This window comes from Cervus canadensis, chromosome 8, assembly GCF_019320065.1.
Source record: "Cervus canadensis isolate Bull #8, Minnesota chromosome 8, ASM1932006v1, whole genome shotgun sequence".
In the NCBI taxonomy this organism is placed as follows: domain Eukaryota; kingdom Metazoa; phylum Chordata; class Mammalia; order Artiodactyla; family Cervidae; genus Cervus; species Cervus canadensis.
In genome coordinates this window covers 6,096,303-6,240,481 of record NC_057393.1, presented here as the reverse complement: position 1 = coordinate 6,240,481, position 144,179 = coordinate 6,096,303, and the positions used below count along the sequence as shown (strand labels likewise).

Below are 144,179 nucleotides of genomic sequence, written 5' to 3'. Positions count from 1 at the left end.
ACCTATTAGAAGCCTAAGGACTAAGGGGTTAATAACACCCCCACCCAGACTATTCAGCATCTCCAGCCATGGATGGAGCCTGAAGTGAAGTGTTAGTCGCACAGGCTTGTCTGACTCTTTGCAACCCCATGGACGGTAGCCGGCCAGACTCCTCTGTCCAGGGAATTCTCCAGGCAAAAAGAATACTGGACTGGGTAGCCGTTACCTTCTCCAGGGGATCTTCCCCGCCCAGGGATCAAACCCAGGTCTCCCCCGTTTCAGGCAGATTTTTGGTTTTTTACCATCTGAGCCACCAGGGAAGCCCAGATGGAGGCTGAGGAGTTCCTGAAGCCCCAGGTGGTTCCACTATGCAGCCCAGAGGGAGAACCAGGCATAAAAACCTGTCCTGTGACCTCCCACCAAGATCTGACCAAGCGTCATTCCAAAGGCATTTAGCCAGCATTTGAAAAAACGCCGTTCGTCACCACCTCTTTTTACAGGAAAGTGGCTTTCCTCCTATTTCCCTCCCACCCCTAGGTTTCTGCCATGTTCCTAAGAACCAGGTCAACTCCTCTGAACAACGTTCAGGCCTTTATTTTAAAAAAAAAAAAAAAAGCCAGAAGCGCTGGCCCCAGGAACCCCTCCTCAGCACCAAGGCATCTCAACACTCGGTCTGGAAGCCAGGCCTGGGTCCAAGCCCCAGTTTCAATCCAGCCCTACTGCTCACCCCTCAGTCTGTCCTTTGTACTTTCATTCTCCCCATTAGCATTAGCGATGCTGTGTTGAGGACTTGGGAAACCAAACCAATGAGAAACGCCTCTTGCTTTCCAAGACTTTTCTGCCTAGTCGGACAAACTGATTAATCCCCACTATTGAATGGGGTGAGCCGGTTACTTGGCCTCTTTAATAATCATTAGGTTGTTTGTTAACTACTGCATTATTTATTACATACCTCATATAATCAGAGTATTGTGCTAAAAGTGCTTCCCAGGCATTGTTTCATTTTCAGATCCTGAAGATATGGATGAGGCAACTGCAATGTCTAGAGGTTAAGTCCTTTTCCTGTGGCCAAAAGGCTAAGCAGTAAGAGCCCACACCAGGTCCCTTTGCAGACGCAGATTTAATTCTGATCTGCAAGCTTTGGGTTTAGCATCTGTTAAGTGAAAGTAAAATACAAACCTCCCAGTTGGTAGTGAGCATTCAAGGAGCTGATACAACACCTCCCCAAGCGGGGAGATTCCTGCTATTTTTAAGAATGCACATCCCATGGCTTGTGCATTGGCGATCCTTATTATGGAGGTCTGGGAAGGACAGTTTTAGCAAGTACCCAGGTGGTTCTGATTGCCCTTGTTCCCTAGAACTTCCAGAAACACTGCACAAGGGAGTTTTAAATTGTGTCCTTTGAGATCAGTGGGGGAGACTCACTTTCGAATGAGCCCAGCTGCTGGCCTCTTGAATCTTTCTGACTGGTTAAATTGTTTATTCATAATGGATGTAATATGCGCTTTGCATTAGTCTTTATACACTTTCTCTCCGAACAATCCATTTCTTTTTCTCCTTTCATATTCAGCTCTTGACTATTGAAGTCCTTTTTTTTTTTTAAACCTGGAAGTTGCAAAGCTTGCTCCCAAGAAATGTACCCCCAGGACGTCCTTGGTTTGTTTGTGATTGAATGAGACAAAACAGCCAATGTGGGGGTGGGGGGGTTGGAGATAGTAAAGGAAATCCTACCCACCAGCTCTGGTTTCTCCAGTTTCTAATTCACCACCTCTGTGAAGCCAGAAGCTTGGGCTAACACTCTATCCATAAAGACTTATGACCCTCAGTAACAGCCAGCTAGGCAGAGGGCGAACCTTAGGTCTAGCAGATGGTCGGCCTTTGGATGAGAAGCCTGCCTCCTCCTCCCGGTTCACAGGAAATGGAAGCCGACGTGGCACTCAATACTGGATTGTTAGGTAATGGTATGGGGTCAGAGGCCAGGGTCTGCTCATTAAAATTTCAGATAGATGGCTTGTTGTCCTTTCCTTTCCTTTCCAGAAGAATTGACCTTTGCAGTGCCGTTTCCTGTGTGCTATTTTTGCTCTACAGCCTGGGCATTCACAATGAACAGGGCACTTATTTCTCATCCAAGCTCACATTTAACTCAATCTGCTTTGAGTCCGAACACATGAAAAATGGAGGCAAATGCTCCTAAGGCAGGATTTTACAGGCAGAAACTCCTGACTTCTGCTGCAAGGGAATGGTCAGCCTCCTTCCCACTCAACCTGTTGTCGGAGCTTCAGACACAGGCTCACAAAACAGCTTTCATCTCTCCAAGCACAGTCCCCAAAGCTTGCTGCAAAGGTAAACAAACACAATCACCCCGTGATTAAGACTCTTGGAAATCGTTTTAATTCCATCTCTTGGGGAGATTGAAGCTCATGATCTTCTCAGCCTATAATAACATGAAGTCCACTTTTGTTTTCTTAGAATCTTCACTTCATCTCTAGAAACTCGCTCCCAAGGAGCCTTCTCTGCGTAGATTAACTCCCCCAGACTCTGATACCCCCACTACTGCACAGAATCAGTACGTTAGTAACCCATCCAAACACCAGAGAAAGAATGCTCTTGGGGGAATCAGGGACTCAAAGATGCTCACCCCCAGAAGGGACATGGAAGCTCATTTAGGCTGTCTCCATTCCCCCGTCTATATTCATCTGTGTCACCCTGTATTGACCTTCCAACTTCTCCGTTCAGGCCTACTGTGGTGCCCACTGTGAGTACCCCAAGTGATTGACGGCACCCGGGAGGAACAGAGTGCCGCATGGCCAAATCACCAGCTTTTCTGACAGCCCCCTGGCTGCACTGGCCCACCCACTCCCACCATCGTGAGGACAGGCTGAATGGAACGACAGTACTCAGAGAACGGCAAACAGGGAATCTCAAAAAACCATCGTAGCTTACAACAGCAGTGATCAAATACGTGTAGATCCTCCTTCATTCAAGAAATACAATAAACGTTAATTTCCTTCCCTTTTCATGGTGGCTGGGATTAGAGACTCATTCTAATAAATAAAATAGGGCCGAAGTGACTGTATGAGGAGGGTATGACAACCCGCCCCAGTATTCTTGCCTGGAGAATCCCCATGGACAGAGGCACCTGGTGGGCTATAGTCCATGGGTTTGCAAAGAGTCAGACATGACTGAGCAACTAAGTGACTGTATATGAGTTCTGAGACAAGTCCTGAAAGGCATGAGGGACCTGGGTCATTCACTTGGAGGGAAAACCAGCTATCATGTGGCAAAGACACTCAGGCAGCCCCACTGGGAAGAACCGAATCGAGGAACTGAAGTCTCTAGCCATTGGCCACATGGGTGCACCATCTTAGAAGTGGATCTTCCAGCCCCAGTTGAGTTTTCAAATGACCGCCGCCCAGGACAACATCTGTCTTCCACCTCCGGCGAGACCCTGATGCAAACCCACCCAGCTGAACTGCTGAATTCCTGACCCACAGAAACTGCATGCAATGAATTTCTGTTGTCCTGAGCCAGAATCTGGGTGGTTATTAGTCATGCAGTTGGGTTTCCTTGGTGGCTCAGACGGTAGAGAATCTGCCTGCAATGCAGGAGACCCAGGTTCAATCTCTGGGTTGGGAAGATTCCCCTGGAGAAGGGAGTGGCTCCCCATTCCAGGATTCTTATCTGGGGAATTCCATGGACAGAGAAGCCTGGCGGGCTACAGCCCATGGGGTCCTGAAGAGTCAGACACAACTGAGTGACTAACAGATGACTAATACATATTTAATAAAGCAAACATTTCTATACATTTTCTAGCTTCCAAGGAGTCCTGATAATTTCAATATCAGTGGTACTTCCCTTGTTTTGGAGCTCTGAAGAAGAGTTATAGACAAGATGGCCTGAGGTCCCAGTTTGTCCTAGCATAATTGTCTCTGGCACGCCCCCTTTACTCTTACAAGGGTCCTGGTTTCCTATCAAACTGGGGGCAGAAGGGGGAGACAGGCACATAAGCTTGGATCTGCATCTCGATGCTCTTCCTTCTATGAGCGAGGTTGAATAGCGTCTGGACTCACAGTGACGGGTGGTACTTAGGTCTATGACAACGGCAGTGACAGGCGGAGCAAACTCCGAGCAGCATGGAGTTCCACAGGTTCTCTGGATGTTTCACCACCAGTCACGCAGTGACCCGAGCTAAACTGCCCCTGTCAGAAGATGTAAGACATTTTGTCACCAGATGCCAGAGAACTTGCCGGCATTTGCTGTTGACTGTCTTGTGAACACGTCAATGAGAAGACGTGCTTAAAGGTCATGGATGAAGAGACCTGTGAGAGAAGAGTAAAGATGCTCCCACCATGGAGGCTGGCCACTCACTTATGTGAAAAGATGCCTGGGTTCCCAGAAGCCAGAAGAGCTGGGATGCTTGGGGACGGGGGGTGGGGGGCTGGGGGGTGGACTTTGGAGACAAGCCAGGGTCTCTACACCTCCACGCCCCCAGCAGGCTTCTCCCCTGCAGCCTTATGATGCAATAACCCCATGGGAGCCCATTCCGAGACGCACATACGTGTATGATCTCTCCTGTGGCAAATTAGGCCATTTGCCTCTCATCCTGTGCTCTTCAAATTGGGAAATAAATGGACAGCGGCCCATCTTCATGTATATGAATGCAGTTCCCATTTTGTCTTTACTGTTTCAGGCAAATCAAGCCCAATTTCTTTAACTTGCCTCTTGGGCCCTATTCTTCCTCTCTTTAATCATGTTTTTTTTTTTTTTTGCTCTCTTTTGGATCCTCTCCAGTTTCTTGATTCCTCTGAAACTGTGGAGGCCAAATGTGGCCACGGAGCCCCGAAAAGGGTCTGCCTGGGCCTGAGGGAAATGGAGGAAGTGTCTGTTGGATCTGGTTTATTGGGTGGGGAGGGTGCAGCATGTCTTTCTACAGTTGAGACTTTTAACTTCTCTTCAGAGGCCTGGACTCGGTTCCCTTTGGAGGTGAAGGAGCAATTCTGGGGGGCTCTGGGGAGGCCAGTTATTAATTGGAGCAGAGTTACTTTACAGTGTTGAAACTAACACAACGTTGTAAAGAAATGATACTTCCCATGCTTCTTTGATGGACACTTTCAGGCAGGCCTCTTGTCTTCCATGAACTCCTTGACGAACTTGGGCAGAAAAGCCACCCCCCGTTTCTAGAGCCTGGGGTCTGTTCTTCCTCCTGCACTAAGCTCCAGGCTGGGATCTGATGCCATTTGCACTTTGTAGCAGTTTCCAGGCATTTGACATTTTCCACCACCTCCACATCCTTAATCAGTAGCTCCCCCGTCACACCCATCAGTGGAGAAAGCTCATCACTGCCTCCCAGGTATAAACAGTGGCAGCATTCCTGTTCCTCCAGTTTTCTTCAGTAATACTCATGAGCAGCTTTTCAGCTTTCTTTGTCCTAGTGTGTTAACCCCTCAGTTGTGTCTGACTCTTTATGACCCCCATGGACTGTAGCCCACCAGGCTCCCTTGTCCATGGGATTCTCCAGGCAAGAATACTGGAGTGGGTTGCCATGCCCTCCTCCAGAGGATCTTCCCGACCCAGGAATTGAACCCACGTCTCCTACAAGCAGATTCTTTACCATCTGAGTCACCAGGGAAGCCCTTTTTTTCTCCTAGGCTGAAAAATGAAGTGAAGTAAACACCCTCTTCCAACAACACAAGAGAAGACTCTACACATGGACATCACGAGATGGTCAACACTGAAATCAGATTGATTATATTCTTTGCAGCCAAAGATGGAGAAGCTCTATACAGTCAGCAAAAACAAGACCGGGAGCTGACTGTGGCTCAGATCATGAACTCCTTATTGCCAAATTCAGACTTAAACTGAAGAAAGTAGGAAAAATCACTAGATGATTCAGGTATGACCTAAATCAAATCCCTTATGACTATACAGTGGAAGTGAGAAATGGATTTAAGGGACTAGATCTGAAAGACAGCCTGATGAACTATAGACAGAGGTTCGTGACATTGTACAGGAGACAGGGATCAAGACCATCCCCATGGAAAAGAAATGCAAAAAGGCAAAATGGTTGTCTGAGTAGGCCTTACAAATAGCTGTGAAATGAAGAGAAGAGAAAAGGAAAGATGTTCCCATCTGAATGCAGAGTTCCAAAGAATAGCCAGGAGAGATAAGAAAGCCTTCCTCAGTGATTGATGCAAAGAAATAGAGGAAAACAACAGAATGGGAAAGACTAGAGATCTCTTCAAGAAAATTAGAGATATCAAGGGAACATTTCAGGCAAAGACGGATTCGATAAAGGACAGAAATGGTATGGACCTAACAGAAGCAGAAGATATTTAGAAGAGGTGGCAAGAATACACAGAAGAACTGTACGAAAAAGATAATCATGACCCAGATAATCACGATGGTGTGATCACTCACCTAGAGCCAGACATGCTGGAATGTGAAGTCAAGTGGGCCTTAGAAAGCATAACTACAAACAAAGCTAGTGGATGTGATGGAATTCCAGTTGAGTTATTTCAAATCCTGAAAGATGATGCTATTAAAGTACTGCACTCAATATGCCAGCAAATTTGGAAAACTCAGAAGTGGCCACAGGACTGGAAAAGGTCAGTTTTCATTCCAATCCCTAAGAAAGGCAATCCCAAAGAATGCTCATACTACCACACAATTGCACTCATCTCACACACTAGTAAAATAATGCTCAAAATTCTCCAAGCCAGGCTTCAGCAATACGTGAACCGTGAACTTCCAGATGTTCAAGCTGGTTTTAGAAAAGGCAGAGGAACCAGAGATTAAACTGCCAATATCCGATGGATCATCGAAAAAGCAAGAGAGTTCCAGAAAAACATCTATTTCTGCTTTATTGACTACGCCAAAGCCTTGGACTGTGTGGATCACAATAAACTGTGGAAAATTCTGAAGGAGATGGGAATACCAGACCACCTGACCTGCCTCTTGAGAAACCTGTATGTATGCAGGTCAGGAAGCAACAGTTAGAACTGGACATGGAACAACAGACTGGTTCCAAATAGGGAAAAGAGTACATCAAGGCTGTATATTGTCACCCTGCTTATTTAACTTATATGCGGAGTACACCATGAGAAACGCTGGGCTGGAAGGAGCACAAGCTGGAATCAAGAATGCCGGGAGAGATATCAATAATCTCAGATATGCAGATGACACCACCCTCATGGCAGAAAGTGAAGAGGAACTAAAAAGCCTCTTGATGAAAGTGAAAGAGGAGAGTGAAAAAGTTGGTTTAAAGCTCAACATTCAGAAAACTAAGATCATGGCATCTGGTCCCATCAGCTCATGGGAAATAGATGGGGAGACAGTGGAAACAGTGTCAGACTTTATTTTGGGGGCCTCCAAAATCACTGCGGATGGTGACTGCAGCCATGAAATTAAAAGATGCTTACTCCTTGGAAGGAAAGTTATGACCAATGTAGATAGCATATTAAAAAGCAGAAACATTACTTTGCCAACAAAGGTCTGTCTGGTCAAGGCTATGGCTTTTCCAGTGGTCATGTATGGATGTGGGAGTTGGACTGTGAAGAAAGCTGAGCACAGAAGGATTGATGCTTTTGAACTATGGTGTTGGAGAAGACTCTTGAGAGTCCCTTGGACTGCAAGGAGATCCAACCAGTCCATCTTAAAGGAGATCAGTCCTGGGTGTTCATTGGAAGGACTGATGCTGAAGCTGAAACTCCAATACTTTGGCCACCTGATGCGAAGAGCTGACTCATTGGAAAAGACCCTGATGCTGGGAGGGATTGGGGGCAGGAGGAGAAGGGGACGACAGAGGATGAGATGGCTGGATGGCGTCACCGACTCGACGGGCATGAGTTTGAGTAAACTCCGGGAATTTGTGATGGACAGGGAGGCCTGGCGTGCTGCAATTCATGGGGTCGCAAAGAGTCAGACACGACTGAGCGACTGAACTGAACTGAACTGAAACATCCCCAATGCTGTTCTGTCTAATGTGCTGAGATTAGAGAGACACAGACAACACACTCCATTCTCATGACACGCTCATCCTGTGATGTGGAGAAGACCCCAAACAATCATAGCAGACAGCATCTGCTGTGTCTCCTCTGCCCCAGGCCTCCAGGGTCTCATCAACCCTCAGCAAATCCTGCTCATTGCTCTTATTTTGAAGGAAGGAACAGAGGCTCTGAAAGCTGACTTGTCCACCAATGGAAACCTTGAAAGTGCTCCTGGGATTGGACACTGGGCCCTTCTGGCTCCTAAGCCCCTCTGTCTCCTTCCCTCCCTGCTGGTTCAAGGCCCAAACTCAAGCCACATCTGACCCCATCCTTTCTCTCTCTCTCAACTCCGCCCTTCCAATTAGTTAGCAAGTCCTGTCAGTTCAACCTCAGAAAAGCCTCCTAGGTCTGACCCCTCCCCTGCCCCCAGGGCCCCAGCGCTAGGAAATTATGGTATCTGTGCTCAGTGATGAGTCACAGGCTCCTGGAGCTGGTCTCCTGTCCCCCTGTTATTCAATGAAAATATCACATGATATCAGTTATATGCAGAATCTTTAAAAAAAATGATACAGATGAATTTATTTACAAAACAGAAACAGACCCGTATACAGAAAGCAGACTTATGGCTACGGAAGGGGAAAGGTGGGTGGGGAGGGATAAGTTAGGAGTTTGGGACTGACAGATACACACTGCTATATTTAAAATAGATAGCCAGCAAGGACCTCTTGTATAGCTCAGGAGACTCTGCTCAGGGTTCCATAATAATCTAAATGGGAAAAGAATTTGGAAAACCGATCTGTGTACGTGTATAACCGAATCACTTGGCTATACACCTGAAACTAACCTAACACTGCTAATCAACTGCACTTCAGTGTAAAATAAAAAATAAAATAAAATTAATACCTGGCAAGCTTCACAGAGTCCTCATTGCCTTCAGTAATATATTGGGTCTCCTTCACAGCCAGTGTTCCCAGTCTCATCTTTCTGCCACCCTGGATACCCAGTCCCATCCTTCAGCTATATGGGACCACTCAACGTCTGGAAAGGGTTTGATCCAGTGTGGTGTTCTGTATGCTTCTCTCAATGTCAAAATGCCCTTCTCCCGCTCTCCACCCACGGATTCAATGTTCAAGGTCCAGAGAGGTACCGTTTCTCTTGTGTTGTCTTCTCTGTGTATCAGTCGATTGCTCAGTCATGTCCGACTCTTTGTGACCCCATGGATTATAGCCCACCAGACTCCTCTGTCCATTGAATTCTCCAGGCAAGAATACTGGGGTTGGGAGCCATTCCCTTCTCCAGGAGATCTTCCAGACCCAGGGATTGAGCCCAGGTCTCCTGCACTGTCGACAGACTCCTTACCATCTGAACCACCAGGGGTCCTCTATGAACTCCAGGTGGAAGGGTGCCATCCTCATTCTGCTGGCACATTTCTGGGGACCCACAGCATTACCTGAGCTTGCCCGCCTTACCAGACAGGGAACCAGTTGGAGGATGGCCTCCTTCACTGGCTCATCATTGTACCTGACATGCCCAAGCTTCAGCTTCCTAGGTGGTGAAGTGATAAAGAATCCACTTACCAATGCAGGAAATTCAAGAAGCATACCTAGGTCGGGAAGATCCCTTGGAGGAGGGCATGGCAACCCGCTCCAGTATTCTTGCCTGGAGAATCCCATGGACAGAGGAGCCTGGCGGGCTACAGTCCATGGGGTCGCAAAGAGTCAGACTCGACTGAGTGAGCACACACGTGCCCAAGCCCAGCCCCCGCCCGGAGAAGAGAAAGGACAGCGGTTCCTGGTTGAGTGGACAAATGAACCAGGGTGTGACCATGTCCCCATTTGGGTCTTTACGACTTTTCTTCCCTATGCAGCTTTCTACCACAAGCTCAAGAACAGTGATTCCCCGCGAGTGTATTTATTGCTGAGGTCCAAGAAGATAAGTAGGTAATATTTCATTTCTTTCCCAAACCGTTCTCCCAATAACCTCTATAATTATTCCAGTTAAGGCCCATTACCATTGCAAATCAAGTTAGAGCTGATTTCCACAGAGCTAGCAATCTGCACCAGGACATGTTTTATTTTAAAAAATCTTCAATTTTTAACTAAGTCTGTTACCTCTGGTACTATTTTCAATTTAATAGAAACAAAATAAAAGTCTCTTAAAACTCCAAACAGCCTCAAACTGTGTTTTGTTCTGGTAATCAGACAATGGATAAGGATTGTGGTTACTCGGAGATATTGCCAACGATGGAAAAAACAAATAAGAGCGTGAGTCAGAATAATTTAAAACCAGAAGTGTGTGTCGGTAATAACTCAGAAAGTCACATGGAAGAGCCTTGGTCACAAAATCAAATTTGATGGTTTTTTAAAAATCATAATCTCATATATTAGAGAGCCCCTTGTACCTGGGAGAGTGCCAAGAAATCTGACAAAACCCAGTCTTGGGAAAGCAAACTCCCTCCCCATCCGGAAAATGCTGTCTCTCTTGGGGCAGGATGTAGACAGTCTCGCGTGCCATATGGAAAAATGAGCCACCGCGGTAAGGAAGCAACGTATCATTAAAGAGGAGACCGTTGGAGTAAGGTAAAAGCCATTCCTGCAGCCTAATCCTTTTAGGCCCCTTTCCAGCAGCACAGAGGGGACTGCAGCCTCGCTCCGGGTGGGTGATGTGGGATCAGAGTCTGTGTCCAACTGCATTGCATCGGAATACCAGAAGCATTACCCAGAAGTGTGGTTTTGCAGTTCAAAGCCAGCCACTTCCCGACCTATCCAGAGAGGGGGAAGAAGTCCCTGCTTATTCATCCTCAGCAGCGTTGTCCCTGACCCCGTGGTGGGCTTCCTAGTGACCACCGGGCTTAAATCTGCCACCTCGGTCCTGATGACCGGCACCCATGATCTCCAGCCTAGATAGAGGGGGCCTTCCTGGGAAAGAAAATGCTCGTGGTCAGCCAGGGTACAACAGAGTATCTGATCCCTCCCCACCAAAAACAGAAATGGTCCTTTAGGCGTTGTCAGAGCAGGCTCCAGAGGTCTGAGCCTGCAGTCTCTCTGAAGCTGAACCCCAGTTCCTTCTGCTTAAATTTATGGCAATTGACCTGTTTTACAGCTCTTTTACTGACCTACTTTTGAGTTCTATTTTGGAAAGTGACACAGAACTCTCTCGGATCCCTGCAAAGGAAGAAGAGGAAGAAATATACACATAGGCGCACACATATCCACTCCCCAGAAATCAAGGCTGTGTTAATCTTCCACAAAAAAAGCACTCTTTTTTTTCCTCACCAATAAAACTTGTCAGAAAGCACTTGAAGAGTGTCAATAGTCCTTTCAGAAACAAAAAATATGTAAGTTAATATATTTGATGCTTATTTTCTGGTAAAATACTTGCAGAGTAACCCCATGCCTGCTGAGGGAAAGCTTTACTTTAAGGCATCAGTAACTGACCTATTAATCCAGCAGACTGGAATATAATTGCCCACCCCTGCCCCCCAGTCGCCCCTGCTTGGGGCCACTTAATCAGAGGTGGCATGTCTGAGTTGTAACCCATGGTAAGCTGGTGGGATAAAAATTACCTATCTTTTTATCGGAGAGAATTACATTCTGGATAGCAGATGACCACACATACATTTCCTAAGTGCTAGTTACAGGTCTACCCAACAACGATGCTGTGAGAATGGCAATTATCATTTATTGAGCATTTATTATGGTCTAAATACCTCACATATATTACTTACAAACTCTCATATTACCCAGTGAGGAGTATTTTAGCTTCCCATTTTACAGATGAAAAACTGAGGCTCAGTAGAATGAAATATTCCAGACCTCACAACTCCTCAGCAGAAAACCCAAGCAAGCCCCAAAGCTCAGGTCTGCCTAATCCTAGAGTCTGCACCTTCTGCATCTAAACCAGATTGCCTCTTAGCAAAGAAGAGTCCACCAAGATTTAAGTCCTGCGATCATCCCACTGCCAGTAAACCACACTGTTTCTGACCCTTACCACCTATAAAACGGGAATGCTGTTTACCTTTGATTTGTAGGTCAATTAAAAATGGAAAGATATTAAATGCAATGTGGTATTCTGGGTCTGATTCTGGAACAGAAAAAGGACATTAGTGGAAAAATTAGTGAAATTTGGATAAAATCTGGAGTTGAGTTAATGGTAATGTACCAACATTGGTTTTGTGGCTTTAACAAACACACCACGTTATTTTGGACATTGACAAGAGGAGAATCTGCTGATGGGTGTGGGAGAACTCTCTGTACGATCTTCCCAACTTTTCCATAAATCTAAAATAATCCAAAATTTCAAAGTTTATTTTTTTAGAAGAGGACATCTGAACAAATAAAAGGGAAAAAACCCTGAAAATCAGGTTTTTTTCTTTTGTAGTTGTTTATGTGCAGATACCATACGAGACACCCTGGTGGCTCAGATGGTAAAACGTTTGCCTACAATGCCAGAGACCCAGGTTTAATCCCTGGGTTGGAAAGATCTCCTGGAGAAGGAAATGGCAACCCACTCCCATATTCTTGCCTGGAAAATCCCATGGACGGAGGAACCTGGTCGGCTATAGTCCATGGGGTCTCAAAGAGTCGGACACAACTGAGCAACTTTACTTTCACCATATGAGACTCCAATACTTTGGCCACCTGATGCGAAGAACTGACTCATTGGAAAAGACCCTAATGCTGGGAAAGATCGAAGGCAGGAGAAGGGGATGACAGAGGATGATGTAGATCAACAACATCACTGACTCGATGGACATGAGTTTGAGGAAGCTCTGGGAGTTGGTGATGGACAGGGAAGCCTGGTGTGCTGCAGTCCATGGGGTCGCAAAGAGTCAGACACAAATGAGCGACTTAACTGAACTGAACTGAACCGTATTAGACAATTTCAGATGTTATTAGCTAAAGTGTTAGGAAGTGGAGTGCAGGAAGGCATTTGGTCCAGGGTCATTGTGCTGTGGGTGAGGTCAGCCCCCAGGTGCTCTCTACCCCATGTGCACTCTTCCTAGAACTGTAGCATTTACAATAAAAAATGAAAGTTTTCCCAGCCCATTGTTCATAACTCCTACAATCTTGGGGATCCTTTATGTGTTCTTCCACATTAACTGATTGCATTCTGTTTTGTGCATTTGCTACTGGATTTTTTTGCTTTAAAATTTTTACTGAGTTATATATGCAGTAAAGTGTGAATTTTTAGTGTACAGCTTCATGAGTTTCATTTATGTATGCAGCCCTTGTATTTCTGGCACTTCTCCCCCAGGGGGAACTGCTATGCTGATTTCTACCACCACAGATAAAAATAGGATCCTAGTGGGTGGTCTTTTGCGTCTGGCTTTTTTCACTCATCATTATGTCTGTGAGAGTCACACATGGTGTATGTGGTAGGAGTTTATTCCTTTTTATTGCTGCATACTATTCCATTGTATGAATAGACCTCAATTTATTTGTCCAGCCCATTTAGTGGAAATCTGTGTTGTTTCCAGTTTTAACTATTGTGAACAAACCAGCAATGAACACTCTCATAAATGTAATCTGGTAGGTATACGCACACATTGATTGTGGGTGTAAGCACAGGAGATGGTTGTATGGATGGCAACACCAGCTCAATGGACATGAGTTTGAGCAAACTCTGGGAGATGGTGAAGGACAGGGAAGCCTGTTGTCCTGCAGTCCATGGGGTCACAAAGAGTCGGACGTGACTGAGCGACTGAACAACATGCAAAGGAGCGGAATTGCTGGGTCATAAGAATATGACCATACGTTTACCTTTAGTAGGTAATTGCCACGGCGTTTCCCACAAAGTTGTGCCAGCTGTCACTCCCACATATAAAAGCCCCAGTTGCTTCAGATTCACAGCAACACAATTGTCACTGTACCTTTCTGATACCACCCTGATTTGGAAACCACTTCTGAGCTGACCTGTGTTCTCCAGCAGAATTAGCGCCAAGGACAGGGCAGTGTCTTATTCTTCCGGGTGTTCCAGGGTTTAACACAGAGGCCTGGGATACAGTCATTGCTCAATGTTTGACCCCGTGAGGAAGTGAATGAATGAATGACTGAATCCATTACTCAGTCAGCATCCCCAAGAGCCTGGAACCTACTTACCTGGTAGAACTCGGTACACATTTGATGTGCTGCTCTGCTGCACTCAGTCCTGTCCGACTCTTCCCGATCCCTCTGGACTGGAGCCCACCAGGCTCCTCTGTTCATGGGATTTTCCAGGCAAGAATACTGGAGTGTAGCCATTCCCTTCTCCAACACATTTTATATAAATAACTAAATTCTTTGGAACTTGTGAATCTATTTCCAGAGCTGTAACACACAGGGAGAATTTGGCCTGAAAGTCTCAGAGCTGTCAGGAATTGGGGAATATTTTCTGTCTCCAAGGCCACATTTGCTTAGGCCTGGGGTCCCAAAGGAGCAGAACTCGGGTCCCAGGAGGAAGCTACCTGGGTTGGCTCAGAACTTAGATAGTGTGGATCTATTTTGAAAAGCCCACCTCTCCCCCACTCTGCCCCTTCAACCGCCCAGCATATTGCCGTGATCACACAAAACAGCTCCACACACTCTTATCAATACTTGCCATGACCAGCAATCTTCTCTGTGTGGAGGCTGGATCAGATACAAATACTATGCCTGCCCTGGTCCACCTCTGAGTTCAGGAATTCCCAGCAGTGACCTCGTGGTCCGCACGCACACACCAAGAGAAGCATGATCACGGAGACGGGCTCGTAGCCTCCTGTAATAGACACGTCCACATAAAGCCTGCCATTTGTGTCACGGGGAGTTGAGAATTCACTGCTGCGTTCAAATCACCTGGGTGCCTGTGTAGATAATTGTAACCACCAGCAATTAAACTCAAAAGTCCATCTTTGAGGCAAATATTTGGCTTTCACTGAACTTCAGCAAAGCGATTACACCAGTGGGCTGACATCTGTGGCTTTGGTTGTGAGCATTTCTAGATGTAGAGAGACCTGCAGAATGAAAACACACTCGAAGAGAATCGGTGCTGAGACCAGCAGAGCTAGGAGGGAGAGAGACTGATGAGATGGAGGAGGATGTAATTCCAGTCTCCCCAGTGTTTCTTTAAGTCATCCGGCCTGGAGGGGAGACAGGGGCTGCAGTCATTACTGCCTTTTGCTGCATCCGTCTGGGCCTTTAGTGTATTTCCTACGCTGGCTCTTGTGACCACACAAGGGCACACAACCCAGCCCTCCCCTTCCTGGGGCCCCTAGGACCTTCACGTGTGCTGTTATCAGACACCCTTGGCCTCCACTCCCTCCCCCTGCCCCTCCCCAGCGCTGCCTCCAGCCCCATCTCCCTGAAGCTGTAAATCACTAGGAATCACCAGAAGGCCCAGGGGGCTGGTGTGGTGACACGTGACGCCAGTCCGGCTGCCCTACTTCCAGATGTCTCTTGGGAGTTTTAGAGACCCGAGCACTTGCCAGTTCAGGCTGAAAACAACCTACTGTTGTGGAGTGTCCCCACACTTACCTTCCCCGCGCTCCCAAGGAAAGAAATCCCGTGTGCATGGCCCTCATTCACCTGGACGCTGAAGATAGTTGATTTCTGCCAGGTTTTGTGTTGCAGGAGGAGAGGATGAGCAGGAGAAAGGCCAGCAAGAGTGACATCTCACCCTGAAACCCATCAGTATGATTTGGAGCCCTGCCTTGGCCCCACCCCCACCGCCATGGACTTCCCAGGTGACTCAGCGGTAAAGAATCCGCCTGCAATGCAGAAACGTGGGTTCAATCCCTGGGTTGGGAAGGTCACCTGGAGGAGGACATGGCCCCACTCTAGTATTCTTGCCTGGAGAATCCCAAGGACAGAGGAGCCTGGAGGGTCATGGTCCACAGGGTCACAGAGTCTGACATGACGAAAGTGACTTAGCATGCATGCAATCATGTTTTAGTTCGGAGACACTTTTATACATTTAGCTAAACAGACAGGGTTGCTCTGCAGCACTGGGGAAGCATTTCTGAAAGCCCATCCTCTCTCCTGGGTCTGATCGTTCTTTCCTTCCGAAGGTCCTTTTTGAAAACTGACTTACGACTTCCCTCTGAGAAAGAGCCTCCACCCCACTGCTCCAGAAAGGAACTGAGCCAGCCAGATTTTCCTAGAGCGCCACCCTGACACCCAAAAATCACATGCCAATGACAATGGCACCCAGACAGTCATGACCTTGAAGGTTTTTTTGAAAGGTGGAGATCCTTTGAGTCTTGTGACGACATCCTGCCACAGAAGTGAAATTTGCGGACAGAAATAAGCACATTTAACTACTACCAACTCACACACTGGCAGAAAGACAAGACCACCTTCACCAGGTATGATGTGCCAGCCTCACAGGTTCTAGAGCCGTGAGCCACAGGGTATTTTCTGGTCTGCATTTTCTTACAGAAACGTGATTCTAAGCAACTGCTTCAACGGGCAGACGGTTGGGTGATTCATTTTCCTCCTTTGAGCCACTGGAAGATAGTCGGGGCTCTCTGCCAGGGCTCCCTCCCAGGCCAGCTTTGCTCAGCTTAGCCAGGAGCTTCAGCCCCAGAGGCCACTTGCTTCACTCTTTCCCTAGGAGAGGATGGGGACAACTGGGTCTCTGCTCACCAGAGTTCGAAGACTTTCTCTCCTGGAATAACGAACTGATTCCTGCTCTGGTCTCCAGACCAGGGTGGATGAGTCATGCTGAATATCCCTTTCCTCCCTGGCCCAGTTCTTCCATCTTCCCAGGCAGGGGAGACAGCAGACAGCTGCCCCAAGGCCCTCACTCTCTCTGGGGCGGGTCACACTGTTTGCAAAGTCTGGGAGTGTTGAAGGCTTCCTCCCCGCCTCTCCCCTCCACTCTCTTGCCTCCTGATCCAGCCTTAATTCCACCTGGGCACGCTGTCTGCTGCCCTTTCAAACATCAAAGAGCAGCTGCTCTGGCTGATAGAATGGTCGTCTTTGTTACTCCTGAATGACCTGAACCTTTAAAATGTCACTCCCTTGCCGATCTCATTTGGTATAGACGCAACTGATTTTATTTTATTTATTTATTTATTTATTTTTTTTGATAGCTCAAAAGTTTATTTCTCATTCATCCTTTTTTTTTTTTAAATTTTTTATTAGTTGGAGGCTAATTACTTCACAACATTTCAGTGGGTTTTGTCATACATTGATATGAATCAGCCATAGATTTACACGTATTCCCCATCCTGATCCCCCCTCCCACCTCCCTCTCCACCCGATTCCTCTGTGTCTTCCCAGTGCACCAGGCCCGAGCACTTGTCTCATGCATCCCACCTGGGCTGGGGATCTGTTTCACCATAGATAGTATACATGCTGATCTTTTGAAACTGATTTTAAAGTTTAAACTTGCACTTGGAAGTTGATTCCTGGGGACTGCATCTTTTTTTTTTTTTTTTCCTTTCAGCTGGCTCACCCCTTGGATCTGACATCCTGACATAGATGTATAGGGTTTGCTTGCAAATCCTCGAGACTCCTGCAGTTTCTAAATCTTTCTGATCTGAACTTAAGGAGGCATTCCTTAAGGACATTTAACTGCTGCGATCTTGTGTTTGGCATGGAGAATATCACTATGTTTAATGATTTTCTTTTCAAGCAACAATTATGGTTGTGGTCGTTTTAGAAATGATTTTTTTGGTAAGATTGGACGAATCATGTTAGAGGATGACCGATTCCTTTATGTCCTGGCCTGGCATCCACCAGCACTGTGGCAGCAAGTCTTTTGTTCTGGTTAGGAGGGGCGTGGGAGGCATTGGCTGTCTGTGGTCTGCTCAGGAGAGCCTGTACCCCATGTTTATCCGGGACCCCAGCAAGAAGGTTGGGAAAGCATAGCATCCCGGTCTCAATGTCACGGCTGCATCAGGCTACATTCACACACAGCCAGACGTCCACTGAGCAAACCAAAGGCTGTGCTCAGGACACTGGGAAACAGCGGCCCCTCCCGAGGGCGAATCAGGTCATTAAAACAGCCTTGACAAGAAGCATGGGGGCAACCAAGGAGGCTGCATAGCCTGGAGTGGAGTGAAAATGAAACCCTGACCACGCACAGGAGTTTAAAAGAAACCTTGTCCCCAGGTCAGCAACCGCTGTTTCTGAAAATCGATCTTTTTGGAGGTGGACCTCTCCTCCCAGGGTGCGGATGGCTCTGGCCAGGGCCAGCTTGCCCCTCCACCGGGATTACTGGGTCATGAGTCTCCACTTGCACTTTGACCTCCAAGGCTTGGCTCTGAGGTTCATTTCATAGGGTCATATCCAGGGGGCACAGTGCCTTCCAGGAAGCTGTGTGGAGAATGATCCTGGGGTCCCTGGTGGATTTAGTGGGAGAGAAGGTAGCCTTGGTTATGGACGAGCCTGGGAATGAGGAGAAAGGCAAGTCCTCTTTGCCGAACTCCTGGGACGGGGGGCCCCTCCGTGCTCGCTTGTCCCTGGTGGAGGGGTCCCCAGGCAAGCGTGCCCTGGGGCTGGAGGGCTGTCTCTGGCCTCTCCTCTCCTGACAGGACAGGTGATCCTGGCCTGCAGGCCGAGCAGCCTCCCATTCAGCGGGGCTCCTTTCTCGGGGGCTCCACCAGAGTCTTGTCGGAATGATCGCCCAGACACACGCCCCACTCAGTCAGACCATAGGTCCCACGCTGTCATTCACACACGTGATTTTAATGCATGTATGAGATTTCTTTAAAAGGATAGACTAGTTCTCACGTCTCTCTTGAACATTTGTCTTATTCACATTTTTTTCTCATAAAAAGAGTATTATGATTCAATTTTTCACATAATGCCAATTTAAAATTTGAAAGTTTCTTAGAATAGAATCCCAGAAGTAGGATTATTAGTTCAAAGGAAATGTATATTTTAAAACTTAGATTGTATTTCTAAGCTGATTTCAAAAGAATTATATTAACTTAGTATCCAGCCAGTAGTCTTTAAATTATTTTAAAAATTTGAGAGGTAAACGGTTGTGAGTTATGTCTTAGGACACAACAATAAGTTATTTTTTTATCTAATTACAATGGTAGAAAATATGGAAAGTACAGAAGAAAAAAGGGAGAAAATAAAAACAACATGTGAAGGTCACTATTTAGGGGGAGCTGCAACTTTCAATTAAATAGTTCAGAAAAAAGAATTATATGATTTTAAATAATGTGTAATAGTACATATATAATAATATACCTTATACACACATTATTCATATAAGATATAAATAGTGTACATCTTAAACATACATAGTATATTATATAAAATTATATATTATATACAAATGATGCAATGTGCTTATTATACATATATATATACTTTTATATAATATAAAGTTATATATTATTTTATAGAGAGTCAGAATATCTGAGTGCGTGTGTGTGGTGTGTGTGTAGAGAGAGTGAATAAAGCAAACATGGCAGAATGGGAACAGCTGGTGAGCCTGGGTGAAGGTGTGTGAGAATTCTTTGCACCATTCTTACAAATTACCTGTAAATATCATATTATTTCCAAATAAAACATTAATAAACTTTGGGTAATATACTTTCAGGGTTATTTTCTTTGCATAAAAACACCATTTTCTGCCAATTCGGGATTCATATGATTTGGCTTTTTTAGCAGCAGACTTCATAACATCCCACCTGCCATTGATATATTGCCATGGCCTTTATAGCAATTTCCATCCTGTGGAACCTTCAAGTTGTCTCCAATTTTTCACTATTAAAAATATTTCATCAAGTGTCCCTGGACAGAAATCTAGAGTCACATCTTTGGTAAGTTGCCTTACTAGGAAGAGCTGCTAACGCAAATCGCCAAATGCCCCTGGACAGGTTTCTGCTAATTCACTCCACCACTTGAAATGCTGAATTGCTTTGTCAATTGCCAGAAAGAGAATCCGCGCAAAGCAACCCAGGCGGGAAGCAGGGTCTCCCGGGGGGTCATGGGGGGGTCTCAGGGGCTCCAGTCACAGGAAGCCCAGCCTGACATTTCAGACCTGGGGGGCCCAGGCTGCCATCCCAGCCTGATCTGCAGCCACCTCTCCCGACCCATCTGCCCCTTGGAGCCTGGCAGCCTCCTTGTAAAGCCCTGACTCCCTCCACTTCTGCTTGCGAGGGGCTCTGAGCTGAGCTCCAGGCCTTGCAGTAGAGCTGCTGTCCACTGGGGGCAGGGGGTGGGCGGGGGACAGGGGTCTGAGATCTGGGCAGGAACAGGTGGGTGGTGGCCCACACCTCAGACTTACACTGTTCCCTGTGCGCTCACTACAGTTTCAGTCAATCTCAAAAAAGAAAAAAGGGAAACGTTGATAGATTCAGGGACGATCCCCCTAGAGAAGGGCAGGGCAACCCGCTCCAGTATTCTTGCCTCAAGAAGCCCATGAACAAAGGAGCCTGGTGGGCTACAGTCCATGGGGTCGCAAAGAGTCAGATGGACTGAGGGACTAAGCACCTCACCTCATCAGGGTAGAGGGGTTTCTGGAGAAAGAACGAGGCATGGCTTTCTGGACACCAGAGAAGCCACTTTGGGCCCAAGTCGTTTTGTGATCTAAGCCTGGCCACGGTGCTTGTCCTTGAACAGGTCTCAGCAGTCAGTGATCTCAAGGGAAGTCAGGGAATATAGGAACAGAGTCCTGAGTCAAGAAACAATGGTTTAGTCATAAAACAGAGTCCTAGTTCCGCCTCAAGGGATATACACAACATCTGATACATGTCTCTGATTCTGCAGGAACTAAACCCCCACCCAAAATCATCACAAATGGTGACTGCAGCCACAAAATTAAAAGATGGTTGCTCCTTGGAAGAAAAGCTATGACCAAACTAGGTACTGTATTAAAAAGCAGAGACATTACCCTGCCAACAAAGGTCCGTCTAGTCAAATCTATGGTTTTTCCAGTAGTCATGTGTGGATGTGAGAGTTGGACCATAAAGAAGGCTGAGTGCTAAAGAACTGTGGTGTTGGAGAAGGCTCCGGACAGTCTCTTAGACAGCAAGGAGATTAAACCAGTCAATCCTAAAGGAAATCAGTCTTGAATAGTCATTGGAAGGACTGATACTGAAGCTGAAGTTCCAATACTTTGGCCACCAGATATGAAGAGCAGACTCATTGGAAAAGACCCTGATGCTGGAAAAGATTGAAAGCAGCAGAAGGGAGCGACAGAGGATGAGATGGTTGGACGGCATCATCGACTCAATGGACGTGAGTCTGATCTAAGTCCAGGAGATGGTGAAGGACGGGGGAGCCTGGTATGCTGCAGTCCCTGGGGTTGCAAAGAGTTGGACATGACTGAGGGACTGAACAATCACAACCCCCCATCCAGGTGGAGGATGGAATGATGATGATGTTGACCATCTTGGCTTCAATCAACTAAAGCTTGGTAGTGGTTCAGTTGCTAAGTTGTGTCCAGCTAAAGATGGGAGTATGTCAACCTTGGCCCCAATTCTAGGCTGAATTCTCCTCTGCTCAAGCCCCTTCATGAACATGCATGTTCCCTTAATTTTAAACTGCTTGGGGAAAGCTCCCGGGTGTTCCTCTTATTTGCTGTAAGACATCCTTCCTTCTCCTGTTCTTGGTCATGTCTTTTGGCTTGACACCCAGCTAGAGGCAAACCCCATTTTCAGGTAACAGTTTTAATGGCGTTTCTTAAATTACTCGTGAGGTTTGGCATCTAAAACTCATCATGCCAGTTTGTTGGCTGTTTCCCTTTCTCCTGTAAAGGGACTGTGTCCTTTCACATCGCTTCTATTGAAGCATTTTTCCTTCATTGCTCTGTATGAAGTTTTCTTAAAGACTTTAACCCTCTGTCATGTAACTCAAATTATTGTCCCACTTTGCTGTTCACCCTTTTTATTTTGCTTCCAGTAACTTTTGACAGTCAACAGTTTCTCACTTTGTACAATGAAATCTAAGTCTCTCTCTTTTTTAACCTATAGCTCAGCATGTCTAGAAACACTTCTCCCTTCACTTTCATCCAAGAGGATTTGCCTTCCACGTGCTTCTACATTATGTATCTGTGTTTTTTCTCAGCCACTTGGGTTTTCCGCCCTTCATCCCCTCTGACTCCCCACCGTGGTACCCAGCACTGTGCCCCAAGGAGGCACTCGATCAGTGAGTGATGGCTGTTGACTGACGAAGGGTAATGAAAACTCTTCATGGTCTAATGACTTTTGAACACTATTTGTGAGACTGCAAATGAGAATTCAAGAAACTATGTCCTCCACAGTCCCCTGGTGCCTCTCAGAGGACCTGGCTAATCGAATTCACACCATATATGGGTGCTGCCATTCCCAGGGTAGCCTGCTCTGAGGCTGTAGGGCTGAGACTTTCCCAGACCCTGGGAGACCCGCAACAGGAGCAAATGAAGATGGAAGCCAACAGCTTTCTTCTTTCCCTTCTGATATCTGGATTATGATGTGCACCTTCTAACAGTAACCATTTCTGAAAATTCACACAGAGTTGGTAACTCACAGGGCTGTCAGCAGAGAGCAAAGCCCGCTCGTTGTTTTAGCGTGGAAAATGGTTCACAAGCACAAGGCCGTGCATAGACTGTTACTGCAGATTCTTTTACGATGTCTTTGAGCACATACATTGAAGACAACAATAGTGTCCTTGTGGTGGGCTTTTTGATGGTTCCAGGACCTTAGATCCTACTTTAGAAAGTGCCTGCAGTAAACAAAAACAACATGTAGTGTTTTTCTAAAGACATACTCCTCCCCCAGTGCCCCATGCTTTCTCAACTTTGGGGAGCAAGCTTTGATTTGAAATCTTGCTGTTTTGACAGATTTATTGATTCTGTCTTGACTCCTTGCTACAAGTTGGTGAATCCTCTTGGTCATTACAGATCAACATTTGTAGAAAGGTCTCTTCCACCAACATCAAGAAGAAGGGAGCTTGGGTGTACTAAAGAAAGTATCTGGAGAAAACCAACGTGTGTATTGCACAGATTACATTGTTAATAATGCATTTTTAGGTGAAGTTAATATTTTATGGGTTATTAATAATATATGGGTTTAGGGAAATACACATTTCTACAGAAAGCACAGAAAGTTATAAACTGTGAATCTCACAGTTTTTTGTATTACAGTGCAGCTGTGACCTATATTTGATGAAACCTTGCTGCTACTTTTCATCAAGAATTAAGTTCCTTCACTGGTATAAGCTGGAAGGCTCAGAATCCGGGAGTATGTTTCCACTTCTGGTCAAGACAGTGCTGATGGGAGCTCCTCCCTTTCTTACCCAGTGCGCATGTCACTCACAGCTCTGAGCAGCATCAATGCCAAAACGTCAGCTTGGAAGAAATCAAGCTGGGGCAGGCGGATGTCACTTATCTACGTGTACATATAGGAAGTCTTTCTCACTTCTCAGAATGCAATTTAAACTTGGCAGTTTCTGTCCAGAACTTGAGACGGGTCTCTCTGTCCCGTTACCTTTGACTCTGAAGGGAGACTTAATGCAGCATTCACGTCCCCAGATGGTGCGAGACACAGAAGGAAGGAGAGTGAAGAACAGCTGGTGAGGTCCAGACGTGGTGAAAAAACTAAGCCCCAGTGACTGCTGACTTTGAAATGAGAATACCCTAGCACCCACAGGGGCCCAGCTCTCTGCCAGGTGCTCGGGGAGAGGAGCAAGACATACCCCTGTCCCTGGGGTGCTTTCAGTCTCGTTGAGACAGACATCACATTATTCCATTTTTCCTACATCATGAGAAACCTACTTAATTCCTTATTCTGCCACACCTGACATTTCCCTGCTGAGGATGCAAATTTCCAAGGCAAATATTTTCTAGTTTTATTTTGCTGAAGCTGCGAGGCCTCCTATTCCATAATTTAAGTCTGATGGAGTTCAGCCCATGTGGCCCCCAAATATAGGGCCCATTGACTGTTTTAAGGGGAAGAAATTTGAGAAACGGCAGGTGCAGCACTTCCTCCTGGAAGCAGTCAGAAAACCCTCATGCGAGAGGTGCCCTCCCTGGACCCAGAGGAAGGAGCATCCTTACCGCAGGAGACGGGCAGGGAGAGAAAGCCGGATGGACAGGTCTCATTAAGTCACCCTTACCCCAGATCCTCTGCCCCACAATGTTTTCCCACAATGTTCAGTCTTCAGCAAAGCTAATATAAAAACGTTCAAGGTTCACCATTTCTTCACGTGTTCATTTCCCCGTGAAAGCGTCAATGGCACAGAAAACTGCAATAAATTTGTCTGCTTTCTCCTGTTAATCTTTGTCAGTTTAATTTTCAGGCCCAGGCAGGGATTGAGGGTAGGGGGAGATGAGGGCGACAGAGGATAAAATGATTGAATGGCATCACTGACTCAATAGACACGAGTTTGAGCAAGTTCCAGGAGATGGTGAAGGACAGGGAAGCCTGGTATGCCACAGTTTTCATAGGGTCCCAAAGAGTCAGGCATGACTGAGCCACTGAACATCATCAGCCAGGGACCCAAAATGGTCAGGGAAACTCTTTTCTTCCCAGTCTCTTAGGCATCAGTAAACTTACTTAAAATATTAGTGAGATGCAAAAGTACATCTGCACCTTGGATTCTTAGACACAAGTTCACACATGCAGCATGGCATCAGTATATGAGCTGGAAGGTTCTGGACGGAGGCGGGCGTGGTTCAGATTTCAGCTCAACCCACCAATAGGAAGTCACCCTGGTTGGTTACACCATCCTTCCCCATTTACTCCATTTCCTCATGTAAAATGGAGATGATTCCATGGGTCCCACCACATTTGGGGGCTTCTTTTAATTCAGAGGCCAGCTCAGGGGAGGGTTGTAGCTGTTCAGTCGCTAAGTCGTGTCAGACTCTTTGTGACCCCGTGGATGGCAGCACAGCGGGCTCCTCTGTCCTGCACTGTCTCCCGGAGTTTGCTGAAACTCATGTCCATTGAGTGGATGAGGGGAGTGAGGGGAGAACACCCGAAACAGACGGGGTGATGCCCCAGGCCTCTGCCCTGGGGAGGACCAGATGCGATGTAGGAATCTCCCAGGGTCCACCTCACCATGCAGAGGGGGATTCTAGTATTTCTGAAAGAAACTTTTTCTTATATCATGCTCCCTAAACATGCGAGTTTCTTTAGCAGCTCAATTGATCCATATCAGAGTTGGAAGAAAGCCTTAAGGGTTGCAGACCTGCATCAAGAGAAGTTAGTCGGCCTCCTGGATAGCATGGAGGGGTTTCCAAGAGTTATTTAACATTATAACAGTCTATTCTTACCTCATTTAAAACCTACTCCCCAGCCCCAACACACAGGCACTGCTGCTCAGTTCAGTTCAGTTCAGTCACTCAGTCGTGTCCGACTCTTTGCGACCCCATGCACTGCAACACGCCAGGCTTCCCTGTCCATCACCGACTCCTGGAGCTTGCTCAAACTCATGTCTATCAAGTTGGTGATGCCATCCAACCATCTCATCCTCTGTCATCCCCTTCTCCTTCTGCTTTCAATGTTTCCAATGAGTCAGTTCTTCCCATCAGGACAAAGTATTGGTGTTTCAACTTCAGCATCAGTCCTTCCAATGAATATCCAGGACTGATTTCCTTTAGGATTGACTAGTTTGATCTCCTTGCAGTCCAAGGGACTCTCAAGAGTCTTCTCCAACACCACAGTTCAAAAGCATCAATTCTTTGATGCTCAGCTTTCTTTATAGTTCAACTCTCACATCCATATATCTAATGAAAAAACCATAGCCTTGACTAGACGGAGGAGGATTACCAAGGGATTATTCAAAATCCCTTGAGTTTCATTAGCATGTCAAAGGTTCCACAATAGGAACTTGATCTCGGAGATTATCTATCTACATGCCAGAGGCAGAGGGAATCCAGGATTTGAACTGCAGAAGAAATCCACTTCCTCTAGTATGGACTCTATGTGAGTGATCACACCATTATGCTTATCTGGGTCATGAAAATCTTTTTTGTATAGTTCTTCTGGGGAAACAATGGAAACCGTGAGATACTTTATTTTGGGGGGCTCCAAAATCACTGCAGATGGTGACTGCAGCCATGAAATTAAAAGACTTTTGCTCCTTGAAAGAAAAGCTAGGACCAACCTAGAGAGCATATTAAAAAGCAGAGACATTACTTTGCCAACAAAAGTCCATCTAGTCAAAGCCATGGTTTTTCCAGTAGTCATGTATGGATGTGAGAGCTGAGCACCAAAGAACTGATGTTTTTGAACTGTGGTGTTGGAGAAGACTCTTGAGAGTCCCCTGGACTGCAAGGAGATCAAACCAGTTCATCCTAAAGGAAATCAGTCTTGAATATTCATTGGAAGGACTGATGCTGAAGCTGAAGCTACAATACTTTGGCTACCTGATGCGAAGAACTGACTTATTGGAAAGGACCCTGATGCTGGGAAAGATTGAAGGCAGGAGGAGAAGGGGATGGCGGAGGATGAGATGGTTGGATGGCATCATCGACTCGATAGACATGAGTCTGAGTAAGTTCTGGGAGCTGGTGATGGACAGGGAGGCCTGGTGTGCTGCACTCCATGGGGTTGCAAAGAGTCGGACACAACTGAGCGACTGAACTGAACTGAACTAGCACGGACAGAGGAATCACTTGTTTCCCCAGTGTGTTTCCAGGCCTTGCCAGGGGGCATGCAGGAAGGTGTCCAGAAGTTCCTGTTTGCCCCATGGGGAGATGCAGAAACTAGCGGTGCTCATGTTCATTCACTCAGTCATGTCTGACTCTTTGGGGCCCCATGGACTGTAGCCCACCAGGCTCCTTTGTCCATGGAATTCTCCAGGCAAGAATACTGGAGTGGGTTACCATTCCCTTCTGCCGGGGATCTTCACAACCCAGGGATCGAACCCGGGTCTCCTACTGGGTGACAAACTTTTAGGGTATCTGGACACGTGAGAGCAGAGTGCTTCGTAGGGAAGGACTGCAGAGCGCAGGGCCTGGGGACGCAGGGGCATCACCACGTGAGCAGACGTGTCAGGGGGTCCCGAGAGCAAGACAGCCAAAGATGGCTTTCCTGGCATAAGAGAAGCATCTTGGCCTAAGCCATTTCAAGACCTCAACCTGGCCACAGTGCTGCCCTTCAACAGGTCTCAGTAATAAACCATCTTAAGGATACAGAAGAATGCAGGAACAGAGAAAAGACAGTCAGACAAGAGTGTGGTGATAAATCAGAGTCCTAGTCTCTCCTCAGGGATATATATACTATCTCTCAGTTCGGCAGGAACTAAGGCTCCCAGCAGGTGGAGGATTGAACGAGGATGTTGACCCTCTGGATTTTAATCAACTAAAGCTGGGACTCTGTGAACTGACCTTTACTCCAATTCTAGGCTGAATTCAAATCTCAAAAATGATGGAATGATCTCTGCTCATTTCCAAGGCAAATCATTCAATATCACAGTAATCCAAGTCTATGCCCCAACCACTAATGCTGAAGAAGCTGAAGTTGAGTGGTTCTATGATGACCTACAAGACCTTCTAGAACTAACACCCCAAAAAGATGTCCTTTTCATCACAGGGGACTGGAATGCAAAAGTAGGAAGTCGAGAGATACCTGGAGTAACAGGCAAGTTTGGCCTTGGAGTATAGAATGAAGCAGGGCAAAGACTAACAATTTTGCCAAAAGAATGCACTGGTCAGAGCAAACACCCTCTTCCAACAACACAGGAGAAGACTCTACACATGGACATCACCAGATGGTCAACATCGAAATCAGATTAATTATATTCTTTGCAGCCAAAGAAGGAGAAGCTCTATACAGTCAGCAAAACAAGACCAGGAGCTGACTGTGGTTCAGATCATGAACTCCTTATTGCCAAATTCAGGCTTAAATTTAAGAAAGTAGGGAAAACCACTAGACCAGGTATGAGGTAATTCAAATCCTTTATGATAATACAGTGAAAGTGACAAATAGATTCAAGGGATTAGGTCTGATAGAGTGCCTGAAGAACCATGGAGAGAGGTTCATGACATTGTACAGGAGACAGGGATCAAAACCATCCTCAAGAAAAAGAAATGCAAAAAGGCAAAATGGTTGTCTGAGGAGGCCTTACAAATAGAGCTGAGAAAAGATAAGAAGCTAAAAGCAAAGGAGAAAAGGAAAGATACCCATTTGAATGCAGAGTTCCAAAGAACAGCAGAGAGAGATAAGAAAGCCTTCCTCAGTGATCAGTGCAAAAAAATAGAGGAAACAACAGAATCAGAAAGACTAGAGGATCTCTTCAAGAAAATTAGAGATATCAAGGGAACATTTCAGGCAAAGATGGGCTCAATAAAGGACAGGAATGGTATGGATCTAACAGAAGCAGAAGATATTCAGAAGAGGGGGCAAGAATACACAGAACAACTGTACAAAAAAGACCTTCATGACCCAGATAACCATGATGCTGTGATCACTCAGCTAGAGCCAGACATCCTGGAGTGCAAAGTCAAGTGGGCCTTAGGAAGCATCATTACAAACAAAGCTAGCAGAGGTAATAGAATTCCAGTTGAGCTATTTCAGATCCTAAAAGATGGTGCTATTAAAGTGCTGCACTCAACATGCCAATAAATTTGGAAGACTCAGCAGTGGCCACAGGTATGGCAAAGGTCAGTTTTCATTCCAATCCCAAAGAAGGGCAAGACTAAAGAATGTTCAAACTACTGCACAATTGCACTCATCTTACACACTAGCAAAGTAATGCACAAAATTCTCCAAGCCAGGCTTCAACAGTACATGACCTGTGAACTTCCAGATGCTTAAGCTGGATTTAGAAGAGGAAGAGGAACCAAAGATCAAATTGCCAACATCTGCTGGATCATCAAAAAAACAAGAGAGTTCCAGAAAAATATCTATTTCTGCTTTATTGACTATGCCAAAACCTTTGACTGTGTGAATCACAACAAATTGTGGAAAATTCTGAAAGAGATGGGAATACCAGAACACCTGACCTGCCTACTGAGAAATCTGTACGCAGGTCAAGAAGCAACAGTTAGTTAGAACTGAACATGGAACAGACTGGTTCCAAATTGGGAGAGGAGTATGTAAAGGCTGTATATTGTCACCCTGCTTATTTAACATCTATGCAGAGTATATAATGCGGAATGCCAGGCTAGATAAAGCACACACTGGAATCAACATTGCCAGAAGTAGCAATAACCTCAAATATGCAGATGACACAACCCTTATAGTCGAAAACAAAGAGGAACTAAAGAGCCTCTTGATGAAAGTGAAAGAGGAGAGTGAAAAAGTTGGCTTAAAACCCAACATTCAAAAAATGAAGATCATGGCATCTGGTCCCATCACTTCATGCCCAATAGATGGGGAAACAATGGAAACAGTGGCAGAGTTTATTTTCTTGGGCTCCAAAATCACTGCAGATGGTGATTGCCACCATGAAATTTAAAGACACTTGCTCCTTGGAAGAAAAACTATAACCAACCTAGAAAGTGAAGTCGCTCAGTCACGTCCAACTCTTTGCGAACCCATGGACTGTAGCCTACCAGGCTCCTCTGTCCATGCTGAGCAAAGACATTATTTTGCCGACAAAGGTCCATCTAGTCAAAGCTATGGTTTTTCCAGTAGTCATGTATGGATGTGAGAGTTGGACCATAAAGAAAGCTGAGTGCTGAAGAATTGATGCTTTTGAACTGTGGTGTTGGAGAAGACTCTTGAGAGTCCCTTGGACTGCCAAGGGACAGCTAAGGAGATCAGTCAATCCTAAAGGACATCAACCCTGAATATTCTTGGAAGGACTGATGCTGAAGCTGAAGCGCCAATACTTTGGCCAACTAATGTGAAGAGTCGACTCATTGGAAAAGACCCTGATGCTGGGAATGATTGAAGGCAGAAGGAAAAGGGGACAACAGAAGATGAGATGATTTCATGCCATCACCAACTCAATGGACATGAATTTGATCAAACTCTGGGAGATAGTGAAGGACAGGGGAAATCTGGCATGCTGCAGTCCATGGAATTGCAGAGTCAGACACAACTTAGCAACTGAATAACAACACACCCTAGTTCAATCCATGCAAAAATCTTTGTTATCCATTTGTAGACACATAAGCCTAGCCTTGTTAATGAAATGTCACGGGCTACCAAAAACCCAGAAAAATACCCTGGATAATTTTGTCATTTTGATTACATTTCAGCTGAAAGAGTAAGACTTGGAATGATGTCAGCATATAACAATTAAATCTGGCCTAACCAGCCTGCAGGTATATATTTAAGCAAAAACAAACACAAAAATTCCTTACATGCACCTGATGGCTTTTTTTTGTGTTTGTCTTTTAACAGCAAGCACATATTTGGCAACACATAACAGTTAAGAGGATGGTCATCACTAATTCCTTTGGAATCCATGTAATAGCAACGGTCATGAGAAACCACAGTGGATATAACACACAGTGTGGGTGTATTTCTTTATAAGTCAGCAGCAGTGAAAAGATTTATAATTTCCCTCTTCCTGACATCAGTGGGCAAGGGAGGCAGGCAGCCCGGTTGGCTTTGATGAAAAGACATTACACGTCATATGCCGTTAATATGGGTTAACGGTTGTAATATCTTTACCCTGATGTCAGTTACAGCTGTTGCTTCATTCAGGTATGTCAGCAAAGTAAAGCTGTTTGAATACAGGGAGGATGCTCTGAAAGTCATCCACAGGACACTTTCCCCACGTCTTTCATACTTGCTGCTGTTTCATCAAAACAGTTTAAAGAAATTTATCATTTTTTTTCCCCTCAGCTGCAATTTAGACCAGAGACTTCTTTCTCTTCCCTTTCAAGCTTTGATAAGAAGCACCCAGCCTTTTTGAAAAATCCTAGAGGCAAGTCAAGCCTCCCCACTTCCGGCCCCTTCATCAAGGTCTTGACGTGTGAAGATCTGAGTGAAAGATGTCTGCTTGAAGTCACATTTCTGGCTGCAGCCTGGCAGGTCACAGCATCCTTGATGTGGATATGGTGCTCCTGCTTAGAGAAGCAAGAAAAAGGGGAAGAATTTCAACGCCCCCCTGCTACACACCCCAGACAACTACCTCAGACAGTCTCTTGGGGTCCCAGGATCAGAACTCTGCCTGAGGCGGCCAGCGGGACTTGAAAGAAACCCTCCGTGCTGGGGGCGATGAGCCAACCCTGTCGCTACGCTCCATGTGGAGAAAACATTTGCGAGGAGGCGCCTGCTTCCCCAGCAGCCCGCCGGTGGGGAGATGGAATCTCAGGGAAGTTTCTGACAGCCTGTGCTCCAGAGGAGTGGGGGACATCATGTCCACGTGAGACAGAGAAGGCTGGAGAGACTTCTGAAGTGTTTCAGTCCATGGGGCGACTGGTTCAGCTCCATGACAGCCGATCCCAAAAGGTTTCTATTTAGCCAGGCATTTGTGGGTCATGATCAAGTATTGATGAAAGTACAAATGCAATGAGCTCTCTCACGGACAACCATCTGCTGATAGACTCATTTTATTCACTTCACAGATCATTTCCTTTGCTTTTAATGCACACGCCAACACCCTCACACAAAGCCACAGTGAATCATTTTTTTTTTTCCATCACACTCCTTAACCCAGAACCCTCCTGTCTCCGCTGTCCGAGACCCTCCGGTGGGGTGAGGCGACCGCATGCCTCCTTCTCTTGTTGTGCCTCTGACTTGCCTCACGATCAGACTGTCGGCCACTTGGTACAGTGGGAGACCAGGTCCATAAGCTGAGATTTTTATACCAGCAAGTGCTGACGTGGGAGAACTTCAGAGAGAAGAGGATTTTCAACCGCTCTTCAACCATTGGTTGTTTTACAAATAGTTCTTTCAATGAGGAGCATTTCATCTGAGCAAGCATTTGCTGACTCACCCCAAGAGCACACAGCTTCCAGGAAGTTGGGTTGGCAACAGACGCTGGCTGAAAAAACCCAGGCAATTGTTTTTCCATTATTCCATTACCAGCTGGCAGAGAGGACAAATCACCAAAATAGGAGTGTCTCCTTCGACGTGAAGGCACGGAGACTGCAGCAAGGCGGCCTGGTGCTGTGACCGTCTGCTCTGCCTTCTCAAACGGTTCCAAGTGTTGTCTGGTCCGAGCTCGTGAGTATCAGCCACAGAACCCCTGCTCCTGCAGCCTGCTTTATCACTGAAGGATCACTGTGTGCCAGAACCCGAACACGCTCTGGTGCAAAGAAATCAGCTCCAGGACCGGATGTGAATACTGAAGTTATGATGATGATACATTCTATTATAATTTCAAAGTCTAGTCTTCCCCTAAATCTGATGTTAATAAGAGAATCTAGCACATGGTGACCAATTCCTGACAGAGCTATAGGGATGGCTAATAGGATTCAGGCCTTTACTTCCATATTTATTATATTAATAGCATTATTATATTTCTGCAATGACCTCATTATAACAGAAATACTGGATATTTGAAATTCACTCATCAGCATTGGGCTTCCCTGGTAGCCCAGATGGTAAAGAATGCACCTGCAATGAGGGAGACCTGGGTTCGATCCCTGGGTTGGGAAGATCCCCTGGAGAAGGGAATGGCAACCCACTCCAGTATCCTTGCCTAGAGAATTCCCATGGACAGAGGAGCCTGGTGGGCTACAGTCCATGGGGCCACAAAGAGTTGGACACAACTGAGCGACTGAGCACATCATTGGAAAAGACCCTGATGCTGGGAAAGATTGAAGGCAGGAAGAGAAGGGGATGACAGAGGATGAGATGGAAGGATGGCATCACCGACTTGATAGACATGAGTTTGAGCAAGCTCTGTGAGTTGGTGATGGACAGGGAGGCCTGGTGTGCTACAGTCCATGGGGTTGCAAAGAGTTGGACATGACTGAGCGACTGAACTGAAGCACATCCATCAGCATGAAAAATCAACTATAATCATGGAGAAAAGAAATTAGTTGAGCAGAAACTAAAACTTAACTTGCAGCCTTGTCCTGAGCTGGCTGTCCAGAGGAAAGCAAACCTCAACAGATATTATAAATTCCTACCCACTACTTACCTCAGGCACCTTAGTTGAGAACTGTCCTCAGGAATACATAACTCAGTGGCATTTAATCTCAAGTGGGCTTTTATTTATTCTTTAGATTTTAAGACTTGACATCAGGTTTGCAAAGGCAGGAAACCCTTTCTGGGCATTTTTGAAAGTTGGCTCCACCCAGGCACTCTGAGATATTTAGATATCAACCGACACAAATCCACTTTTTAGAAAGTGTCACAGAACAGTCTAGAAGTGGTTTGGCCTTGAATTTAAATTATTGGTTAGGAAAAGTTTTGGAAACTCTCTGAAGATATTAAAGAAAAACAAGTAGAAGTTGTGGCAAAATAGCTACCTACAAAAGACTGCCCTAAACTAATACCACGCATTTGATGAGGAATATTTTTTGTTAAAAAGCATTAAAAATGTAAACAGAAATTCAACATTGTATTCTAGAAGAGGCCTCATAAGTTCACAAAAACCAAATTAACCTTAAGGGCACGCGTAGCCAGGCTGTCAAAACTGTTTCTAAGAATGAGAAGAGCTTGAGAAAATACAAAGCATTTAGTGTGTATGACTGATTTTTGCTGTAGCAACACCCACAGGTTCAACAGTCTTGCTGGTGCGTCTTCTCAGTGCCAAGCGGAAGGGCTAAGAGATGAACAACTGGAGGGCTTGTGCTCAGGGTTTCTCAGGACACTACGTCCGCGTCTATGTAGAGATGACAAGAAACACTAGCTGTTTGCTCTAGGCCAGACGTCCTTCTAAGCGCTCAACTCACACTGGCTTATATTCCATTCCCATAGTAAACCTAAGGAGAAGGCACTGTAATGATCTCCGTTTGATGGAGAGAGATGAGCAGACTAAGCCAAGTGAAATAACTACCCATGCCAGCTCTTAATCATCCCACATGACCCTATGCACCCTTCTTTGCCTTCTCTGTTAAAGTGGATCCAGGCCCTTGAAATGCTTTCCCTCTGCCCACTCCCACGATGCCAGGCTTTGCCAGCAGAAGGAGCAGGAGAGACCCTGCAGGAGAAGGGACCCGGACATCAGGAAGCTCAAGGGCCCCTTACCTGTGGCTCTGACGGTCAGGAGGTGATGGCTCAGGAGCAGGTCAGAGGTCCCCCTGGAACTTGGCAACATTTCTCTCTGAGCACCATCTGCACTGGCTGCTTGGTTCATAACACAGAACATGGGACAGGGCAACGATTTTTGTAACAGATGCATTTATTTCCATTTTTGGTAAAACTATTGTCCTTCACTCCCCAAACACATTTATAAATAATGGACATTGTAAGGGTTTGGAGGATCAAATGGCAGAGTTGGAGCCTTCAGGCCATTTTCAGCCATGCAACTCTTTTGGTGTGTGTGGGGGCGTGGCTTGCCAAAAACACTACAACTCTTTTCCAGCCAATTCTGCCCTCATGGCTTCCGTGGATATAGACTCTTTTGCTGAATGAAGACAGGTGCTAGGAGTGGGGAGGGGGTGGTGGGGGCGGCTCTGACCACCCAAGGTCACCGAGAAACAGGTCCCCAGTCCCTGTCAGAGCAGCCGCCTGGCTCCAAAGTCACCTCCAGTATTAATGGTACAGACATCCAGAATGGTTTCAAACACACTGTGCAATGGTCCAAAATCTGGAGTTTGCAGAACTGGCAGAAGTTGGGAATGGTATTTTTAAAGTGATGTATTTAGGTCCTAGAAATTCGATGAAAAAGAAAAAGAAAAAAAAAAGCCAGTCCCCAGGGATCTAAGCCTGTGAGCGCATAGAAGGCTTTTGTGTCTGGGTGGAAATTGTAGGGGTAAACATCAGAAGCAAAAGGTAAAATTCAGAAGTCAAAAAATGAAAGGACTGGATCAAGTGGGTTCTGTTGGGTTGATTACCCCACTGCAGTCTGAAGATCCATTTCCTCAATGGTTATCGTTTCTGCTTGGTTTAAGTCAGCAATTCAGGAAGCTATGCTTTGCTTTATGGGGGAAAAAAAAAAACATCAAAAGTAAAATAAGTGTTTCACGTCATGAAGATACGGTTAAGTTTAATGGTTTATCCAGCGTTTGAAGTCATCCCAGGTCCAGGTAGAGGGTCGGTGGGGCAGCCTGTGGTTAGACCGCGTTCCTTTGAAGGAGCTGGTCCAGTAATTGCTGGGGAAGCAGAGACAAAGACGTCAAGTTCAGGCCCAGCATCTGGGCACCACACACCCGTCACACCTGCTGGCAGCCGGGCCCTTACCTTTTTGAAGACCTCGGCCCGGAGTCTGTTACTCTGTAAGATCACCCTTTTCTTTTGTTCCTCTTTTTTCTTCCTCACTTCCGGCAAGTTATTATAGATTCTGAAACAAATTGAGAAAACATTTTGAAATGGTAGCGGGACCGCGTGCGTCTGCCAAGGCTCTGCCTGCTGTCTTCTCAGCAGGCACTTCCATTTCAAAGGGGAGATCAGCCCCCTCTGGACCACCCTGCGTCTTGGAGACCCCGAGACCTGGGACTCCCCTGCCTGTCTTCAGAGGGGGCTGCCCAGGCGGGGGCTGTGTAGTAGATGGGGCCCCACCCAGGGCAGAGCTGGAGGGGCCAGGGATTTATTTAGAAGTCACTTTTCTTTCTCTCTATCCCCTGTGATAATTGACCACTTGTTTGTAAAATGAGAGCTGCCAGGTCTACTGATTTGGCCATTCTGAGTGTACACCTGTGTGTGTGTGTGTGTGTGTGCATGCTCAGTCAGTCGTGTCCAACTCTTCGCAAGCCCATGGCCTACAGCCCACCAGGCTCCTCTGTCCATGGGATTTCCCAGGCAAGCATACTGGAGTGGGTTGCCACTTCCTCCTCCAGGGGATCTTCCCGACTCAGGGATCAAACCTGTGTCTCCTGCATCACATGTATTGGCAGGTGGATTCTCTACCATCTGAGTGACTTGGGAAGCCCCCTGAGTGTAAACTTACTTTTTACCAAATACTTTTTTTGCCTCTCAGCTTTTGTCTTCCTGTGACTTGGAAAAGGAGCAGCGAACCTATGAATGTAGCTGGGGTCATATTGGAGCAGCAGCACACACAAAATGTGTGAGTCTGCCTCTTCACCTACTGCATTCCTAGGTAAGCTGATTCCAAACACGTCGTAGGTGTAAGCATCACATGCTTGTCCTGGTGCAAAATTAGGAGCTGCCACGACACCAGCAGGGCCTCAAGGAGCCTCCTTCTGGGCACTTCCTTCTTACCTCCCTGCAGAGACTGCGTATGTACTGATGCCAAACAAGATTTTGGCTGGCATCCACAGACAGAGAGGGGACACACAGCCTGAGCTTTGAGGATGCTGCACTGGTGACATGTGGCTGAACATCTCTTTTATTTTCCCTCATGTTTGAAAGCCCAACAAAATTTAACAAGTTCCCCTATTAAAATAATAATTACAATGTATAAAAAGATTGATAATGGCAACATTAGCAAGACATCGTCTTGGTTAATGGGCATTAGGCTAATCATCTTTTTTATGAATTTGTCTTTTAAAATTATCCTTTACTGAATAAAATATACAGCTGATTTACAGTATGGCTATAATCAGTAGAGCTGATTTACAATGTTGTGTTAGTTTCAGGTGTATAGCAGTGATTTAGCTTATACATGTACATATATTCTTTTTCAGATAGGTTATTAAAAAATGCTGAGTCCACTTTCTGGTGCTGCACAGTAGTCCTTGTTGATTATCTGTTTTACACACAATAGTACGTATGTGTTACTCCCAAACTCCTACTTTATCCCTTCCCCACCCTTTCCCCCTGGGAAGCATAAGTTTCTTTTCAAAGTCTGTGGGTCAATTTCAGTTTTGCAGGTAAGTTCATTTATATCATTATTTATTTTAGATTCCACGTGTAGCGATATCATATGATATTTGTCTGACCTAATTCACGGAGTATGATCATCCCTAGGCCCATCCATGTTGCTGCAAATGGCGCTATTTCATCCTTTTTTATGGCTGAGGAATATTGTCACCCTGCTTATTTAACTTATACTCAGAGTACATCATGAGAAATTCTGGACTGAAAGAAGCACAAGCTGGAATCAAGATTGCCGGGAGAAATATCAATAACCTCAGATATGCAGATGACACCACCCTTGTAGCAGAAAGTGAGGAAGCACTAAAGAGCCTTTTGATGAAAGTGAAAGAGGAGAGTGAAAAAGTTGGCTTAAAGCTTAACATTCAGAAAACTAAGATCACGACATCTGGTCCCATCACTTCATGGGAAATAGATGGGGAGACAGTGGAAACAGTGTCAGACTTTTTTTGGGGGGGCTCCAAAATCACTGCAGATGGTGACTGCAGCCATGAAATTAAAAGACACTTACTCCTTGGAAGGAAAGTTATGACCAACCTAGACAGCATATTAAAAAGCAGAGACATTACTTTGCCAACAAAGGTCCGTCTGGTCAAGGCTATGGTTTTTCCAGTGGTCATGTATGGATGTGAGAGTTAGACTGTGAAGAAAGCTGAGCGCTGAAAAATTGATACTTTTGAACTAACTCCAACTTTTGGTGTTGGAGAAGACTCTTGAGAGTCCCTTGGACTGCAAGGAGATCCAACCAGTCCATCCTAAAGGAGATCAGTCCTGGGTGTTCATTGAAAGGACTGATGCTGAAGCTGAAACTCCAGTACTTCAGCCACCTCAGGCGAAGAGTTGACTCATTGGAAAAGACCCTGAAGCTGGGAGGGATTGGGGGCAGGAGGAGAAGGGGACTACAGAGGATGAGATGGCTGGATGGCATCACCGACTCGATGGACATGGGTTTGAGTAGACTCTGGGAGTTGGTGATGGACAGGGAGGCCTGACATGCTGCGATTCATGGGGTCGCAAAGAGTCAGACATGACTGAGCGACTGAACTGACCTGAACTGAATACTCCACTGTATGTGTGTTTCACATCCTGATCCAGCCGTCTGTTGATGGACACTGAGGTGTCTTTCATGTCTTGGCTATTGTGAATGGTGCTGCTATGAACATTGGGGTGCATGCACCTCTTCAAATTACAGTTTTCTCTGGGTATATGTCCAGGAGTGGGCTTGCAGGATCATATAGTAGCTCTATTGTCAGTTTTTGAAGGCTCCTCCTCCATACTGTTCTCCATAGGAGCTATACCAATTTACATTCCCACCAACAGTGTAGGAGGGGCCCTTACTAGTCTAATCATCTGACACGAATTTTCCCAGGTAGCCATCACACCAGGTGGAAGAGACGTCCTGCAGTGTCCTGTTGTTATGGGAGTGAGGGGCCCCAGGCCCAGCGAGGTCAGGAGGCCAGTGACGTCCCTCAGCTGGTGAATGAGGTGCTGGGAGCCCAGCCTTGGTCTGCTTGACTTCTTGCAACACTGGCCCCAACCATGTTGCATAAAGTAACCTGGGAACTGCTTGTACCCATCAGAGTGGCTGGCACAGGGGGCGTCAGCATGGTATGAATTAATGAGTGCACACACGACCGCCAAGCCCAGGAGCTGTTCTAGAAGGAGCCAGGAGAAGGCCATCAGGATCAGTAGGAAAGATGACATGTCCTAAAGATCCACAGTGGAAATCCTTCTGCACCTATAGAGACACATTGTCCCGATCTTAACCATCTGACTATGTGGGGTGTTCTGGATAAAAATTCCTAGGCCTCAATCCTGGAGCTTCTGCTGCAGTATTTTCCTAAAAGAACATCCTTAACAAATTATCGTTCATTTACGCAATGGACTACTCTGCATCAGTGAAGAAAGTCATCCATATCTATATCTTCTGACATAGAAAGACCCCACAGACATAAAGTAAAAGAAGCAAGTTACAGAAAGATAATACATAGCATGATCCCATTTATGGTCAAAAATTAGACAATTGTATATGTAACAAGTAATGTCTGTTTTCAGGCAGAGAGAAAGGCCTGGAAGGGTATAAAGGATGCTGATACCTATGGTGTCTCTGGAGGCAGGACAAGGTTGGGGAAGTGGGGTAGGAGGAGGGATAGCTGGTCATGAGGGACTTCAGTTCTCTTTCCTGCACTTGAATATTTAAAATGAAAGTGCAATTTAGTAATAGAATTAGTAACAAAGAACATGAAAGAAACATTACGATTCTGCGGGGGAGTGAAGGCTGAGAGCCGGGGTCTGGGTCCACTCAGGGCAGACCACAGAGTAGATGCCTCTCTGACTGTGTCCAGCCAGGGAAGCCGCGACGGGGGACAGAGCACCGTTACTTTCTGGTATTCTCAGAGGCTGCTCCGTCTTCAGTAAGATGACAGGGCGATGCTCTGTCCACAGATGCTGCTTTGAGATCGAGCATTTTAATTTCAAGCCTCCACAATAGTGGCTTTGGGCTTAGGGACCAGGAGGGGACCATTTGGCTGAATTTTCCACCAAACTGAAAGAGGAATGCTTTGGGCATGAGGTATACACAGTTTCATACATCTGAAACAGCAGGTCTTGACAGTGGCCCTTTAAAACCCCCCAGTTAGAATGCTGTGAAGCCGGTGGTTAATGGGACTGTTCCCCTTCCCGCCACTGACACTTTTTTTTTAATTTACAGAGAGATTCCCTACAGATAATCAAAGCTGGCTAATGATCATGGAAACAATATAATCATGGGAAAAGCAGAGATTTTGTGCCTAGAGTGGGGAGAAATGTACTCTTCCTGTTTCAATGGTTTCTCTCAGTTGCCCTATCAGTTTGGTTTAATTATTATAATCCCCCCCTAATGCCAGATAGTTTATTATAAACTAATGACATGTTACTTGCATGAACTTGGCGAACTCTGCCGGGTTATTACGTGTGGATTGGGAGGCCTGAGCTCGGGAAGAATGGCAGCCTTTGTGTGCTGGTGAGAATGAGGGGGCGTCCAGAACTGCAACCAGCCAAGCAGGACATGGAGAGCTTGCGGCAGCCGGGCGCCAAGAAGGCCGGCTCGTGGCCCTCTGCGGCTCCGTGGCCCCCTCAAACCGTCCACCTGCAGGCCTGGAAGCTTTCCTGCAGGCCTGGAAGCTTTCCTGCAGGCCCAGAGACCTGGCTCCTCCCCCTCTTATGAAATTACCTGCGAAGGCGCACAGTGATAAACGGCACCTGCCTAGAGCAACGGCAGGAACACGCAGAAACGTTTCTGTTGAGTCTGGGGATCTCTTAGAGACCAATAACTGGACTGGTTCAGAACTCAAGACCCACCACCTTCCTAAGGATTTTCTAAGAACGACATCAACATTCAGAGGCGCAATTCGGCAACTGCACTCCTTTGGGCCAGCTTTTCAAATTCATTCATGGCCGAGAAGACCTCAGAGCTCAGACGTGGACCGAAACGTCATGGTCCCGCTGGACACTGCCTGGATCCAGCAAGCCACCCCTCATTCCCCCACTTTTTCCACCTCACACAATAGAACCAAGTACCTTTTAGATCTCATGTGCATCTCCTTCTCTGAAATGTACCTTTCTTTGGGCTTGAACAAGTTATCTGGGGAAAAAAATGGAAAGATGATTAATTTCAGAAGATACGGATGTTGCACTTACCTAGAAAAACATCACAGCAGGCTTGCGTGACTCTCTGTTATTCGTCCTTAATCCAAGACCAGCCTGTTATAAACACCGCAGGACTCAATAGACACACACCACGCATGATTGTACCAAATTCGGCAACCTATAGGTTGGCCTTGACCACAGTCAAACACAGCATGAAGTTCAGGGTCAGCTCTAACAGACTTCTTGGGCAGTGACTGCTTTGCAGGCTTCACTGAGCAACAAAGAGTCACAGTTTACTGGGGTCGTGCCAGGGCAGCACAAAAACGTGTTTCAGCGTCACTCTGGGTGCAGGGCCGGGGAGGTGGTCATCCCGTCCACAAAGCAGTCACACTAGGTTTTTGGTGCCTCTGAGGCCACCGAGGGCAGGAGCTTTCACTCCCAACTACAGTCTCCATCGTGGATGCTCAGCCTCTACTCCCTTTCTAAGGGGGAGGAATTAGTCCTTTCCAAGGTCAGAAAATGTAATGGAAAACAGCGTAACAGTAACATCTGTCTAGTGTCCTTTGAGACAGCGCCCAGTGGCTACACATCACCCAGTCTGGAATGTCTTTTAATGAAAGTACACATTGCTAATTGCAAGGATGTTTACAGATGGCACTCATAAAAATGGTCTGCATTTTTTTTTAGAAAGAAAAAAAAAATAGTGAGTACCCTTTTGATACAACTGTGAGATGCCTGAGAGACTCTTGGCCCTATAGATTAGCCAAGAGTCTGGCACCCCAAAATGCTCCTGGGGTGCTTGCTGCACGGGGATGCATCTGAGTGGCTATCACACAAACTGCCCGGAACACCTGGATGGTAACCAGCACACCAGCCTTCACTCGGCAGAAGTAGACGGTGACTCAGCATCCTTCAGTCATGGAACTGAGGCAGGCTCCTGGCGTCCTCAGCCAAGACCCCACCAGGCTTCAGTCAGCCTCCCCACCTGGGCCTGTTCCCCATCTTCAACACTCCAACAGAGCCATCTCAGATACCCCAAGCTTGAGAATGTGCAGAAATTTTTAAGAATATACAAGAAGGCGGACCAGAGGCAAGGATATGAAGAAGTCTTTTCCTGTCTGGGGAACTATAACACGGCTCTGATTTACAGTATGGAAACGACACAGTGGCTGAGCTTGTCTTCTGTCTGGTTGTAAACATAAACGATGGTACCGTTACTCAACCTCAAAGACAAGATTCAAAGGAGAAGCAAGAGAAAGGAGAAAGAAATCAGAATTTTCACAGTGAAGGGGAAACATCCCCAGTGTTTGGAAAGGCATTGGGCCACATGAACCAGGAGAGTCAGCCTCACCATGAGGACTCTGATCTGCCAAGACACCTCCCAGTACCCACCCTCCCCTCTCGATCTAGACAGGGCCAGGCCAGAACCCAAGACCTCAGGAAGAGCCCAACAGCGTTCCAAAGAAATGGGGGTGTTGCCACGGCAGTCAGGGTCTCAGGCAAGCAAATATGTGTCTTCCTACAGACTCCCACTCCAGGGAGAAGGAGCTGCCTGCAGACTTAGACTCCAGTCTGCACAGCGTTCCTCAGGAGCGACTCAGGATGAGGGAGAGGCTGGTGTGGACTGAGGCAAGGTCCCCAGGGGGATAGAAACACTATGAAAAACACTTAAAAAATCTCAGCTCAATTGTTTGTGGTCTCCCGGCAGATATTAGCTCTGTTTTTGTTTTGGTTCAGTTTGATTTATTTCTTTTAAGCACCTGATACCACAATGAAGCTTTGGTCTCTTTTCCAAGAGGAAACACAAGCGAATGTGACTATCGGGCACCTCCTCTGTTTTGTTTTCTGAACTCTTCTCCGCCCGCTGTGCCCCAGCACAAGCTTAAATTCTGGGTCCAGCAGCCAACTTAGGTGCGAAACAAGCAGGTCTGCGTCCAGGAGCGCTGACCCCAGCTGGCAGGCTCCAGCCCATGCCTCACACTGGTCGCTGTTGATCTTGAGTTTTCCTAACAGCACCAGGCTCATCGGATGAGCAATGGAGGCTTTCAGAATGCGAGGGAAGAGAGGAAAAGAACAAAGTTCTGCCTCCCTGGAGGAAGTGGTTTGAAATAAATCATCGTGTGTTGTAATGGCTTCCGACCTCATTAGAGCAAAAAAAGAAAAAGCAAAAGGCACATTTGGCACTTTGAGAGGGAAGGCGGCCGGAAGAGGGAGGGGGCGGTGTGACACCAGAGGGCCAGCACTACTGGCCATAATAAACTGCTAGTATTTATTGGATCTCAGTGGGTCTTCACACCAACCCTGTGACAGGCTCGTAATTTTTGCATTTCAGGGTCAGAAAATCAAAGTTCAAAGGGCCAAGGGTCCTCTGCCCTGGGTCATTCAGTGAATGAGTGACAGAGCTGGGTTTCAGTCCAAACAAGTCCAGCCCTGCCCACACATGCCCTCAATCTCAGAACATGGTCACCAACCTATGGTTTCAGAATCCACCTTTTGGGAGCCCTGACAAGTGCTGGTCAGTTTCCCAGGTGATCATTCAAAAACTTCTTTCTCTTCCCCCTTCCTCCTACATTGAAGGAGCAATGACTGTGCCTCCAGGGGATGCTCAGAAGAAAAAGAAACACTGATAAGATCTTGCCACCATGAGACTTCAAGATTGAGGGAGAAGCTGGATAATGAACAGACCAGCTACAAAGTATCAGGTGAGTGTTGTGATGAAAATGAATCCTGGCCACTTGGTCAAGTGGGTTGGGGGGGAGTCAGGAAGGCTTGAGGAGGATATATTTTACGATGATCCAAATGAGCTGGCTGTGGGGGCTGTGAGGGAGAATGAGGAAGGATCAGGGGGCCATGGCGCATACAGTGCTAGGAAGGAGGGCGTGAGAAGGCAGGTGGGGAACAGAGGTGAGAGCAAAGACCGCTGTGGTTCTCCACCCAGGCCACACTCCACCACCACCTTCAGAGTCTGACCATGATTCCCATGTGTGGGCACTGGGATCTAAACCAGAATCTCCCATGGTTCTAGTGGGCACCTTGTAATAGGGAAGAACAAATCTGACTCTCTATTAGATCCATTTCATTAATCTTTGTATCCTATTGCTTTTGCTTTGAGTTAAGAATGTTCCCGAAAGCCTGAAATATACAGGAGAGCCCTTTTTCAAGGCTCTGACCTTTAAGGGTGTAACACTCTTCCATTCATATAGAGATGAAAAGTTGCAAAACAGAAAATATCATTCGACCTGTTGGAAGTTTACAGGAACCTCATGACACCTGCAAGAATAAAGGGTTCCCACACCAAGAAGTTTGCCAAAGACAACGCCTCCCTCACTCACCATGCCTTTACAAAGGCTTTGCTGAAACCCTTAGGGGAGGTTGGACTTAGGGGCACGAGCCACCCATTTTCTTTATACGCCCCTCCAATAAACCTTTCTGTGCTCCAGACCCCTATATTTTGGGTATTGTTGGGCCACACGATGCATTGGGCACACAAACTTGCATTTGGTAACTGCTGGAGGTGGGAACCATCCTTGCTAGGTTTTGTAAGTCTATTAAGGAGAATTTCAAGTCTGTTGAGTGTTCCTTCAGAGTAAGAGACAGAGAACCACGTGAGGTTTAAAGTAGGGGCTCTGATTTGGATTCCCAAAGGATGGCTCCAGCAGCTGTTCAGAATATGCACCAACTGGATAGAGTAAGGGCTTCCTGGGTGGCTCAGACGGTAAAGAATCCGCCGGCAATGCGGGAGACCTGGGTTTGATCCCTGGGTTGGGAAAATCCCCTGGAGGAGGAAATGGCAACCCACACAAGTATTCTTGCCTGGGGAATCCCCGTGGACAGAGGAGCCTGGCGGGCTGCAGCCCACGGGGTCGCAAAGAGTCAGACACGACTGAGCGGCTAAGCACACCGGGCAGAGTCCCTTCCAACATGGCTGCAGGGAGACTGGTCAGACCGCTGTGGCTGGGTAAGCAGCGATCAGGACAACTGGGAAATAGGACGACTCAGGACTCAGCTACACCCACGGAGCATGAACCAAGCAGGTTGTGAAGGTGGGACAGAAAGCCAGGTTTTATGGGGGAGGGAGGGAGGGGGCGTCTGGGGTTAGCAGAGGCAAACTATTATATACAGAATGGATAAGCAACAAGGCCCTACTGTATCGCACAGGGAACTGTATTCAACACCTTATGATAAACTATAATGGAAAAGAATATGAAAAAGAATGTGTGTACATGTATGTATAACTGAATCACTATGCTGCACAGCAGAGGTTCACATAATGTTGTAAATTAACTATAGTTGAATAAAGTAAAAAGAAAGAAAGACGTAAAGAAAAACAGGCTTTGGGTGGGAGCCACCCTTCATTCGACTGTTCAACTTTCACCTGTTTGGCGCTCGGTAGACTCGAGGATCAGTAAGACAAAGGACTCACAGCCCAGGGATAGAGCCAGATACACGTGGCCTTCAGGTGTCACTACTGACATCTGCCTCGGGAGAGGGCTCGTGGGGGCTGTGTGGTCCATCATGGAAGGGATGCAACTGGGGAGACTTCACAGAAGGACACAGCCGAACTGAATCTTGAAAAAGAAAGTGGCGTCCTGATAGTGAGAGGGAGTCCAGGAGTAAGGTGGCCCCGGGTGGAAACACAGCAAGACCGCGAGGACCAGCCTACAGCAGGAGATGGTTCTTTAAGGAAATATGCAGCCGGCTCCACTGGGGACCTCGTTTTACAGGATGGAAACCATCCTGCACGCACTTTGCTCAAAGATACGGCGAAAGCCCATCTATCCATACCCTTTTAATGGGAATTCTGCTTTTATAAAATTAAAGTGACTGGTGAGAACAATTTTCAGCCAGCTTATGGATCTTTTATGGATTTTCCTTGAAGCTTCGTGTATTCTAATTCACTAATATGGAGGAAAGAACTGAGGCTGTATTTACATCCCATTATCATTCAAATAGAGCAGGCTTCCCCCCCCCCCCGCCCCCCTCAATACAATTACTAAGATAGTAAATTGCCCATTTCTGTCTTTCTGGAAAATTCTTTTTCTTTTTTTTTTTAAACCTGAATGTCTGGTGTCTGGCTCATTATTGTATCCAAACTACTGGCTTATTGCTAAGTTCACGAGTTAAGGCCAGACACACAGTGTGAGCAAACGAGCAGCTACCAAGATTTTGGTGCTTCTGAGGCTGTTCTTGGGGAGCAGCTGAGTACAAGCCCGACACCGCATTAATCTCTATAAACACATGCGGGTGTTTATCACAACCCTCACCTCGTGTGCAAACATGTGTGCATATACAAAGGACAGGTGGCCTGAACACTCGGACAGCCACCGGTGTTACCAGAGGCAGCAAGGGTCACCGGGACACCAGTGTGATGTGTTGTTTATGAGTCCAGAGCTCATTATCCTCCTCACAGAGTCCTTATCTACAGCTCTGATTGCAAAGCTTCATTTCTCCTATTGAACAAGTAATCTAAATGATAATCAAGTTCACACTGGATTTATTAGCACAGTGCCTTTGCAGAAGCTGATTTTTGGCAGTCACCCTGAGCACTTTGAAGGATCTTTTAGAATGTGCTTCCCCAGCTTAAAAACACCAAAGCTAAGGGATGCTGTTGGAGAGAATCCAGCCAGGAGCCAACAAGCCAGTTTGGAGTAGAGAGGCCAAGTCTACACCGCCCAGTGTCTTCTAAGAAAGACACGCCCTGCCCAAAGGAATGGAAATGAGGTATGTCTTAGGGAAGGAAACCTCTAGAGGATTTTTCCCCTAAAAAAGAGGCCCCAGTAGGTGTGTATTCTAAGCTCACAAGGGAGGCTGTTCATTATGTCAGTTTCAAAGCCAGCGAGCAGCTGGCCTTCCTGCGGCTGGAATAATTGCATCACGGTCTTCGGGAGTTGAATCCAGCTACTTGCACATCATTTCCATTCGGTGCGTCTCACTGGGATCTCTCATTTGCTGACACAGGCAACAGCCAAGGGTCTACCTTGGACTAATTAGCCCTCCAGAAGCTAAACGATGTGCATTGCACCGTAGAAAAGCTAGTTAAAGACTCACAGGTTGTTCACCTCCAAAGTGCTCTTGTGATGATAAAATCCTGGGCTGGATAAACATCGTCATCTTTCTGCAATCCTTCTATGCTTCTGTGGGACCCTGAAGGACAGTTTCACATGGTGAGCTGCCCATTCCAGGCGCCTGGGTAGTGGGTGGAGGTTGTGTGTTTCATTTACATAAAAATAACGCTCTACAACAATGAGACAATGATCATTCGGACCCAAAAGAGAGACACTAATGTCACAGTTTAGAGATGCAAGGAGGTTCTCAGATCCTTCAGGTAAAGGTATCCAAAATTAAGAAATGAAAAAGAAACCAGAGGTCTGCAGAGAAATCTGTTTCTCTTTCCACGCTCAGGTCAAGAAATGAGGCATCCATATGACCCAGCAATACCACTTCTGGGCATACACACTGAGGAAACCAGATCTGAAAGAGACACGTGCACCCCAATGTTCATCGCAGCACTGTTTATAATAGCCAGTACATGGAAGCAACCTAGATGCCCATCAGCAGATGAATGGATAAGGAAGCTGTGGTACATATACACCATGGAATTTTACTCAGCCGTCAAAAAGAATTCATTTGAACCAGTCCTAATGAGATGGATGAAACTGGAGCCCCTTATACAGAGTGAAGTAAGCCAGAAAGATAAAGAACATTACAGCATACTAACACATATATATGGAATTTAGAAAGATGGTAACGATAACCCTATATGCAAAACAGAAAAAGAGACACAGAAATACAGAACAGACTTTTGAACTCTGTGGGAGAAGGTGAGGGTGGGATGTTTCAAAAGAACAGCATGTAGACTATCTATGGTGAAACAGATCACCAGCCCAGGTGGGATGCATGAGACAAGTGCTTGGGCCTGGTGCACTGGGAAGACCCAGAGGAATCGGGTGGAGAGGGGAGGTGGGAGGGGGGATCAGGATGGGGAATACGTGTAAGTCTATGGCTGATTCATATCAATGTATGACAAAACCCACTGAAATGTTGTGAAGTAATTAGCCTCCAACTAATAAAAAAATTAAAAAAAAAAAAAAAGAAATGAGGCATCACAGGCTTCTGGTTAATGCAAGTGAATTGTTCTCTCTGCAGAGAGCTTGGTTCCTGCACATGCAGACTGATCCTCGAATTTCCAGCAGAATCACTATCCTGGGGACTCTGTGAACACACAGGGTGCTGGGTGCTAAAGGATGGATTTGAGAAAGGGTCTGGGCGTGGGATTGTTGGTGGCTCAGTTGGTAAAGAATCTGCCTGCAATGCAGGAGACATGGGTTTGATCCCTGGGTTGGGAAGATCCCCTGGAGAAGGACATGGCAACCCACTCCAGTATTCTTGCCTGGAGAATTCCATGGACAGAGGAGCCTGGCGGGCTACCGTCCATGGGGCTGCAAAGAGTCAGACACAACTGAGCATGCACACATGTTGACACTGACCTGCCCCTAGGCATGGGGTGGTGGGGGGGTTATGAGAAGGGCCCACCAGGCACTCTGGAAGCCCACGAACCTTCCCACACATCCTCATAAGGTCGAATCCTTGATGCAACATGGGCAGACCAGGGACCATGGCTTCAGCTCCCCCAGTTAGAAAAACCAGATCCCGAAGTCAAACTGTTTAAAAGGAGTCTTACCACAATTCTGTTGCTCTCTCTCTCAGACCCAAGAGCTCCATCACAAGCTGCTTTCCCGTCTGTCCCCCAGGCCTTCTCCTTTATGGTCCTAGATTCAGTCTACTTGGCTGTCTGCCATAAGAAGCCCCTGAACAGGCTAAAATCATGCAAGTCCAGTTCACTCAGCTGTCTGCGGTATCAGAAACTCGAAGATGGACTCAGACCCCACACAAGACCAGACGCTAACACACTGAACGCTCAAGGGCTCCCATCAGTTGCCTAAAATGTGCATTTTCCCCCCTGGGTTCAGCAAAACAGGTACAGCATTTCTCACAATGAACTCACTGGTGAATAAAGGCGAACCAAAGGAGCTAGACAGTCTTACCAGCCTCTAAGGTTTAATGACCCCAGTTCTGAGTGACCTCATTACACACGGCAGGAAATCATCATTGGTTTCTGTTTCATGAAAATAATACTAGTGTTAGTACGTTAAGCATCGTGTTTTTATGATGTAACTTCGATGCTTCCTTTGGCCTGCCTGACCCTCCACACCATGAAAGAGATGTCCACTTGGGATCCAAGTCTGCAGACCTGAATCAGGTTAGGCCTCAGCTTGGTGCTCTGTGCCCTGGAACTGGCCACTCAAGCTTGCTGGTCTCCTGTTCCTCCTCTGCTCCATGCGGGGACAGCATCTGCCTTACAGGTCCCAGGGAGGTCTCACAGGAATGGTCCATATGAACATGCACTATAACCTTGGAGACGCCAGCGGCAGCCACAATGCTAACAGCCACCAGTCTCCAAGCGTCCCCTGCCCTGGCCCCCATTTGTGCCTCAATTCACCCTGTGACTCAGAAAAGCAGGTGTTTTCCTCTTTACAGATGAGCAGAGGTCTCGAAGGTCAGCAACTTAACCTCAGGTCTCAAAGTAAGCAGCTAAGAGGCCTGAGAATCGAGTCACTGATGGGATCAATGGGCTGTTTATTCTCTACAGAAGATAGATGGCTGTGGTTCTCAAAGTGGGGCTGATGCTTTAGCAGAAACGCCAACGTCTGTGCGGTGTCTGCTTCCCCTTCATTCCCCAGACCAGCAGCACCCGCATCACTGGGGAACTCATCACAAGTGAAAGTTCTTACCCTGCCCCAAGTCAGCGGGCTCAGAAGCTCTGGGGCCAGACCCGTGTCCTGTGAGCTCTCAAGTCCTACAGGGGATTCTCAGGTCTGAGGACCACTGAGAGAAGGTAACAAGAATGATAAGGAAAACGGCCACGTCCTTCCAGGGGTTTCCAGGCTTTGCAGAAGGACTGCCAAATATTATACAGGAAAATCTGCATTTCAGATCAACAATGAAACATTGTTAGCATAAGTATATCCTACACTCCTAATGAAACCTCTTGATGAAGGTGAAAAAGGAGAGTGAAAAAGCTGGTCTAAAACTCAACATTCAAAAAAATGAAGATTGTGGCATCTGGTCCCTTTTCTTCATGGCAAATAGATGGGGAAGAAAAGGAAACAGTGACAGACAAAATCACTGTGGACAGTGACTACAGCCACAGAATTAAAAGACATTTGCTCCTTGGAAGAAAAATTATGACAAGCCTAGAGAATATATTAAAAAGAAGAGACATCACTTTGTTGACCAAGGTCCATATAGTCAGAGCTATGGTTTTTTCAGTAGTCATGTATGGATGTGAGAGTTGAACCATAAAGAAAGCTGAGCACTGAAGAACTGATGCTTTCTAACTGTGGTGCTGGAGCAGACTCTTGAGAGTCCCTTGGACAGCAAGGAGATCAAACCAGTGCATCGCAAAGGAAATCAGCCCTGAATATTCATTGGAAGGACTGATGCTGAAGCTGAAACTCCAATACTTTGGCTGCCTGATACGAGGAGCCGACTCATTAGAAAAGACCCTGATGCTGGGAAAGATTGAAGGCAGGAGGAGAAGAGGGCGAAGGAGGATGATTGTTGGATGGCATCACTGACTCAATGGACATGAGTTTGAGCAACTCTGGGAGATGGTGAAGGACAGGGGAGCCTGGCATGCTGTGGTCCATGATGTAGCAGAATCAGACATGACTGAGCAACTGAACAACAATAATATTCCATGTAATATTTGGGACCTACTTATGCTAAAAGAGGTTTTGATGCCCTGAAATGCAAATTTAACTGGGCATGCTGTATTTTCACTTAGTGACTCTGGCATCCCTATTTTGAGTGTGTGAAGAAACTCTCCCTGTCATGGCAACAGATAATCAGGTCACTGGCTCCAGGGCCCCCACGGGCATCGTCTGATGCAGCTGCCTGTGTCACGGGGAAGGCGAGCCTCTGCCCCAATTCCACAGTTACTTCTCTGGTAGCTTATTGCTTCTCTGCCATTTTTCAGCCCTTGGTGTGGGGAACACCACCCTCCCTGGTTATTTCACGTTGTGACATTGGTGACATGCTTTCCGAAGGGGTTTTGACTGGCTGCTCCTTCTCCGCTGGACTCCGCTGGGTGACAGTGTGAGGGCCGTGTTACAGATTCCAGGGGAGCCCACGCGGAGAGAGGTTCTGCGCCTGTCAATGGACAAGCCTCCAGGGAGCCAAGCTGGCCACAGTCTGTGAAACCGGCACCACACCCTGCCGCCCAGAGGACCCCGGGCGGCAATCATTGCTTTCTGGCACTGCTAGACCAAAGGGATTCAGATAAGGAGAAGAAGACCTTCCCGCAGTCTCAGATTTTTGTGGGAAATGGCAGATTGAAATTCCAGTTGGGGCCTCTTTAGCAAAGCATGGTATTGGGTTGGCCAAAAAGTTTGTTAGGGTTTTTCCTTCACATCTTTTAGAACAAAACCCGAATGAACCTTTTGGCCAACCCAATAGATAGTCTTAAAAGCAAATATTCCTAGAGCTATGTTTCCAAAATGGTTGCTCAAGAATTAGATAAAAGCATTCCAAGGTCAAAGAAGTTTAGAGAAAATAAGCTTAAACAAATTTAAGCAGGCTTCATTGTTGCAGGACTTATCAGTGCCTTTAACATACATGGGCATTGTAAACCTCCCAGAGAATACAGTTTACAAAATAATCCAAAGGAATTGGTCTCCCTCTTGAATGTATTTTTGATTGTCTAGGCTTAATGATGCTGGGGGGAAAAGTGACGATTGCAGAACATTAGCAAGTTATAATTAGTTTTCAGTTTTCAAAGTTATTATTTGTGGCTATAAAATAGGATTTTAAATATACAAAATGTGATATACTGCCTTCACATTTTCTTAAGAGTATGTGTGTGTGTGTGTGTGTGTGCACCCGTGCACGTGCGTGTGTGGGCTGAATGGCAAGTTTAAATTAGTCATGTAAAGAAACCGTGGCAACGGCTCAAGTCATACTTCACCATAAAACAGCGACATCCAGAACATGTCTGAATGGCTAGCTGTTGATCTGGGAGTCACTGCCTGCTCAGGTCCAGGGTTTCCCAGCATTATTTAGAGAACCACAAAATACGGTGATTTATAGATGATGAATAAACTTTCATTCTGGTTGCCAAGTAGATTTATATCCTTAGTGTCACTGAAAGGTTTATTACTGAACTGCACTGGGGGATAAAAGGGAAATCATTTGGAAAATAAAATCCAGGCAATTGGGCGAGTTCCCATAAAGACTTTTTTCCTTACCACTCTGCAGTTCTGTGCTTTTACCTTGCATTATTTTAATTGGAAATAACACTGTCCTACAACTCTACTTCTAATCAATAGACATAAATTGATCTTTTCTTCCTGTGTTTTTTAGGGGAAAAAAATACAACACACAACACCTTTATCTTTGGTCTGCAAAGGATACCAATAACAGCAACATGCAAATATCTTTGAATGAGGGAAAGTCTTTTAGCTAAATCATGCTTCTTGTTTTCTTTGCAGACTGATGAAGTAACAATTGACTTTTATCTGATAAGCACATTTTAAAATCCCTTTGTGAGCAATGGAAGAACTAGCCCCAAATATTTTTTCGGATGATTGATGGAAAAGCATCCAGGAGATTAGATTGGAGATTGTAGGGATGGTGTGGCCAGCACTAGCTGCGTGATGAACAGCACATTTTTATTACTGCGATGACTTCTCCAGCCATCTCATATCTGCTGGGTCACTTCTCTAGCTCAACGCTCAGGGAATGCAAATTAATTTTAATACTTGTTCCAGCCAAAAACCATCAGTGAAAGCAGATCGGCTGGAGAAGGAATTCTGCAGTGCCTTCCGGAGAATTCCGCCCCTCTACTGGTCCGTGATCTGAATGGCTGTGCTTGGCTCACCTTGGAAAGTGTGGATAATGCAGTTCAGATTAAGTTGCTTGGCTTTGCTACACGAAGCAGAGCGTGTCAGGGTGACTTGGTGTAGTGTGTGCCCACTGGCACTTAGAATCCAGGGAGGTTTTGCTGGCTTACTCACAGGACGATAATCCAAAGTGGAAAGGTAAGGAGGTAGGGCATGTAAGAGATACACAAGAGATGGGAGTGTTCCAGTGAAAAAGGTAGGGAGGTGGAGACTGGATGGATAGTCGGGGAGGGCTTCCTGGAAGAAAGGCCTTCCCGAAACCATCTTCCTAATGGATTTCCTACCCATTCACGGGTTAGGAGACCATCAGAAAGAGCCACGAGGACCACTCCAATTGTCAGGAGAAAGAAACTGAGATGCAGGCAGGCCGACCTGGGCTGTTTCGGCATGCCTGGTTTTCTGACCATCTGTAGCACTGAATACAGGAGTGACAATGATTCATGTGAGTGAAGGGCTCGACTTCTCAGCCAAAGTCACCACACGGGACTGGAATCAGATGCAAGAGCCTTGGAGGTGAGAGACTGAGGCTGAGGCTGGGCTTGAGCTGGGCTAGGGAGGTTAGGCAGGGCGCTGCAGGGCAGAGAAGAGGGACAGACAAAACTCTATCAGGCAGTTTGGGGGTGCCGATGGCGCAAGCTCCCAGGGGTGAGGAAGGACAGCCTGTGACCAACTGGGAAAAGGAGACAGGGGTGCCAGTCAGGCTGGGAGGGGTCTGGGATGCAGGGTGGGGGTGGGACCCAGGGATGCTTAAAAGCTGGAGATGGGGCGGGCTCGGTTGGGGGAGCCACAGCTAGGGCTGGACAAAGCCACAGACGGGTCCCTGGGAAACACTGACCAAGCCCCTCTACCTGTGGGTGACGCTGCTGTTCAGTTGCTGAGTTGTGTCCAACTCTGCAACCTGCAGGACATCAGGCTCCTCTGTCCTTCACTATCTCCTGGAGTTGGCTCAAATTCATGTCCATTGAGTCGGTGATGCCATCCAACCACTTCATCCTCTTTCGCCCTCTTCTCCCTTGGCTTTCAGTCTTGCCCAGCATCAGGGTCTTTTGCAATGAGTCAGCCCTTTGCATCCCGTCAAAGCATCAGAGCCGTGCCACCTGCTAAGTGCAGGGGCTAAACCGCCCACCACCTGTGGGCGCTGCACTGGTGATTCCCATGTGCTTTCAGCCCGTCCCGCCCCTGATGTGTCCTGCAGCAAGGACTGGCTCTGGAACACTGATCCCTAGGTTACAGTCGCCCCTCGAACAGGACCAGCCTGCACCCCTGGGACCTGGGTAGCTGAGCAAAGGGGAAGCCCTGCCTAGAGCCCCAGGTAACTCTGGGGACAGGGGGCAGGCAAAGTTCCAACTGGGGAAGGAGACAGAGGCCCACCAGTTAAAGGGTTGGCATCTCAGGGGTTGAGAGCTAAGGCCAGCCTCCCAGCCTCCTCCCCAGCCTCCTTGAGGCTCATCTCCTTTCTGTGACTTGGCAGTCACCGCGTTCCACTAATTCCATCACCCAAGAACCTCTGCATCTGTCACCCTTCTGCATTCACTGCCCTGCCCTAGCCTGCCTTCATCATGTCCAGCCTGGAGCTACGTAGCCTCAACTTTGATCACAGAATAAGGAGAACGCTGGAAGAAGCAGATACAATGCCTGGTGGCCCCCTTGGACTGCTCTCTGGTGCCTTGGTCTCTCCCTTTTCTCCCCATCCCCATCTACAGTCCAGCCACAGCCGACCTGAGCACTCGGCGACCCCTCCCCATGCAGCTTCCACATCCTCCCCCAGCACGCCCCGCCCTCCCCACCCTGCACCACGACCCGGCTGCAGGGTCTCTTCTCAGTACCAGGCCTCCTCCATCAGGACCATATCCCATGGCGGGAGCAAGGCCAGCCTGTGGGTTGTCATGGCAACCCCCTTCCACAGCACTTAGCAAATCCCAAGATCACTGCCTTTTGTACCTGGGTGCTTTCCCCCCAGAGGTGAGGAGGTCCACGGGACCAGGGACTGTGCCCAGCACACAGAGTCCTTAAGAAAGGTTTTTGAGAGATGGAGGAAGATACTTCTTGCGCCACTGCTAGAGCCAAGCCCAGGGGGCCCGGGAGGCTCCCAGACAAGGCGAGAAAGAGGCCACGTATTTGTGAGCTTTGGGAACGCAAGCCATAGGTGATAAGTGAGTCAAAACAGACAGGGGTTGCTGGCGGGACCTTTATAATGCTACTTCCTGGAATTTCTTGGGTCCCAGTTGGTTGTGAAAATCCCCCATCTCCACGCGGGAGCCTAGTGAACACTCACATATGTGTGCACACACACACGTGTGCCCACACACGTGTCACTGCCCCTGTCCCTTAGAGACTGCCCGGGATTCATTGGCCAACAGGAAGCAGAGCTGGCCCGCCGGCCCTCGCTGTAACTGCCCTTGACGTCCGGCGCACGCTTTGCCCCAGCCCTTGCTCAAGGGGGCGTCTGTCAGCTGCTGAGGGCCCCACCTGAACCCCTCAGGTCTGTGCCAGGAGGGCCCTGATCAGAGGCAGCAAACCCAGCTCGGAAAGCAATCCAAGTCTCCCTTCTAACAGACGCCTTGACACTGTAGCGGGAGCGCGTTCACGCATATGATTTATTAACTAATTTAGCATGTAAGAAAAGCATCTGCATCTCGCTTTTATCCTCTTGCCAGCAGACAGGCTGAAGACGAGATGCGGCCTGTAGACGTGCTTAATGGGGCCTTAAGCTCTCCTGCGCTTGTCCAGCGCTCACACGAGGCTCTGGTTTCAGAACTTGTCTGAGTGGGCCGGCCTAACACAAACAAACACGAGGGTAAACCTCTCATCAGCCATAAATACCAGGGGGATCAGAAGAGCGGCTGTAAAATCGTGTGCCGGAGCCCTCCCAGAGCACTCTAGTCATCAGGACTGTCTTGGAACTGGGGAAATAAAAAGGTGCCTCGGTTATTTAAAACTATTGGCTGGGTCTCATCATCTTTTATTATTATACACAATTTTAAGATTTTTCAGTCCAAGGAATGTGAACATGTGAGGGTGATATCTGTTTGGGGGCAAAACATCACAGTTGGAGGAGAGGAGATAAAACTATCTCCCTCACCAAAGGTGTGCTTCCTCCCCTGTCCCTGTGACTTGATTTAGAAATCGGATCCATGCAGGTGTGTGCAAGTTAAAATGAGGTCAGGCTGAGTGGATGGAGGTGGGCCCTGATCCGACGACCGGGGTCCTTGTGAGAGATGGAATTTGGACACAGACACAAGGTGGGTGGAGGCAGGGAACAGAATGAAACAACTGTAAACCAAGAAAGGCCAGAAGTTGCCAGAAGCTCCCAGAGCCGGAAGAGAGGCAGGGCACGGATCCTCTCTGCGCCTCCAGGAGAAATCGTTCCAGGGGACACCTGGATTTTGGACTTCTGGCCTCGAGACTGTGAGAGGATCAATTTCTGTTCCTTGAGCCACACAGCCTCAGGCCATTTCTTACAGCAGCCCTAGGAAATGAATACACAGGACAAGGAAGCCTCCCTCTGACATTTGAGATGGCGATATTCCAGGCCACTGGGGCCCTGGTGTGGCACGGCTGGAGGGCAGCTGGCCCAGGGGACAAGGATGGATGGTCTCATGCCTAACGAGTTCCCAAACGTTCATGAATCTCCATTTTTTCTTACACAAAGTGATGGGAGCGGACTGAAAAGGAAGCCTGTTAGACCTCATTTTTTGTGTACACATATGTGGAGCTCTGATGTGACACTTTCATACTTGTTGAGAACACATTCGCTTATCTAACCACCTTCATTGAGCAGGGTCGTCATCGAGCAGGATCTTCAAAACTGTTGAGGCCAAGTGGCCCTCACACCACAGGTACCATGGGCATCCTGGCAGCCCTCCCCAGGACAAGCCTGGACCCGGAAGGCCCTGGGGGGACCCCCAGCCGTGGCTGACACTTGGTCCCTCTTGCCAACTTGATACGTCTGCACCCCAACCCAGATGGCTCTCTGTTGAGCCAGAAACTAAGGAGCCTGCAGAGAATACATCCACATAGCCAATATCTGCCAATCAGCTTCAAACGCCAACTTGAGACACATTTTCAGGCAGGGAAAGTCTTTGCACATACATTTCGCTGATTTCCTTTCCTTAGCATTCTGGGAAGGGTCACCAGGGCCGAGCAGCAGGTGTCCCGCCAGATCCTTCACTGCGGGAAGGATGCGTTCAAGTTCCCCTTTGCTGAGGTCTTGGATGACTCCCCCAGAAGAGCTCTGGGGGTGGGGGGCGGGCGGAGGGGGACTCAGCCTGCCTGTGGTTAACAGGAATCCTATTCCAATGCCTCCTGTCCCCCAGCCGCTCTGTAAGATCCTGGTAATATTTGCTAAGCTGCATTTTATTGACTACGGTTATTTCCCCAGAGGACTTTTATTCAGAATCAGACCAATGATTTCACCTCCTGGGGCCCAGAACATTTTGCTAGGAAGATCTTGTTCCTCTATCCAAAGAAATAAAACAGAGGTTTCCCCAGGCCTCCAGATTTTAAGATTTGGGTTGGCAGGCCATCAGAATATGTTCCCATGTCCCCATCCTTGCCCTTGTCTCTTCTTGTTATTCTTTCTGGTTTAATAGTCTGTTTATAAGCTCCACGAACAAAAGGACGGAGGCCAGCATTGCTCACCAAGCTCTCCCCGGCTCCCCGCGTGGGGTCTGGCCCAGAGAAGATTCCCGATAACGCCTTCTCCAGGGAATCCCGGAGCACCGCCCTCATGGGGTCCATGTGACACCCGCCTCCCAGGGCTCCCAAAGCTGTCCAGCCCGACGCAGAGCTCACAGCAGGAAAGGGGTTTTGAGATGACGAATGTTGATGCAGACAAACTGGAGTCCACCTCTCGCCCTAAGACCGGTTTTGCAATCTATGAAGGGCAAAGCGGGGCTCTTGGAGTATCTGTTATGGAGCCAAGAATCTGAACCGGCTACCCTGGCTGCCATAGCGCTTCTTTCCCAGCTGAAATGGGGAATGTTGTCCCCAGCTATTTCTGCTGAATTCAGGGCCCGCGGATTGCCTCTCAAGATGGGCGGGCTCCCAGGGCAGGCTGTGTGACCCTGAGGTTTGGGCATGTGGGTGAACACCAGTCCTGCACGTGTCAGGGGCACCATTGGGAACATTGATTCGGACTAGGGTCCCAGCCCTGGGGGTCCGCGTCTCGCCTAGCCCTGGGGGCCTGTGTTTTGCCAGCCCTCCCGAGCCAGCTGCAGCTTACCGCTGAGAGGGTGGGGGACGGTGAACTGCTTCTTGTTGGTGCGGACAGGAAGGGGACTCTGCTTCGGAGCCAGGCTCTCCTTCCGCTGGGCTTTTCTCTGCTGGACCATGTACTCCAGCTTCTTCAGACGTTCTTGTGAGCGAGAAATAAACTGAGGCTTGCGGACTTCCAGGGCCTCCTAGAGGAGCCAAGAAAACATTTTACGAAGTTATGCCTACTTATGTATTCATGTATTTATTTTTTATTTCTTGGCCACACTGCAAGGTAGGCAGAATCTTTGTTCCCCAGCCAGGGATCGAACCCACACCTCCTGTATCAGAACCACAGAGTCCTAACCACTGGGGAACTCCCAAAACCTTTTAAGAGAAGTGTCATGAAAAAGCAAGGCATCCATCTGATTTGATCAAGAGGCTGATCAAAAGTACAGTGCAACAGCACACCCTAATTTTCTTCCAACCCCTCGCAGACAGATGGCCACAGACCTGTTGATGACACAGGTCTCAGTTAGCACTGAGGGCCTCACTGTAGCATGACTGAGTTACCAGCATCAAAGGCACACCTCCGCCTATTTCTCCTTCCACCTGGCAATTCATTCATCTCCAACAGATCAAAATCTGAATGCCCTGAAATGCTATATTCCAAGGTGACATAGTGGGAAAGGAATGTAAGCCTTAGGAGTCACCTGCTCCTGCTGGAGGCTGGATGCCTTCTAGAAGCTCAGAACCAGATCATTCTCCCAGCATGACTCCTGTATCTTTTCAGGAGAAGCAGTAATTGTAGCGAACGGAAACAGCTTCTCCCCCCAGGAAGACAGAGCTGGCAGGAGAGCTTTTTCTTTGCAAAACGGTTCTGCAGACTCCATAGAGGAGGTCAGAATCCCCATGCTTTCTCTTCAGCCTCATCTCTCTCTGTGTCCCTGACTTCATGCGAGAACAAAGCCCCCCACACAGGTTTACTGGAGAAGAGTAACCACCACTGATACGTCCTGCTCTGTGCTAGACACTGACCTCAGTGTTTTGTGGGCATCTGTCATCTAAGAATCCCTGCGCGATTCTGGAAGGCAGACTCATTTCTCCCCCGGAGCCATGAGCCCCCGGATGGCACAGGCTGTGTCTCCCCCACTTTGAACCCTGCACGGTCACCGCCCAGCTCTGCACATGGAGGGGGCTCAGCATGGCCCAGAGCTGCGGCCGCAGCAGAAATACCCTCAGCCCCATTCCTCTCCCAGCCCTCGAGGGGCTCACAGTTTCCAGGCAGAGGGCGGCGTGGGCTCCGTCTGCGTCATGGATGTGCCCCTAGCTGTTGTGCCAGGAAAGGAGTCTCCTGGTCGCCTGGCCTCCAAAGTGCCAACCCAGGTCCCGGGGCCTGGGGAGATGGCCCCTGGAACCGCCTGTGGGGCCCTGTGTGGCTGCTGTCCCAGCTGTCTGCCCCGAGGCTGGAGGCCTGGGTGGCTTCAGGGCCACCAGCATTTCTCCCGATGGATCCACCCGGGGAGATGGAGGAGGAGCCCACGAACCATCTGCAGGGCGGTTTACAACACCCCAGTCACCCAGGAGGCATGGCTAGCCTTCTCCGGGTTGTTTGTCCTTCTAATCTTTATATCTGTGTATTTTTTGAACTTTAAAAAAAAATGTGTTCACATTACTTCTACAATTGGGAAAAGACACAAAATGAAAGCTGTCATATCCTCGAACTCAAGCCCCTGTGACCTTGGGACTACCTTCATCTTTCAAAGGCTTAACATGCTTGTCTGAAGATGGGGCTGTGGGGACGGACTCCCGCCTCATGGGGGTGAACCTCTCCTTGTCTGGGCCCCAGAAAGTTCTCGACAGATGCAGGCTCTCCTCGCTCAAATCACGGTCACCATTGATGGCATGCGATCCCCAACCTAGCCTGGGTAGATAGCACCATCTCCTTCCTCACACGGGAGGATAGAGTCCCAGGGAGGTTAGGGGACCTGCCCAGAGTCACACAGCCGCCAGGAAGTGGAGTCAGCTCTCCAGCAGCAGAAGTGAGGCCGTGTGTCCATGGGCTCCCCAGGAAGTCTCCCCTCGGCGGGAATTGCGTCGGAATGTACGGTGGGAGTCAAGCCGGACCGTGCCTTACCTGCAAGGTCAGGGAGCTTTCGGGCCCTTGCTGGCTCTCAGAACAGTCTTCTGGCAGGACGTGGGTCGCTGGGTCCTCGGGGGGCGCTGGTTCGGGCGGTGCTGGCTCGGACTCAGGGTTGGTAGGGTGCTCACTCTCCTTGCATTCCTTTATTTTAACAACCAAGTCACAGCACGTGTAATCCCCTGGGAGAGAAGATTTAGAATTCCATTTAGTGGGCACCGAGTGCTTTTCTCTTGGCTTCTCAACACCATTAGACACAGAAGACAATCTGGAAAATGGAAATGCCAGTGGGTTATTAATGGGCCTCGTTAAGCCGACGAGATCACGCCCATCACAGCCCCCGGGTGCCCTGGTCTCAGGGAGGCATGTCTGTGGACAGCCAGACTCGAGACTGGCTATGCCATGCAGGTATTCCCTGGGCAAAAGTGCTTTTGCAGCCAAGGCAAAGAAACTTCCTCTATTTTGCACTTCATATTATGTGCGTCCTGTGCAATTAATACAGTTGGGTTGTTTGGGGACCGTGAATTAATTTATCTTGTGTTTGCTACACTAATGATGTAAGACAGAGGAATGGTGTTCAATTATTTATCCCGCCCCTTAATCTACTGGAGACTAGCGCTGGCTTGGCACTCATAATTGGGACTCTGTCTCAGCACTGGGTTTAGCCCCAACCTGCGGCCGTTCTGACACCCTTTGGTGGAAAAGGTCAGGGCTGGAGCCGATGCCACAGCACTTGGGGCAGAGTCATCTTTGGGGTGCTGAGAGGGGGGGATTTGTATGGACTCACTGACCACTTACTGACCAACTGCTCTGCAGGGAACACAGTGTCTGTCCCAGCTCATTCGTCCCGTCTGAACTCCCCCCTACCCCATCACACGTCCCCCCAACCGCAGCCTCACCAGCCCTCTGTGGTCTGAAACCCAACCGCGTTCTCCTGTCTCCTCGCCCACACGTCCTCCCATCTCCACGAAACCCCTTTGATCCCACCACCCGGTGACCTCCTACCTTCAGGCTGAGACCAGATTTTTCAGGAAGCCCGCCCCCCTTCCCAGGCACACTCCCATCCTGCCTCCTGTGTATGCCCGCCGTGGAATACGTTGCACACATTAGCAGCATCAGTGGGGCCATCACAGGGTGCTCCAACCCCACAAGCCTGGGACCTTCTGGAGGGCTGGACCACAGCATATTCACCCTGAGCCTCTCCAAGCTGCCAGCCTGGGTGCCCTGGAGCAGCTAGTTCTGCTGGGTGGGGAGAGGTGGTCATTACGAGGCTCATGGACCACAGGATTCAACTCCACGGTCCCACAGGTCCCTTAACTGACCCCCCGGTATAACCTCCGCCATCACACCAAGATCCTCTCTGGTCTGGACCAGCTGTCCTACATTCTCCCAAGGTCCACTAATGCCCCTGCTACCGACAAGCTCTACAAGCACACCGGACTTCTCACAGCTCATTCACGATGCATGTTGCCCGCCAAGTACCAATTTCAATTCTTTGCCAACAACATGCTACTTAGAAGTTCACAAATCATTCTTGTTCTTCCAAACATTTGCTCCTGGTCTTTCTAGATCTTTCCCTATTGCTCCCCATTCCTGCTTCAGGGCTGAATCCTAGCTGAGATATTTGTCCCCAGCCCTCCAGCCAGAGTTAATTCCACTTTCCACTGCACTGCTTCGATACTGTGTGAACCTTTATCCTAGCTCACCCCATACTCAGGGAAGCCAGAGGTCCTCCCATGCTCCCCCACCATCAGATCCAGAGACCCCAAGAGCAGCGCCAACATGCCCGTCTTCCTCAGTGCTCACAGCACAGCTCCATCCATTACCTCCCCAGTCTCCGCTGGGGCGGCCAGGCTTCCATGGTGACGTGCTCTGTACTCAGGTCTGGCCGGCCTCAGCACCGTCTCCCAGCCCCCCACCTGGACCTCTCCCATCCGTCCTCCACATAGTCCAGGAGACACCCGCCTTCAGGGAACATCTAGTCAGGTCTCCTCCAAGGACTTGGCCCAGCCTCCCATCCAGATCCCTTCGTGGGTTTATAAGGACCTTAGGTTCCTGCGGGCCTCCTCTCCACCCCACTGTGGTCCCCCGGATCCCACATCAGCCCTCCTCTTTCCATCCACTCTTTGCTTTCTGAGTGTCTTTCCCTCTGCCCTTGGGGTCTGATTTTTCTTTCTCAAGAGCACTTCCTTGAGGAAGATGTCTCTGTCCAGCCCCACCTTGCATCACCTGGGGCGTCCTCAGCTTCCTGGCAGGTCACCCCAGGCACGGTTATGAATGCAGTGATTCTGGCATGGGACTGCAAGCACCTGGAGGGCAGGAGGCCCTGAGCCCCGCGCCTGACACACAGTAGGTGTTTAATAAGTGCTTCTCTGATGGTATATAGTGGGCATTCAATACATGCTTCTTTCATTTATTAATGAATAACAAGCTAGAGATTCACTTGTGTTCCCACAAAAATTATTTTCATCAATTACCATAAATACTTTAACTTTTCCAATCCAAAGCTCTAGAACCTAATAGTTTTCTTTCTGTCCTTAGCTATAGCTCTTTGGGGACATTTTTATAGAGTGATTGGAAATCTAAATTTTCCTCTGATATAACTGGGCACCAGATATCTTTTTCACTGTTTTATTCCTAAATGTTTTTTAATATATCAATAGTTTCTGCAATATTAGTTGAGGTCAGCCCCTTGGCCTTCAGAGAAAGGACGGTCTAGTTTGAATTCAGCCTCTAGAGAGGCTGAGATGGGGGCCTATCTCAAAGGCACTGTGAGGTCAGGGACCTCATGCCTGTTAAGTGCCTGGTGCACATAGTACAAGCACCCCTCAGCCATTAGCCCAGCTGGTCAGCTACCGAGGACCATGGGCAGCCTGGTGGGCCCGCTGCCTTCGGGGCGGCCACACCATCATCTCAGAGTTTCCCTGACTCCGCCCGAGAGCCTTCTGGGCGCCTGGAGGTGGCCTTCACCCAGCCCCAGGTGATGCTGGCCTTGTGTACCACAGGGCTGAGAATTCTGACCTGGGCAACGCTGCCTTCTCCCTGCCTGCGAGGCAGACTTGCCCACCATTTAGACCTGCTGGCCTTGCTTCCCTCATGGCTCACAGATGCATAAAGGCAGCATCACAAGGGAAGCTGGGGGGAACCAGGGCCCAGGAAGACCCTGCAGTCTTTTCCCGTGAAGATCAAGGAAGAACCGTCTCATCCCTGCCTCCCTCGCTCCTTACCTTCCGGGGCCTGTCTTTCTATCTGAACACCATGTTCCTCCCGCGGAGATGAGCACAGATCTTGGAAGGGGCAAAGGAACCCTGGTAAAGGGACCCTGGGTTTGGGGAGGCGCTGCTGCTGACTCTCTGCGGGTTCAGAGAGGTCACTAGACTGAGAGCTGTTGCTTGGAGAGCTAGAACCATCAGGAAGGGGGTCTCTAGCCAGCTTCCATTCCACTGGGGGAGCAGACACGATCTCACGTGCTCCTTCTTGTTGCTTCTCGCTGCTTCCAGAAAATACGTTTGGTTCTACTAAAAATAAAATGAGAGTTGTGCTCAAAACATCTGATGAGCCCACATCTGAAGTAGTGACTTCTGCACTCCAGGCTCTCCCAGAGACAATCAGATGGACTGCAGCGCCGCCTGGGGTGAGCGGGGAGGGGGGAGATGGGGGCGGGGGGGCGGGAGGGAGACGGGAGTCACTGATGCCCGAGGGCACACACTCCCCCAGCAACAACAACACAGGTGGTCACCAGTCCCGGCCAGATGTCCCGGGGTTCACTCGGGAGCTCCTCCACATTCACTGCTATCATGCATAAAGCTCTCAAGCAACCACACTCAGCAGCTCGGAAGCCCTTCTGGACGGTAGATAATTGAGCAGGCGGTTTAGCACGCTCACTCTGGGCCAGATACTTGGGTTCAGTTCCCACCACCACCACTAGTATGCTATCTGGCCTCATCTATAAAATTGAGGTTGACACTATAACAAGGTAAGAATATTAAATATTACGTGCTTAATTTTATTATCATATTGATTTTATTAATATAATGAATTTACCTACTTAAATAATAAGCAATATACTTATATCATCATAATTGATATAATAAATAACATACATATTTATATAAATACTAAATGTTAAAATCTAGGCAATACTATAATAAAATAATGATCCAGGTAAGGTGTTTTGCGCAGTAGCCGATACTACTGAGCATGTAATAAATGTTTGCTATCATTGTTATTCCAGAAACACTGACGCTGCGTGTGTCCTGCGGCAAGCGTGGAGGCAGGAGGTAACTCATCAGGGGCTTGTGCTCACGTCTAATGCAGCAGTGGGTCTAAAACATGTACAGTGTGTGGCTCGTTGCCACAATGTCATATCAAAGGTCTGCAAACCACCTTATCCTTCTTAGTAGGGGCCTGTTAAGTTACAGCACTTTGTACTTTGCAGCTGTGAAAGAGAATGAGGCGCATGCTCTTGTGTAGTCACAGAATCGTCTTTAAATCCATTATCAAGCGAGCAAAGAGTGGCCAGCGCGTCAGTCCCGCCTCCTGAGCCCACGCTTGTTTGCTGAGTGTCTCTGGAAGGACCCAGAAGACCCTGGGACCGGGAGAGGGCAACACGGGACCAGGAACTGGGGGTGGGGGAGAGACTTTCTCTCCTACTCTTTGCTCATTTTGTACTCTTTTTGTTTTCTTTCTTATTCTTCTTTTAGAATACTCTATAATTTTTTTTTCTTTTTTTAATTTGGCTGCACCACGTAGTATGCGGAATCCTAGTTCCCTGACCCTGGACTGAACCTGCTCCCCTGCAGTGGAAGCACAGTCTTAACCACTGGACCTCCAGGGAAGTCTCTATAAATCTTTTAAAGTTATTCACTTTGAATACGGCAGTGACTCCTCACCGGGTGTCATCTCTTCCCAGTGTTGAGGCCCCCAAAGCAGAGACAGGCACGCTGCCAGTGGGGTGCAGGCAGACCTCCGGCATCCAGGGGCAGATGAAAAGGTCCTGGGAACCACTGGCATAGTCAAGATTCTTGGAAGACCCTGACTGTATTTTCTGAGATGTTTTATACACAAAAAGGAAATGAGTCTATGACCACCAGGTGCTGATTAGAACAGTGACTTCTCTTAAAATGCCAGTTGTCTGCAACCCACTCCAGCCCCGTCTCCTCTGGGTCTGGGCACCCTGGCCAGTGAGGACAGGTGGCGGGTGGTGAGGCTGGTGGGGCAGCAGGGGAGACAGAAACCAGGGGTCCTCTCAGTGGGCTTCCTGGCTGTGGGACCAAGGCAGGAGAGCCAGCAAGGGGGTGGAGCCAGTAGGCCTGCTTCCACGGACAAAGGGAAGGGGAAGTGCCCCTGGGTACTTCTGCCTGGAGCGTGAGTGCCCCCACAAATGGTGGTCATTACTGACCTTGTCATCTGGAGGAGGATATGCAGCCATGAAATGAAAAGATGCTTGCTCCTTGGAAGGAAAGCTATGGCAAACCTAGATAATGTATTAAAAAGCAGAGATAGCACTTTGCCAACAGAGGTCTGTGTAGTCAAAGCTATGGTTTTTCCGGTAATCATGTGAGAGTTGGACCATAAAGAAGGCTGAGCACCAAAAAATTGATGCTTTTGAATTGAGATGCTGGAGAAGACTTTTGAGAGTCGTTTGGACTGCAAGGAGATCAAACCAGTGAATCCTAAAGGAAATCAACCCTGAATCTGAAGGACTGATGCTGAAGCTGAAGCTCCAATACTTTGGCCACCTGATATGAAGAGACAACTCATTGGAAAAGACCCTGATGCTGGAAAAGATGGAAGGTAAAAGGAGAAGGGGGCAGCAGAAGATGAGATGGTTAGATAGCATCACCAACTCAATGGACATGAAATTGAGCAAACTCTGAGAGATAGTGGAGGAGCCTGGCATGCTGTAGTCCATGGGGTCACAAGAGTCGGATATGACTTAGTGACTGAACAACAAAAGTGGCTCTTATGGCAAAGCTGGGCTTTGCTAATTTATAGAGAGATCTTAACAACTGAGTATTTCAAAAGCTGTCAGTTCCTGTTTAAGTATAAAATATCATGGGCTTCCCTGGTGGCTCAGATGGTAAGTGGAAAAGTCCTAAAGTAGTTCTTCCCTTATCTGTGGCTTCATTTTATCAGGTCTTTTAAAGAATCAAAAATCAAATTATCAGTGTTGCAGTTCCAGTCTGCTAGTTCCATCCTGACATCAGATTCTTTAAATTAATGGATTATTTACAGACTAATGGAGGTCTAACTACCTATCCCACACCTACTTACTTACCTACCTATTAATTTTCCAACTTTCTATCTGATTTAATGTAAATTCTCATGTGAGAGATTATGTGCAAATCAGATGTTCAAACTGTGACTTGAAAGAGTTAAAACAAATTCCTCAAAGTAGAACGCAGGTGGTGAACTGGGAAAAAGAAAAATGTGTAGTCAAAGAAAAACTTTCCTGACAACATATTGATCAGGCCTTTTTGTGGATTCTGAGAAGCACAACCATCAGCCGTGAAATGATCCCCCAGTGGGGCCTATGCCAGGCAACAAGGTCTTATTTTTCTCTGCATGCAGACTGGACTTAAGAGTTCTCTATTCATGGCTCAAATTTAAAACTACATCACACTTATGAAGACCTGTCGCCTCCAAAGGCCCTGCCCTTCATAGGAGAAGCCGAATCAAACACGGCTTCTGCCAGGCATTTTTGTTTCTTGAACTGGAACTCAAAGCGTGCTTCCTGAGCCCGTGGCCTGAAGGGGCTGGGCCCTGCAGGATTCCTTTCAACAGTAAAACCCCCTCCATTTCCTTCTCTAAACTTAGGACCCTCAACCATCCAGCAAGCTCACCTACCCAGAGCTGGGCTGGGCTCTAGAAGGTAAACCGAAACCAGCCACAGAACCTGCCTAATGGTCACGGATTCCTTCCATTATATTCGACTGGGGAACTGACACAAAACCCCTTCGGTCAATATAAAAATCCTGCCCAGCATTTTTTTATTTTGGCTGGCCAAAAAATTCATTCTGTTATTTTACTAACACTTTGCAGGTTATTACAGTCAATAGTTACACCTGACACGCCTGTGAGGTCTTCCCTAGTAATGTGAGCTTTGTTTTCACTTTCCGTATCAGAATCAATCGCTAAGGCTTTTTTTTTATCTTTTTGTTAAGGTCTAGTATTCACATCGTCTGCATCGGAATTATATTCTCAAGAACTAGCATCTTCTGAGATGCTAAGGTAAGTGTCACTCGGACATCAGAGAAAGTATCTGCATAAAACTCCCTGAAAAAATTCTTCTTCGCTCACAATTTTATGATGTGTCACTTTTGAAAATTCTATGGTAATAAACTTGTGTTTATAACATATACAAGGTTGGAACAAAGGTCTAAGGGAACAAAATGTGAATGATAACAACAACCATAAGTTGTATAAGGAGCCTTAAATTTTAAGCTCTAACAGCTTTGCACAGTGATGTTAATTGCATCACTCTTTAAAAACATACTGATGTTTCCAGTCAATAATGTTTGAGTAATAAAGATGTATTAATGTCTCCAGGCAATAATGTGTTAAACTCTTATCTTTAGATCAGTTAAGTACTCCTTGGACCATCACTCGGTGCTCCCCTGGTCTCCTCTAAAGCTCGTTATTTGTTGTGAAATGTATTAGTGTTTATAGTTAAAGCTATCAGAGCACCCATGAACCCTCACAGATAAGCAGAAATTTTCTTGGGCTTCAACTTTTCTACCTGAGCCCCTTCTGGATCATACTTGTCCAGACAGAACCATCTGCCTAAATTTTGAGCTGCCTGGTTCATTGCTTTTATCTACAACGTTCCCACCTATGTAGGTATCCACAGACAATATATTTTCAATATGGAAAATCTGAATGGCAAGCACGAAGCCAGCTGTTTTAAGGTAAAGACATCATTGCATCTGTTAGGGAAAAGTCTTCAGGAGAAAAGAGTTCAGCAGACTTGCTGGGCCATCACTTCCCTGATACTTGATGGGATGTGATTCTGGGGAACAACAGCCTCTGCAAACAAGGGGCTGGCCACAGTCAGGGCGTCAGGCAGGGCCGGCAGACAGCAGGACAGTCAGGAGAGCAGGTTGTGCCAGATTTTCTGTTCCTGACTCACCATGTCCACCTGCAGACCTCAGGGCTGGGTTCCAGCAGGGCACTTCTCTGTACTGAAATAAGGGTCCCGAGCTGCCCCCACTTTAGGGCGGGAGAGGATGGGGAGGACAGTGGGGACCTTGCCAACAAAGCAACAAGAAGATACTTGAATCTGGGCCAGGCAAGGGTACCACTGGGGCACGCAGACCTTAGTACAAAATGCAGAAAAGCTGCCCGAGCCTCAAGATGCTTGGCCTCCACTGGCCGGAAAGTGCCATAATGAACCAATTAGATAGAAGAAGGTATTGCACTCCTTTCCAAGTATTAAGGTGATACGTAATCTTTCACGTTCTCAGATGAGCCCCTGTTGAGCCATGGCCCCCTGGTTGGCACCCAATTCTAATAACTGTGGCGCTTGGGCTCACAGTAGGAGATGAGCCAGTGGGGGGTGGTTGCTAAGGGGTGGCAGGGCGGAGTGAGGTGGCGGGCGGCGGGGGGTGGGGGGTGGGAAGACCAGCGCAGCCGCCAGACTCCATCAGTGGAATTGCAAGGGACGAGGGAGAAAACCATAAACATCACACACAGGCTCAGAGAGCACTGCTGTTGGAACCTTGACAGCCCAAGACAGGGAAACGCATCTAGAGAACGCGTTTTAGAGCAATCTATTTCCAGGCAGATAAATTTTGGTGTCAAAGCTGAAGCAAGTCTCTTAGAAAGATCTTCTCTAAGGTTTGAGTCTCAGCTCCGGGCACTTTCCTGCCTCTGAAACCAGACTGAAGCTGGCCAATTAACCAAAGAGACATTTCTAGGCAAAACGGGCTTCCTTGAAGCCACGGCCACATTTTACTGTTTTGGGAGGTGCTATTTTCTCCTCTTAAACGTTAGACCATTGTACAACAGACTCTCTTAGAAATACAGTAACAAGCTTATGTTGATATTTCTGGGTCATCAAAATAATTATAAGCTTCTAAACTCACCTACAGTGACTTCCGATCTTAGGTCCTCTTAAAAATCTGATGCTATCTGCCACTACCCTGAGTTGCCCCAGACTGCCCTCCATCCATTACCGCCTTTTTAAAGCACGTATGTCCACATTTTACCCAGAGTTGACCTGTCTGACCTTCCTGCCTCACCTGTGGGCCCGCCTGCCACAAACTCCGTCCCTGAGCATCACTGGAAATCAAAGAAGTGAGCTGGGTAGGACTGTGCAGCCATCAAATGGAAGGCCAGGCTGGATGGTTCCAGGGGGTGAATCGCAGACCCTCCTCACCTGGGGCAGGATTTTGCTGTCCCTCACCCCAGGTGGCTCTAGCAGTAAAGAACCTGTCTGCCAGTGCAGGAGATGTACGAGATGCAGGTTTGATCCCTGGGTTGGGAAGATCCCCTGGAGAATGAAATGGCAACCTGCTGCAGTATTCTTGCCTGGAGAACTCTGTGGACAGAGGAAGCTGGCGGGCTACAATCCATGGGGCCACACGGAGTGGGACATGGCTGCAGCCACTTTGCCCAGCACATTCTAGCACAGGGACACCGGAGGCTGCCGCTCAGGGGAAAGGCCAGGCATTCTCAGCTCAAACCGGCCAATTCATGGATGCAGAGATCACTAAAGAGGAAGAGGCAGTAACCCTGGGTGCTCAGAACAGACCCAATTTCTCCAGCAGGTATGGTTGGCTTGATATTTCCCCCATTCAACAGGAGAGAAATGCTCAAACTACCTGCAATTACAGTACACAGAAGATGAAATAAAAGAGCTTGTTCATGACCCACAGAGAAACAAGCAACAGAGCCAGCAAAGAAAAAGCTTTTACGACGGACGAAGCTGGTGGGTATGTTCTCTGCTTTTTAACCGACCAAGGCTTCACCTTCCGGCAGCAGATGAAAAGCTGATTTCCTCATGTGGAAAGGGGTGTCCATGTGGTACCCTGTCTCCAGCCCGATCCAGACTTCTGTTTAAAATCAGCCAGTAACCGGTAATTATTTCAGCACATTTCTGTTAAATTTCTACGCAGAGATGCTGCAACCCAGGCAGGGAGTCAGAGAGAGGGGAAAGGGGGGTGAGGTGGGGGGAAGGAGCAAATAGCAGAGAGGAGAGGGTCAGGAGGGGAAGCTGTGCTCGGGCCTGCAAGTCCCAAAGCCCAGCCACACGGCAGAAGCAGAGCTGGAGCTGGTGCCTCTGGGAAGAGGAAAGAGAAGAAATCAGGGGCACAGACAGCAACTTGAAGGTTGGACAGCAAGGATGGAGGGGCGTCCAAAGGCAGCCGGGCCAGCGGAAACGCACGAGCGGGTCCTTTTTTTGTCAGGAAACAAGACTTCCTGTCCATGCCAGCCCTTCCTAGAGAGTAAACAGGTTTCTCCTACTGTGAGCATAAACATTTCTCCCTAAATATGGAGACAAACCGGGGAGGGGTGATGACCAAGAAATAAAACGGACTTGGGAAAAGTGAGGGCAGCAGCTACAGCCCGCTTAAAGGAGCCTACCCTTTTGGGGATCCCGAGCAGATTAGGGGAGGGTGCTGAGAAATGTTAGGATGCCAATATGGTGTTAAGACAAAAATATTCAAGCCCTGGGAGTGGAAGAAATCTGGATTCAGAGGGAAAGGGGGAAGAGGCACTATGTTTATTTTTATTGTTCTAGGGTCAAGTTTCAAGATACCATGTGGGCTACAGCCTGGGTGAAAAACGCTATGGCAGTTTCTTAAAAAACTAAAAATAGAGTTACCATATGATCCTGCAATGCTACTCCTGGGCATATATCCAGACAAAGCCATCCTTCAAAAAGATACGTCCACCTCCTATATCCATAGCAGCTCTATTTACAACAGCCAAGACATGGAAGCGACGGCAGTGTCCACTGACAGATAAACGGGTAACGCACACAGACACACACGGACCAGGGAACACTACTCAGTCCTGAAAAAGGATAAAACAGCGCCATCTGCGGCAACATGGCTGGACCTATAGATTATCACAGTACGTAAATCAGACAAAGACAAATAACACATACTGCTTATATGCCAAGTCTCAAAAAAGCTACAAATGAACTTACTTAAGTAACAGAAAGACACCTGCTGACATCGAAAATAAATTTATGGTTACCAAAGGGGAAAGGGGGAGAGGTATAAATTAGGAATTTGGGATTAATCAATATACACCACTATATATAAAATACCAAAAAGGACCTATTATAGCACAGGGAACGCTACTCAGTATTTTGTGAAAACCTATAAGGGAAAAGAATCTGAAAAAGAATTATATATGCATTTCAACCACTGTGCTGCACTCCTGGAACTAACACAACATTATAAAGTAATTACACTTCACTTAAAAAAAGATTGTGTGGAGTCTGCTCCCAACGATCATGTAAAGGGTCACGCATGCATTTACCACCAAGAGCAATGTAGATTATTCTGTCCCAAAGACAGTGTCTAGAATGGTCACTGAGTCACTGGACAGAGCTGTTTTTCCAATTATGTCGTAATCCTTGAGTCTTAAGACTGTTGAACAAAAATCTCAACACATAGATTTGGAAGTCAAAAATACATACACACATACACATACATACATACGTATGCACACATGAACACACAGACACACCCGCCTGTTGTCTAATAAAAGGATTACCTGGACTCTCTTGCAGGTGATAAGAGGGACATTTCACTCGATGATTAGATCACATCTTTCTGCCTGACACCGAGGAAGAGTCCCAGATGATTGACAGTCCCATAATTCTTTATCCCAAAGCATGACTTAGATTCTCAAAGCACAGAAAAAGAGCATTTTAAGCTTTTATCAAAACTTGCGGCTAAAGTTTCCAGAGGTGACTATTTGAGGGGATGATTTTTTTTCAGTAAGGGATATTTCCTTTTAAAAAATTTTTAAATTATAAAAGCCATAATCACTGTCAAATTTGAAATACGGAAAAGAACAGCCTTTTGGACTCTGTGGGAGAAGGCGAGGGTAAGATGATTGAAGAGGGTAGCGTTGAAACATGTATATTATCATATACGAAGCGGATTGCTGGTCCAGGTTCGATGCATGAGACAGGGTGCTCAGGGCTGGTGCACTGGATGACCCTGGGGGATGAGATGGGAAGGGAGGTGGGAGGGGGGTTCTGGATGGGGAACACGTGTGCACCCATGGCTGATTCATGTCAATGTTTGGCAAAAACCACTACAATATTGTAAAGTAATTAGCCTCCAATTAAAATAAATAAATTTTTTAAAAAAAGAGAAAGTAGAAATCATTGACAATCTGTCACTCACAAAAATCTTCACAGTGGTTTTCTCAGGGAAGTGTAGCTCATTTCTAGTGAAATAACACACGATTGTTTCCCTTCCATCTCCATTTTGGACACAGCTTGTAACTAGACAGGATCACCTTCTGCCACACCAGTGGTACGTAAAAGCAGGGGCTCACTAACACACTGTCGTTTGGGAGGAGGTATTGCCGTCGATGGCCACCTTTGCATTTTGCTTGATAATCTGGGCAGCTTTCATCTTTCCTCCTCCCCTTGCTTTTCTGGTGAGCTCTGAGCATTACCAAGCAGGTAAGACTAGACAGTAGAAACTGATTTAAAACTCAGACTGAACTTCGAGGTGTCAATGGAAGCAGGAAAGAAGAATCTTGGTAAAGGCTCCTGCAGAGTAAGGAGCCCACTCAGAGCCAGCTGTCATCCCAGAGTGTGTGTGTGTGTGTGTGTGTGTGTGTGTGTGGTATGTGTGGCCTGTGTGTGGGTGGTGCGCATGTAATATGTGTGGTGTGTGCGTGTGTGGTCAGGGGGAGGAGCTCCCAGGTCAGACTGTTACCCCACTACCTGCTCTTTCAAAGAAATTTCTTGACCTCCTTATCTTCAACAACTATCCACAGAGTACCTACTATGTACCAGGTACTGATGTAGATAGAGCACCTAGGATGCAGCAGTGAAAACAGCAAAATTCCTGGTCTCATGACAAGGACAGTTCACTCCAGCCCCTCCTACAACCAAGGGCCATCACATCCACTCCAACTCCCTCCCAGCCAATGATATCACCTCCCCTCCTATAACCAATGACATCACTTCCACTCCAGCCCTTCCTACAACCAATGACCATCACATCTACTCCTACAACCAATGACATCACCTCCACTCCAGCCCTTCCTACAACCAAAGACCATCACATCCACTCCTATAACCAATGACATCGCCTCCACCCCTACAACCAATGACCATCACGTCCACTCCTATAACCAATGACATCGCCTCCACTCCTACAGCCAATGACTCCACTACTTCCTTCATATAACCCACCATTCCTATAACCCATGAGCATCACCTCCACTCCAGCCCTTCCTACACCCAATGACATCACCTCCACTCCAGTCCCCACTCCTACACCACATCCCATACCTGAAACGTCCCCATACCCAGAGCTTCCTCTCCACTGAACCAGTAAATTAAAACCTCCCACTCTCTGACGATATCCAACAACTCTTTCAATTCACAGAATGTTGCTCTCTCCACATCTTGAACATTATCACTGATGACCTCAAGTTCCCACCATCTTTGGTAGACTCAGTTGGCTGCCTACTCAATATCCATTCTTATATTTTTTCTTACTTAGAGAATCTTCATTTTGTTCAAGGTGATAACAGGCCTAGCGAAAAACCGCGTCTTGCTCTGGTAGGCTACTGCTCTGGCCAGTGAGCGATAAGCAGAAGTCCTTTGGAAGAACTTCTGGGAGGGTCTCAAGAGGGGACGTTCACCTGGTATTCACTATGGATGTGGACGTGATGGCTGGAATCCTGGCAACTATCCTATAAGCATCATAATGAGGGTCACACCTGAAGGACTGTGGAACAGAAAGACAGACACTTGAGCTTCTGAGGACACTGTGGGCCTCCCATACCTGCCCCAGACTGCCCACTCCTGGATTTCTTTTACAACAAAAATAAACTCTTCCATTCTCAAGCCACTGCTTTTTGGATGGGTTGTTATTCAAAACTAAACACAAGTCATAATTGATCGGACCCCACCTACCAAGGTATGAGTCTGGATCGGCCCAGTTAGTGGCAGCATGTGTCAGGATCACAGGGAGACCTTGCTGAAATCCATTATATGGGGCAGCCCAGCTCCAGTGTTTCCAACTCAGTAGATACAAAGAGGAGCCCGGAAGCGTACATTTCTGACCTCCCAGGTGGTGGTACCGAGGCTTCTATTCCAGGAGCCACACTTGGAGAACCACTAAGCCAGGTGACAATAAAAAACACAGAACAGAAGCAGAATTGTGTGACTCAGCGCCTGGCCACTAAAACTGTGAGCGGAAGGCCGGCACCGACCACACCCGGAGCCTCATACAGAGGCAGAGCCTCAGCCCTCTCCTCGGACCTACTGAGTCAGGATCGGCCCTGGAGGCCCCTTCCCAGGTGGGGCAGCCGAAGGCACACACCCAGAGCCAGCCCACGGTGCTTTGCTCATCAAAGAGGCTCCTGGAGGCTCCTCCTTGGCCTCTGCTTCCAAGACCCTGGAGTTCAGGAGAAAGGGCAGAGAGACTGTACCGGCCCATCAGGGCTTCCACTCCCAAGCCTTCTAATTGCTCAGCTGCAGTGACCACAGCAGACTGTCAAAGTGGAGGGAGGTATTGTCCTGCCAAGTGACTACAAGGAGAGCAAGAATGTGGAACAACAGTCGTAAAGACTCCCAGACCAGCCTTCCGGTTTCCCAGCCTCTCTTATCCCTTCAGCTGCTCTCAGACTAGGGACTGAGGACATTCAAAAAGGTACAGGTACAAAGGGAGAGATAAATTAGGAGTTTGGGATGAGCAGATACACGCTACTGAATACCTCCTGTAGAACACAGGGAACTCGACTCAACATCTTATAAAAGGGCTTCCCCAATGCCTCAGTGGTGAAGAATCCAGCTGCAATGCAGGAGATACAGGTTCAGTCCCCGGGTGGGGAAGATCCCCTGGAGGAGGGCATGGTAACGCACTCCAGTATTCTTGCCTGGAGAATCCCCAGGGACTGATGAGCCTGGTGGGCTACAGTCCATAGGGGTCACAGAGTCAGACATGACTGAAGCGACTTAGCATCCGTGCATGCATACATACATAACTGAAGAGTGTATGTATGTGTGTGTGTGTGTGTGTGTGTATATATATATATATATATATACACACATGCACATATATAAAAAACTGAATCACTTTACTGTATATGTGAATCTACCACAACATTGAAAATTAATTTAATTTTAAAAAGGTACAAGTACAAATGTAACCACTAGAGCAACTACCCAAACCTTCTTATTAATAAAAACTAGGAGAAAATTATAAACAAAAAATAATGAATACATATCTTACAGATGAACAAATAACCAAAAAAATTACAAATTTATGACAAAGTTGGCACCAAACATCAGTCATTTCATGAATACAAATGGACTTAACTCACTTATTAAAAGAAAAAGCCCACACAGCTTGCAAGACAGGGAATATTGGCGATGCCCAGCAGAATCTCAGATGGATTTGCTCTTTAGCCCAGAAATGCCCCCACCAGGAACCCACTATAGTGGCTCATGAGATGGTCCAGAGACCCAGCCTGCATCATCAGATGGTTTGCTCTGGTCCTCTGTCGGCAAGCAAGCCAAGGGCAAAAGGCGCACATCTAAGGACTCAGACCCCTGGGGAGTCACGGCCCCATCACAGAACCAACAGATGTCACTTGGACAGACCAGGCGAGGATCTGCCCAACAGCTAACTCGGACTCTGGCACTGACCTGAGGGGTTGCTGCCTCTTCTGAGAAGTCTAGTGACCCAACAGTGGGTGAGCCCGATGGGTGGGAGCTGACTGAGAGAGCCCAGCAGGCTCTTCTAGTTAGTGAACACGTCAATGCGACATAGAAAAGGCCATTCAGAAAGCCAAGGGCAGCAAAACACAAAATGTGCTAGTGTCTGTGATGATACCAGGCAGTTCAGGGAGGCCTCCAGCCAAAGCAGCCAGCAGGGGCTCATCCAGAGAAGATGAAGGCCACAAAGGCCTTCGTCCCTCTGACTGGTCTGTTGTAAGTCCCTGAGTGGTCCACGCACAGGCACGTCTTGATGAACCCACATTTCGGAACACCCTCCCCAGTGGGGGCTTCCACGCTTGGAGGCTGGATGTGGGCACATCACCACGTGGCCTCCAGCCCCAGCACGGCTGTCACTCTGGTCTGGACGGCTTATTCTCTGGCAATTACTTGAACGCATCCTGCAGTTCCCCTGCCTTATAAAAATGAGTAGAAAATGGGCATGTGTATCTGCATGGGACTCATTTAATATAATTAAGATGAAGATGGAAATCATCAGGTGTTAGAAGCAGCAAATCTTTAACCTTAACGCAGTGGTCCCTGGACGTAGGCCAGAAACTGGTTGATTCCGTGCTGAGTGGTAAAGGAAATGAGCAAAATTAAAGAGCCAATCTGAAGTGCTTAAAATGATCAAAGACTGGGCCCTAAGAGTGAGTTATAAAATTAGGGATTTTATAATACTCTTGAGGGCTCTGATCTCAGAATTCCCTTTCCCAATGTGTCTTCCTGTACACAGTTTCCACGTGTGGTTTCAGGACTCTGGCTGTAAGGAAGGAATCCCCTATTTCGGTGCTTTGTGGGGTTGGGGCCAGGAAGGCGACAGGCTTGTCCGACATACAATGCCTCCACTTCCTGCCTTCCCAGGTCAGGCAGGTTCCTCCTACCAACCCCAGCCAGACCCTCGATTCCATCCCAGGATCTGGAAACCCCATTTGGAGAAGATATAAATACTTCTGAGGGTTCCATGTCAGAACAGGAAGTGAATTCCAAGGCTGTGGGATTCCCATGGAAAAGGCTCTGGGTTCTCCTTCTCAGAGCTATGGGAACCCGCTGGAAGCATTTTCTTGTCTGGCTGATGGCATTTTTCTGGTTTTCTCAGATGCTTTTCACAAACCTCAATCATGTCAACCCAAACTCAGCTGGAAACATGTGGCCCTGAGTGCCTCTTTTTCTAAGAATGCTGCACCCTTTGAAGAACTATTTTTGAAAATCATGATTGGAGAGACTCCCCAAGGCCTCTGCAGAGAAGCACAGGCCACGTGAAAACAGCCACGAAGAATAAATCAAGCAGTTGAAAGAGGCTGAACCAGGGCCGGCCAGGCCACAGTCGGCACACAGGGGCTGAGGCTCTGATGCTGGCCTCCATCTCCTAAGACTACGAGGCTCATATATTTCAGGTCCTTTCATCCCCTACACCCCCTCCCCAAATGACCATCATCTCCCAATGAGATAAACAGGTGGTGTCGCAATTGAACACTCACTTTCCAATCCCTTTCATTTCACAAGGACGTCGTCACATTTACTTCTTGTCATAAGGAACAAAACATATTTTGTTTATGGGCTTGCCTTGAGAGACCACTTAGGTTTGGAAAAAATGGAAAGATGCTTAACTGTTTCTTAAATGCTACAGTGAGTATCTGGGTCTAGTAGAAGCATTTCCCTTATATCCTAAAGAGAGGAGGGGTTGCTGTGTAAAAATAAACTTATCATTGCCTTGTTGAAAAATCATCATATTGGAGTAAAGCAGAGAGTGCAAAATCACAAAAAAATGACAAATCCTTCTGAACTAATGTATCTCTGGGGAGAAGATATCTCTGGGGAGAAGAGAGAGGCCTCGTGTATTTTTACTCTTTCTACCTGTCTCACATTGGCTGGAGAGGAAATCACTTTCCTGTGACATTTTTGAACGTTCAGTTAATACAGCTGAGTGTCTTTTCATATAAACTAGCACCTCTGGCAGTGAATTACACAGAATGATGGGAGGATGTGCACTTTTTTTCCATATCAACCCCTCCTACCTTTTCTTGGGGGTCATAACATCTGTTTTATTCTTGATTTCAAAGTAGGAAGAAAAATAAACAGTGGACTGGCTTTTATTGGACTTTTATATCTCTAAACACCACAACTAAGTTTTCCAAAAACTTCTCTTAGGAAGGTAGGTTGCATGTTGCACACCCTCTGGTTCTATCCAGTTCTTGCTGTCCTGTGAGGCCACCCTGGGGACTCAGTGGTAAAGAATCCACCTGCAAAGTAGAAGGCCTGGGTTCGATCCCTGGGTTGGGAAGATCCCCTGGAGAAGGAAATGGCAACCCACTCCAGTAGTCTCACCTGGAGAATTCCATGGACAGAGGAGCCTGGTGGGCTGGAGTCCTCTGAGCCACTCTGCTTTTCCTGATACTTTTCAAAGGACTCTTGGGGGTCAAGCTGTAGGGTAAAGACAGCACTCTTCCAAAAGTGACTTTGCAGGCAGTTGGTCTTTAGGCTGCACAGATGCTTGTTGATCTAAGAAAATGTTTTTAAAATTGTTGGTGTTAACACGGTATGTGTTAGCTTTAGGGGAAGCGCAGTGAGGGGTACAAGAAAACTGCCCTATTTTGGCACTATGTCCATAAGTCTAAAATTAGTGCAAATGTAAGCATGGTGAAAAATAGTAGTTTGTGATAGGTTAAAAAATTTTTCAGAGTAACAATTTTCAGATAGTCACTCTTCAGAACTTTGTATTATGACTGCTGCTGCTGCTAAGTACTATGACTGTCTATGTTGATTCACCAAAATGGCATGAACACATTTGTAATATCCTGTGCCATACATACTAAAGCATCTTGATGCATTTCAACATTGTTTACAGTTTCCATCAATTTGCCAGTGAGCAGAGACTGGTCATCAGCTACTTGGAATCCCACCAAGGTCAGGTCACTGACGGGTATCTGCATGACCCCTCAGAAAGGGGGGGACACTAACCCACCCAGGATGCCAAGTTTGCATCCCGATGTCACCTCAGAAAGATGGAAGACATTTGGAACACAAGTGGTGAAAAGAATTAGCACACACGCCTAGAAATCTGGGGTCTACTCCTTCCCGGTTCTGCCTTCCTTTAACCAATGATGGTGCACAGGTCAGCCTGCCTGTTTGGCCTCAAGTTACTCATCTATACAATGGGATAATAACCATTCTGCTCTGTGAAAAGGACATAGGACATTATGAAAACTCAGAAAGAATAATGCACTGGGCAAAGGTGGGCCATCACTACAGTTTATGCAGCCCTAAAGTGGCCCATATCTAAGAAGCTCAGCCGTGCGCTCAGCCATGTCTGACCTTCTGTGACCGTGTAGACTATAGCCAACCAGTCTCCTCTGCCCATGGAATTTTCCAGGCAAGAATATTAGAGTGGGTTCAGTTCAGTTCAGTCACTCAGTCATGTCCGACTCTTTGTGACCCCATGGACTGCAGCACGCCAGGTCTCCCTATCGCCAACTCCTGGAGTTTACTCAAACTCATGTCCATTGAGTCAGTGATGCCATCCACCCATCTCATCCTCTGTTGTCCCCTTCTCCTCCCGCCTTCAGTCTTTCCCAGCATCAGGGTCTTTTCCAATGAATCAGTTATTTGCATCAGGTGGCCAAAGTACTGGAGTTGCAGCTTCAGCATCAGTCCTTCCAATGAATATTCAGGACTGACTTCCTTTAGGATGGACTGGTTTGATCTCCTCACAGTCCAAGGGACTCTCAAGAGTCTTCTCCAACACTATAGTTCAAAAGCATCAATTCTTCGGTGCTCAGCTTTCCTTATAGTCCAACTCTCACATCCATACATGACTACCGGAAAAACCATAGCCTTGACTAGATGGGCCTTTGTTGGCAAAGTAATGTCTCTGCTTTTTAATATGTTATCTAGGTTGGTCATAACCATTTCCTATTCCAGGGGATCTTCCTGACCCAGAGACTGAACCCACATCTCCTGAGACTCCTGCATTGGTAGGTAGATTCTTTACCACTAGTGCCACCCAGGAAGTCCATATCTAAAGCATAGCCCTAAAAATATAATCCTTAAGGTGTGATATAAAAAGACTTTGTCCTTTCAAACTTAGGAAAAAATATACACACAAGGAGGCATAGAGAGGCAGGAAGACAGTTTGTTCAGTCTTTGACTCATGACCACCCAGTATGCCCTAAGTCTATTTCCTGTCCATTTCGCTAAGTTACTGGCTGAAGGTCAGGGAAGGTCCATGTGGGTTAGGTTTGGGCGGTGGGGCATCTCTCAGTGGGATGAGAACTGTCCTTTGAGTGGGACAAGCCCAGCCATCCTGCTGGCCCTGCAGGAGCTCTGGGTGAGGGGCTCCGGCCCCCAGCCTCAGTGGCCCTGGTCTGTCCCTTGACTGTGCCAGGCCCCCTGCTTGTGTCGCAGAGGAAAGCAGGAGCTTTTGTGCTGGGGAAAAAAGGATATGGAGCGACCGCAGGGAGATAGATCAGAAGCCCTCTGCTAGAGGGAACTGCAGATGCAAAACTGAGCCTGAAGGAGGAACACAGACCCTGCCTCATCTGCATTTGTCCTTTAACCCTTCTCACCTCCAAAGATGCCCTGATCACTTCAGTCAGAGGGAAAGGGATGCGGATAGCTGCACGGGGTGGGGGAGGGGAGAGGAGCACACAGTGAGATTCAGGCCCAACCTCCGCCCAGCTCCAGGCCTCTGCGAGCAGCCAACACAGAAACAGAGTTTCTTGGAAAGTCCAGTCTCAAGTTCTAGGGTCACACAGTATGCTCCAGACCTGGGGGAGACAATGTAGTGAGAAGGGGTCCAATCAGCAATGCGTGGGTTTCCTAACAAGCAGGGCAGATCCCACCCTGCCTGGAACTGGAGGGCATCAGGTGGGCCAGAGGAGACCCCTCTGGATGCTGAGCTCCCAGAAGACCCTGATGGTTCATCCCAATGCATCCTGAGCGGGGTCTGACTTGGGTAGACCCACCCCCAGGGACATGGCTGATGCAGGCATTGCAGACGGTCCTCACCGTGACCACTGGCCTGTGTTATTCACACACTCGGGGATGGTTCCTTTCCTTCACCAAAAGGCCTTTCTCCCATTAAGGCTAATGGGAGTCATGTGGCTGAAATGCAGGCATTTCATTTTCCAGATTTTCTAAAAATAAAATGCGGTGACGGAAAACATATGTATTGTTTCTATTTGGGATTGTGAAAACACAAACAAAAGGAACCAGAGAGAGTCACAGCCCGTTCCTTGTCGATTATAATAGCAGATAAAGTTATTTGTCATCACATAGGTATAGGTGTGGGGTGATCTGAAACCAGGCTCAGTTTGTTATACGAGCACGGTGTAAGTAATGCTTTTGCTTTTTATCCCTTGAAAAATACATCCCATCTTTTCTTTGGTGACCAGGATACTCAAAAGGTTTTTTTTTCTTTTGAGTTACTAGACCAAGAAATGGTCATATGTTATGGTTCAAAATAGGAGCTATATTCCAGAAAAAGATTACTATAAAGAAAATGACTAAAAAAGGTATTTTATATTCCTAATTTTCATGATTCACTTGCAATTATGTATGGTAAGGATTTTAAAAGTAACTCCTGGATAAAAAAAAAAAAAAAATCAAAGTTAAACACACCAACATCCTTTTTAAGTGACATGGTTAAAGAAAAGGTAGTGATAAAAATGTTAATAGCATTCGAACTACCAACCGTACCATGGGCCAAACTCAAACCTTGACAAGAAGAGCAACATGGAAAATGAACTTCCGGTCTCACATGAGTGTAGCATGTTTTAAAAACTGGCTACACTTTGCTCCGTCTACTACTGATGTGATTGTTTCTAGTTTACACTAGAAGCATCTTCCTGTTTCACTTTGCCGTTGCTTGAATTCATGGGGAACTTTAAGCACAGCTACAGCTCCGGGCACAACTTGGTCCCGTGCTTGCAACCTACAGACACATCCAGTCTGCCTGCCAATGAAGCTTCTCCTGTGGCCTTGCAAACATACGGCGGCCTACTCACCATCTCATACACTTGAAAATGGTTAAGCAGGACTGGAGCGAAGCATCCTGTCCCCAGGGTCTTTGCTGCCAGGCTCCTCTGTCCACAGAATTCTCCAGGCAAGAATACTGGAATGGATTCCCATTTCCTACTCCAGGGGATCTTCCAGACCCAGGGATCAAACCCATGTCTCCTGCATTGGCAGGCAGATTCTTTACCATTGAGCCACCAAGGAAGCCCCATTCAGGGTCTTATTAATGCCCAAATTTAGGCATTCCCTTGATTCCCTCCTTCCTTCTGCTTCACATGGACTCCATCAGCAAGTCTGCTTAAGTCCACCCACCTAAAAGCTACCTGGACCATGCCCGCTCCTCCATCTCCACTCACAGCACTCCCCTGGGTAGCTCTCCTGCTCTGTGACTTTCCTGCCCCAACCTGAGATCGTGAGAAATTGTAAGTCAAATCATGACAATCCCCTGCTTAAATCTCACCCATGGCTTTCCACTGCACCTAAAGTACACCTCAAACTCCTCCCCACGTGATCTGCCCATCTCCTTGAGGTTACGTGACCCCTCCGCTGGCCTCTCTCTTTGCCCCCCCACTCCTACTCCAGCCCCACTGGTTTTAGCCTTGTCCCTCGAATGTACCAATTCCATGCTTTATCACATCAAGGGCTTCTCACCAGTCGCTCCTTTTGTCTAGAAATGCTCCTCCTTTCTACCTTCACGAGGCGGACTCTTCATCATCATGGAGATCTTGGCTGAAATACCCTCACTCAGAAATACCTTCCAGACCCCTCTAAGAAGCCAGCAAGTGGCCAACTCAATCACATCAGCTGATTCTAATGCTGTGCTAAAGCTCTATCCCCAGCTGAAATGTCTCATGTTAATGCTTCTCGTTGCTGTCCATCTCTGTTAGCCTCTCAACAGTAAGCTCCACGAGAGCAGGGACCTTGCTTTGCCTGCTGCAGTACGCAGGTGACACCCGCCCACTCAAGAAACATCTGTCAAGTGACGCATCATCATGTAACTGATGGTGCCTGTCTTCATGGGCTTCCAGCCTGTGGGGAGCCTGGTAACATCCTGACGTCTCACTTGCCTACCAGATAATAATAACGAAGAGATACAGAATCTCTATCGAAAAATATCATCAGGGAAATTTTGACAGTTTGTTAGGGGTGAACATTAACTTAATAATTCACAAGTATTTCTTAGGTACCTCCTGTGGTCAGGTATGACCTAAGCAAAGACACAGGCAAGTTGGGGACTTTGGGACAGAAGGTTAAATGCCTTAAACTTGAGGGTATGTCCATCCTCACTCTTACAATAACAAAAAGGTTATTTTAGAGGAGCCTGAGTTCTCTTAATTTCAGTGGCCTCAAGGAAAGGAACAATGAGACTAAGTCTAAGTCCTGAAAAGCAGGCCATTTCTTACTCTTCTGGCCCTTTGTTTTCTAAATCATTCACTCTGCCCAGGAAGGCACTGGAAAATTTGCTTAACAAGACCGTCGTATCATCAGGCGCCAAATATCAGTTTAACCGAAAGTGACCAGGAGGGAAGCGGGAATGCTGGGTTGTGGACGTCCCAGGCCAATGGAGACTGGACATTAGCAAACATTCAGATGTACAGCTCCCACTATAACCATTTCACTACAGACATGAGTTCATGCCCTTTTCTCTTCCAAAACGTTCACAAACTAAAAGTGGCAAACTTGACCAATTCCATCTTCACATTATCTCTCTGCAGGCGGTCTTAGCAGAAGCACAGATGGATAGAAAATTAGACAAAAGCCAGGTGGACAGAAAATGGGAGACGGAGAAGCAAAGAGCTCAATTACACTTTGACTGAAATCATTTACTTCCTAAATAGCTAGGGGTCGTCGGTATGGCTTTCCCCTGGATTTGAAATTACACATTTTCCATCTCTGACACGACCACCAGACTAGCCATGTGAGGGCAATTTTCAGAAAGGAAGGAGCAGATCAGCTTTCCAGGCCACGCAGACCAGACAGCAAACCCTGATGTGTCACCGGGGAGAGCAAGATGGTCAGACTTTGTCTGAGATTAGAAGCGGGGCGGGGTGTGCGCTTCCTGGCAAGAAAAATTACACCAAATTTTAAAGGGAAGTTTCTCTGCTGGAAAAGGAGTTAAGGACTGAGTTTGGTTTGGGCGACCCTTAATTTTAAGTTTCCCGTACCTGTGATATTAGGTGCGCCTGCTGAACAGTGCATAACGACAGGCAACATTCAGAAATTTGATGCATTTTAAGGTTACTGTCTGGAAGATATTGCTGACTGAAGTAACACAATGCAAGACAGTTAAAGGGCTTATACTCCAATGAAATCACTATTAAATAAATCTTTTAAAAAGCAAGACTGTGGCCAGCAGATTTTGCATGAGGCCAGGACAGCTGGGAGTCACACGGAGTTAAACTAAGAGAGTTTCATGCTTGGCAGGTGAAGCTCCAATGAAGTATGCCCTAGCACACTTAGCATGCTGGTCTTTGCTAGTCTTTTGACTTGCAGCCTAATTTCTTTTGGTTGAGAAACTAATCCAACTCAGCTGCAGAGACAAGTTTTTGTGCTTTAAGTTTTATAATGTAATTAACAATTCACATCCAATTACATCACGTTAAAAATTCTTTTCCAATCCTTTCTCTACTAATCCTGGACTCAGTGCCCGTGTGCTAACTGGATCGATGTTCGGGAGAAGAGCAGAAAATGCATTGGCAAGCATGGACCTGAGCCTGCCGTGATCAGCAATATTTTAGTCTAGTCAAAATTGTCTCAAAGGACATACATACTTTCAGCTTGTGATTTGAGATCAATGGGTGTCTTTCTGTAAGGAAACCCTAAGAAAATAGAACTATGTCTTTAGAATGAGGTTTTCACATTAGCTCCGTGAACATGGCTTTCATACCAATCACCTCATTCCTCGTAGCCCTGGAGAGCTCCACGATGCCCCAGAAGGAAGCCTGAAAGTTTTGCTATGGATCACCCTCCATGGGCTTCCCTGGTGCCTCAGACAGTAAAGAATCTGCCTCCAGTGCAAGAGACCTGGGTTTGATCCCTGGGTCGGGAAGATCCCCTGCAGAAGGAAATGGCAAGCCACTCCAGTATTCTTGCCTGGAGAATTTCATGGAGAAAGGAGCCTGGTGGGCTACAGTCCATGGGGTCGCAAAGAGTTGGACACGACTGAAGTGACAGCATGGAGCACCCACACACACGCACACACACTCTCCACACTGGGTTCTGAACTCCTTCTCCATCCCTGTATCCTGTTTGCAACCCTTCAACCTCCAGGGATCCAGATGCACATTCTGTTTGTCATTCTCCAGGGTGGTCTGCCTCTCTGTATCTCTCCCGGGCTCTCTGCCCAATGCCACCGTTTCCCTGGAACTTGACCAGTTCACTCACTGGACACCAACCCCTCTCACTCTGCAGGCTCAGCACAGACTGTGGGTTATCCCACTGGCCTGACTTTAACTCATCTTGCATTTCCCTCTTCTCACCAGCCAGTATAACTTGGGACAGAGAAAGTTGTTTTTCTCTTCACTGTATCACCAATAGTGCAGAGCACAGCAGTTGTATTTTCAACAAAACTTTAACAAAATGTGTTAAAGTTACATTTAAGGTTTCTCCATGAGCCTGCCAGTTCCCTCTAGATCCATCACTATTTCGTGTGGTCATAACAACTGCAATTCTCGAAAGACAAAGAAAAGTCAGAATGCAGTAGAGGGAATGTCAAGTGAAGTTCAAAATGACTCTGGATGCAGAGGCCCAAATGGGTATGACTAATCATCAAAGCCCCTAGTGACATTAAACAATGCATTAAAGACTCCTGAGAAAAACCTACCACTTAAAGAGCAGAAGGGAAGATGGAATAGAAGACAGTCTCCAAGGCAGGAAATACACACAGCCAATAAACAAGCAGATACAGTTGACCTTGAGCAATACGGGGCATTAGGGGCACTGACATCAAAATCTTGTAACTTTACAGTCAGCCCTCCATACAGCTGCCCCACATACACAGAATCAACCAACAGCAGACCATGTAGTACTGTAGTATTTAGTGCTGAAAAAATCTGCATACAGGTGGATCTGCTCAGTTCAGACCCAAGTTGTTCAGGGTCTACTGTACTTCTGTCTTACAATTTGAAATTAGTCAAAAAGAAGATACTTCCACCTATCAAACAGGCAAAGGGTAAAGATCTATGTACTCAATTCTAGAGAGAAAATAAGCAGACAGAAACTCTCCTGAAAAGCCATTGGCAGCACACACTACTGCAACATTTTTGTAAATAGTTGGCAATACAGAATCAAAGGCCTTAAAGAATTTCAAGTCATTTACTCAATGATTCTGCTTCTAGAAATGTGAGCTCTAGGTCATCTAGAGCTCTGGATTTCAGACAAATAGAGTGAAGGAGACAAAACCTGGCCCCTGAGAACGTGGGACTAGACACCACATAAACACTCAATTCACAATTTCAAATCATTTACCCAACGATTTTCCTTCCAGGAATATAGCTTAAGAATACAAGCAGTGTGGTCAAAACTGTACACACAGAGACATACATTAGGTATTATTTATCATGGTGAAAATTAGGAAACTAAATGCCCAACGTTAATTGTTTAAAAATTTATGTCACCACATGATCTGAATGTTAGACAGTTATCTCATATGCTCACAGCAAAGTTTTAATGGCATAGAAAACAGGTCATTCTGATTCATACCTAGATAAAACCTGTAATGATGTTAGAAAACACTTAAAAAGTCAACAACAATAAAACTTCAAGAATAGACACCATTTAAGTACACTTAAAGTCTACCTGTATAAATGAAGAGACATTCAATATAGGATATTAGTATTGCAATAATGACCATTAATTTACAGATTTAATTATTGCTGCTCCCACCCCAAAATCCTAAAATTATTTTTTTATGGGTGACCAGCTTTACAAAATTCTGCTAGAAAAAAATAAATGAATGACACCTTTTATTTCCTGTCATATGGTACATTATAAATACATGGCCAAAAAAAACTAAAAATCTTGGACACAAACATAAATACATATTTACCCATATAGCTCAGCTTGCAGAATAGTAAAGAAAGGCTTCAGAGATCAAGTGGGAAACAAATCCAGCCACCCTAAAGGCAACTGCTGGTTTCTGGTCATCTGGAGCTCTTGATTTGAGGACAAAGAGAGTGAAGGGAATGAAACCTGGCCCCTGAGAATGTGGGACTAGACACTGCATAGATGTTCCATTCACAATCACAGCCTCAGGGCCAGAGGCACACAACATACCTCGTGTGAGCAGCTATGGGCTGAAAAGGCAGCATCATGTGAGTGCACTTTGGAGGGCATGGAAGTCTCTGGAGGAACTCTCCTCCACCTAGGACTCGGAACTTCCACAGATAAAGTTCCCGTGAGCATGAGCTCAGGTCCACGGCAACAAGGTACTAACATGTGAATCAGAAATCACAGCACACCCTAGGAATGATCACCATAAACATGGGTCAGCAGATGAGCTAGACTATAGAAACAGATCTGCAGATACTCTAGATACTAGAAATACCAGACACAGGCCATGAAATCATGGCATGTTTCAAGGAATAAAAGAGTTAATGAAAATCATGAAGAACAAGGGACTACAAAACTTAGAGTGATTTTGAAGAAACAAAAAGTAAAAAATACAGCAATTGAGATTCAAAACTCTGATGAACATAGGTAGAGCTGAAAGTACAATGAGTGAAGTAGAATACAAACCTAAAAAAGTTTACTGAATGTGTTGTCAGGAGTTCAACAAATAGAAAGTGTGAAAGATAGGCTATGAGGAAGGGGGGATGGAATAAGACAGTGGGAAATAATCTGATCAGAATTGAAAGGAAAAAATGGAAGAAATGAAGGAGAGGAAATCCAGACATGACTGGGAAATCTCCAAAACTATGAAAAAGAACCATCAGATTTATGGCGTACAATAACCAAAGAGAAACCCACATCTAGAAACATCATAATGAAGTATAACATCAAACAAAAAGAGAAGACCTTAAAAACAGCTCGAAGGAAAGGTATGCAGGTGTGATGACTAACTTACAACTACTTTCTCCAAGTTACAGTCCAAGCCTAAGGCACTCGGATGATATTTTCAAAGGGCTGAGAGGAAGTAATTGTAAATATTATAATTGTATACCATGAAAAGTCTTCTTTCAAGAACACAGTGAAAATAAGATGTTTTTAGAATTTCCACCTTTCCCAACTCCCAAACACACCTGGGAGAGCTGACCATCAAATGTCCCTGGATCTATCACTAAAAAGATGTATCACCTAATACATGTACTTTAGAAAGATGAAAATTTCTATCAACAGCAAAGATTTACATGCGTAAAGAAATGGCGAGCACAAAAATGGAAAAGATAAGGTAAAGCTAAACACTGATCTTATAAAAGTAACATTCAATTTGGAGGAATCACAAAAACAAAACAAGATAGAACCAAAACATGTAATAGAAGGAATGTATCTCTCTGAATGATCACAGAGAGCTAAAATGCTCTAAGTGAATAAACAGTTTGGGACATGATTAAAAATACTCATCATCTTTTAAACATAGATGCAAAAATCCTTAACAAAATTCTAGCAAACAGAATCCAACAACATATTAAAAAGATCATACATCATGACCAAGTGGGCTTTATCCCAGGAATGCAAGTATTCTTTAATATCCACAAATCAATCAATGTAATACACCACATTAACAAATTGAAAGATAAAAACCATATGATTATCTCAATAGATGCAGAGAAAGCCTTTGACAAAATTCAACATCCATTTATGATAAAAACTCTCCAGAAAGCAGGCATAGAAGGAACATACCTCAACATAATAAAAGGTATATGTGACAAACCCACAGCAAACATTATCCTCAATGGTGAAGAATTGAAAGCAAGGGTGTCCACTCTCACCACTACTATTCAACATAGTTTTGGAAGTGTTGGCCACAGCAATCAGAGCAGAAAAAGAAATAAAAGGAATCCAGATAGGAAAAGAAGAAGTAAAACTCTCACTGTTTGCAGATGACATGATCCGCTACATAGAAAACCCTAAAGACTCTACCAGAAAATTACTACAGCTAATCAATGAATACAGTAATGTTGCAGGATATAAAATTAACACACAGAAATCCCTTGCATTCCTATATGCTAACAATGAGAAAACAGAAAGAGAAATTAAGGAAACAATACCATTCACCATTGCAACAAAAAGAATAAAGTACTTAGGAGTATATCTACCTAAAGAAACGAAAGATCTATATATAGAAAACTACAAAACACTGATGAAAGAAATCAAAGAGGACACAAATAGATGGAGAAATATACCATGTTCATGGATTGGAAGAATCAATATTGTGAAAATGGCTATACTACCCAAAGCAATTTATAGATTCAATGCAATCCCTGTCAAGCTACCAATGGTATTCTTCACAGAACTAGAGCAAATAATTTCACAATTTGTATGGAAATTTAAAAAACCTCAAATAGCCAAAGCAATCTTGAGAAAGAAGAATGGAACTGGAGGAATCAACTTGCCTGACTTCAGAATATTCTACAAAGCCACAGTCATCAAGACAGTATGGTACTGGCACAAAGACAGAAATATAGATCAATGGAACAGAATAGAAAGCCCAGAGATAAATCCACGAACCTATGGACACCTTATCTTCAACAAAGGAGGCAAGGATATACTATGGAAAAAAGACAACCTCTTTAACAAGTGGTGCTGGGAAAACTGGTCAACCACTTGTAAAAGAATGAAACTAGAACACTTTCTAACACCATACACAAGAATAAACTCAAAATGGATTAAAGATCTAAATGTAAGACCAGAAACTATAAGACTCCTAGAGGAGAACATAGGCAAAACACTCTCTGACATAAATCACAGCAGGATCCTATATGACCCACCTCCCAGAATATTGGAAGTAAAAGCAAAAATAAACTAATGGGACCTAATGAAACTTAAAAGCTTTTGCACAACAAAGGAAAGTATAAGCAAGGTGAAAAGACAGTCCTCAGATTGGGAAAAATAATAGCAAACGAAGCAACAGACAAAGGATTAATCTCAAAAATGTACAAGCAACTCCTGCAGCTCAATTCCAGAAAAATAAATGACCCAATCAAAAAATGGGCCAAAGAACTAAACAGACATTTCTCCAAAGAAGACATACAGATGGCTAACAAACACATGAAAAGATGCTCAACATCACTCATTATCAGAGAAATGCAAATCAAAACCACAACGAGGTACCATTACATGCCAGTCAGGATGGCTGCTATCCAAAAGTCTACAAGCAATAAATGCTGGAGAGGGTGTGGAGAAAAGGGAACCCTCTTACACTGTTGGTGGGAATGCAAACTAGTACAGCCACTATGGAGAACAGTGTGGAGATTTCTTAAAAAACTGGAAATAGAACTGCCATATGACCCAGCAATCCCACTCCTGGGCATACACACTGAGAAAACCAGATCTGAAAGAGACACGTGCACCCCAATGTTCATCGCAGCACTGTTTATAATAGCCAGGACATGGAAGCAACCTAGATGCCCATCAGCAGATGAATGGATAAGGAAGCTGTGGTACATATACACCATGGAATATTACTCAGCCATTAAAAAGAATTCATTTGAATCAGTTCTAATGAGATGGATGAAACTGGAGCCCATTATACAGAGTGAAGTAAGCCAGAAAGATAAAGACCAATACAGTATACTAACGCACATATATGGAATTTAGAAAGATGGTAACAATAACCCTATATGTAAAACAGAAAAAGAGACACAGATGTACAGAACAGACTTTTGGACTCTGTGGGAGAAGGCGAGGGTGGGATGTTCAGAGAGAATAGCATTGAAACAAGTATATTATCAAGGGTGAAACAGATCACCAGCCCAGGTTGGATGCATGAGACAAGTGCTCAGGGCTGGTGCACTGGGAAGACCCAGAGGGATGGGATGGGGAGGGAGGTGGGAGGGGGGATCAGAATGGGGAACACATGTAACTCCATGGCTGATTCATGTCAATGTATGGCAAAAACCACTACAATATTGTAAAGTAATTAGCCTCCAACTAATAAAAATAAATGGAAAAACAAATTTAAAAAATAAATAAAAATACTCATCATCTTTTGGTTTTGTTAGGTTCACATGTTACAATTTCTAGCTGGTAACTGAAATGATAAAAATAAATAGTGTAATTTCCAAATAACAGAGAAAAAAATAGAATGAGAAAAAAACTAATTCAATACAAGGCTGTTAAAAAGATAGAAAACCTAAAAAATATGATGTAAATAAATAATCCATATGTATCAATAATCAAAATGAGTATAAATGGTCTAGATTTTCTAGTTAAAATAAATACATAAGGTAGCTAATAATATTTTGCAAAAAAAAAAAAAAAACCAGTAATGGTCATAATCTAATCTTTCTCTGTCAGATATTAAGCTTATCATGAAGCTACAATTAAAACGAAGTGATATTGGAGTATGGGCTTTTCCCCAGTGGCTCAGCGGTAAAGAATACTCCTGTAATGCAGGAGACATGGGCTCAATACCTAAGTCAGGAAGATCCCCTGAAGGAGGGCACAATAACCCACTCCAGTATTCTTGCCTGGAGAATCCCACAGACAGAGGGGCCTGGTGGGCAACAGTCCATATGGTTGCAAAGAATTGGGCATGACGGGAGTGACTGAACACACACATGATACTGGAGTATATGCAGAAAATATTCAGAATGGAATGAAAAAAATTACATATCAAAACTGGAAGGAAATTTTTATCTTGAACTGATTATATAAAAACATTTGATATGAGCATTTAATCTAAGCTTCCCCCTTAGGCTAAAAAATTTAAAAGAAGAAATTTAGGAGAGAGCAAATAGAAACATGGGAATAATAAAGCTAAATGCGGAATCAGTGTAATAGAAAATCAAAAAATAAGAGACAAATCAATGGGTCAAAACCTAGATCTTTGAAAAAATTCAATAAAATGGATAAACCTCTAGCTAGACTGAACAAGTCTTCCCTGATGGCCCAGTGGGTAAAGAATCTGCCTGTAATGCAGGAGGCCCAGGAGAGGTGGGTTCAGTCCCTGGGTCAGGAAAATCCCTTGGAGAAGGAAGTAGCAGCCCACTCCGGTATTCGTGCCTGAGAAGTCCCATGGACAGGGGAACCTGGTGGGCTACAGTTCATTGGGTCACAAAGTGTCAGACATAGCTGAGTGGCTAACCACATAGAGTGATCAGGAAAAAAGACACAGATTACCAGTATCAGAAATAAACGTGGGCACGTCACTACACATCCCAGGATAACAAGAAAATATTATGAACTTTATGGCAATAATTTCAACAACTTGATGAAATGGTAAATTCCTTGAAAGACACAAATTACCAGACTCAAGAAGCCGCAGAAACCCTGACTAGTCATATAGCAATTAAAGGAACTGAATTCATAATTAAAGTGTTCCCACAAGGAAAACTTCAAGCCAAGATGACTTCACTGTTGATTTCTACAAACCACTCAAGAAATAATGTTCATCTTCCAAAATTTCTTTCAGAAATAGAGAACACTTTCCAGTTCCCAGTTTATTATATAAAGCTAGTATTTTCCTGATATCAAAACCAAAATCATTTCAAAAAAAGAAAATGGCATGCCAACATTCCTCAAGAGTGTAAATGAAAAAAAAACTTCCTAAAAGATTAGCAAACAGAATTCAGCAATAGATTTATTTTTAAATTATAGTGCATCATGGCTAAATAGAGTTTAACCTAGAAATATACAGGTAATTTGACATATGAAAATCCATATAATTCTCCATACTTATAAAATAAAGGAGAAAAACCATATTATTATCCTAATAGGTGTGTTAAAATTATGTCAGTTTCAACATCCATGAATGATAAAAAGGCTTTCATCACTTTAGGAATAGAAATAAACAACAGAAGATCCTGAATATAAAATTGGCAAAGGATCTGGAAGACAGCTATGCTCACCACTACACCACCAACGCTAAAACTGGCAAAGGATTTGAAAAGACACTTCTTCAAAAAAGATATACAAATGGCCAACAGGCATATGAAAAGATGTTCAACACTGCTAGGGAATCACTAGGGAGATGCAAATCAAAACCACAATGAGATACCACTTTTCACCTATTAGGATGACTACTACATAAAAACAAGACAAAATGTGTTGGCAAGGATATGGAGAAGTTGTCAGTCTTGTGAGAATATAAAATGGTGCAACTGTTATGGAAAACAGTATGGTGGTTCCCCAGAAAATTAAACAGCAATTCTGCTTCTGGGTAGATACCCCAAAGAATGAAAAGCAGAAACGCAGACTTCTGTGCACTTGTGTTCATAGCAGCACTATTTACGTCGGTCAAAAGGGGGAGGCAACCCACGTACCCATCAAGAGATGAGTGGGATAAACAAAATACAGCATTTTCCACACAACGCAATACAATTCAACCTTAATAAGGTTTGAGATTCTGACTCCTGAGACAGCATGGATGAATCCTGAGGAAATGATGCTAAGCGAAATAAGCCATCACAAAAGGGTAAACCCTGTTATGATTCCACTGATACAAGGTGCCTAAAAAAGGGAACTTCATAGAAACAGTAGAACGGTGGTCCCTGAGGACTGGGAGTAGGGGGGTATAACTGATGTTTAACGGATGTGGAGCTTCATTTTTGCAAGATGAAAATATGTCTGTGGATGAATGGGGGTGATGGTTGCAAAACAGTGAGTATACTTAACGCCACGGAACTGAACCCAGCAAAAGTATTAAAATGGTAAGTGTCGTATTATATATATATTTTATCAGAGTGAAGAAGGAAAGAGAATAAATTAGGAATAAAAGGAAACTTCTTCAGCCTGGTAGATGAAATCTGTCTCTGTTCAGTCCTTACAGCTAACCAGGAAATAGTCAAAGATGCTCACTTTTATCAATTCTATTTTTATTCAACATTTTACTGTGTCTTAGTGCAATAAGCCAAGAAAAAAAGGAATTAAAGGAATCAAGATGGAAAAAGAGTAAGTAAAACTCTGTTCATACATAATATTATCATGCACATAGAAAATCCCAAGGAATCTACAAAAAAAATAGTATTAATTATTAAGTGCTTTTAGCAAGGATGCAGGATTCGAGGTCAGTATACAGATATCAATTATGGGTACCTAAAAATAGTTGGAAATCAAATTTGTAAAAAATCAGTGTGATGCATTTACAGTAGCATTCAGAATATGAAATAAATAAGGATACATTCAACAAAATATGTGAAAATCTTTATAATAAAAACTAAAAAATACTGAAGAGAGAAGTTAGAGATATTTACAGTGACATGGAAGAATTTCAAAGTCTGAGTGAAAGAAACCTTATACAATTTATATAAACTCTAAGATAACAACAAAAAAAAATAATCTGTGATTTCTTGAAGCTGGGGTAGGAAGTAAGTTGACTGAAAAGGAGTCAAATGTTTCTCTGAGGTGAGAGAAATCTTCTGCATATCAATGTGGTATTGCTTACATGGACATATATGTTAAATGTGTACACTTTATGTAAATTATAACTCAACACGGCTAATCAAAAATTAAAAAGCGGAAAGTAGGATTAGATTGAGAGGGCACTTTTAAAATTTAACATTAAAATTTGAAAAAAGCACAATGGTGGCCAGAGCCTCCCACTGCCTGAATGCTGCAGTAATGCCGTACATGAGAGGTTAACATTTTAATCCAGGAGCATCTGAAAGGTTCTCCATCATTCAAACCCATAGATGGTAGTAGGATGGCTTTTGCAAGTCATATAATATTCAAGTGGCATGAAAATTTCTAGAAGAAAACAACTGCATAAGTCAGGAAAATCCTTGCATAAAACACAAATTCTATAAATTATTGGCATTTCCAACCAGGAAAGAAATAATGCATTATCCCATCAATAGCCACAGACAACTGGCAAACCATTTATGAAAAATAGATCCCAACCTTACCCCATCTGAGGAAATACATTCAGAGGGATTACAGATTTAAATAAAGGAGCTAGAGATAAACGGCCTAGAAAAGGCCACTGTAAGCCTGTCAGTGAAAATAAAAGGGAAGAGATTAAGAAGATAAAAACATCTGAATGTCAAAAATTACCATAAACAGACATGATGACTAAATGCAACATGGAGTCCTGGATGGGGTCCTGGAATAGAAAAAGGACATTAGTGGAAAAACTGGTGAAACCTGAAGAAAGTCTGTAGTTTAGTTAAATAACACTGTGGCAATACAAATTGCTTAGTTCAGACCATTGATTCTCAAAATGCAAGTGATTTTGCTCCCCAGGGAACATTTAGCAATGTCTGGAGATGTTTTTGTTTGTAAACTAGGGAGTGTTTGTAAACTAGCATCTCATGGGCAGAGGTCAGAGACGCTGATAAATATCCTTCAGTATACAAGATAGCCCTCTGCAACCAAGCATCATCCAGCCCAAGATGTCAATAGTGCCAAGGCTGAGAAACTCTGGCTTAGATAAAAATCCTGTGATTATAAGGAGAAGCTGTATATACAGGATACACAGGCACTCTTTGTACTATCTTTGGAAGTCTCCTGATAACCTAAAATTATTTCAAAATCCAAAGCTTAAAAAGGAATGATAGACATTAAAATGTAAACACAAAAGGATATATTTAACATAAAGATTCAAAAGAAAAAAAGGCTGAGGACAAAATGACCAAAGAAAACATAGAGGAAATTTACAGAAGAAACACAGATGTGTAACAAACACATGAGAACGTTTAACATCTTCCAAAAAAAAAATGCAAATTAATATGCATGCTAAGTCACTTCAGTCACGTCCGACTCTTTGTGGCCCCATGGACTATAGCCCTCCAGGCGCCTCTGTCCATGGGATTCTCCAGACAAGAATACTGGAGTGGGTGGGTTGCCAAGCTCTCCTCCAGGGGATCTTCCTGACCCAGGGATCAAACCCACGTTTCTTATATCTCCTGCATTGGCAGGCAGGTTCTTTATCACTAGCGCCACCTGAGAAATTGATATATATATATATCTTAAATATTATTTTTCACTTATCAAAATCACATGAAAGTTTTTGTAATGTTAATACCAAATGCCTACAGATGTTCAAGGCAGCCATTATTTAGGTGTTGATAATGTAGCTTGATCAACTGTTACAGAGTATCATTTGGAAATCTCTATTAAAAAGCCTTAAAATTGTGCCTTTCCTTTGACCTAGAAATTCTAGGACTCTGGCTTAAAGAAATCACATGAAATGCCCACAAAAATTTCTCTACAAGGACATTTATCAACACATTGTTATAAACAGCAGAAATGAAAACAATCTATTTAACAGGAAGATTTTTCAAAAAATAACCTAGGTAAATCCTTACAACAGAAGCCTTGGCAGCTATTAAATGATTAATAGAGGAATATGTAGACATGAAAGGAAACTTGACAGTCAGTTGCTGAGAAAAAGCAATCTCCAAAATGATGCTTTGCATGAGCCTCTGTTAAGAAAAGGAAAGAAAAACTAAAAAAAAAAAAAAAACAAACCTCTGTTGCATAGATGAGATGATCCAAGTAATCTATCTGGGAAGATGGACTGAAATTAACAGTGATGTCTATCCGAGGGTAGTGGTGTTATGGTTGGTTTTTACTTTCCTCCTTTTGCTTATCTACATTTTACTTTTTACAATGGACATGCTTTTTTATGTTTTCTATAAGAGGGGGCAAAAACTTTATAAAAACAATGGAACTGAAATATACGCCTTTTTCTAAGGAGAATTCTCACGGATGGTTTTTAGACCTGGAGAGAAACCACGGTGTGACCAGCAGTGCCAACAGCCAAGGTAGATCTTGTGGCTGAGAGAATCAGGACAGGCTTTGCCGCAACCCATCACATCGTCACAAATTCTCCCCGAGGTCTCGCTCAGCTCGAGTCCCAAATGCACAGCCCTGTGATGTTCAGTGTGTTGTGGACCACTTCTCCAAACTCTGCTGCCCGGGCTCTGACGCTCCACTTCGCACAGCTCCTTGGGTACCATTTCTGAACTCAGGCGGGTCAGTTGGTACACGCACATATATTTATGCAGGTGCAGGACAGGTCGCTGCAGGACCGCAAAGTCATCTGTTCACTCTCTACACAGGCCGTCTGAACGAAATCACCTAAATACGGTCCATCGATACTCCAAAAGTGGATACGCCTCTACCTTTCACCAGACTCATTTACAGTTGAACAGACCCCAAAGGTTTCATACCACCTATTTCTCGCATTCCCCTGGTTGTTCCCAGGGTGATCTCTATATGGAATGCTTTTCCTTACAGACTGTTGTGACCACTTCCTCTTTCCAAGACCATGTCTCAGTTGATTTCCTGCAGACAGCTTAGATGATAATGAAGACTAGTGATGATAATGAAGTGTACTGAGTTCCCACCATCCACCACACTGCCCAGCGCTCTTCATGCAAACGACCTCATTGAGGATGCAAGGCCAGAAACCAGCCAGAAGAAACTCAGATGGGTCTCATTCCCAAATTCAAGGTGCTCCTGCCAGGTCAGCCTATCACTGTTTCTCAATCATGTAGAGAGGGCTGATCTGCAGATTTCTCTTTCAAAGAGCAGACCATTATCCTATCAGTTGGCTGTGGGCCTTAGGGCTTCCCAGGTGGCCCTCGTGGTAAAGAACCTGCCTGCCAATGCAGGAGACATAAGAGATGTGGTTTGACTCTCCGGGTCAGGAAGATCCCCCGGAGGAGGGAATGGCAACACACTCCAGTACTCTTGCCTGGAGGATCCCATGGACCGAGGATCTTGGTGGGCTACAGTCCATAGGGTCGCAGAGTTGGATACAACTCAAGTGACTTAGCATGCACACATGGCCCTTGAATCCATTTATCTTAATCTATCTCAGGCAAACCTGAGCAAGTGGCCCATGAGAATGAGCATTTCCTAAGCAACATGGGGACACAACCCATTTGTATAATTGAGGGGGTTACTCAGAAAGAAGAAAAAAAAAAAAACAAACACAAACCTTTTTTCTCCATAGAGACAGCTAGGGTGGCTGACATGAGCAAACTTTAGAGACCAGATAGACTCTGGGGAATGTTCTGAACTTCAGATTATAAGGAAAATCTCAACAAACCTCACCAAAGTAATACATAGAAATAAATCCCCACCTCCAAAAAACCTTCAAAATATCTTTTAATATTGTTCATGCATTTCCTATTTTTTTACATTTGACCATCTGAAGGATAATAAAGTTCTTCCTTGGACAAAATTTGATTATTCTTACTAAGTTTTTGGAGAGAGACAATGTTCTGAGAATTTTTTCCCTCCATTTTAAAACAAAGTAGGAAGGCTTTCACTTTATTTTCACAACCTACCTCTGGACAGTGAATCTTACATGGCTCGCCACCCTTCCCTGGCCAGAGAGGTTTGGGATATGATCACGGGGAGAGGTGGTTTGGAGAAGAAAAGGCAGCAAGCTTTTAAGTGACCCTGACATCAGCAAGGCTTTGTTGGGTCATCAGAATGGCCTGTCCTCTGCCCAGCACCCAGGTCCTGACACGTGTGCTGGGCCCCATGGCTCACTGCCGGGTATGGAGGGCTCACTGCCGTTAACTCGGACTTGGATCCTGACCTCCAGGACAGTACTGTCTAGAGGAAGAAACATGGCCCCCAAGACACAGCAAATACACGACATTAAAAGGCAACTGAATTCTTGGGAGTTGAGTCCTGGAGAGACGGAACTGGGAGGACGCCCTGAGGCTGTGTCACATCTGGTGAGCCAGGCGGCTTGCCAAGCAGGTGGTCCCCGGTGCCCACGGGCTATAGGGAGGCGGGACACAGAGCAGGCCTGGGGTTCTCCACCAGGGATGATTCTGTCATTTCGCCCCCAACCCAGATACAATCTGGAGACACCTGTGCTCGTCACCACTGAGAGGGGGGTCTAATGGCATCTCGTGGGTAAGGCCAGGGATGCTGTCGAACATCCTACGGTGCACAGACAGCCCCAACAACAGAGAATTATCTGGCCCCCAAAGCTGATGCTGCCAAGGAGGAGAGAGGGATGGCAACACTGGGGTGGGGGCACTGAGTCAGCCATGGTCAAGGTCACGGGGAGAAGCAGGAACCGCGAAGCCAAATGTTCCCTCTTACTAGCGACCATGGAAACACCAGCCCAAATCTCAACAGAGCAGCAGTTTTTCATCTGGAAATTTGGGAGCATTTGCAAATTAACATCTAATGTTGGCCAAGCACATGCAGAAAGGCACTCACCTGGGCTTCTCTTGGAGTCTAAATTGGCATCCGTGTCAAGTACCTTAAAAAGGCGGATACTCTCTGATTTAGACATTCCATTTCAAGGATATTTTTTTCGAAAGGAAATAAGGCAGCATACAGAAAGCCAGTGTTTACATCAGTATTACTCCAAAAAGTGAAAAACGAGTAACTACTTTAAGGACCAACAATGAAGAAATAGTTAAACTATGATATATCCATAAAGCACACCCCTGCATAGTCAATGAAAGCTATCTTCGTAAAGTCCTGTTAATATCAAGAAAAATTTATGATACAGCATTGAGTGGCAGAGACCCAGAGGAAAATTACATATGCAGCAGGATCTCAGCCATTTGTGAGCAAAAAACAGACATGCATAGAAAGAGAATGGAAGAAAGTATCCCCAAATGTGAAACGTGATTACTTAAGGGTAGTGAACTTTTTATTTTGCTCTTTGTTATTCATAGTTGCCTATAATGTATTATAGTCAGGAAAATAAATCTCCTGGTGCACAGAAATTTCATGAAGACAATAAAGGTCTGAGTGAGGAGAGTGGCTGTGGCCATGGAGAAAAAGGGATGGGCATCAGAGACTTTCTACTTTGCCAGTGATTTAACGTGGAAGCAAGGGAGAGCGAGGAAGCAGAGTTGACGCTAACTCGTAAGCCTGGGAGCCAGGAGGTAAGGGGACCCTTACCAAGAGCAGGAGGAAATCTGAGCAGAAAAGCGACAACAGTGGCCTGGGACATGCCATCAGAAGGCCGTGGAACACAGAAAGAGGCATGAGCGTGGAGTCTGCACCACCCCCACTCAAGGAGCTGTGCATTCCTGGAAAATGAAGCTAATTGGTGTACCTTCCCTACAGACTTTTAGGGAGGAGTAACTCGATTAAAACCCATGAAGTACCTGAACAGAGCAGGACACACAGCAAGACCACAGAAATAAGAGCAGGGGCCTTGGTGACTATTGTACTAGTGTTGAGGTGAAATGGTGGCTCCTGCCAGACCTTTAAACCTTAGCATGCCCAGATCCCTGTTGTTTCTTGTCCTTCTCTTTTCCTAGATGCTCTCAAACACTGCTGTGGCATAAAACGTCAGCTCTAGGGAGACCATCCCCCAAACCATAACTCTATCCTGGAACGTTGTTTTGGGCTCTGGATTCTCGGGTCCAACTTTCAGCTTGCAGTTTGCATGCCCTGCATGTCCCACTGACACTTCAGACACAACTTGTCCTAGTGGTACCCGGGATCTTCTACACCTCTCCTCACATTCTCCCCATCTGGATAACAAGCTTCTCCCCTGTTATTCAACATATATGAAGAACTCTTAAAATTCAACTGTCAGAAAGCAAACAAGTCAAATAAAAAAATAGACCAAAAATTTTTATAGACACATTGACAAAGAAGGCACACAGATGGAAAATAAGCATATGAAAAGATGCTCATCATATGCTACCAGGGAACTGCAGATTATAACAAGAAGATACACTACGCAACTGTTAGAACAGTCACAATCCAGAACACTGACACCAACAAATGCTGGCAAGGATATAGAGTTCCCGGAACTCCCATTCATTACTGGTGAGAATGCAAAATGGTGCAGCCACTTTGGAAGACAGTTTGGCAGGTTCTTACAAAACCAGACATACTCTTACCATATGATCCGGCAATCATATTTCTTGGTATTTCCCAAAGGAGTTGAAAACTTATGTCTACACAAAAAACTACACATGGATGTTTATAGCAGCTTCATTCATAATTGCCAAAAACTTGGAAGCAATCAAGATGTCCTTGTTTAGGTCAATAGACTAATAAAATGTGGTCTATCCAGACAATGGAATATTATTCATACTTCAAATGAAATGAGCTTTCACACAATGGAAAGACATGGAGGGAGGGGTTTTAAATGCCTATTAGTAAGTGAAAGAAGCCAATTTGAAAAGGCTGTGTATAGTATGTTTCCAAGTATATGACATTTTGGAAAGGGCAAAATTATGGAGTCAGTAAAAGGATGAGTGGTTGCCAGAGTTTGGGTGGGGAAGGATAAATACAGGGAACACAGGATTTGGCGGGGGGGGGGGGGGCAGTGAGACTATTCTATAGGATTCCTGTCATTATACATTTTTTTCCAAACTCATCAGAGGTCCACACCAGGAGTGAACCCTAATGAAAGCTATGGCCTTTGGGTAACAATGATGCATCAATGTAGGTTCATCGGTTGTAGCAAATACATCACTCTGCTGGTGGATGTGGAGAGTAGGGGAGGCTGTGGATGTGGTGGGGGGTGTATGGGAAATCTCTGTACCTTCCCCTCAATTTTGCTGTGAACTCAGAACTGCTCGAAAACACAAAGTCTTTTTTTAAAAGCCCCCAAATCTCCCAGTGCCCAAGCTGAGAAGTCAGATGTCATCCTTGCCACTCCCATCCCCCTTCTGACCTCACTGATACTCAAGACTTGTGAATTCCACCATCAGACTCTTTTTCCAGCCTCCATCCTTCCATACAAATCTCGTCTACTTAATGGCAATGACCTCACCTCCTTTATCCCTCACCTTCCGAAAAGGAAAGGTGATCTTCTTAATACACCATATCACTACATCTCACTGCTGTTAGGATAAAATTGTCAATCCTTATTCTGGTCTTGAAGCCCCAGTCTGAACTATTTCATGAGCTCCCTTCTTCAGCCTCGAGCTTCAGCCTTGTGGTCCTGCTTGCTATGCTGCAGACACACTGGCCTCCTCAACATCTCAAAGATGCCAAGCTCATCTCTGCCTAGAAACATCCTCACATGCTGGTCCCTCATGTATATGCTTCTCAAGAATCACATACAAGGACTTCCCTGGTAGTCCAGGGGTTAAGACTTTGCCTTCCAATGCAAGGGCTGAGGGTTTGATCCCTGGTCAGGCAGCCAGGGTCCCACATAGCAGAAAATGAAAATGTGAAACAAGCAGTATTGGAACAAATTCAATAACGTCTTTAAAAATGATCCACATAAAAAATCTTTATTAAAAAAAAATCACACACATATACTCCTGTATATAAAATAGGTAACCACCAAGGACCTCCTGTAGAACACAGGGAACTTTACTCAATGCTCTGTAATAAACACTATGGGAAAACCATCTGAAAAGGAACAAATGAATGTATAATATAACTGAATCACCTTGCCGTACAGCTGAAGCTAACATGACACTGCAAATCAACCATTTTCCAATAAAGTTGTAAAAATAAAAAAGTCCCTTCTTTAGAGAGATCATCGTGGTAAGCCCCCTCTTCTAAATGAAACCTTCCTTTTTACTCTCACGGTCCTCCGCTGCCCTCCCAGCACCGACCAGTCTATGATGACGTACGCACTTAGGGGCATCGTTGGGTGTCTGTGTCCCCACCAGAGTGTAACCTGCGTGGTAAGCCGATCATGTCTGGGTTTCCTGTCAGCTCTGTGGAACGGAAGGCTTGCCCGCCGTGGCCCCCACGGGAGCGGGGGAAGGTTGTCTAGACGGGGGTCTGGTCTGGCACCGCCAGGAGGTCCAGGGCTGGACACACGCCCCAGCCACTTACCAAGGACGGTGGGTGGCACGCAAGGGCCTGATTTTGCTGCTAAAGAGGCAAAGAAAGAGGCAGGAAAGCCGCGTACCAAGGATGAGCCTCAGCGGGCACCTACCTCCGGGGAGGGGGAGGAAAGAATCAGAGGAAGCCAGACAGGGACGTGTGAGAGGGGCAGAGGAGACCCCAGAGTGCGCGAGGCCAGTAGGAGAGAGCTTTGCCCTTTGACTCTGAGTATCTCTCCAGCCCGACAACCGACGTCTGAACATCTACTGCGACAGAGAACCAGAGGCAGGAGAATGCATAAGTTCATGTCCTAGGAGAGGAGAGCTCAAGAGAGAATCTGGTCTGTGTCTGTCGTTTCACAGATAAAGACATGGAGACTATGGGGGGAGGAGACCTGCCCACAGTCACCCGGAGCGCGCCCTTGAGCAGGGGCTGGCGCACCTTTTCTCTAAAGACGCAGTGGTAAATACTGCAAGCTTTGTGGCTCAGTCCCGTCCCAGCTACCCAACACCACTGGGAGTGCAAGGCAGCCACAGAACAGGGTGTGAAGCGACAACCATGGCCGTGTCCCAGTGGTGCTGGAGAAGACGCCTTTGTACAGCAAGGGGATCAAACCAGTCCCTCCTAAAGGAAATCAACCCTGAATACTTGTTGGAAGGGCTGATGCTGAAGCTCCAATACTTTGGCCACCTGATGTGAAGAGCTGACTCAGTGGAAAAGACTCTGGTCCTGGGAAAGGTTGAAGGCAAAAGGAGAAGGGAGGGGCAGCAGAGGATGAGATGGTTGGACAGCATCGCCGACTCAAAGGACATGAATCTGAGCAAAGTCCGGGAGATGGGGAAGGACAGAGAAGTCTGCCGTGCTGCAGTCCTTGGCCTGCAAAGAGTCGGGCACGACTTAGCGACTGAACGACAAAGTTCCAGTGAAACTTGATTTACAAGGACAGGCCGAAGGCTGGTTCAGTCCCCGGGCTGAGGTTTACTCGTCCTGCTCTCAGCTGTTGCTACACACCAGGGGGCCTGTTTCACTGTCCATTTGTGAGCTGATTCTAAGGCGCCCTAGCTGCTCTTGCTGTGAATGATAACACAAAATGCAAAATCTCATTCTTCTCAAGTCTCCTTTTCCCAGCAAGCAGGCACCGTCCTAAGATCGCACACCTGGTCCTCGGCCACCACCCCCCGCCCACAACAGGACGGTGTGCGGCCCCTGTGTGAGTGCTGGCCGGGCGCTGGCCGTGGGGAGCAAGGGTCCCCCTCAGGTTGAGAAGCTCTGAGAGGCGAGGAGCCTCAGGACTCTGCAGAGGGTTAGACACATCCTGCGGGCACTTCCGGCCACTGAGGACACTGCCCACCCATCCCGTCCTTGGCAAAACCGCCCCTGAATCTGACCACTTCTCAGCACCCCTGCCGTCCTGTGCCCAAGTCACTGCTCCCAGCTCCTCTTTTCAGTATACGTTTGTTGAGTGAATGTCAACAGTAGGACCAGTTAGGAAGAGTGAGAGTGTTCCCAGAGGAAGCTATGCTCCAAGAAAACATTCCAAGAAAGGTTTTGGGAAAATTAGCATCAGTGAAGAGAGAAAGAGGGCTTTCCCAGGCAAAGGGAACAGTGGGGGAAAGGCAGAGAAGGCAGAACGAGAAGCAAGTGCCTCTGGGGAGTGGGGCAGTGAAGAGTGGATTTGCTAGAGTAAACCAAAAGAGTTAGGTTTTTTGGAGTGCATGTAAAAAAACAACCCCCCCCCCCAAAAAAAAAAGAAGAAGAAAAGAAAAGAAACAGAAAAACCAAAACAAAAATGGTCCAGGATGGGAATGCAGGATTTCTTCAAACAGGTGCTAAGATCCATACCCCACCCCCCAACCCCTGTTGCCCCAGGTCCAGCCCTGAAAGATCTACTTGTTTTAGAGAATTATGAGGCCACAGAGAAGAGAGAATGATTAAATTGCAGACTGGCCAGCTGGGATGCACTCAGATCCTCTCCTCTGGGATGAAGGATGCAGTCCCTCACTGCAGCTGGGGCCCTGCAGGAAGACAGTCCTGGTAAGTTCAGCATAACTATGGCAACCAGAAGGCAGGCCAAAGGTCATATCCCCATCCCAGGACTGAGGCCCTGTCCCCTCGCCCCCAGAGTAACTCTGAAAGGCCACTCCAAATTCAGAGCCCTCTGAGGCTTTCATTGTGACTGCATCACAGAACATTCATGTTCTAAAGCCATCAATGTGCCACTCCAAGAGCACTGAGCAATAAATGTCCATTCATGGCCATCTCAGAGAGAGCTGGATTTCCACAGACTCCAACATGGAATAATGGCCAACAGGGCAAACTTTGTCTTGGAGAATAGATAACAAAGAGCAGGCAAATTATAGCTGGCAAGTCAAATCTGGGCCACGGCTAGCTTTGGACAATAAAGTTTTATTGGAACAGAGCCATGCTTATTTATTTACACATTGTCTGCAGCTGCTTTCATCCTACGAAGGCAGAGCCGAGTAGCGGCTATGGAGACCATGTGACCTGCAAAGCCTATACTTAATTGCTACCTGGCCCTTTCCAAAAAGAAAAAAAAATGCTTGCCAACCCCAGTTCTAGATCATTTAAGAAAAAAGCACAGTTGTAAAACAAGGGTTCCTCCTCAAATGTCTTCTGGCATTTCTAGCAAGAAGTCTTCATGGGCTTGAGAGCTGAGTGTGATGCAGGCTTCTCTGGTAGACCTGGCATGTATACACACAGTGTCATGTAGCCTTCCCTTGAATGGTGCAAGTGGTTTCTTCATGAAATAAACCTCACTGCTACAAATGCATTAGATCACTGTGTCAGAACGTTAGCAAACACAGCATTCCTTCCGTGACCTGGAAGGGATTCCTCCCTCTCCAGTCATTCCCAGCTTTGGCCACTAGTGATTCCAGGTCACGGAAGGAATGCTGTATTTCTTAGTCTTCTGACTAAACTCCAACTGAGGACTTCTCAGACCGATGCCACCACAGCCATTCTAAGATAGCGTGTCCACCTAGAACATGGACGTCCACATAGAACATGGGCGTCCACCTAGAACATGGGTGTCCACCTAGAATGTGCCAACATGTAGGCAGATGGTGTCCATTCAACAGTGTCTTCTCCACAAGCATCGAAATAGAAACAGGTGGTTCTGGCCCATCTACTTGGGTGTCTCAGGAACAGCAGAAAGCTTCAGATCTAGACCACAGATAGGAAATGAAACTGGCAATAAGTAATGTATGGAACTCGATACTGACTTAGGTATGCAACACCCAGTGAAGAGAGAAACATCCAGGCCAGCTCTCTGTCCCACAGAACACCAGGAGAATAGATCTCCGGCTATGAAGGACGTCTGAGCCAGTAAGTTTTAACTGTGTCAATGGCAAGGCTTGTTACACACAGCTAGAAATTAAGTGTGCTGCTTATTCTCCTAACAGATTCTACCAGGGTAACTGGGCACCAAATGCTGGTCCTATTTATACACCTGGGAGCAGTGTTTGAGCATCATCTTGGACAGTGGTAATGGAGATGGGGCCACCACTGAGAGAGTCCCCAGCTTCCTAACTTGATCTATTCTGTGCTCTCACTGAGGATGGCACAGCTGGAGCAAACACACAGGACTGAACTCAGCTCTGGCACCTTCTGGCCAGGTGGGCCTGGGCACGTTATTTAATCTTCAAGCCTTGTCTGTCTTTTCTGCAAAATAGGAATAATGATATTCTCTTCATAGAAGGATTTGAATGATTCAAAGTAATGAATACAGTGCATGTAACCCAGGACTTAGCCTCTAGGATTTCCACAGTGTGTGTTGTGGGTATTGATAAGATGGTGATGGTGGGGTGGTGGTGATGGTGAAATTCTTCCCTACCAGTAGATGCTGGGATTTGTTGAATGCCCACCTACCAGGTGCCAGCAGGATGCTTCTAACAGTGGAGAAGTAACAAACTTACAGGGACTGAGGAAATTAACAAAGATGGAACGCATTCCCAAGCCCTCAGCCTCTGAAAAGAGAACAGATACCCACTGGGTATGTTAAAAATGCGTGTCCTGGCAGCCACAGCCAATCTGCATTACACAAAGCACTTGATAGCATCTCATTTTCTCTAATCTTAGTAATCTTTCTGGGTGTGCGTCCTGGAGGCTCTTTCAAGAATACAATTTATAGGACTGTCTGTCTGATGACCTAATAACTAGAGCTGAAATTGCTTTGCCTCCATTTGGGCAGAATCTCCAGGGCTGCACTTACCTTGCAGCATAATGCAAGTCAGCTAGTGAGGATACCGCTCATTTGATATTTTGGAATCCTTCAGATACAAAGAGTCGGATTCTTCCGATGAACCACAGGTGAACCATACTTCACCTATGAAGTATGAAGACCGCTAATAGCATGTGTAACCACAGGCGGCTGTCAAGAATGCCTCAGATAAGATTCCAGTTTCAAATGAAAAAAACACAAACAGTTCCTTTGCGTTTTAATGAGCATCACCACTGTTGGCAAGTACTCACCTTAAGGTTAAAAAGCTTTGTCAAGACTGAAGGTCGGAGAGCTCACCCTTGCAGACTTACGTTGACTACGCTAGGACAGACTGTGGTTGTTAGAATCCGTGATGAGCTGTGCTTATAAATTTCAGGCCAAGAGTCCTATCATGTGAACAAGAAGTGCTTTCTTGTCACTGGGAAGAAATGCATCCCATTGCAAATGAGTTTCTGAGTGAGAATGCACATTACAGGGATATGTGTGTGTGTGTGTGCACACATGTGTACACGCGTGTGTGTGCATTTACACACATGAACGCATGTGTTCCAGTAAGCCCAAGGTTCTGTAACTCTGAACTTCATGACTGAGGGCCCAGAGTCACATGGAACCTCTTTCCCTTATAGATTTCATCTCAAAAAGAGCAGAATTTGTTAAAGCTTAAGGGAAGCTTCACGAATACCAAATACAACCCCTTCTGTAGTTACCCAGATGAGGAAACAGGCTTAGAGAGTTAGTGTGGCTTCTGCATGTTCAATGTGCTGCAAAATAATAGATGAGCAACTCTAAGAAGGTGATCTGGCCTCCATGAGCTTCTCCTTCCTCAAATGGTGGAGCAGGGACAGGCAACTTGGAGCCTCTCAAACACTCCACACCTGCCGCATCGGGATTAGATCTATTCTGGGGGAGGTCAGCTCAGGGGAGGTAAAAATTAACTCATACTTTTTGCCTAAGAAAGCCAGTTACAGAAGTCATTTCACAAAGTCACAGGCAGAAACCTTCTCTGCGCCAAAGTCAAGAATAAGATGGGGGGATTTTCTTTGCTCATGTTCCTCTGAGATAAATGTTTGAGTCCTGGCTCTAGTGATTTTTTTTTTTTTTTTGGCTCTAGTGATTTTTAAGACTCTCATGTTGAAAGTGCTGTAAATCTAAATTATGATTTCATACCATGAGACACTGCAAAAAGACCAGGGTATGCTTCAACAGGGAAGCATGCAACAGTACAGGCCATATATTTCCAGAATCTTCATCAACAGGGAACAAGAAATGGCTGACTTGAGAAATGTCTTTTAAAAACCAAAGTGAGGCCCAGCTTTGCAACACTGATGGCTGCTAACATTTTCCTAGTTGCAATAAGTCTGCCAGGCTCCGAGGCATTCAACAGTCTCATCAGTTCCGAAAGCCACGTCAAATTGCCTTAAAAATCTCTGAGCATTCAATATATACACACTTGTTAAAATTAATTACATCATTTAACATTTCTATACACATTATAGCTTTAAAATGTTTTACAGTCATTTTTATTAATTAATAAAGCTTTTAATGGGCAAAAATTGTACCATAAAATTATTATGCATATGCTGCATATGCATTTTAGTCAATTTTATCACTATTATCTTTAAATATTTTCCCCAAGTGGTAAGTCACTAATTCATAAACCAGAGCTTCTCACAGAAGTATACACAGGAAAGGAAAGAAATCTGACCTCTGATTAAGGCCCCCTCCACCTCCAACTCCAGTCTCCCTAGAAAGGTGATGGATACCCAGAACAGCTGGCCCTGGGAATTCTGCCTGGCCCTGGGCAATGGCAGAAAGGCAGACATCCCGGCCAGTTTGCCCCCATAAAACGTAACCAAGGGAACAGAAAACTGCTACTTCTGCTGTTTGCTATGGAGAGTCCCCATTTTGCCTCTTTTTGAAAACATCCCATAATTGCTATCCACACTCACACTCTCACATATATACTCCATGATGGAGTCTTGTGGTCCAGGTTTCTAAGGCCAAACCATCAATATCTATGACCCAATTGAAAAGTAAACAGCACAGAAGCCTGGACACTTCCAGACATGTAGATGTTCAGAGCAGAGGGATAAGACATCTGGGAGTGGATGGCCCTTGGTTCTTCCCATCCTGCCCTGGAATGACAAGGGCCTAAACGAACTTCACTTGGGGCGAGTTTCCTACTCATTACATACGGTCTGGAGCTACTGATGGAAACACGTTTATGGGAAGACCTTTCATAATTTACAGAAGCATCATCTAAGAACATCTATCCAACCAGACATAGATATGGAGCTACGGTCAGCTCTGAGGGGAACAGAAGAAGCGACTACTGAGAACTGCTTCTTGGCGTAACTGACCTAGAAGAATCTCACTAAGCACCTTGGCAATTACACCCATTACCAAGGGAGGGGCCTGCCTTGGTGGCAGGGAGGATGGGAGCGTCACTCACCTGCCGTGTAACTCCAGCCCGGGATGTGAATGGACAGTTGGGCCTGATCATGACCACGGGCGGGACAATGAGTCGCCTGGTCCTCCTTCCATTTTCTCATGGTGATCTGGTTAGTTCCCACCTCTGCATTTTCCGAAGGAGGAGGGCCTCTCCAAGGACACCTGCCAGTCCCCAAGTTCCCGAAACGCACCTGCCCCAACGATGGGTTTTCCTTCAAGAAACTTCCTTGCAAACCCAGGTTCCAGTGTGGGCCAAGGAGGTCCTGGTCTCCCTCCCGCAGCGCGGGCTTCAGGGCTCCGCGTCTAGGCTCTCTGATCTCTGCGTCATCTCCGCCATCTGGTGTCAGCCTGTGTGAACTGCAGCTCAGGTTGAGGGACAGGACGGATCTGTGCGTCTTGGGGCCAGCAAGCTGAGGCGGCTCCACAGGGACTGACAGGGACCTGTCCAGACAGTAGACGGGATTGGGACATGACTGGGACACCCTGAGATGGACACACGAGCTGAACAACAGCGGGCTCCTTCCTGCCCGTGACCGCGAGGTGCCTGGAGAAAAATGATCCTCCCCGCGGTCCACGTTGGTGACCCAGTACCCATGTCCCTCACACAGCTGTGCACGGGCCTCGGGGACCGTCAGCCCCATCACGCAGCTGTTTCTGGAGAACTCTGTACAGGTGAAAGGTCCGTGCTGCTGACTTGGATCGGCCCTGCCGGCCAGAGCAGAGGGGTCCCCAAGCAGGGCATCCCGGGCCCTGCACTTGACGCAGAGTGGGTCCCCAGCAGCTTCCCACACCAGGGTGCTGGCAGGGGCCCCCACACGCCTGGCCGTGATGGTGATGGACGCAAAGCCCTTCTGGGGGCCACTGCACGGCTTCTCCTCCTTGGGCGGCGGCTTGGTCTTGAGTCCTGGCTCCCCCGCCGGGGTCTGAATTCCCAGTCCTCCGGGAAGGAACTCGAGGGCCCTGTTAATGGTGACTCTGCTGCGATTAGCCAGAGATGGCTTCATGGGACATGCACACGGCACAGGCAACGCGGCCCCATTTTCTTTTGATTTATTCTCATCAATCAGCTGTGAAATGACTATGGATGAAATCATTTTTGTATTCTGAGATGCCAGAGTCCCCTGCAAATGGAAAAAGATGGTAATTATTCAAGCAGCTTGTTGTAATGCAGGCAGATAACTCTTTCAAGGGCCAAGAGGATGCTGGAGAGTGTCCTTCCTAACACTCAAGTATTTCTCACCCAAGGCCTTTCATCACACACCTGACACCCACCACCTCTGAGCATCTTAAGGGCAGGAAACCCATATCTGCTTGTGAAATGATTAGACATTCTGGAAAAATTCCTCTGACTGGGGAATTGGTTTTTCTCTGCTGGTGTCTGTACTGAGCTTATTTAACGATGTTTGTGTTGATGGGGATAATCAGATCTCAACAGTCACCTTCACCAGGCCCAGGAGAGCCTGGATACAGGTTCCCACCTTTGCAGAAGAGGGAAGGTGCGTTCCGGAGGACGGCTGGGACTCGGGGGCACAGGTGTGCATGGGAGATGAGTCCAGGCTCCTCCATGGGATCAGGACATGTGATTCCAAAGAGCACCCCCACTCCTGACCTCAGTCCCCGACTCCCCAGCAAAGTCCTCCATCTCTGCTGGGTCTAGACCAGAATTCAGTCACTCCCCCAGGCTAGACATCACAGGATCAAAGTCCAGAAACAAAAATTAACGGAAATCAAATGCCCAGGCTTGACAACTACCCAGACTAACACCGTAATGACAGCACATGACAGAATGGGATGAGAGTGGGGGGTTGGGCCAAAACAGATGCAGGTTTGTGGCGTTTCAATGCCCAGGTGCCTGAACATGAGTTCTTGTCCAGTATCACGATCAAGGGGCTGCATGCTTCCTAATCAGCAGATCCTACGTCCTGACAGTCAATCACCAGTGTGTCCAAGCAGCATGCTGTGATCTTTAATAAAGCATCTACCCAGGTCGAGACCAGGAAGAAGACTCTGCCCTCATTTTGATTTTATCACACATGTGCACGAAGTAATGCAGAAAACCACACGGAAGATTGAGCGTGTCCAGCACCAGGGGATGCTCGCAGGGTTCTGAGCCTCTGTGCTGACGTTCCTTATTCCAGGCGCTTCAGATGAACCCTTGCATACACTGCAAGGCACCCAAAATAACCCAGCGGCCTGCTTTCCCCATGCTGCCTGCGGGATCTTCACTTTGGGGCCCTGAAGGCATAACTGTGCTCAGCACGGAGAGCAGCAGCTCGTGAACACCAAGGAACCGGAGGATCACCCGGGATGTTACACTTGCAGGTTCCCCAGGCCCCAAATCTGCGGATCTGTGGGTGAGGTGCAGGCATCTGCATTGTAGCCAACGTTCCTGCGAGCCTGATGCAGGTGACCCAGGGAGCTCACGGAAAACCGCGGACAGAGTCGTCGTATGGCTGCTCTTTCCAAACAGGGGAGGGCCTGCATTTGATGAGAGCAAATTGTTCTCTTCCTAAGATGGAATAAGACAGCACAGTGGCTTTTTCTTTTCTTTAGAGCAGGATTCACATTCATTCACTGAGCTATCGGAATGCTCTCCTCCAGCTGGACTTCTGATTGGAGGACCCATGCATGTGACCTTAGCACCCAAGACTCCTTGCATCCTTGCAATTAGACATGGGAAGAGGGACAGTTCGTATTTCTTGGTTTTTCCTTTGTTTTCTTGTTCTCATGGCAATCTCCATCAGCTTACAAGTGTTACATTTGAAAGATATAGGCTAACATTGTAACTCAACTATACTCCAATATAAAATAAAAATGAAAAGTAAAGATATGTGGCAAGTTGGAAATTCAAAAGATGACAAGAGTTAGGTGAGTAAGAAGAAATGGAGAGGAACATAATCTTGAAAATTATCCTTTAAAAAATCAAAACGTCAGACTTCCCCGTCGATCCAGCGGTCAAGATTTCATTCTTCCAATGAAGTGGGTGGGAGCTTGATCTCTGGTTGAGGAACAAAGATCCCACATGCCATGTGGCGTGGCCACGAAAATACAAAGAAAACAATACAAAGTAAAAGAACCGGAACTAGTCTTCCAAGAGAAAAATAAATATCCACGGTGGAAACAGGGCAGCTCTGGTCTTAAGAGTGCGTAGTCCAGTGGTTAAAACTACACACGCCCATTGTAGGGGGCACAGGATTTACCCCGGGTCGGAGAACTAGGACCTCAAATGCTGCGCAGCTCAGCCAATAATAATAATAACAATCAAGGCATCATGGCGACCTTTCTCCAGATGGCCAGTGCGAGCCAGACTCTGCTTGAACCCTCTTCTCTAAAGCAAGGGCTCCTCTTCGGTGGTTTTCAGTCCAGGATACATAGCATCATCTGGGTGCTTATAAAATCCCCAATGCTCAGGCCTCCTCTCCAACGATTCCTTTAGAATCTGTGGGGGTGGGGCCCAGGCGTTGGTGCTTTTTATTTATTTTAAATTTATTTATTATAATTGGAGGCTAATTATTTTACAATATTGTGGTGGTTTTTGCTATACCTTGACATGAATCAGCCACAGGTGTCCATGTCTCCCTTCCCCCCTCAAACCTCTTTAAAGCTTCCAGTTGATTTCAGGGCCGGCAACACAGACAGCCACTGAGGAGCTCGAGACCCCTTCCCTCCCCCTCCCCCTGACCCTGCACGCAGCACGTTTCAGGGCTGAGGTTTACTCACTACAAAGAAAACCGACATTCACCTGGTGGCAACCCCAGGTCACCTGACTTGAACATCATTGCTCCCATTTTAGTAAAATTTCGTTCTGATAATAATTGCTCCCATGCAACCTACAAAGTGCTTAATCACACCCAGAAGGAACCCCTTTGACGCAAGTCTTCCAAGAGAAAAACAAATATCCATGTTGGAAACGGGGCAGCACTGATCTTGGAGTGCAAGTCCCCCCAAGTTTGGGCCAGTGAGCACCTGCAGAGAGGACACCTGGGATTTAAATCTATGTCTTACGCAGGTTTCTGAACCCCTCCCTCCGGAGACCTAAGATGAATCAGGATCTCGGGATAAGCTTCAGACGTTGTATTTTTTAGCATCTGCCAGGTGATTCTTCTGCACAGATAAGATAGAGAGGATACTGGGCCAGGGGCTTCCAGACTGGCCACAGGACCGTGGAGGCAGCCTTGGTTTCCACAGCTACATAGCCAGGGAACAAACAGGGTAATTCTCGTGGAGTAGCCAGGCTGCCTCGTACTGTGGTCCCCAGCATCAAAAGGGGACTCCATCCTTTAGGCTCAAGATCACATGAGAGCCTTGGCCTTGATATAAACAAGGGGTGCCAGAAATGAGGGGTGTGTTTCTAGGAGTGGGTGAAGGCCATCTCACCTGGAACAAGGGCAGACCAGGAAATGACTCCTGTTGCATCAAGCGGGCTGCTCACCTGAGCTGAGTCAGGAAGCCACGGCTGGGACCCAGAGCACCAGCACGAGATGGACGCCCTCAGGGCTGTGGGTTTACGGAAGGAGGTTCTAGAGGCCCAGACGATGGGCTAGAGAATCAACCACCATTTCTTTACTTTGGGGCTGCAAGTGCTACTGTGGCTTTGATCCCATTAGATGCAAACAGATGAGGGAAGTCTCACATGAATGATGTGAATCTGAACTTATTTCTGAAGCTTCATCATCATTCCAGATGTCAGAGTGACCCTGGTTCCATGGAGGTCAATGCTAATGGAAGCCCAGTTTCAAAGGAAAATCCATTTGCCTTCACTACCTCATATGGGAGTTGTGCAGATCAAAACCGAAGATGGGCCTGAAACCACCTCCCAAGACATGAACATTCTATGTAACTCCAGGGTATAACTTGTCTTGTGACTTAGCAGAAATTAGTGGATATCTGATGTAAGCAAACCTATGGAGACATGAGGGGGTATTTATATAGAAACTGTGCATATTTTACTAGAATTTATAATGAATGCATTTGAGTTTTGAGTTGCATCAATGGAAATAACCCATTACACACCCAATACATTGAAATTTTGTTAATATGACTGTAAAATACATGCAATTATTTTCAATGCAAATCCTGTTATTCATAACATATAGTCGTAGTCAAACCATTTACAGTAAGTCCCCTAAATATGAACTTTCAGGTTGCAAGCTTGTGAAGATGCAAACATGTTTCCAGCCATTGTATACCAGCTGTTGTACTATACTGCTGTATTTTTCAAGATGCTGTAAGATTTAAAATGTTTTGGTTATTTTCTGTTTGTTTTTATGTATAGACTATTTGTGTGAAAAAATATTATAAACACATCACAGTACAGTACTAGATAGATTTTGTTGGTTGGGTACCAAGGTTAACTTTGTTGGACTTCCGAACAAACTGGATTTATGAACACTTTTTCGTATGTAGGAAACTTACTGTATTTATTTGCTCATCAACGATTTACTGAGCACCTACTATGTGCCAGGCTCTGTGATAGGTACAGAGGAAACTTCCTGGCTTCATGGAATTAACAGACTGGAGGTCACATCAAGCAGGTCATCAAATTGCCAGGCCAGGGATTATTAAATTAACGTCTACTGAATTTCTTTCAGGTGTTTAGACTCAGTTTTGACAAAAGCCCCAACCAATAAACAGAGAAATTAAGAAGGAAACATTGTACTCTTTGCCCTTCAATCTACATCGCAATTGTATGGGAAATTTTATTTATGAAATCCTATTTTTCCATTGAGACCTCAGTTCAGTTCAGTTCAGTCGCTCAGTCATGTCCAACTCTTTCTGACCCCATGAATCGCAGCACGCCAGGCCTCCCTGTCCGTTACCAACTCCCGCAGTTTACTCAAACTCATGTCCATCGAGTTGGTGATGCTATCCAGCCATCTCAACCTCTGTCGTCCCCTTCTCCTCCTGCCCCCAATCCCTCCCAGCATCAGGGTCTTTTCCAACGAGTCAACTCTTCGCATCAGGTGGCCAAAGTATTGGAGTTTCAGCTTCAGCATCAGTCCTTCCAAAGAACACCCAGGGCTGATCTCCTTTAGGATGGACTGGTTGGATCTCCTTGCAGTCCAAGGGACTCTCAAGAGTCTTCTCCAACACCACAGTTCAAAAGCATCAATTCTTCAGTGCTCAGTTTTCTTCACAGTCCAACTCTCACATCCATACTTGACCATTGGAAAAACCATAGCCTTGACTACATGGACCTTTGTTGGCAAAGTAATATCTCTGCTTTTTAATATGCTGTCTAGGTTGGTCATAACTTTCCTTCCAAGGAGTAAGTGTCTTTTAATTTTAATTTCATGGCTGCAGTCACCATCTGCAGTGATTTTGGAGCCCCAAAAAAATAAAGTCTGACCCTGTTTCCACTGTTTGCCTATCTATTTCCCATGAAGTGATGGGACTGGATGCCATGATATTAGTTTTCTGAATGTTGAGCTTTAAGCCAACTTTTTCAATCTCCTCTTTCACTTTCATCAAGAGGCTTTTTAGTTCCTCTTCACTTTCAGCCATAAGGGTGGTGTCATCTGCCTATCTGAGGTTATTGATATTTCTCCTGGCAATCTTGACTCCAGCTTGTGCTTCTTCCAGCCCAGCGTTTCTCACGATGTACTCTGCATTATAAGTTAAATAAGCAGGGTGACAATATATAGCCTTGACGTACTCCTTTTCCTATTTGGAACCAGCCTATTGTTCCATGTCCAGTTCTAACTGTTGCTTCCTGGCCTGCATATAGGTTTCTCAAGAGGCAGGTCAGGTGGTCTGGTATGCCCATCTCTTTCAGAATTTTCCACAGTTTATTGTGATCTACATTGTCAAAGGCTTTGGCACAGTCAATAAAGCAGAAATAGATGTTTTTCTGGAACTCTCTTGCTTTTTCGATGATCCAGTGGATGTTGGCAATTTGATCTCTGGTTCCTCTGCCTTTTCTAAAACCAGCTTAAACATCTGGAAGTTCACAGTTCACATATTACTGAAGCCTGGCTTGGAGAATTTTGAGCATTACTTTACTAGCGTGTGAGATGAGTGCAATTGTGCAGTAGTTTGAGCACTCGTTGGGATTGCCTTTCTTTGGGATTGGAATGAAAACTGACCTTTTCCAGTCCTGTGGCCACTGCTGAGTTTTCCAAATTTGCTGGCATGTTGAATGCAGCACTTTCACAGCATCATCTTTCAGGATTTGAAATAGCTCAACTGGAATTCCATCACCTCCACTAGCTTTGCCCATAGTGATGCTTTCTAAGGCCCACTTGACTTAACATTACAGGATGTCTGGCTCTAGGTGAGCGATCACACCATCGTGATTATCTGGGTCATGATTATCTCTTTTGTATAGTTCTTCTGTGTATTCTTGCCACCTCTTCTTAATATCGTCTGCTTCAGTTAGGTCCATACCATTTCTGTCCTTTATCGAACTCATCTTTGCATGAAATGTTCTCTTGGTATCTCTAATTTTCTTGAAGAGATCTCTAGTCTTTCCCATTCTGTTGTTTTCCTCTATTTCTTTGCATTGATCGCTGAGGAAGGCTTTCTTATCTTTCTTTGCTATTCTTTGGAACTCTGCATTCAAATGGGAATATCTTTCCCTTTCTCCTTTGCTTTTCGATTCTCTTCTTTTCACAGCTATTTGTAAGGCCTTCTCAGACAACCATTTTGCCTTTTTGCATTTCTTTTCCATGGGGATGGTCTTGATCCCTGTCTCCTGTACAGTGCCATGAACCTCCGTCCATAGTTCATCAGGCACTCTGTCTATCAGATCTAGTCTACATTGAGACCTAGTAAACCACAAAAGATAAGGTCTAAACTCCTAAAACTCAATCTCAGTCTCCCAGGGCTGCTCTAACGAAGCACCACAGTCTGTGTGGTTTACACAGCAGAAATTTTTATTTTCTCACAGTTACAGAGGGCTTCTCAGGTGGCACTCCTACCCGCCAATGCAGGAGACTTAAGAGATGCAGGTTTGATCCCTGGGTCAGGAAGATCCCCTGGAGGAGGGCATGGCCACCCACTCCAGTATTCTTGCCTGGAGAATCCCATGGACGGAGAAGCCTGGTGGGCTACAGTCCATGAGGTCACAAAGAGTCGGACATGACTGAGTGACCCAGCAGCAGCAGGTGGAAGCTAGAAGTTCAAGATCAAGGTGCCAGCAGCTCTGAGCCTTCTCCGGGTGTCCTCAGAGTGCCTTCCTTCTGCGTGTGTCTATGTCCTAAACTCTTTTCCTACAAGGACACCAGTCATATTAGATGATGGCCCCTCCTCCCCAACAACCTCATTGAGCCTGAATCGTCTCTTTAAAGACCCTGCTCTAAACACACCCTCTGAGGTTCTAGGAGTGAGGACTTCAGCATATAAATTTGTGGGGGAGGCACAGTGGAGTCCATACCAGACTCCACTATGTCACATCACGTCCTGCTCTCTTCCGGGCTGGGAAACCAAGAAAGAGAAGAGACAGACAAGCCACTTGCTATGCCTATCCAGCTAGCGCTTTTCAAACAGGACAAACTTTCTTAAAAAGTAATCACATCTTTTACATCAAACATCTTCCCCAATTAAGCTGTTTCAAGGTGTCACTCCATCTGTCCTTGGTTAACTGAACATGGCTTTGAAACAAGATGTCTTTTATCTAATATAAAATTAACTGATGTAAGAGTTGATTGGAGAGGAAGAAAATAATCTCGTGTGTAAAGTGGAACATTCAAGGTCAGAGAGAGGTCAAATGAGTTGGGTTTTATGTCAGGCTTTTGGTAGTAAATCATCCCTTTCCTGACCATCCCACACAACACTCTCTCGTTCATAAATGCTGCCTTAAGACATCGATTTCTTTTAAATGTTTCAAACATGATTCTGTAGTGCTGATAATGACTTTCATAGCTTTATGCATTTTATTGATTGTTTTTAACTTTATATTTATGCCTTAAGGCATACTACTAAGAAGGGCTTCATTTCATAAATTGAAGGATGAGAGAGATAAACAGCAGGTGAGCAGGAAGATCAGATCCTGAACCACAGGAGTAAGGGTGCTTCTATTCCTGGAGCAATTTATTTTCTCCAAATGAATTTGGATCAGCATCAAATCCAATCTATAGCTTTGAAATCTGTATTATTCTCCATGAGACAGTTCTTTCCTTTTCCATAGCTGCTCTGCAAACTACAACTCTATTTGCCAGTGGAGCCTCTGTTGCCGCCTCCCAACAGACACACACTGTAGTTACCTTTGCATCAACTGCAAGCGTGCTCACTCTGGCTTGGGAGATCTAAAATCATCTTCTCTAGGTCATCTGCCAACCCAGCGGCATCTAGTCCTAAATGTAAGAGTGTTTTCAAATGTTCCTCTGGCAGGTAACAATAAGGAAAGATGGTTTTAAGACAAAATGGAAAAATTGGAGATTTTCTCCCTCTCCAGCCTGCAGCTCTTATCTTTCCACGCATTCACTAGAATCCAAAGGATTCAATGCAGTGTAATATATGACGGTGAAAATCTGGCAAGAATCTAAATGTTTCTTCAAAGCGGATTGGGTAAGTCAATCATGGCACGCACGACTGCCTCATATTCCGTAGAAATTAAAACTAAGGATTACAAAGAATTTAAATGATATGGGAAGTTGCCTGTGATAGAATGTTATATAATACAAGAACACTATAAATGTTGATATACATTACAGTTGCATGCTTAAAAATGCAAGAGAAAACTAAGGGAAAGAAATACATAAGAATTTCCTTAGTTATATATTCCTACATTTTCTAAGTGTCTATATGAAACTGCCATTATTTTTGCTATCAAGAAAATTAAAAAAAAATTTTTTAGAAAGAAAACTCGGTTCCATAATTCATTCCTTTTAAGTAATCACTTGGCTAGAGAAGTGCCTGCATATCATTTCTATGGCTTCGATGAATTTGAAAGGAAAAGCGATCAATCTTGCGGAGGCTTGGGAGGAGAGGTGGAGATTTATCGCGGTTACAAAGGAAGGGCACCCGTTTGGAGTGTTTCATCATCTTAGAGCATCCTTATAACCCCCATCCAGGGACAAGCCTCAAGAGCTCAAAGTTAGGAGGGAAATTTGAAAGTCACACTACTGTCATGATCAAAGCAGAGGATCCGGATCATTGCAAAGCAGATGTTTAGAAGGTGTGGTCTCTGAGAGTTAGCCCAGTTATAGATAATGACCAAGTGTGAGTATATGAATGTGTGTGTGTGTGTGTATTATTGAGATCCAGCCAGATGGGTCCAAAGATCTGTATTGTGAATGACCACACTGATTAATTTTAACATCAACCAGAAAAATGCTGAAATTTACCAGCTCAATGTGAAAAACAGGTGGGAAAGATCTTTAGACAGTATCTTTCCTGTTAAAAAAGTAGCAGCTGACCTTCACATCATCCTCCAGCTCTCAATGGACATCTCCTCCCAGGGATGGTTCTTAGGGGTCTATGGCTCCTCCAACCCATTTCCCTCCCTGCAACCCGGGGTTCCCGTTCCTGCTTTCAGGGAGCACATTAATTATAGTTACACATCTGCACATCTCAGATAGGGAGCTCTGTGGTCCACATAGAAATGGCCTTAAATACTGACGACTAAATCTCAAGACCCAGAAGAGTGGCCTTCATCCATTGTGTGAGATTTCAGCCTGGGATCTCTGAGGAAATGTTGGACTTTATTAAACACAAAGTTAAATCAAAGCATAATACCTAAGATGAGTATTTAGGGTGCAAAATTATTTTTTACCTTGGTTACATTAATGCTATGAGGGATCAATTCTTATAATTTCACTCTCTCTCATAATTACAAAAGTTGGCAGCAGAATTATCATTTGTGAAAGACAAGAGATGCCTTGTAAACTGAAACACATCAGACAATTCTCTCAGGCAGGAAAGTCCATAGTTCAAGTTCTGTTCACTGGAATGAGACTTTCTCTATACCAGCCCTGTTGAGCAAGATCAGAACAAAAGCTCTGGAGCCAGACAGCTTATGAGCTGTGAGATTTGGGGCAAGCCAACTACTGGAGCTACTGAAGCTTTCATTTTATCATCTGCAAAATAGGTATAATAACAATACAGTTGTCCCTCAGAATCCAATGGGGGTTGGTTCCAGGACCCCACCTCCTCAGATACCAGAAGCCAAGGATGCTCAAGTCCCATGTGTAAAATTTCAGAGTGTTTGTAATATAACCTATGCACATCCTCCTGTTTACTTCAAATCATCTCTAGATCATTTATAGCCTGCAATACAGTGTAAATGTTATATTGATATATAAACTGGCATGCAGTATGTTCAAGTTTTGCTCTTTAGAATTTTCTGGGATCCTTTTCCCAAATAGCTTCAATATACAGTTGGGTGAACCCACAGATGAAGAATCCATGAACATAAAAAGCCAGTGGTCTCTCCTTCCCGGGATCGTGGTAAGGTGAAAAAACTCAGTTAGACAGAGCCTGGCATGTGATATGCTGTCAACATTACCACTGTGTACACAGAGTTCTTTATTGTCTAGCATCAGAAACATTTCATTTTGTAAATATGACCTCTAATTTTCTTCCCTGTGTGAGACCGCTGACATTTTTTGCAGTTATAACAACCTGTGCTAGCTTGTTAGATTTCAAATTACCTCTTCTCCACCTTCAAAATGCCATATGGCATCATCCTTCCTCTCCAGCAGATTAATTTTGGTTTAAAGTTGAGATTTGATCACCATACTCTCCTTTGATACTGAAAATCTATAAATTATTGGTCAAGATTATAAAAGGATGAATGAATACACACTGCATACTTTAATGTAAAGTCTTAGTCATGATGGTTAGATTTTCTGCTGCATTGATCCCACTTTTGACTAAACAAAATAAAATGCAAACATATCACAAGTAGGCCAGTGATCACGTTTTATAGTTGGCTGCATTTTGCTGACTACTCTAGGAGTTAGAAACATATGTTACCTCGGTGAAGTCAGATCTCCTCTCTGGAACATCAGACTGGAGGTTTTTAAGGGCAATTTGATCGTGGGGACTGTACTGGCTGTCCCGTAATCCTAGGCAAAAGGAAATAATATTGCTACTTTTTAGTATATGAAAGGATAAAGGGGAGTATATAACTTTACTATAAAACTTAATGTCACCTACTCAAGTATTATGGGCTTCCCAGGGGGCACTAGTGGTAAAGAATCTGCCCGACAATGCTGGAGACATAAGAGACACGGGTTCGATCTCTGGGTCAGGGACAATCCTCTGGAGGAGGGCACGACAATCCACTCCAGTATTCTTGCCTGGATAATCCCATGGACGGAGGACCCTGGTGGGCTACAGTCCATGGAGTCACAAAGAGTTGGAAATGATTGAAGCGACTTAACACACAAGTATTATATGAATCAATAGTGAATCTAGGCTACTCGGACCCATGATAAAAACCTTGTCTGTTCCCCTCATCCACTCCACCCACTCCATGGAGGCTCTGAGTTCACTGTTATTCAGTTTATCAGGCTGCAAGATGCCTTCTTCCATACTATTGCTTTATGTTCCCAGACTCGGTAATATTAATAAGTGAACAAGTTTAGCCTTCACACATTCACCTGTGTTCCGAGTTTGCACCCAGCAGAAGACAGAAACCCAGCAGAAGACAGAAACCCAGCAGAAGACAGAATCATGTCTATGGATTTCTCAACATCCCTGGGGTTAAGAAAGCCTGACTGCAAGATCAGCTTTCACCCAACCTCTTAACGCAATCACTCTGGAAGGAGCTGTGAGCAACTCAAACATTGATACAGAAGCTGCTTTGGAATATCCGAGGATAATTTTGTGATGACATTGTGAGGAAAAAATGAGACACTGTGGGCCACCCTCCACATAAACACCAGCCACAGCAACAGCTGAGAATACCTTCAGGTCCATGTGCACACAGTAGGGGCCAATAACTGTAGAACCTGTGCTCAGGTCCCGGCTCCACCATCCACCAGCTTGGAAACGATGGACGAGTCTATGGAATCGCTCCATGGAATTTCCTCATCCACCCAACCTGCCCTGCACCCCTCATGGAAAGCTGAGGAGAAGGAAATCGCACTTCGCAAAGCAAGCCTGCAGTATCAGGACGTCTGCCTGGTGTCTTGCTGCCGATGCAGGAATGTGAGTCAAGCACAAGAAGGTGGGTAGTGATCAGCCTTCACTGCAACACAGCCCTGGGTTACAGCGTTGCTTTCACAATGCAGTTATTCCAAGCAGGGTGATTTTCCAACAGGCTACAAAGAATGCTTTCCCAGCTGCTGTGCTGATGACGAGAATGAAGAGATCTAAGAAAGCAGCTCTCTAATTTAGCCTCTTTATCAGTTCATGAGAAGGGTTTATTAAAGAATTTAGATAAAATTTAAAGCATCTTATGGGGGAAATGATACGCTATGGCATTTTCAAGTTTGGCAGATTTGCAAAAGCATCAGGATATGGCAATTTCAAGGGCCACCACTGACCCGTCGAAAATGTATCCAAGTCTCGTCTCATCCTTGGTGACAACAGAGCCCCCATCAGATCCACCCAGATGTGTGGCTGTGTCCCCATCTGAGCCTGGTACTGAGTGACAGAGATGTTCATCCAAGATGATGTGCACAGATTACTTCCTGTGAAGCACAAATATAGGACCTGAAAGATGTCATGGATTTCTGTGCAGAGTCGATGCATCATGATGAACTGACAATAAAGCTGATGAAGACGGAAATCTTCCTGGCTCTGGTCTGTGTTTAAGAACTCTGCAGTCAGCACAGGCCTGGGGCCAGACCAGCCTGGTCTGCATCCCAGCTTGGCCCCAAGCTCACCTGCAGAGGGGAGATGCTCGCCCTCCCTCCACATTATGGATGAGAGTCTTCATCCCTAAAATGCAGGTAATAACACCTCCTTCCCAGCCTTGCAATCCGTACACTACGGGTTCCGTATGTTACCAGGGGTAGGATGTGGGGTTAATGCTCGGTAAATAACCCTGGTTATGATCATTAATGAGCGGGTCCAAGGCAGTTGCTCCTCTTCCACCCAGACCCAGACGGTCCTTATCACCAAGATATCAGTGGTCACTGGAATCAGACCACAAAGTCCCAGGTTCTCTAACTATGTGTGTGACTTTGGGCAAGTGATTCCACATCCCTTAGTTCCTTGCTATGAAGTGGAGATAGTGGGGCTTACTTCACAGAGTTCCTGGAAAAAGGTGAAGTTACCTAAATACCATAATGCTCAAAATATAACAACATGCAATGAATATCAGTTCATGGCAAATAGATGGGGAAACAATGGAAACAGTGATAGGCTTTATTTTCTTGGGCTCTATAATCACTGCAGATGGTCACTGCAGCCATGAAATTAAAAGACACTTGCTCCTTGGAAGGAAGCTATGACAAACATAGACAGCATATAAAAAGCAGAGACATTACTTTGCCAACAAAGGTCTGTATAGTCAAAGCTATGGTTTTTCCAGTGGTCATGTATGGATGTGAGAGTTGGCCCATAAACAAGGCTGAGTGCCAAAGAATTGACGCTTTTGAACTGTGGCGTTGGAGAAGACTCCCTTGGACTGCAGAGAGATTGAACCAGTCAATCCTAAAGGAAATCAACCCTGAATATTCATTGGAAGGACTGGTGCTGAAGTTGAAGCTCCAATACTTTGGCCACCAGATGCAAAGAGCTGACTCATTAGAAAAGACCCTGATGCTGGGAAAGATTGTAGGCAGGAGGAGAAGGAGATGACAGAGAATGAGATGGTTGGAAGGCATCACCGACTCAATGGACATGAGTTTGAGCAAGCTCCAGGAAATGGTGAAGGACAGGGAAACCTGGTGTGCTGCAGTCCATGGGGTTGCAAAGGGCTGGACACGAGTGAGTGACTGAATGACGACAAACAAACATTAGCTGTGGAGAAGTGTCATCGCTAGCAGGGAGGAGGGAGGCTGCCAAGATCAGACAAGCAGGGTCTGTGTATGAGTATCTTCTTGCTGCTGTAACAAATGCCATAAACTTAGTGCCTTAAACAACATAAATTTATTATCTTGCAGTTGGATATCTGAGTCCAATGCGAGACTCCCTGGGCTAAAATCAAGGTGTTGCCAAGGCTGCACTTACGTGGGAGGGTCTAGGTGAGACTCTGATTTTCCTTGCCCTTCCTTGCCTTCCAGCCAGCTTCTAGAGACCACATACCTTGGCTCATGGTCCCTCATCACTCCAAACTTGATTTACATTATCACATCTCTGTGATGCTCCTGTTCCTTCTCATAAGCATCCTTCTGATTAGACTGGGCCACCCAGATAATACAGGACACTCTTCTCTTCTTAGGTGGGTTCTTAATCTCACCTGCAGAGCACCTTTTGCCATTTTTTTTTTTTTTTTAGTTGCTAAGTTGCTTCCAACTCTTTTGTGTTCCCATGGGCTTAAGCCTACCAGGCTTCTCTGTCCTTGGGATTTCCCAACTAAGAATACTACAGTGGGTTGCCATTTTCTTCTCCAAGGGGTCTTCCCAACCAGGGACTGAACCCGCATCTCCCGCTTGGTAGGTGGATTCTTTCCCACTAAGCCACTTAAAAGGTAATATATTCATAGGTTTTAGGCATGAAGATGTGGACATAGTTTGTGGGACCATTATTATACCCATCACAGTCAACAGGAGTTTGGGCATTTTCCAGCAGCTGGGATCCGGGTCTCCAAAACAGATATCTGCAGAACCCAGGACCCACGGCACCCGGCCTAGGTCTCTGGAGGAGGTACTACTGCCCGGGCCGGAGGGGCCAGCCCGTCTGCTCCTTGCCCTGCAGCTGGCCTGTCCCAGAGCTCTCCCGGGGCAGCTGCCTCTCTGTGGGCCCCAGGTCAGTCTCACTCTGCAGAGGAGACTGTCCTGGTGAAAGGGACAGTGGCGGAGGGCGGACCCTGGGCACCTGGAGGACGTGCACAGACGGGGCTTCATCGCGGAGTCAGGCAGTCTGGGTCCAAGTGCAGGTAACTAGAGTGCTGAGTACCTAGAAGGCGGAGCTGACCCTGTTCCCGCCCCGTTGCTTGGCTGCCCCCGGCGGCGGCGGCGGGGAGGCGGCTGTCAGAGGCTCACAGTTTTGCTCTTCTCTGAGAACCGTCCTCAACAGAAGGCTTCCTCCACCTTGGCCCACAGCCGGTGGGGACTCAGAGGGGTACAACTGCCCCCGCAACGCTGCGGTTTGCTCCCGAGCATAACCCGAGGGCCAGCCTGCCCCCGGGGCCACCCGTCACCCCCCGCAGCTTCCCCACCGGGCCTCTCTCACTGTCTCTGGGTTCTGTCCTCAAGGGCACCCTCCCCCTCGCGCCCCTCAATTCCCACCCCAGGCTCTGCTTCTTGGACACTCGACATGCTGGCATCTCACCGTGCTGGCCAAGCGCGGGGGCTCTCAGTGTGGGTCCCCAGACCTGCAGCCCCAGCATCACGGGGCGACGTCAGAAATCCACAGTGTCAGGCCCTGCCTCCTGACCTGCAGACCCACTGATCCGGAAACTGCAGGGGAGCCGGGCGGAGCGCACCTCCTGGGCCTGAGGGAGCCTTCTGGTTCCCTCCACGCCGCTCCACCCCGAGGGCACTGTGGGTCCCGGACGGTCAAGCGCCTGCGCAGACGGTGACTTGAGGCCCTAGAACGGAGCCAGACATCTTCTGGCTCACAGTCATCCCAAGGCTTTTGGAGAACGCGCCGAGGGGATGGCAATGGGGCTTTTTCTCAGTGTCTTCAATTAGAACGAGGCCATCGATGATGGCAGCGTGCTGTTATTTTGAAACAAACTAAAACTCATTCCCCAGGGGGATGTCAGACTGACAATTTAAGGAAGTTGCCCAAAATGACCTCAATTACCCAGATGGTTAGTGTCAGAGACAGATTTGGATCAGGGTCTTTCTTTACCTAAAGTCTCTACTTTTAACCAGTCTAGTGGTTTATTCTCTCAGTTGCGTCAATTCTTACGACCCCATAGACTGTAGCCCACCAGGCTCCTCTGTGCCTGGAATTCTCCAGGCAAGAAGACTAGAGTGGGCTGCTATTCCCTTCTCAGGGGGTCTTCCTGACCCAGGAACTGACCCCAGGTCTCCTGCGCTGCAGGCAGTTTCTTTATGGACTGAGCTGTGAAGGAAGCCCTTAGCCCAGGCATTGCTGGTTGAGGAATGCGCTGAGTCTGCTGCACAGTGTCCTCTATGCCTGGGCAGGGGTCACGGCACAGGCAAGTCTGATGAGGGCTTCTCTCCCGTGATGGCTGGAAAGATGGAACAGGATTCCACCTCTAGCAGCCTGAGTTCTTCCTCCAAAGCCACGGAGGCCTCCCTGGAGGCTAAGAGAGTCAGAGCAACACGAAACTGCACACACCATGAGGCCTTGAACCAGACTCTCCGGGAATCTAACTTCCTTTCTGGAGGAAAGCGTGCTTCAGGGATAGTTCCACCTGACTGGGAGTTTGAGCCTCCCTCAGGGTGATGGGGGCCCCAGGGCGGGGCAGCAAATGTGGTGAGACGCTGTCCCCTCCCACGACTCTAAGAGGAAGTCACAGCGGGCATCGCAGGAAGCCACCAGGAGAGCCCCACCCGCCAGGGACCTGGGAAAGGTGTGGGATGGGGTGAACGTAGGCAAAAGGGGACCCTGGTTCGGGAGAAGGTGGTGCCGCCCTAGCAGAGGTAAAAGAGGAAGGTGGAAGTGTCTTCAGGGACTGTGTAAGAGGGAATCCAGCATCAGGAGACGGCAAGCAGCATGCTGGGCCAAGCCAGGGATATGGGTAAGGAGCTGCATTCAATTCCCATGGGGCGCCCAGCACTGCTTGAGCTGTCTGTGCAGAAGTAGCCAACAAGCCACATCATGCACTGCCTAATGAATCCATCCATCAACGTCGCGTGTAAATGATGAACCTCAGGCTTCCGCTGGTTCAGAGAGCTCACTTGTTTTCACATCTCTATCGTGTGTATCAGAGACCCAGACGGGATGTCCGCATTCCCACCTCGTAGACTGTAAATGCCTTCCCTCATTTCCAGTCTGATAGGAGGTGAGGAATTTTCACTTGACTTCAACATGACTGCTTCTGAATCTTTTCAGTAGGTGTTTCTCGGAGAGACTCACTTCTCGGCCCTGAATTAAAGCCGTCACCTCTGTGAGGTTTGACCCTGTTAACTACCCACTGCCTCTGGACCACCTCCCCATGGTTGATTTCTGGGGTCTCCTCACCATCTTCCTCCCTCTTGGCGACCGTGTCTTCCTTTCTTTTGCGTTCTCTCCCTGGCACCCTCCCTCTGGGTCCTCCTGTCGCGTCTCAGACCACTGCCAAGGCAGGACCCAGAGCCCAGCCATGGGCACTAGCCCTTAGAAGCAGTGACCTCCAAGTCTCCACATCTCATTTTGGGGGACTTTGCTGGTGGGCCAGTGGTTAAGAATCCGCCTTCCAGTGCAGGGGGTGCAGGGAGCTAGGGTACTACATGCTGCAAAGAAACAGCTCGCACACTTCAGTTACTGGGCCCTTGTGCGCTGGAGTCCAGATGCCACAGGGAACTATCTCCCATTTTGTGAGGAAGATCCCAAATGCCACAACTGAGACCAGACTCCGCCAAATAAATAAATAAATATTTTTAGAAAAATAAAGATACTTGTCAGTAGATTAAAAAATAAAAACAAACAAAAAAAAACCACACACACAGCTTTTTCAAAAGGGGATCAACCAGCTTCTCTTGAGCTGCTGCCACTGACATCACCTCCTCCCCTGCCCCTCCGTCTCCCTCCCTCCCCTTTCCTTTCCTCCTCCTCACCCCCCAGGTCCATTTTCTCAGCATATGGCCACCATCCTCCCATCACCCACAACAGAAATCAGGGTTCCACCTCCACACCCACCTCCAACGTCCATTTAAAAGTCAAGTCCTGATTTGTCTCGTGAAAGATGCTCTGCTTCATCCCATCAGCTTAATCTTGCCTGAGCTGCCTAGTCTCAGCAAGGTCACAATCAAGGGGTGACCCTTCCAGCCTCGCCTCCCGTCAGGTTCCCAAATCCCCTTGACGTTGCCAGTTTGTGACCTTGCGAAGGTCACACAGTCCTTTGAGAACTCTAATGAAATGGATGCATTTCCCCCCAGAACAGAACCTGGGAAACATACACATAACAAGCTGAGCCCAGGTGCCGACAGTGCTGGGAGCTCAAGGAGAACAGGATACAGCCACATATCGAGACAAAACTCTAATTCAAGAGGATACACGCACCGCTATGTTCACAGCAAAACGAGTCACAATAGCTAAGACATGGAAGCAGCTAAACGTCCCCTGACGGATGAACGGACCAAGACGTGGCACATATACGGTGGGATATTACTCGGCCGTGAAAAAGAAAGAAATAACGCAGCAACATGGATGGACCTAGGGATGATCATGCTAAGTGAAGTAAGGCAGGCAGAGAAAGACAAATATCATAAGATATCCCTAAATTTAAAATACGATGCAAATGAATACACCTTCCAAACAGAAATGGACTCACAGACATAAAGAACAGGCTTGTGTTTGCCAGTGGGAGGGTGGGAAAGCAATGCATCGGGAGTTTGGGATTAGCAGATACAAGCTAGTATATAGAGAATGGATAGAAAACAACAAGGTCCCGCTGTATAGTACACAGAACTATATTCAATATCCTGTGATCAATCATAATGGGAAAGAACACATGTATATGTTAAAGTGAATCATTTTGGTGTACAGCAGATGTTATCACAACATTGTAAATCAATCATACTTCTATAAAATAAATTCTAAAAAATAAATAATCCAAAGATTTTGAAGTTAAAAAACATCTATTAAGTTATTTCCATGAATGTAACTAATAAAATCTCTCCAAGTTTCAAAAAAAATTTTTTTTAAAAATAGAGTCCAAGATAGAAATCCTTAAAATGAGCCCCTTCTCCTTCCTGGATGCAGCTGCTTCCACGTCTCTGTGACCTTGGCCTTGGCTGCCTCCTGCCCAGCTCTCCCAGAGGGCTAATCCCTCGCCCTCTGCACAGCTCAGGGTCACCTCCGCTCAGCAGGGCTCCTAGGTCTGCCCCCACCACACATGCCTTCCCATCCGTGCAGCTGCCTGTGTTCCTTTCCTAGAGCTTCCACAACAAATGAGCACAAAGGGGCAGTTACAACAGCAGGAATTTATTCTCTCATGGGACTGGAGGCCAGATGTCTGACGCCAAGCTGTTGGCAGGGCCGTGCTCCCTCTGAACGATGCAGGGGGCATCCTTCCTTGCTGCTTCTTGCTTCCGGTGGCTGCTGGCAACCCCTGGCATTCCTTGGCTTGTGGTAGCATCACTCGTCTGCCTTCATCCCCATGTGGCCATCCTCCCTTTGTCTCTATGTCTCCAAACTCTCTCTTATTACAAGGGCCCCAGTCATTGGAAGGCAGGCTCACTCCAAACCAGTATGACCTCATCCTGACTACATCGGCAAAGACCTCGTTTCCAAACCCAGTCCATTCACAGGTTAGGGCTAGAGCACAACTTCGGAGAGACACAATCTAACCCAGCACGATGCCCCCAACAGGCCGCCGGCACTGTGAGTTCTCACTACCTTGCCCTGTAATCGTCTGGGCGTGGGTCTGTCCCCTCAAGTTGGTGGAGGCCTTTAGAGGGAACCTCACCATCAACTTCCCTCCCATGCCCAGCTCAGTGCCTGCCAACTGAAGACCTTCACCAATTGTTGGCTGAACGAACAAATCATTTTGTATTTCGATAGCTGTTATATCTATGGGAGAAAATCAGAACATACCTTCCTCAGACAGCTTGATCATATTCCACTGATGTTTCAAAGACATTTTACTTAGATTCAAATGTCTGTTAATGGCAAGGATGCACTGAGCTAAAGGGAAGAAAAATTGGCCACAGTTCACATCCGTAACTCCTCTCGGAATGAGTTAGGCTCCCACCTTCCGCGGTGGGCTGAAGAACCTCCAAACACTCTACCTGTGATGAAGTCACCAGAATGTTTCCACGGCAACTGGGGAGAGGGTGAGGAGTCCACCCTGGGCTATTTCTCCTGAGAAGGAACAGCAATCATCACTTTGACATTTATATCTGAGGCTTTGCTGACAAGTTTTAAAAAAAAAGTTTGTGCAACCATTAAGTTTTCTGCAGAGCACAGTTAGATGTGAGACAAAGAAGGATTTTATCTACTGCCCACATTCAGATACACATTTCCCCTCAACTTCTCATTACTTTTTTACTTTTTATCTTGTTTTGATGATGCTGGTTCTCTATCCAGGCAGCATTTTTTACTGTGGATATGTTCCCTCACTATTAAAATACATTCAGATAGCATCACAACGTTAATTTGTTACCCTACTTGTAATATGTGTCACCAATTTTTGAAAAGTGGTTTATCTAGAAAATTGGTCAACAGGGCAGTCTGTGTACCATGCAAGCTATTACAGGAATGATCAATTCCAACAATTTAACAAAGCACCTTTGACACTAAATTACAATGAATATTGTTTCATAATTTATACCAAATCATGTTTGAGGTGGCCTATAATTAACAACACGGATGAAAGCCAGCAAAACTGATAAAGACGCAAGTAATGAACTGGAGAACTCATCGGACCATAAAGCCTAGGCTAAAGGTGTCCCTGGCACAGAAGAACCACAAACTAAGGGTGAGTTTGCAGCAGCCAAGGCCAAAGAGGGGAACATGATAAATTGCATAACTCATTGCCTTTCAAATGAAGTACACTGTTTCATACAGAGAGTGGTTTTATACTCTGGGATAAGGCACTGTTAGTATGGGTCATTAGATAAATGGACAGCACCTTTGTAAGTTGGTTCATAAACACCAGGACAGTTTAAATTCACTGGACAACCCCAAGGTACTTTGAGTCAGGTCAATGTCACTTGTTATAGTTGTTCAATCACTAAGTCATGTCTGACTCTTTGCAACTCCATGGACTGCAGCATGCCAGGCTTCCCTGTCCTTCACTATCTCCCAGAGTTTGCTCAAACTCATGCCCATTGAGTCAATGATGCCATCCAACCATCTGATTCTCTGCTGCCCTCTTCCCCTTTTGCCTTCAATCTTTGCCAGCATCAGGGTCTTTTCTAATGAATTGGTTTTTCACACCAGGTGGGCAAAGTATTTGAGCTTCAGCTTCAGTACCAATCTTTCCAATGAATATTCAGGGTTGATTTCCTTTAGGATTGACTGGTTTGATCTCCTTGCTGTCCAAGGGCCTCTCAAGTATTATCTAGCACCACAATTCGAAAGCATCAATTCTTCGGGGCTCCGCCTTCTCTGTGGTCCAACTCTCACATCCATACATGACTGCTGGAAAAACCATAGCTTTGACTAGATGGACCTTTGTCAGCCAAGCAATGTCTCTGCTTTTTAATTCACTGTCTAGGTTTGTCATAGCTTTCCTTCCAAGAAGCAAGGGTCTTTTCATTTCAATGTCACCATTACATCACAAAGGCTGAAATTTATTGTGCGATCAAGGCAAGACAGATACTGGATACAAAGGCTATCTCCTTTAACACTCAGAATGACCTTTGGAGGAAAGCACAATTATTTCCCCCATTTTACAGATGAGAAAGTTGTGCCTCCTTGAAGTAACCTGCCAAGCATCACCCAATCCAATAAGCCTCAAGCTGAGACTTTGCAATATGAATGCTCATTGTACACACAGAAAAGGTAGAAATGGGGCCTAATCTGTAGGATCTGATAACCTCTTTCATGAAGCTTGAGAAAGGGGAAAGAACATGCTGGCTCTGGACATCAGGACTAGGTGACACCTGGCCCTCCCACATTCTAAGGCTGTTTGCGCCTCAGTTCAGGGGGCAAACTGAAGGGCGGGGAACCATGAAAAGAAAGGTTTTCACCAGCCCAGCACTCTGCCTGCCAACAACAGCCCCCATCAAAAAATGCAAAGTGTTATTAGCCACAGTTTTATGTAATTTTCATGTCTCCCAGAAGATGATGGAGCATAATACAGACTTGTCTAATAATGAGTAAAAACCTGCCCACTAACTTTGTAGCTACTCTGGCTCGAGCTGATTTCCAAGACGCCTGGAACTGGAGGAACCAGGCCTCTGCCCTTGGTGTCAGGGCTTGGCTCCAGGGTCAGCATCTTGTGCGGTGGGAGTGGGGTCTCCCCTGGAGGACCGGGTAAGACCACTGCGTGCGGGACCGTACACCCAAATATGCTTGTGCGCATGCGCCAGCCTCCTAACCCCGGAGGCTCTGCTCGGGAGTCGGCCTTGGTGGGATGGCGCCACAACCTCAGTTCAGTCAACAGTTAACTGGGAATCTGATGTCTTTGAAGACCTGACTCAGGTGCTGGGCTGGGCATAGGAGACCCCATCTTTAAAGACCACAGAGTCTGAAAAGGGAATAAGATGCATAACGAGACCTTTTTCAGTGCAAGGTGGATTTCCCCTTATGGGCTTCCCCCCTCCCCGACTTAATTGTGGTAAAACACAGAAAAGCACATTAAATCTACCATCCTAGCCATTTTTAAGTGTCCAGTTCTGTGGCAGTAAGCACATCCATCTACACCGTGTTGGGCAACCATCACCCTCATCCATCCAGAGAACTTCTTCATCATCCCGAACCAGAACTCTGTCCACTTTAAACCATAACCATTTGCCCCTCCCCCAGCCTGGGACCCCTGCCATTCTACTTTCTCTCTCCATAAATTTGACTATCACAGGGACCTCATGTAAGTGGAATTATCCAGTGAGTGTCCTGTTGTGACTGCCTTATTTTACCCAACCCGATGTCTTCAAAGTACATCCATGTCGCCTCATGTGTCAGAATCTCCTTTTAAAAGGTGAATGATATTCCATTGTATGGATGGACCATACTTGTTTGAATGGACCCTTGGGTTGCTTACACCTTTAGGCCACTGTGAGTAATGCTGCTGTGAACATGACCATACAAACACCGCTTCCATACCCTGCTTTCAGTTCTTGCTGCAGACTGTCTTCTGCCTTTCATTCTGCAGTCCTGCCTTGGTTTTATTACCTAAGTGGTTCTTAGAAAACACTAGAGAACTTTTGTGATGGGTAGGAAGGGCAAAGAGCTAGTCACTTGGACAGATGAGTTTAGTAGTCATCTTCCTACCTTCCCTGGTGGCTCAGATGGTAAAGTGTCTGCCTGCAATGTGGGAAGCCTGGGTTTGATCCCTGGGTCGGGAAGATCCCCTGGAGAAGGAAAAGGCAACCCACTCCAGTACTCTTGCCTGGAAAATCCCATGGACGGAGAAGCCTGGTAGGCTACAGTCCACAGGGCTGCAAAGAGTTGGACACGACTGAGTGACTTCACTTTCCTACCTTCCTACCCTTGTGCAGGGGCGGGGGCGGGGGCGGGGGAGACGGAGTGGGTCTCACTTTAAGCCGTCAACACTGGGAAGTGGTTAAACACAGGTGGTCTCTGTCTTGTAACCTAACCCAGACAAGCTCAACTTGGGCTCCAACCTGAAAGGGAGAGAAAGTGCCATCATCACCATCACCACCACCATCCCCTACCTGCTTCTGACTCTGTGAGCTGAAGACAGCCCAGGTGACAGAAGAACAGAGCCTAGGCAAGGGGGTGAGGGGTCAGCTGGGCTTCTCAGGGACACACAGCCTCCCCTACGCAGAGGGCGTGGGGGTGGGCAGCAAGAAGGAGCAGCGGGAGAGGTGGAAAGAGGAGGATTTTTCCTCCTTTCTTTTGCCCCAGCCCAGCACGGTTCAGCAGGCAGAGTCCAGACAAGCAGCTGAGACCCAGGGCTCAGGTCCCAGCTGCCGTTCAGCGGTGACTTGAGCCGGTCAGCGCATCTCCGGACTTAGCCTCCCGTCTGTGACATGAGGAATGTGCAGGGGCCTGGGTGGCCTCCGGGACACCATCTGGTTCCGCCAGGGGTCTTGTCCACGACGGCTGGGCCGAGAGGTGCTGGGGAGGTTTGAGGGACGGAGTGTCTGAGTGGCATCACCATGAACTTGCTTCTTCCATAAACTTAAACGTAGCTTCGTGACACCCTCTCTTCTTCAAGGAGCGCCAGGCTCACTGAAGCAGGGTCATCATTGCCTGGCATTGAACGTCATGCAGTGGTTTGATTTCAGAAGGGACCGGTTCTGCGCCTCTGCCAGCTTCCCCTGGTTGAGATCCAGGCTGCTGCGGGGCCCTGATCACCGGGCTCATTACCTAGGCAGCTTGCTGCAGGATGAGCAGGGGTGGACTGTGTACCTAGTCCACGGCTAGGTGACAACTGATACATAAAGAAGAAAAACAGGACGTCATTGGAACCTCCTGAGAAAGAACCCGGAGCCGCATCTGGCCCAGCTGCAAAGCCAAACGCTCTAGAGAGAGCAGGAGAAGCTGTCCGCTCGGGGTTCATTCCGTAAACAAGCCACAGAAATATTTTCACAAGACGTTAGCCTGGACTTCCTCTCTGTCACGAGGAGCGACGTGGTTCTTGTTTGCGGGGCGGTGGGGCCGCTCACGTCTCCTCCTCTTGGCTACGTTGGCCAGAGCCTGTCTGGAGCCCACAGAGGTGATTACAGGTTCTGCCACGAGCTGGACAAATGAAATCGGTGTGGTGTCTGAAAGCTCCAAGTCGTAAATTTCTCATTGTAAGAACCACACTGTATGTCGTGGGTATAGGAAGAGATGCAGCCACCAACTCAGATCAGAAAACCCAGCATCCAAGGAAAAGCCCAGGCTCAGAGATGCTCATGCCTACTGCCATCATCCTGTCTTCCTACCTGCAAAGTCAAAGCGGCCTCTCTACAGAATTCTCCAGCAGCTCATCCCCCGTGCTGGACGGTTAGAATCAGGTGGCTGTCTCACCAGCTGTGACTTTTGAGTTGCTATTGTTGAATGGGAGAAAGATCCAAGCACTCTGTTTTTCCTAATAGTCCCTCCTGCTGCAACAAATCACAAACTTCGGCAAGAACAAGGGAAACTGTCCCCTTATGTGTATAGGTTTGTCCTCACCTGCCACCTTACTACAAAAGGGAGCAGAGGCTCAGAGTGGGGCAGGGTTTGTCAGAGAAGCTCCTGGCTGGGAAGTGGCCAAGTCAGACTTGCTCAGTCAAGGCCAGGACTCCAGATCACTGACTGTCAGTCAGGCTGTCTTCTAGCTACACCCCATCTAGCTGAGCTGAGCTGCTGTCTCCTTGTGGCTGATTCTTTAAAAAATATAACAAACATACCACAGAACTTAAAATTCAATGGTTTCTGTAAATTCACAAAGTTGTGCAAACATCACCATGATCTAATTCCAGGACATTTTCATCATCCCTCAAAGAAGCCCCATACCCATACTTCCCATCCCTGGAAACCACTAATATATGTTTTCTGGGTTTGACTATTTTAGATATTTCATATAAATGAAATCATAAATATGTGGGCTTTTGTTTCTGGCTTAAAGATGGAAGGCAGCAGGAGAAGAGGGTGACAGGATGAGATGGTTAGATGACATCACCGATTCAATGGACATGAACTTGGAAAAACTCCGGGAGATGGTGAAGGACAGGGAAGCCTGGCATGCTGCAGTCCATGGGGTCATGAGAGTCGGACATGACTTGCCAAATGAACAACAGCCACAATGAATTTCACTGAGTAACATGAATCCAAGGTTCATCCAGGTTGTGTCAGAGTTTCACTCCTTTCCATGGCTGAATGGTGTTCATTTTGTATCCATGTTCATACTGTAGGGAGCACATATTGAGTATCTGTTCATTAACTGATGAGCATTTAGATGGTTTCTACTTTGGTTCCTTGATAGCTCAGCTGGTAAAAATCCTCCTGCCGTGTGGGAGACCTGGGTTTGATCCCTGGGTTGGGCAGATCCCCTGGAGAAGGGAAAGGCTACCCACTCCAGTATTCTGGCCTGGAGAATTCCATGGACTGTATGCTCTACGGGGTTGCAAAGAGTCAGACATGACTGAGCAACTTTCACTTTCACTTTTTGGTAATAATAATCAATGCTACCATGAACATTTGTATACAAGGCTTTATGTGGACACACTTTTTCTTTCTCATGGGGAAACATCACCCTGTTTTTCAAAGTGGCTTCACCACTTTACATCCTCACTAGCAAAGTAGTAAGACTCCATTTTCCCCATCTTTGTCAACACTTATTATTATTCATTGTTTAAATTGTAGTCTCCATGGTATCTGATTGTGGGTTCCATTTGCATTTCCCTAATGACTAATAATGTTATGCATCTTTTCATGTGCTTACTTCCCATTTGTATATCTTCTTTGCAGAAATATCTACTCAGCAACTTGGCTCAAATTTTAAATTGCATTGTCTTTTTATAGCAGCTCTAGGAAAAAGAGGATTATAAAACTTCCTATGCCCCTTCCCTCCAAAGGAATGAAAGGACAACAGTGATTCTCAAAACCACAGCCCCCTCTCCCAAGGCAACATCTTATTTCTACGTACCTTCAATCACGGTAGCATTAATGCATGAAGGCTTAAGAGAATGTTCTTGGTGTCCCACAGACATGGGCTTGGATCTAGCTTGAACACTTATAACGCTTGCAACTTAGATGATGCAGCTAACTTCTGACACAGCTTTCCCATCTACCAAACAGGGATCATGGTATCAGCTCACTGGACTGATAGGAGATCCAAGAGAGGAGACGCACTGAAAGCCCTCCGCACGTGACTTGTCACCTGGAAAGTACCCAACCAAACTTCTTCTCCTTTTGTATCCAGTGAATATTTTTATAGCATCAGGATGGGCAAGGTACTGGTCTAGACTCCAAAGTCACAGCAGCAAGCAAAATGGAAAATCTCTGTCTTTGTGGAGATTATATGCAGCTTATCGTTCCAGCAGAAGTTAATGATGCTGTTATTATTATAATTCAATGTTTTTACTCTTAATTGCAAAATAAGTACAGGCTCATCAGAAACTAGAGTGACAAGATAAAGGAAGTTTCACTAATGAACTTGAACTTTAGAGAGAGACGCGGCATTAGTGTCATTAATTACAGGTCTCCCGTGCCCCAGCAAGGCCTTTCCTCTGTACTTGCACAGACACCGGAAAGGGAGAAGCCACCAGCAGGGGCTTGAGAATGTGGAAAGAGGTGCAAACACCAAGCTTTAGCACTTCAGCACTTTGCCCATGCCAAAGGGTTAACACACTTACCAGTCTAGGGGAGGAACTTAGAAGTGTACAAACAGAGCATTATAACCAAAAATAGGATAAAGAAGTAAAAGATGCCCGGGAAGAAAAAGTGAGCAGAGCAGCTCCTGTGGCTTGAAAAGCAAGTTCAGTGGGACGGGGTGGGGCTGAACATGAATTTGAATGAAAAGTGAAACTGCCGGCCTGGAGAACTCTTCTGCAGACTGGGAGCAAAACACACTGAGAGGAATGAGGTTGAGGAATAATGGGAAATGGTGCTAAGATCAGAGGTCAGCAGTTCTGCAGTGGAAAAACAGGGAGCCGACCTGCACTTAAAGCCAGCTCTACCGTGGACTAAAAGTGAAAGTCGCAGAGTCGTGCCTGACTGTGACCCCAAGCACCATAGCCCAGCAGGCTTCCCTGCCATGGAATTCTCCAGCCAGAATGCTGGGGTGGGTAGCCTTTCCCTTCTCCAGGGATCGAACCGAGGTCTCCCCCCTTGCAGGTGGATTCTTTACCAGCTGAGCCACATGGGAAGCCCAAGAATACTGGAGTGGGTAGCCTATTCCTTCTCCAGTGGATCTTCCTGACCCAGGAATCGAACTGGGGTCTCCTGCATTGCAGGCAGATTCTTTATCAACTAGAGCTATCAGGGAAGCCCATGGACTGGCAGGGTCAACTAATGAGCTAATGACCTTCTCTCTTGGTTTGCTCATCTGCAAAAAGGGTTTGGCAATTCCGACCTCATCATGCAGGTTAGACTCTCAAATCCTTTAAAGAACATTCCCACCACCTGGGAAGTGAGACCTCTAACATAATCCAGTTGTTGATTCCCAGCTTACTGTGGGAGTTTCTGAAATGCCTAGATGACAATAGAGGAATTTGCCAGATACTGTGATAGGTTTTATTTTGTTTTTGTTTCTTTTTTTAGCTTTTTACTGCATATTGGAGTATAGCCCATTAGGGGCTTCCCAGGTGGCACTAGTGGTGAAGAATCCGCCTGCCAATGCAGGAGATAAAAGAGGGTGGGTTTGATCCCTGGCTCGAGAAGATCCCCTGGAGGAAATGGCAACCCACTCCAGCATTTTCGCCTGGAGAATCCCATGGGCAGGGAGCCTGCTGGGCCACAGTCCTTAGGGTCACAAAAAGTTGGACACAACCGAAATGATTTAGCACACACGCACACATAGCTGATTAACAATGTTGTGATAGTTTCAGGTGCAGAGCAAAGGGACTCAGCCCTACATAGACGTGTATCCCTTCTCCCCCAAACTCCCCTCCTACCCAGGCCAAAATGTTCTCTAACAGGAGAATTTATAAATAAATTGTGAGATAATCAACTATCCAGCAGTGAAAATAAGGTAAACTACAGGTACACAATTAATATAGATGACAAAAAGCAAATCAAAATAAGAGTAGAAATCAATGAAGTGGAAAAAAAAGAACAATAAAAAGTTGGTTTGTGGGAAAGAGAGACCCAACAAAATCAGTCAAGAAAAAATTTTGAGACAGACACAAATAGTTATTGTGCTGTTGTCACTCCATCCCAGCATCCGTGTCTCTAAGGCTCTCTATGCCTCTGGCGGGGGACATTCCAATGATCCTCTTGCATGATCCTGAAGCACAGGAGGTGCATTGATACCTCCTCACCAGCATCACTTTCCAAGAGACCTTGGATCCTGGACTCTGAGGCTCTCCCAGTGGACATCATCACTGCACCTGTGTCTCAATCCTAGCACTGCCTTGGCCCCAGGAACTCAGAGAACACAGTCCCCTCATGCTCTCTGACCTTCAGCCTGGATCCTTCACTGGGCTTGATCAAAGCAGGATCACCCCAGATCAACCCCAATGAGCGGAGTCAGGACTTAGACGCAGAGTGAGCACAAAGTGAGTGTTCTTAGAAAAATAACTTGCTCCTGTGCTGCTAAGCCCCACATAAACCCGGCAGTGATCCTGACTGTGGTGCTCTGGGATCCTGCCTCGCCTTCACAGGGAGTATTCACATATGCTTGTGCTTAAATCTCTTCCTAACCACAGCATACAGATACCAAGATGCTAATATCTCCCCCAAGTCCTCTAAACACAGAAGCAAGCCCCTTTCAACTCAGTGGAAATCTGTCCTATCATTGAAGTCTCAGTTCAAACTATTTCCCTCTAGAAGCTTTTGCCCCCAGGAAAAAATAAATCAGTTGTTCCCCTGTGTTCCCAGGGCACTTTTCCACACACGTGTACTCATCAGTGTCCTGTAACTTCCTGGGGGCAAAAGTCTCCATCTTTGAATCCACCCCTACCCCCAATCTTCCGCTTTGAGAGATAAAGCAGTGAGGAATGAACTCTGACATTGGAGGACCTGATCCCAACTTTGCCTTTAGCAAAGTTAACCTCTCAGAGCCCGTTTCCCAACTGTGAAGTGAGAATTGATGGAATTGCTTCCTGCCCGGGAAGCTCTCAGCACAAGCGCCTGGCACATAGCCGAAGCTGAGAAGCAGCAGCTGCCCATCGATATGAGAGATGACAGCACGTTCACTGAACTGGGCTGAGTGGCTTGTGCTGGTTCCCCAGGGGTGAGTCGCTCCACAGTGTCCATGTGGCACCTCCTGCGGTCAGGATGCTTGTCAGAGCTGGGGCTACACTGGACCAGAGCCCCAAGAGGTATCTCTGTATAAAGAGGAGGGAGGAGAAAAATATGGGGTTGGCCAAAAAGTTTGTTTGGGCTTTTGCATACATTTTATGGGAAAACCCAAGCAAACTTTTTGGCCAACCCAATACAGTGATGCCCTGTGAACAGGAGGTGCCTGCTTTCTCCCTCCCCTCCTCCCACTGTGGCTCCAGCCACAGTGACGCCCTCCTGCTGAGGACTCTTCTCTGACCCCACGAGATCAGCCTCCATGGAGAACACCTGCTTTGTGCACCCTGGATGCAAGTCCTGTCCCACCGAGCCCACCCCTGAGACATCGGGGGCCACCTGCCTGGGCAAACCCAAGTCAGTCTGGCAGTTCATATTCTGTGCTTCCAACATAGACCTCAGCACGCCCACCTCTTGTGCTCTAACTACATCTCTGGTTTGTCCCTTGAGAATTTCTGGGCATACTGTCTCTGCCGGCTCATTTTCTTTGGCATCACCTCTGCCATTCTCCATTCTCCACCGTGCCTGCTTTTAACATTGTAACTGGGCATTTTTGCTTCCAAATCTCTCAGTCCTTTGGATCTGGCTCGAAGGTGTGCTGCTAAACAGAAGCTATTGCCATGTTTGGGACACCCGGTCCCTCGTTTCGCGGGAATATCGCTGGCGTCATCGCCAAGGCCCAGTAGACAGAGCCAGCTCTTCCATGACATCTACAGAAACAACTTCCCTACAGCTCTTGTTCACTCCCAAAGGGAGAAGAGATAACAGTGCCACTGGGTGCACAGGACTTTATTTTTCTAGTAATATAGAGATTTCTAGGAGGAATTCCAGGTTTGTGTGTTTGTTGCCATTTTCACTCTGCTCCCACCCCCCAGCTGACTGACAGAAATGGGGAGCAATTGGCAGACCTGGAAACTTTTGGACAGCTCCCGTTCACCTTGCATCGCCCACTGGGAAGACAGCATGGCCCGCACACCCAGGGGTCTGTGTGTGGTTGTGCCTTAGTGAGTCTCTGTGGAAGTCACGGCCACCCCTTTAGCATCTCCCCCTCCCCAAGCCCCTTAGCCCCCCAGGAGCAGAAACAGGCCACTTCTATCTCACTGAGAAGGAAATGATACCCAGGTGGCTTGCTCAGGGCCTCTGAGATCCCACCCCTGAAAAGCCACCTGTTTTCATTTTGGTCCCAGGAAATTTGTAAACAGATCCCCAAATCCCCTATCAGCATCGTTTTTACTAGCGTCCTGCTACAAGACGTAAAACACGAAGTTGTGCTCACATCTCTCTCAATCAAGTGCCTTCTATGAATTGCCAGGATGGAAAGGAAATATAGAAAAGTGTTCATGATCTAAACCCACGGCCACAGGAATTCTGATTTGATAGTTTTTTTCCCTACAAATTCAGTTTTTAAAAATCTGTCTTGAATCTTCCCATTAGAAATAAATGTGGAGAAAACAGGACCTTTTGTTTCACAGGTGACAGAGTCGCAGTCTCCTCCTTCACCTTCCTCAGTCAGGACTGGCCCTTTGGAGCATCTTCTTAGGGAGCACTGGATGAATCGGAACACTGAAGAATTGATGCTTTGAACTGTGGTGTTGGAGAAGACGCTTGAGTCCCTTGGACTGCAAAGAGATTCAACCAGTCAATCCTAAAGGAAATCAGTACTGAATATTCATTGAAAGGACTGATGTAGAAGCTGAAACTCCAATACTTTGGCCATCTGATGCAAAGAGCTGACTCATTTGAAAAGACCCTGATGCTGGGAAAGATAGAAGATGGGAGGAGAAGGGGACAACAAAGGATGAGATGGTTGGATGGCGTCACCAACTCAATAGACATGAGTTTGAGTAAACTCCAGGAGTTGGTGATGAATAGGGAGGCCTGGCGTGCTGCAGTCCATGGGGTCACAAAGAGTTGGACACGACTGAGCAACTGAACTGAACTGAACTGGAAGAATAGTGATAAGCCATAAACCCCCGTGTGAAGCATGGCTGTCCTTGAACTTCTAATGCCTGCTAGCTCAGGCCCACATTTGGTGTGAGTGCTGAGATCCCTGCCAGGGGTTCCTCGTCCCCAAGAACAATCTGAGCTGCCACTACGGAGCCCCGAGGTAAGAGGCAGAGCAGAATCCTACCAGAGGGTGGGGACCAAGAGAGCAGGCCGGTCCCCCATTTGCATGGCACTGGTTCTGGAAGGGGTCTCTGCAATGGTCCTGCACTGGAACCAGTGGGCACTGACACGAGAAACCAGGTCCTCAGTCTGGGACAACCAGACCCACTGCCTGTTGCAGAACACCCTCCCTCTGCACATGTGGGACCTTAAAACAACCTTGAACTTGGGAAAGGGTTGATAGGTGGTGGCAGTAAGGAGCAGTGGGCGGTGAGCACACCTCAGCAATCAGCCCTTGCTTGTCTCAACTCTGTCACGGACTTCAAGAAAGAGGGAAGGTTGCTCAGGTTTTCCTGAGTGCCACAGGGGTTCAAATCCAGCCCTGCTTGACTCTAACCCAAGCTTCCCCACCAAGCCACACTGGCTTCGAGGAAGTAGGTTCAGCCTGTGCTCTCAACATCGAGACCGTCCACCACCAACCATGCTTAAAGCTGTGCTTCTGTTCTTCCAAAGAAGACTGCAGGCTTCCCTGCTGACTCAGCTAGGAAGGAATCTTCCTACAATGCAGGAGATATGAGTTCAATTCTTGGGTCGGGAAGACCCCCTGGAGAAGGGAATGGCTACCCACTCCAGTATTCTTGCCTGGAGAATTCCATGGACAGAGGAGTCTGGAGTACAAAATGAAGCAGGGAAAAGGCTAAGAGAACTTTGCCAAGAGAGTCATACTGGCCATAGCAAACACCCTCTTCCAACAACACAAGAGACGACTCTACACATGGACACCTACAGATGGTCAATACTGAAATCAGATTGATTATATTGCTTGTAGTCAAAGAAGGAGAAGCTCTATACAGTTAGCAAAAAACAAGACCGGAGCTGACTGTGGCTCAGATCATGAACTCCTTATTGCCAAATTCAGAGTTAAACTAAAGAAAGTTAGGAAAACCACTAGGTCATTCAGGTATGACCTAAATCAAATCCCTTACTATTATACAGTGGAAGTGAGAAATAGATTCAAGGGATTAGATCTTATAGACTGAGTGTCTGAGGAAGTATGAATGGAGATTCAAGCCATTGTATAGCAGGTGGTGATCAAAACCATCCCCAAGAAAAACAAATGCAAAAAGGCAAAATGGTTGTCTAAGGAGGCCTTACAAATAGCTGAGAAAAAGAAGGGAAGCAAAAGGCAAAGGAGAAAAGGAAAGATATATCCATCTGAATGGAGAGTTCTAAAGAATAGCAAGGAGAGACAAGAAAGCCTTCCTAAGTGATCAATGCAAAGAAATAGAGGAAAACAGTAGAAGATGAAAGACTAGAGATCACTTCAAGAAAATTAGATACCAAGGGAATATTTCATGCAAAGATGGGCACAATAAAGGACAGAAATGGCATGGACCTAACAGAAAAAGAATGACAAGAATACACAGAAGAACTATTCATAGAATATCTTAATGACCCAGATAACCATGATAGTGTGATCACTCACCTAGAGCCAGACTTCTTGGAGTGCAAAGTCACGTGGGACTTAGGAAGCATCACTACAAAGATAGTGGAGGTGATGGAATTCCAGCTGAACTATTTCAAATCCTAAAAGATGATGCTGTGAAAGTGCTACACTCAATATGCCAGCAAATATGGAAAACTCAGCACTGGCCACAGAACTGGAAAAGGTCAGTTTTCATTCCAATCCCAAAGAAGGGCAATGCCAAAGAATATTCAAACTACTGGACAATTGCACTCATCTCACACACTAGCAAAGTAATGCTCAAAATTCTCCAGGCGAGGCTTCAACAGTTTGTGAACCGAGAACTTCCAGATGTTCAAGCTGAATTTAGAAAAGGCAGAGGAACCAGAGATCAAATTGCCAACATCCGTTGGCTCACAGAAAAAGCAAGAGAGTTCCAGAAAAACATCTACTACTGCTTCACTGACTACACTAAAGCCTTTGATTGTGTGGCTCACAACAAACTGTAGAATTCTTCAAGAGCTGGAAATATGAGACCATCTGACCTGCCTCCTGAAAAATCTGTATGCAGGTCAAGAAATAACAGTGAGAACTGAACATGGAACAACATACTGCCTCCAAATCAGGAAAGGAGTGCATCAAGGCTGTGTATTGTCACCCTGCTTATTTAACTTCTATGCAGAGTACATCATGCGAAATGCCGGGCTGGATGAAGCCACAAGCTGGAATCAAGATTGCTGGGAGAAATATCAATAACCTCAGATATGCAGATGACACCACCCTTATGGCAGAAAGTGAAGAGGAACTAAGGAGCCTCTTGATGAAAGTGAAAGAGCAGAGTGAAAAAAGTGGCTTAAAACTCGACATTCAAAAAACAAAGA

At 46.3% G+C, this 144,179-nt stretch overlaps 1 protein-coding gene across 1 annotated transcript; it reads right to left on the bottom strand.

Moving 5' to 3' along the window:
• Positions 1 to 34,837: 34,837 nt before the first annotated feature.
• Positions 34,838 to 129,900, bottom strand: C8H10orf90 (chromosome 8 C10orf90 homolog). The gene is made up of 9 exons (XM_043476000.1): positions 129,765 to 129,900; positions 120,969 to 121,060; positions 109,054 to 110,173; positions 62,805 to 63,095; positions 59,575 to 59,759; positions 57,469 to 57,646; positions 40,216 to 40,279; positions 35,065 to 35,164; positions 34,838 to 34,976 (listed from the first exon to the last, which is right to left on the bottom strand). Exons 1-9 carry the CDS (start codon positions 129,808 to 129,810, stop codon positions 34,938 to 34,940), a joined length of 2,115 nt encoding a protein of 704 aa, XP_043331935.1. The 5' UTR covers positions 129,811 to 129,900; the 3' UTR covers positions 34,838 to 34,937.
• Between the last annotated feature and the right edge of the window lie 14,279 nt (positions 129,901 to 144,179).

What these genes read in the sequence shown, in the direction of transcription:
- C8H10orf90 (XM_043476000.1), bottom strand. Translation starts at nt 129,810, where the DNA reads ATGTCTTTGAAACATCAGTGGAATATGATCAAGCTGTCTGAGGAAG. An exon ending in GGAGATCTGACTTCACCGAG is followed by an intron (nt 110,174 to 120,968) that starts GTAACATATGTT and finishes TTCCATTTGCAG; the next exon opens with GGGACTCTGGCATCTCAGAA. An exon ending in AGAAAGACAGGCCCCGGAAG is followed by an intron (nt 59,760 to 62,804) that starts GTAAGGAGCGAG and finishes CTTCTCTCCCAG; the next exon opens with GGGATTACACGTGCTGTGAC.